We start from the raw sequence: 117090 nt of genomic DNA on the forward strand, positions 1-117090 counted from the left end.
TAATCCCAGATCATCAACCTGAAATGTCAGAAGTTCTGTTGGGTGTTTGATTGGACACAGCTGTTGCTCTACCTGGGATAAGGAATTCATTATTTACCATGTTACAGAGAAAGGCATTTGACCATACTGTAATGGAACTGGGTACAATATTGAACGTTTTTATTCTGTATTTCAGGTTTTCATTCAATATTGCTGTATAGCTTTTTCTAGGGAATTATGAAATGCATTTAGTATTCTTTGCATAAACAAAAACCTAACAGTTACTATAGTCTCATCGGGGAAAATATGTACATTCTGTTCTTTGCTCTATTTTTGAACATGCATCATTTCAGTTCAGTTTATAATTTCAGAAAGCTTTAACAATGTCAGGAATAATTGATTTGCTCAAGGTGTGGAAAATGCGGAACCCAAAGATAAGGAGAACAACTTCTATATTTAAAGCTTTAATAGACAGACAATAGACAGATGCATATGGGGAGATAGGCATGTTCCTCTGAGAGGTTTGTAGCAATCTGTCAATCTCCTCAAGGGCAGGCAGGCATAAATACCCTTTTCATCTGTTTGTTCTCCAAGTGTTCCGGGCCCCATTTAAAACCTTTACAGCCATTGGCCATTGGTCTCAGGGCACCTAGAGGTCATCTAGGATACCAGGTTCTGCTTCATGGTGACTCCTAACCTCTTGGAAGTCACTCGGGCTGAGTTCAGATTTAAGGGGGGGCCAAGAATGTAGATCTTAACACCCACCTAGTTGTCTATTAATGTACTGCATCAACAACAAAGCTCTATCAAATTGTAGATCAGTGATTGGCTTAAAAATGTGATTTTGGTTGGAATAATACTGTGAAATTGTGAAAAAATAATGCCCTTTTAATATGAGTGCTGTTTGAAAAGTCCGCCTGAAATTTCAGTCTGTTTTGGTGGGATGTTTTGGTGGGATGAGTTTTGACCTTCCATGGTGACATCACAATGTGGTAAATTAGTTACAGACCAATAAGAAAGAGAGTTCCAAACCTCTCTTCCAATAACAGCTCATTTTCAGTTTTCCTTTACCCACTCAGACCACTCTCAGACAGTCCTATCAAAATTCTTGCTTGAGAAATTGCCCTTTGCTAAGTAGCTATTATTGTTTATTTTGACCATTTTAAATGAAAACAATCACAGTAAGGTACTTAATTGTTACCGAGGAATGCCCCCAGGTGGTGAGGGTAGGCAACAACATCTCCTCCCCGCTGATCCTCAACACGGGGGCCCCACAAGGGTGCGTTCTGAGCCCTCTCCTGTACTCCCTGTTCACCCACGACTGCGTGGCCACGCACGCCTCCAACTCAATCATCAAGTTTGCGGACGACACAACAGTGGTAGGCTTGATTACCAACAACGACGAGACGGCCTACAGGGAGGAGGTGAGGGCCCTCGGAGTGTGGTGTCAGGAAAATAACCTCACACTCAACGTCAACAAAACTAAGGAGATGATTGTGGACTTCAGGAAACAGCAGAGGGAACACCCCCCTATCCACATCGATGGAACAGTATTGGAGAGGGTAGCTAGTTTTAAGTTCCTCGGCATACACATCACAGACAAACTGAATTGGTCCACTCACACTGACAGCGTCGTGAAGAAGGCGCAGCAGCGCCTATTCAACCTCAGGAGGCTGAAGAAATTCGGCTTGTCACCAAAAGCACTCACAAACTTCTACAGATGCACAATCGAGAGCATCCTGGCGGGCTGTATCACCGCCTGGTACGGCAACTGCTCCGCCCTCAACCGTAAGGCTCTCCAGAGGGTAGTGAGGACTGCACAACGCATCACCGGGGGCAAACTACCTGCCCTCCAGGACACCTACACCACCTGTTGTTACAGGAAGGCCATAAAGATCATCAAGGACATCAACCACCCGAACCACTGCTGCCTGTTCACCCCGCTATCATCCAGAAGGCGAGGTCAGTACAGGTGCATCAAAGCTGGGACCGAGAGACTGAAAAACAGCTTCTATCTCAAGGCCATCAGACTGTTAAACAGCCACCACTAACACTGAGTGGCTGCTGCCAACACACTGTCATTGACACTGACCCAACTCCAGCCATTTTAATAATGGGAATTGATGGGAAATGATGTAAATATATCACTAGCCACTTTAAACAATGCTACCTTATATAATGTTACTTACCCTACATTATTCATCTCATATGCATATGTATATACTGTACTCTACATCATCGACTGCATCCTTATGTAACACATGTATCACTAGCCACTTTAACTATGCCACTTTGTTTACTTTGTCTACACACTCATCTCATATGTATATACTGTACTCGATACCATCTACTGTATGCTGCTCTGTACCATCACTCATTCATATATCCTTATGTACATGTTCCTTATCCCCTTACACTGTGTATAAGACAGTAGTTTTGGAATTGTTAGTTAGATTACTTGTTGGTTATCACTGCATTGTCGGAACTAGAAGCACAAGCATTTCGCTACACTCGCATTAACATCTGCTAACCATGTGTATGTGACAAATAAAATTTGATTTGATTTGATTTGATTTGATTTAGATTTATATTGAGATCAAATCGGCTGCATTGGACCTTTTAAACACTCAAACACCTTGTGTATTTCCATTCTCTTTACAGTCCACCAATTCTAGTTAGAGATGGACCCAGTGTTTGAGAGATCTGTGGGTGGCTCCTCCAAAGCCAGCCTTGCCGTACCTCCTCAGAACCACAGTGACCCAGTAGCGCTGTTCTGAGATCTGCAGTTGCTGCTGAGCTGCCGCCCTCTGTTCATCCCTCTCTACTGCCATCTGGTGGCCGTGGCCTGCGTGGGCAGCACCCTCCAGCTAGCGTTCATCTTGACAGACAGACACGAAGCCGCACAACGCCACCAACTTCTTCATAGCGAACCGTTACTACACAGGCCTATCATTAGGAATTAGGTAGAGTTTTTACTATGAAATCTCGCGTCTTGTGACGGCCGGCCGCCCAACAACCTGCCCGCTTGAACCTATCCCCTCCTCTCTTCTCCAGACCATTTCCGGAGACCTTCTCCCTTACCTCACCTCGCTCATCAACTCATCCCTGACCGCTGGCTACGTCCCTTCCGTCTTCAAGAGAGCGAGAGTTGCACCCCTTCTGAAAAAACCTACACTCGATCCCTCCGATGTCAACAATTACTGACCAGTATCCCTTCTTTCTTTTCTCTCCAAAACTCTTGAACGTGCCGTCCTTGGCCAGCTCTCCCGCTATCTCTCTCTGAATGACCTTCTTGATCCAAATCAGTCAGGTTTCAAGACTAGTCATTCAACTGAGACTGCTCTCCTCTGTATCACGGAGGCGCTCCGCACTGCTAAAGCTAACTCTCTCTCCTCTGCTCTCATCCTTCTAGATCTGTCGGCTGCCTTCGATACTGTGAACCATCAGATCCTCCTCTCCACCCTCTCCGAGTTGGGCATCTCTGGCGCGGCCCACGCTTGGATTGCGTCCTACCTGACAGGTCGCTCCTACCAGGTGGCGTGGCGAGAATCTGTCTCCTCACCACGCGCTCTCACCACTGGTGTCCCCAGGGCTCTGTTCTTGGCCCTCTCCTATTCTCGCTATACACCAAGTCACTTGGCTCTGTCATAACCTCACATGGTCTCTCTTATCATTGCTATGCAGACGACACACAATTAATCTTCTCCTTTCCCCCTTCTGATGACCAGGTGGCGAATCGCATCTCTGCATGTCTGGCAGACATATCAGTGTGGATGACGGATCACCACCTCAAGCTGAACCTCGGCAAGACGGAGCTGCTCTTCCTCCCGGGGAAGGACTGCCCGTTCCATGATCTCGCCATCACGGTTGACAACTCCATTGTGTCCTCCTCCCAGAGCGCCAAGAACCTTGGCGTGATCCTGGACAACACCCTGTCGTTCTCAACCAACATCAAGGCGGTGGCCCGTTCCTGTAGGTTCATGCTCTACAACATCCGCAGAGTACGACCCTGCCTCACACAGGAAGCGGCGCAGGTCCTAATCCAGGCACTTGTCATCTCCCGTCTGGATTACTGCAACTCGCTGTTGGCTGGGCTCCCTGCCTGTGCCATTAAACCCCTTCAACTCATCCAGAACGCCGCAGCCCGTCTGGTGTTCAACCTTCCCAAGTTCTCTCACGTCACCCCGCTCCTCCGTTCTCTCCACTGGCTTCCAGTTGAAGCTCGCATCCGCTACAAGACCATGGTGCTTGCCTACGGAGCTGTGAGGGGAACGGCACCTCAGTACCTCCAGGCTCTGATCAGGCCCTACACCCAAACAAGGGCACTGCGTTCATCCACCTCTGGCCTGCTCGCCTCCCTACCACTGAGGAAGTACAGCTCCCGCTCAGCCCAGTCAAAACTGTTCGCTGCCCTGGCCCCCCAATGGTGGAACAAACTCCCTCACGACGCCAGGACAGCGGAGTCAATCACCACCTTCCGGAGACACCTGAAACCCCACCTCTTTAAGGAATACCTAGGATAGGATAAGTAATCCCTCTCACCCCCCTAAGTTTTAGATGCACTATTGTTAAGTGACTGTCCCACTGGATGTCATAAGGTGAATGCACCAATTTGTAAGTCGCTCTGGATAAGAGCGTCTGCTAAATGACTTAAATGTAAATGTAATGTAAATGTACTACTTGTTTGTATAGTGAATAAGTAGTCAAAACACTACAGGTAGACTACACCGGCTTTTCAGTAGTGATCAGTAGAGTTTTGCAGCTCGTGGCTGCACTTCCTGTGCTCTTGACCGCAGAAGAAGATATAAAAGGTTGCTGGCATCATTGATAAGTTCACATCTGTCACACTCTCTTTATAACTCTCAAATGATGTACTGTACATCACTGATATTCTGCCTCGTCTATGAATGTGTGTTTGCCAATGATCTAGATTGTCATTGTGCATGTGTGTCATTATCTTCCACAGCATACATCAGTTTTTGTTATCTTTCCACAGGCTGTTACAAGTGAATATGTAAAGTAACATTTAACGTTTGAGGCAGCGTTTCCCAGCTCCAGTCCTCCAGTACCCCCAACAGCACACATATTTGTTGTAGCCACAGACAAACTCACCTCATTCAACTCATTGAGGGCTTGATGATTCGTTGACAAGTTGAATCAGGTCTGCTTGTCCAGGGCTAAAAGAACATGTGTACTGTTGTGTATTGGAGGACTGGAGTCAGGAAACACTGGTTTAAAGGCAGGGATGGACTCCAGTCCTTGGGGCCTGATTGGTGTCACACTTTTCCCCCAGCAAACACACCTGACTCCAATAATCAATTAATCATGATAGTCAGTTTAGAATGCAATTAGTTTAATCCACTGTGTTTGCTAGGGATGGGGAAAAAGTGACTCCACTTCAGCCCCCGAGGACTGGAGTTGCCCATTCCTGGTGACATATCTCTAAGCAGACATATCTTTTCATTATGTTTGCACCATAGATGTACCAAACAGTGAACAAACAGGTTTCCTCCCAATAATGTTGACTCTGCATTGGAACTTTAAGTTCAACCATGTGAACTCTGTGACATTCTACATTCTCCCCTTACTTCTCTCTACATAAAGCCTGACAGGGCTGCCTAATGCAGCAGTCCCACACAGGGGAGAGAAAAGGCTCTCAAAAGAGCATTCTCAGGTCATGAACTGTGAAAAATTCTCAAATACTCCAAAGGTCATGCAGGCTGATGTAAGCTCCACTGAAGGTACAATGTAGATCTGCAGTGTTCTCTGTTCCCTCTGCTGACTATCAGTCCTGCTAGCTGGGATGTATAGTAAGTGTGAGCCTCCTAACATGCCAATCACCAGAAGAACTTAAGCCTTGTTCACACTTGTTCACACTGCAGGCCTTAATGCTCAAATCAGTTTTATTTTCAAATCTGTTTTGGAATATTGACTGTCCAAACAGCAAGTTGCAAGTGACCAAATCGGATTTGAGTGTGTGTTCAGACAGCAGTCATTTGCTGACATGGCCACGGTAGTTGACATTGTAACAATGGGTGTGTTGCAGTGGTGTAGACTGATTGGTGGTGGTGCTCCTGCTTCCCATCACTCAGAAGTTGTGTAGCAAGCTAAAGTGACAACAATGGCTGCCATGGATGTTTCCCAGTTGCTTTGAATGTTCAACATCATAGTGTGAGACCACTTTTAAAGCCTCAAAGGATCAAATGATCCAACTTTCAAAACAAGTCATTTTTGGCCATCAGTCAACTAGCTAGCTAGGTAGCTTCTAGCGTTTTAGCGTTCTAGCACATTCACTCATTTGTTTGTAAACTAATAACAAGCTAGTTGGCTACCACATGTTCTTGTTAAACTGTCAACAGAGTAACTAGCAAGCAACAAGATATGCCAAATAACAGTCTAGAAACTACTAGAGGGCAAATAAATCAGATTTGACTGCTCAGACACGAGTCGCATGGCCAGGAATCAGATTTGTATCTGACTTCTAACCACCCACAAAGGAAATATCTGATTCCTTGTAGGATTCAAGTAGGATTAGCAAAATAATTGCACAATATGATAGATCCAATGAGATTCGGAAAAGACTTCGGGTTCCCAATCATTTACAGTAGCAGTGGTTTGACTGTGTACACCTTTCCATTGTAAGGGATGATCATGTGGTATAGTAATGGACAGTGATCACGAGTGAAACATCTGATCTGAAGTCAGCCCTGGCCTTTGCGCAAGCAAACTTGAAAAGGCAACATCATCCGCTGACAGCATAAAACGCTGATAGAATAAAATACAGGAGGCATATACTGTATTGTGTACACACAGCATAAGGAACAGTACAACAATTCAGTGCATACGCTTTCCTTACAATTTCATAATAACGCAGATTCAATCTCATGCCAAGCGCCATAGCAGGCGTTTCTCTATTTAATCTGATAAACGAGGCATGGGATCATCTGTATTACTAATTAGCATGGAAGGAAACAGCGGGGAGAGGAGGTGCAGGCAGACAGAGCTCCTTCACATCACTTCAGCCTCAGCTTAACATAGAGGAGGACCATACTTACCAGCCCTGAAGGGCCCTCAAGATCCTGATCAATGGTAAATACACATACATGCACATTGCACAAAGGCATAATTACACAAATATTGCTGCTACAGACACACACAGTGTGTGCATGACATTCTAATCAGAGCCATTTTAGTTGATAATGTACGTGGTTCACATGCACAAGCTTTCCCTTCTGCCAACCATCATCACACAGGCATGCTAATAAAAGAGACTGGATCTATGCTACTATCGTATCACTATACTGGTATGTCTGGAACTCAACTGTCTCCCGTTTAAACTCATGGTTGAACTTCATACACCTGACATCTTTTGTGGAAGACATTTCCAAGTCATTTAATCCATAGGAGCCTAAGGATGTCCCAGTCAAGCACTGTGAGCAATCATGAAGAATCAGTCAACAAGGTTACCTCAAATCAAATGTAATTTGTCACATACACGTGTTTAGCAGATGTTATTGCGGGTGTAGCAAAATGCTTGTGTTTCCAGCTCCAACAGGGCAGTAATATCTAACAAGTAATATCTAACAATACACACAATCTAAAGGAAAGGAATGGAATTAAGAATATATCAATATTTGGATGAGCAATGTCAGAGCAGCATAGACTAAGATACAGTAGAATAGGATAGAATACAGTATATACATATGAGATGAGTAATGCAAAATAAGTAAACATTATTAAAGTGACAAGTGTTCCATTATTAAAATGGCCATTGATTTCAAGTCTATGCAGCAGCCTCTAATGTGCTAGTGATGACTATCTAACAATCTGATGGCCTTGAGATAGAAGCTGTTTTTCAGTCTCTCGGTCCCAGCTTTGATGCACCTGTACTGACCTCGCCTTCTGGATGATTGCGGGGTGAACAGGCAGTGGCTCAGGTGGTTGTTGCCCTTGATTATATTTTTGGCCTTCCTGTGACATCGGGTGCTATAGGTGTCCTGGAGGGCAGGTAGCTTGGGCAGACCGCACCACCCTCTCTGGAGAGCCCTGCGTTTTCGGGCAGTGCAGTTGCCATACCAGGCAGTGATACAGCCCGACAGGATTCTCTCAATTGTGCATCTGTAAAAGTTTGTGAGGGTTTTAGGTGCCAAGACAAATTTCTGCGCTGTTGCACCTTCTTCATCACACTGTCTGTGTGGGTGGACCATTTCAGTTTGTCAGTGATGTGTGCACAGAGGAACTTGAAGCTTTCCACCTTCTCCACTGCTGTCCCGTCGATGTGGATAGGGGGGTGCTCCCTCTGCTGTTTCCTGAAGTCCACAATCAGCTCCTTAGTTTTGTTGATGTTGGGTGAGAGGCTATATTCCTGGCGCCACACTCCCAGGGCCCTCACCTCTCTGTAGGCTGTCTCGTCATTGTTGGTAATCAGGCCTTCTACTGTTGTGTCGTCTGCAAACTTGATGATTGAGTTGGAGACGTGCGTGGCCCCGCAGTCATGGGTGAACAGGGAGTACAGGAGGTGGCTGAGCACACATCCTTGTGGAGGTGTTGTTTCCTATCTTCAACACCTGGGGGCGGCCTGTCAGGAAGTCCAGGACCCAGTTGCACAGGGTGAGGTTCAGATGATCAGCATAGTCAATGAGCAGCATTCTTACATAGGTATTCCTCTTGTCCAGATAGGATAGGGCAGTTGTGATGGCAATTGCATCGTCTGTGGAATTTTTTGGGCAGTAAGCAAATTGAAATGGGTCTAGGATGTCAGGTAAGGTAGAGGTGATATGACCCTTGCCTAGTCTCTCAAAGCATTTCATGATGACAGAAGTGAGTGCTGCGGAGCGATTGTAATTTAGTTCAGTTACCTTTGCTTTCTTGGGTACAGGGTCAGTGGTGGACATCTTGAAACTGTGGGGACAACAGACGGGGATAGAGAGAGATTGAGTGAATATGTGAGCACTCCACCTCAGTATGATTCAGTGACATCATAGCCAGGTTTTTTTTTTTTAAGTATGACGGTGGTGCGGCACTATAGTTATAAAACCACCAGGTGGCATCAGATGATTCAGATAGTAAACAGTGAAACCTGATGAGACAGAGTAGTAGTTACCCAGAGCAGTCACGCTTGACAAGCTGTAGATGTCGTCGACAGTGAATTATTGATGGGTTTCAATGGCACCTTCAATGGTCCCCAACTATTTAACCCACACATTAGGCACACGAGCAGAGTTTCACCTCTTTACCTCGATGGGGTTCTCGCGCTCTCTGAAATAACCATACCTAAAGGTTAGAAATATGGGTTTGAGATTGAGAAGCAATACCTTATAGTGAAATAATGTTCACGTATGGAGTGTGTACAAATATACTTTGTTTTAATATCACAAATAAATCTCCTGTCACAGAATGACAGCTAAATAGGGAATTAAATGATAATAGAACAAACACACAGTGAGATCTTCCTGTACATTTTGCTCCATGATTAGGAAAGTGGTGTGTTCACTCACACATGCACACAGACAATCACAGGAGGTCTGGACAATTTTAGGATATTTAATTTATTAACTATGATACAGATCACATAAGGCCTTCATCTTCATTACACCATTCTCAGTCAGACAAATTACATGGTTTGCTGTAGATGCACAGTACTTCATCTTTCACTTGTTTTAAGCTACTGTATTTCACTTTCATTGTTCTCACACTAATTTCATGTTTTAAAATAATGAAAATGGTTGAACCTTCTCCCTTGGTGTGTTCTTAAATCATGCACTAAACTGAAGTGGCCTTAAACCATTCACAAAATTGTAAAAATGTACTTTCAATCATTGAAATACACACAAAAAAATGTTTTCTACCATTGACTAAAGGGCAAAGTGTTAGACCCCCTAACATACAAATAAACAACCATTTTACTATAGTAGAATCTCTTCTTTTTCTCTCCCATTTCCCAGCAGATCTGTCAGAGTTGTGTAGAAAATGAAGTGATGCAGCCAAATAAGTCCTCTGAGCCAAAGACACATTCTACTGGGACAGTTTGTTTTCCTATCCATCTCCCATCTGATCTTTTGTTCGTCTGGTAATACTGTACTGCACTGCCCTAGACTGGGTGAGGAGTCACTGCAGCGTTAGTCCATCAATCAGAGATAACTGCCTCCCACAGCAGGAAAACCCCTAAGATAAGTACCAGAGAGTGATCCCAAGTATTAATTAGTTGACCCTCATTACAACCAATAGCTTTGACTGATCTGTTCTGAACTGGCAGCATGAGCAACATCCAAGATGGCTGACATCGAGTACAGCCATGCCTCCTGGCCAATCCTCCATCATCCCCAGAAGATGCCAGTGGCACTCCTCTCATGGGGCAACATTCATCTGATAGAAGAATCCAGAATATAGTAGGAGTATTCATTCAACTACTTTACATTGACTGCATGTTTGTTTTCTACAAGAGAGAGGACAGTTAAACACCAACATAAACCCCATAGTATACTGGAGCTACAGTAGTTACTCTTGCTTTGTTGACATTCCTGAGCATGAGTCCAGACACACGTGCTCCATCTCTATAGGATATACTATACTGTTATTACTGTACTGTAGTTAATTGCAGTGGCAGTGTTTTCTGTATGCACACCTTGCTTCAGTTTAAGGTCCTTAATATTAGATGAGTACAAAGAGCTCAATTGGCTAGATACCCACAGCAACATATCCAGCAACCTATCATTTTGCAATAGGGCAGTGGTTTCCATGGCCACCAGATAGCACAGTGGAACAGACACAGTAAGCGTAGAGGCCTGGCCTGGTATTTTGATTTATTTTACCTTCATTTATTTAAGAACAAATTCTTATTTTCAATGACAGCCTAGGAACAGTAGGTTAACTACCTTGTTCATGGGCAGAACGACAGATTTTTACCTTGTCAGCTCGAGGCTACCTGACACCCCCAGTATGACTAACCTCGCCCTTGTCATGCTACTGTCTGATGTTACTGTGTTTTCATTCCCCATAATCAATCATCAATGTGGCCAATTTAATCATGAACCCCTAACTTATGGAGTGGATCTGACATCTCAACCAAGAGCATTCCTCTCCTGGATCCTAAAGGGTCTGATTAACTGACCCTGGCTCAAACTCACTTTCTTAAACACTACCACTCAAACCAGGTGACTTCCTTAGTCAAAACCTCAGTAAAGCAACATCAGTCCTAAAAAGAGGGGAAACTCCAGGCTATTCAAACCTGCATGCTCAGAACTATTTAGAACATGGCTAAAAGGAATATGAAACCAATATTAATGGTTGGGTTTTCCATGGGGTTATAAAGTGAGCCCTGAATCCTCGAAAAGAACACATATAATAACAGGATGGTGTTAACGAGTCTCTTTAGTACTGCCACGCCCACCCGGACATTAAAACAAACTAGTCAATTGATCAAGGTTGCATTTCATGGAACTTAACACTACAATTTAAAAGTGCTTCAGATAAGTATGAGGATACAAATACAAGGGTTTGGATGTAAACAACGTTTTGATCTGCAAAGGACCCTTATGAGAGGCAATGGGTATGGTTCCTTGAGCTGTGAACTCAACACACTAAAACATTCTGACCTAACAAACCCCTTTTAAAAACAAAACCCCTACAACGTTCTGACCATTAAAGTGCATCCCTGGATGTCCCCACCCCAACCCCCTAGCAGGGGCCCTACAGGCAGACAGGGAGGCTCCCCTCACGGCTGTGTGTACGTTACCAACTACAGCCCTGAGAGAGGCACAGTCCATACATCCAGTGGCTACTTTCATTAACAAACAGAACATTTAAAAACTATTATTCACAAATAAAAACATGGTGATGGGCACAAATCATATCTTCCAGCTTGACATGGAGGCTTGGACTTTAAAAAAAATCATAGTGTATTGTTAGGGTAAGAACGGCTGGTTGGCAGAGAGATGCTTACTGTAACAATGACACCCACTCTGTTCTGACCCCAGCCCCCCTGTGAGTGAGTCGTAGGTAGAGTCAGGTTATCAGGGGCTATAGGGGGTGGAGTGGACGGGTCAGCATGGTGATCTGCATTGGCACACAGGTGACAGGGACGGGTCAGCATGGTGATCTGCATTGGCACACAGGTGACAGGGACGGGTCAGCAGGATGCTGTTCACAAGTGGCAAGTTTATTTGTCAAACACTAATCGTCTCCTCTCTCTGTTAACATGTTATTATCGACGACCGAACAATGTACTATCAGTATGTATGTTTTGGTGTGTGTGTGTGTGTGTGTGTGTGTGTGTGTGTGTGTGTGTGTGTGTGTGTGTGTGTGTGTGTGTGTGTGTGTGTGTGTGTGTGTGTGTGTGTGTGTGTGTGTGTGTGTGTGTGTGTGTGTGTGTGTGTGTGTGTGTGTGTGTAAGTGACTAAGGTCCAGCATCATCAGATCATGGGTGCAGCAGCATCAGATCAGGGGTGCAGCAGCATCAGATCAGGGGTGCAGCATCTGTTCCCTTCTCAGTGTCTCTCACAGTGTCTCTTGCTCGGTGGGGGTATGGTGGGGGTGTTGGTGGAGGGGGTCAGGAGGGACTGCAGGGGAGACTGGGGGTGGTGGGGGGTGACTGCTGCAGGGGGCTGAAGTGCGTGGCGGTGGGGGGAGGGGATGAGTGGTAGCAGGAATAGGCAGAGCCCCCAGTGAGGGTGGTGGTGGGGGAGGCACGGAGGCCAGCCAGGCCAGTGGGGGAGTCCAGGAGGGGCTGGTTGTAGAAGAAGAAAGCACACTGGTGGATGAAGGTCTCGATGATTGTCTGGTAGGTCCGCGTGGCCGTCAGGGCGTCCATGGTGGTGAAGTCTGGCCGCATCAGAGTGGGCCAGAAACAGATGGACAGATTCTCACTGGTCATCAGGTTCTGTCTGCTCAGCTGGCTCACCCTGGGAGAGACAACACAATATACCTCCATCAACAACAGCTACTAGTGTAATAACATTATTACACAGGTGTAAGAGCTACTTGATGATACATGTTACAAAAATGGAAATGGTTTCAGTCACAATGCAGTCAGGGCCAAGGTCATAGAATGAAACAGTTAGCCAGTCTGATCTGCACTCACTTGTGTAAGTGGCTCATGACAAATCTGAAGACGTCATAGTTCTCTCTGGGGAACCTCCTCAGTACATCCTTCATGGTGTACAGCCTCTGTTCCCTGTCGTTGATCTCTGCGCACACACACACACACACACACACACACACACACACACACACACACACACACACACACACACACACACACACACACACACACACACACACACACACACACACACACACACACACACACACACACACACACACACGCACGCACACACACACACAGGAGGGAAGGGGTCAACGCTATGACTCATATGTTATCAACACTGTTACTCCATCTGTTACTCCATATGCAGCACTACATACACACGCTATATATACACACCAGAGTATGTGGCCACCCTTTCAAATGGTTGGATTCGGCAATTTCAGCCACACAGCCAGGCAGTCTCCATAGACAAATGTTTGGCAGTAGAACAGCCTTACTGAAGAGCTCAGTGACTGAGTGGCACCGTCATACGTCATTTCCAACAAGTCAGTTCGTCATATTTCTGCCCTGCTAGAGTTGCCCCGGGCAACTGTAAGTGCCGCTATTGTGAAGTGGAAATGTCTAGGAGCAGCAACTGTTTAGCCGCAAAATGGTAGGCCACACAAGCTCACAGAACGGGACCGCAGAGTGCTGAAGCGCCTAGCATGTAAAAATCATCTGTCCTCGGTTGCAACACTCACTACGGAGTTCCAAACTGACCCTGGAAGCAACATCTGCACAAGAACGGTTCGTTGGGAGCTTCATGAAATGGGTTTCCATGGCCGAGCAGCCGCACACAAGTACGATCTTTGTCCCCATGTGCAGTTACAAACCGAATGCCAAGTGTCGGCTGGAGTGGTGTAAAGCTCGACGCCATTACACTCCGGAGCAGTAGAAACGCGTTCTCTGGAGTGATGAATCACGCTTCGCCATCTGACAGTCCGACCGACTAATCTGGGTTTGGCGGATGCCAGGAGAACACTTCCTGCCCCAATATATAGTGCCAACTGTACACTTTGGTGGAGTAAGAATAATGGTCTGGGGCTGTTTATCATGGTTCAGGATAAGCCCCTTAGTTCTACTGAAGGGAAATATAATGAGATTCTGGTTTGTCGAGATCGGTGTGGAACAACTCGACTGGTTTGCACAGAGCCCTGATATTAACCCCATCGAACACCTTTGGGATGAATTGGAACGCAGACTGTGATCCAGGCCTAATCGCCCAACATCAGTGCCGACATCACTAATGCTCTTGTGGCTGAATGGAAGCATGTCCCCACAGCAATGTTCCAACATCTAGTTGAAAGCCTTCCCAGAAGAGTGGAGGCTGTTGCAGCAGCAAAGAGGGACCAACTCCATATTATTGCCCATGATTTTCAACAAGCAGATGTTCAACAAGCAGGTGTCCACATACTTTTGGTCATGTAGTGTACATACCTACATACATATTAGTATACAAACAGTTGAAGTCTACATACACTTAGGTTGGAGTCATTAAAACTATTTTTTTAACCACTCCACAAATGTCCTGTTCACAAACTATAGTTTTGGCACATCGGTTAGGACATCTACTTTGTGCATGACACAAGTAATCTTTCCAACAATTGTTTACAGACAGATTATTTCACTGTATCACAATTTCAGTGGGCCAGAAGTTTACATACACTAAGTTGACTGTGACTTTAAACAGCTTGGAAAATTCCATAAAATGATGTCATGGCTTTAGAAGCTTCTGATAGGCTAATTGACGAAGGAAGGAGACGCATTCTGTCTCCTAGAGATGAACATACTGTGGTGCGAAAAGTGCAAATCAATTCCAGAACAACAGCAAAGGACCATGTGAAGATTCTGGAGGAAACAGGTACAAAAGTATCTATATCCACAGTAAAACGAGTCCTATAGCAACATAACCTGAAAGGCCGCTCAGCAAGGAAGAAGCCACTGCTCCAAACCCGCCATAAAAAAGCCAGACTTTGGTTTGTAACTTCACATGGGTACACAGAGAAATTTCCTCTGGTCTGATGAAACAGAAAATAAAACTGTTTGGTCATAATGACCATCTTTATGTTTGGAGTAAAAGAACACCATCCCAACCGTGAAGCACGGGGGTGGCAGCATCATGTTGTGGCTGTGCTTTGTTGCAGGAGGGGCTGGTGCACTTCACAAAATAGATGGCCACATGAGGAAGGAAAATTATGTGGATATATTGAAGCAACATGTCAAGACATCAGTCAAGAAGAAAAAGCTTGGTCGCAAATGGGTCTTCCAAATGGACAATGAACCCAAGCACACTTCCAAAGTTGTGGCAAAATGGCTTAAGGACAACAAGGTATTGGGAGTGGCCATCACAAAGCCCTGACCTCAATCCTATAGAACATTTGTGGGCAGAACTGAAAAAGCGTGTGTGAGCAAGGAGGCCTACAAACCTGACTCAGTTACACCTGCTGTCAGGAGGAATGGGCCATAATTCACCCAGCTTATTGTGGGAAGCTTGTGGAAGGCTACCCGCAACATTTGACCCAAGTTAAATCATTTAAAGGCAATGCTACCAAATACTAATTCAGAGTATGTAAACTTCTGACCCACTGGGAATGTGATGAAAGAAATAAAAGCTGAAATAAAATCACTCTACAATTATTCTGACATTTCACATTCTTAAAATAAAGTGGTGATCCTAACTGACCTAAGACAGGGAATTCTTACTAGGACTAAATGTCAGGAATTGTATAAAACTGAGTTTAAATGTATTTGGCTAAGGTGTATGTTCCGCGACTTCAACTGTATATCCTCATCCACCCCTCTATGAGAGGTCCTCCCCAAACCCTTAGCCTGTAATAACCTGATACTTTCACAAGCACAAGAATCTTACCATGCTCCATCTCTTTCTGAACCCTCCAGAACCCCAGTACCCCCATCCCTAACCCCAGCCAGCTCCATGTCTTTCTGAACCCCCCAGAACCCCTGTACCCCCACCCAGAACCCCAGTAGCCCCATCCTTAACCCCAACCAGCTCCATGTCTTTCTGAACCCTTCAAAACCCCAGTACCTCATCCCTAACCCCAGCTAGCTCCATGTCTTACTGAACCCTCCAGAACCCCAAAACCACTCCTTAAGCCCAGCCAGCTCCATGTCTTTCTGAACCCTTCAGAACTCCAGTACCTCATACCTAACCCCAGCTAGCTCCATGTCTTACTGAACCCTCCAGAACCCCAAAACCACTCCTTAAGCCCAGCCAGCTCTGTGTCTTACTGAACCCTCCAGAACCCCAAAACCACTCCTTAAGCCCAGCCAGCTCCATGTCTTTCTGAACCCTTCAGAACCCCAGTACCTCATACCTAACCCCAGCTAGCTCCATGTCTTACTGAACCCTCCAGAACCCCAAAACCAGTCCTTAACCCCAGCCAGCTCTGTGTCTTACTGAAGGCCTCAAGCAGCTCCACCTGCAGGATGCAGGGCACCAGGGGCTCTGGCAGCTCAGAGAAAAAGGCCTTCAGAGCCCCAGCCACCGTGTTGATGGCAAAGTCCTTCTCCACCAGGTCCAGCCCATGGTCTACAGGGGAAGAGAGGTAGAGAGGGAGATAAAGAGGGAAGAAGAGACGTAAAGGAAAGTGAGATGTAGAAGAAGAAAATAAAGAGGAGAGAGAGAGAGAGAGAGAAGAAGAGGGAGGTGAGGGGAAGGGAAGGGAGAGAAATAATAGATAGAGGGAGGAGAAGGAGAAGGAGAGGGGGGAAAGAGAAAATAATAGGGATAGTGTGTCAGAGGTAGTCATTTTGTCACTGTTCTAAATATATTTAGTTTACGTCATCATTTCCTCTGCAGCTCATGTGTCTATATATTGATTAGCCACATAACTAATCAGGGTTAGTCCAGGTACTGGGGACAGACAGTGTGGCAAGTACAGTCGATCCCTCTGTGGGTCTGGTACATTGTTTTAGACCAGACAGACATGACTGGGTACAGCAACTCACCCTGGTCAAACTGCCTCTGCATACTCTCCATCTCACACTTGTTCCCGCTCACCCTGTAGAGCCCCTCTGTGTTGAGACCTGCAGAGAGACAGAGATGGAAACCACCATCTGCATTATGTCATCAACCATTTCCAATAAAGTCAATGAGGACACTGCTGCAGCACAGTACAGGACACTGCTGCAGCACAGTACAGGACACTGCTGCAGCACAGTACAGGACACTGCTGCAGTACAGCAGTTGATCATTGGCTACATTTGCTGTAGTGTAGTTATTTTTCTTCTATTTACATTTAATAAGCCAAGAAGAACTAATGCCCTCACCCAGAACGACTTAAAGTATATCATATTGAAATTACACAACCACATAATGTGAGTATTGTAAGGAAAAATAATCACAGTGCAACAATAAGACATTACACAGTTTAATCCTTCAGCAACACAGATTTACCTCAGAATAAACTTATTATCAATGAATAATATTCTTTGTATGTTTTGCACAGCATCCAAGTCAAATAACATAATGAATCAGACCAATATACACATGAACAAACACAGGGGAGAAGAGGAGAAAGAAAATAGTGACCCACCTGTGGTCTCAATAAAGCGGACACACTTGTCAATGAAGAGTGGGATAGGTCTGTCTGGGGACACCACGTTGACCAGGGGCACCCCGAAGTAGCTGCTCTCCGGGGGCTTGGGAATAGAGGACCGGGGCTTTGGTCTGGTTTTCTGCAGAGAAACACAGGAATGTTGACATTGTTAATGACCACAGACGTCTACATTCGATTTTTGTACATTATGTCAACACTATGTTTATTCAGCTTGTCAGCTGCAAAATTTGCCTTTATGTATTCAGCATCAGAATCAACAGCTGTCGTTTCAAGTGTTTCAGTAACTCTGAAATAGAGGCTGCTTTCTTCTTAAAATTCCAACATGAATAACTTACTTTCTATGAATAGCATATTAGCATGGAGGAAAAGTTGAGTAAAACAATCAAGCAATTACACACTAAAAAAGTTTTTAAAAGTAAAGAGATTACATGAAAAATCAAATTAACCATGTTGTCATTACTTAACCAAGTTTATCGTATCAAAGCTGGCCAATTACCTACAATTGAAAGAGAATAGTCTTTCAAGCCTGAAAAGAATAGTGTTTACGCATTAGCAGTTAAGGAGAGACTAACTGAAGCAACACATACCTTGGCAGTTCGCCGCAGGCTCTTCAGAATGTTCCTCTTCTTGGGGTCCTCTCCCTCCTCATTGATGATGTCTCCTTTCAGGGTTCCGAAATCATCCTCCTTGGTTTTTGGCAGAGCCCCCATCTCGTCTTCGCTGCCAATGAAGCTGGTGCGGAAGCTACTGAACTTGCCCAGGCGTTTAGATCGGTCGCGGTAGAGCCGTGGCTTCACCCCCGCCGCCGAGAACTTCCTGCGGCGCTCCAAGGAGCTGCTGTCCGCCTCACTGTCTGAGCCGTTCCCGTTGGCGTGCATCCGATTGGCATTGCGGATGGTAATAATCTTGCCCTGCGTGCTGTCATGGGGCACAGAGTAGATGATCTCCTCGTTGCTGGGCCGGGGCTTGGACACAGCATCCATGGGCTCTGCATAGTCCGAGGGGTCGTAACCTCCGTCCCCACCTGGCACCCATGTCACAGCGGAGGGCAGGGAGCGACGGTGACCCATGGTGTCTGTGTTGTAGGGGTTTCTGCCCACCTTCCGGAAGTCAAAGGTCACAGAGGGCTTGGGTCTCACCTGGGGCGGGGCTTTGCTATTGAGCTTGTTCTCAAAGGAGCTGATGTCAGAGATGACAGAGACATCGCTGGAGTCCAGGTCAGGCAGGTTGAGGCTCCCACCATGGGAGGTGAGTGTGCCGTCGTAGTAAGGTGGGGAGGGCTCCACGTCATCCATGTCAGAGTCTAGGAACATAGTGCCAGTGCTGGGTGAGCTACAGCGAGGGGAGTAGGCAGTGTCGTTAATGCAGGCCTCAGCCACGTTATCATACATGTGAGTGGCCTCCACGATGTTGCGTTTCTCAACCACCTCCATCAGGAAGGGATGAAACATCTCCATCCTGTGCAGGCCACCCACCACCCCTCCTGATCCACACACCACACTGTTGAATCTGCCCTCTATCTCTTGGGCCAGCTCCTCTCCCTGGACCAGCTGCTCTCTGGCAGACTCACTTTCTGTGAGCTCCACCTGGCTCTCCCCCACAGCCAGCAGCTGAACAGGAATGATGTCCTGGACCTCACATAGGAAGGCACACAGGGTCTCCAGAGAGGCCTTGCGGCGGGCTGAGTACACAGCGATGTAGCCATGTACTAATCTGCTCTTCCTCAGGGAGAAGGAGGCGTGGTAGGAAAGGAGAGAGAGCTCAATCACCTGTTTGTGAGGTCCCACTGTCTGCTCCAGTATCACCGAGGTGCCACTGTTGGATGTTGGCCTGCAGTGCTGAGGCAGTAGGAAAGGAGAGAGGAGCTGTTCCACGTCATAGTTGTCTCCACACATCAAGCACATGACGATGCGGATGTCTGCCTCTGGGCTGGGCTGGTGAGGAGAGTCTCTGGGACCTGGAGTTTGAGGGGGCAGAGGTGGGGAGCTGCTACTGAAAGATGAGCTCCTTCTAGAGTCCAGAAGACCTCTCAATACTTGGTTGATCTGACTCTCATTCACATTGTGCCCATAGCCCACACCAGGTGAGGCTGGGTCGAGGAAGCTACACTGCAATCTCCTTGCTACCTGCTGTCCCTGTGTTATCAGACCTAAAGCAGTTTCTCCCCCAATATCTGCATAGGTCCCTACACCCCTTTTAGTAACCAAGAGCAGAGATGTTAAAAGCTGAGCTATATGGCTGTCCCTTCTACCGATTGTTGACTCCCGCAACCTTTCAATGCTTTCTACGACGTAGGTTAGGGACTCTTTTGAGTTGTACAGACACAGGCACCCATGGGGTGTGAAGGTGGGAGTGTGGAAGGAGTTAACAGGAAGTCGTACATTGCCCTCGATAGGTCGCAGGGTGAGCTCATACATCTTCCCGTCCAACACATACCGGTCGTCATTGGTACAGAGAGCTCTGATCTCATTGGCAAACTCCCTAGCCAGTCCATCTTTGCCCAATATCACAAGGTTGATGCGGTCCGCTTTAATATCCCCAAAATAAGACTTCACGTTGAAGAATGGGTAGCATGTTGGGAAGCGTGAGGCCAGGAGCTGCTCTATCCTGAAGTCTCCACACTGTGGGCTGCTGGGACAGGTCTCCTTGGTGGGGTGGTAGACAAAGTGAATATGCTTCAATACCAGAGCATCTCTCTCAGCTGGAAGCTTCTGCAGGGCTTTAAACCGCTGCTCCTCCCCTAAAACCTCCTGGATGGCCCCCATCTTCTCCTTGCTGGGCTTTGCGTCCACCTCCAGCTCATAGAAGAGCTCTGAATACTCCAGCAGAAGCTCCTGGAAGTCCTCTTTAGCATGGCCGATGATCTCTTTCTGGTGGCGGTTGTAGAGGTCCAGGTACTCTGATTCCTCCAACCATTGGTAGAAGTCTTCATTCATGATGAAGCTGCGGGCCTCTTCCCAGGGCTTGCCAGGCGTGACAAAGGGAGAACAGGCCAACTTGTGCTTGAACTCCTGCCTCATCTCAGCCCGCTTGCACTCATTCCTCAGGTGCTCCAGGTGGGCGTCGAAAATGTCCTCGGCTGGTAACGTTTCCAGCAGGTCTGAGGGGATGCGCTCATCCTCCATGTTGTCTATGTGAGACGTGTCCTCCCATGGAGAGTCCTCCAGAACTACAAACCAGTGGGCAAAGTGCTGCTTGGACTCCAGGACCTTCTGAACCCCAGACCAGCTCAGCTGGTCGATCTCATCCAGGTCAGGCACCAGGGAGCTAAGTGCTAGAGGAAGAGTGCTCAGGTAGATTTTCCGACGTCTCTCAATGTGCTCCTGTTTCAGACGGTACACAAGCTGCTGGAAGAGCTTCTTGCATTTTGCTGTACCCTCCAGAAAGACGTATTCATTGAACTCTGAAGAGGTGTGCATGCGTCTGCTGGTGTTAAGCCAGGTCTCGTTGTGGTTCTTCACTATGCGGTTGACTAGCCATTCGTATCGGTCTTTAGCCAAGGCTATCTGCTGACTCTGGAGCTTGAGGGCCTCAAAGTAAGGAATGATCTTGGGCTTGCCCCTGCTCTTATCAATGAGTTGCACCAAAGTAAGGAAGGCTAGGTCAACATTGATGTTAGAGCGTGCAGATGTCTCCACTACAGGAAGACTCTTTTTAGTGATGGCAAAGGTGTGAGAATCTTTGATGTAGCGTTCAACCCCCTCATCACACTTGGTTAAGACCAGCACAATGGGCTTCTTTGTTTTGCTCAGATGACCGTAAAGGTTTGTGACAAACTTCAACTGGTCGTCAAAGTTGCGGTTCATCCCCCTACTGACGTCCATACAGAGCACGAACCCATCAGCCTGTAACTTGCCCTCGGGCATCTGCTTCTGCTCAAAGTCCTGCTCCAGCCCCAGCTGGTCCGTGCAGAAGTACATCAGCTTCTCTGCAGAGGCCAGCTTGGTGGAGGCCGCCCTCTTGATGTAGGGCTGCATGGCAGTGCTGCGGTGTGGCTGGAACGTCTGGTCATCAATGAACTCTGTCTGCTCCACCACATGCATCCTGCACTCCGGCCCCTCTTCCACCACCCGCCCCACCTCCCCCCAGAACAGGAAATGGTCATTGTTAACCACTCTACCCCCAAAGTCACTGGTGCTCAGCACTGACGTGTGGTCCAGATAGAAGTCATCGGCGCTGGGGCGCACAAAGCGGTTGCACAGACAGGACTTACCCACGCCACACTGGCCCTTCTCTTTCTCAGTTCCTGACAAACCCACCACAATAAGGTTGTATGTGGGTGACTTAACATCTTGCTTTTTCGCCATCATTATCATCAGCTGACACTCATCATGCCATAATCAGGCACTCGATCAGAGAGTACACTTGGACGTGTGTCCATAAAGTGGCACTGGGGATGAAGTTTAGTTGCCGTTTCCTCTAGTGTGCTACATGTTCTATCAACAACAGTGCAGGGGTGTAGCAAAGACAGAGGCTTCTCTCAGTCAATCCTAATGTAGCTATGACCCTGCCAGACAAAATAAAAGAGCAGAAAAAGAATAATTAGCTCAACAAAATCTTACATTTATGTTCAAAAATAACAAATACTAGTTTGAGGAAAGTTAACCTAATTTCTGCTCTCATCAAAAAAAAGAACAGTCAAACACCTTCACAAGAAAAACAGTGGTTAAAAGAAGACAACACTAAGAATAATTTCCCTTCAACTTAATAAGAGAACAGTGAGTAGGGACATTCATTTCTAATCTCATCTCAAGCTGGGCTGGCCTTTTAATAGAACAGCAAATTAGATACACAAAGAAAAAAACTCAATATTCCCTGCAAATAAAGTGAGACCTAAAATACAGTGTCTTCAGAAAGTATTCATACCCCTTGACTTACTCCACATTGTTGTGTTAGACTGAATTTAAAATATATTAAATATATTTGATTTTCTTTCCCCCAAACTCATCTACATACAATACCCCATAACGACAAGTTTTTATACATTTGTGCAAATATATTGAGAATGAAATACAGAAATAACTACTTTACGTATTCACACCTGCCCTCATATTTGGCAGTGAATACAGCTGTGAGTCTTTCTGGATAAGTTCCTAAGAACTTTGCACACCTGGATTGTACAATATTAGCACATTCTTTTTGAGCTCTGTCAAGTTGGTTGTTGATCATTGCTAAACAGCCATCTTAGCGTATATTTTCAAGACAATTTACAGTACCAGTCAAAAGTTTGGACATGCGTACTCATTCAAGAGTTTTTATTTGTACTATTTTCTACATTGTAGAATAATAGTGAAGACAAACTATGAAAAACACATGGAATCATGTAGTAACCCCCCAACAAAAGTGTTAATCAAGTCAAAATATATTTTATATTCTTCAAAGTAGCCACCCTTTGCCTTGATAACAGCTTAGCTCACTCTTGACAATCCTTAAACCAGCTTCACCTGAAAGGCTTTTCCAACAGTCTTGAAGGAGTTCCCACATATGCTGGGCACTTGTTGGCTGCTTTTCCGTCACTCTGTGGTCCAACTCATCCCAAACCATCTCAATTGGGTTGAGGTCGGGTGACTTTGGAGGTCAGGTCATCTGATGCACCACTCCATCACTCTCATTCTTGGTAAAATAGCCCTAACACAGCCTGGAGGTGTGTTGGGTCATTGTCCTGCTGATAGTGGGACTAAGCACAAACCAGATGGGATGGCGTATTGCTGCAGAAAGCTGTGATAGCCATGCTGGTTAAGTGTGCCTTGAATTCTAAATAAATTACTGAGTGTCACCAGAAAATAACCCCCACACATCACACTTCCTCCATGCTTCACGGTGGGAACCACATATGTGGATATCCGTTCACCTACTCTTGCTCTCACAAAGACTTGGCAGTTGGAACCAAAAATCTCAAATTTGGACTACAGACCAAAGGACAGATTTCCACCAGTCTAATGTCCATTGCTCGTGTTTCTTGGCCCAAGCAAGAGTCTTATTCCTATTGGTGTCCTTTAGTAGTAAAGACCTGATTCACGCAGTCTCCTCTGAACAGTTCATGTTTAGATGTGTCTGTTACTTGAACTCTGTGAAGCATTTATTTGGGCTGCAATTTACGAGGCTGGTAACTCTAATGAACATATCCTCTACAGCAGAGGTAACTCTGGGTCTTCCCTTCCTGTGGCGGTCCTCGTGAAAGCCAGTTTCATCATAGCGCTTGATGGTTTTTGTGACTACACTTGAAGAAACTTTCAAAGGTCTTGACATTTTCCGGATTGATTGACCTTCATGTCTTAAAGTAATGATGGTCTGTCGCTACTCTTTGCTTATTTGAGCTGTTCTTGCCATAATATGGACTTGGTCTTTTACCAAATATGGCTATCTTCTGTATACCACCCCTACCTTGTCAAAACACAACTGATGGACTCAAATGCATAACCTCTTAGAGCTACCCCCCTACTTTTTTCCATTTCCGCCTGAAGACATACCCAAATCTAACTGCCTAGAGCTCTGGCCCAGAAGCAAGGATATGCATATTCTTGGTACCATTTGAAAGAGAACACTCTGACGTTTGTGTAAATGTGATTTGAATGTAGGAGAATATAACACAATAGATCTGGTTTAGATAATACTATGAAAACAAATACATTTTTATTTATTTATTGTTGTATCATCTTTAAAATGAACAAGATAAAACAAACATTCAGATAGGATGATGGGGACAATTTCAGTGAAAAATATAAGAGGGCAACAGTACTTGTGCAAAGTTTCAGAATGATAACTTCCGAAATGAGTGTACTTACATGACATGTATCATGTAGTCACCCAGGTGTCCCACATAAGTAACCCAAATGTACCCAAATGTGACCAAATTGGTGAAAGTATACATTTTTAAACAAATATTTATATACAAAATGCCAAAATGGAATTCTAAGACGCACGCCCCCACCAAAATGGAGAAGAAATTATGGGGAAAAATATATACATTTACAACATAACACGGGTAACTATTTACATACTTTCAATATTTGGAAGACCCTCAGTCCTCTATCAAATCAAATGTATTTATATAGCCCTTCGTACATCAGCGAATATCTCAGAAACCCAGCCTAAAACCCCAAACAGCAAGCAATGCAGGTGTAGAAGCACGGTGGCTAGGAAAAACTCCCTAGAAAGGCCAAAACCTAGGAAGAAACCTAGAGAGGAACCAGGCTATGAGGGGCGGCCAGTCCTCTTCTGGCTGTGCCGGGTGGAGATTATAACAGAACATGGCCGAGATTTTCAAACGTTCATCGATGACCAGCAGGGTCAAATAATAATAATCACAGTAGTTGTAGAGGATGCAACAGGACAGCACCTCTAGAGTAAATATGAATAGTTTAGGGTTCCATAGCCGCAGGCAGAACAGTTGAAACTGGAACAGCAGCAGGGCCAGGTGGACTGGGGACAGCAAGGAGTCATCATGCCAGGTAGTCCGAGAGAGAGAAAGAGAGAATTAGAGGGAGCATACTTAAATTCACACAGGACACCGGATAAGACAGAAGAGGAACTCCAGATAACAGACTGAACCTGGCCGATGAGACCCCCGAACAGGACCAAACAGGAAGGATATAACATCACCCACTTTGCTCTACACAATATTGTGCTGCTGAAAGAGAGAGAGATATATACAGTGCCTTGCGAAAGTATTCGCCCCCCTTGAACTTTGCGACCTTTTGCCCCATTTCAGGCTTCAAAGAAAGATATAAAACTGTATTTTTTTGTGAAGAATCAACAAGTGGGACACAATCATGAAGTGGAATGACATTTATTGGATATTTCAAACTTTTTTAACAAATCAAAAACTGAAAAATTGGGCGTGCAAAATTATTCAGCCCCTTAAGTTAATACTTTGTAGCGCCACCTTTTGCTGCGATTACAGCTGTAAGTCGCTTGGGGTATGTCTATCAGTTTTGCACATCGAGAGACTGAAATTTTTTCCCATTCCTCCTTGCAAAACAGCTCGAGCTCAGTGGGGTTGGATGGAGAGCATTTGTGAACAGCAGTTTTCAGTTCTTTCCACAGATTCTCGATTGGATTCAGGTCTGGACATTGACTTGGCCATTCTAACACCTGGATATGTTTATTTTTGAACCATTACATTGTAGATTTTGCTTTATGTTTTGGATCATTGTCTTGTTGGAAGACAAGTCTCCGTCCCAGTCTCAGGTCTTTTGCAGACTATCAGGTTCTTCCAGAATGGTCCTGTATTTGGCTCCATCCATCTTCCCATCAATTTTAACCATCTTCCCTGTCCCTGCTGAAGAAAAGCAGGCCCAAACCATGATGCTACCACCACCATGTTTGACAGTGGGGATGGTGTGTTCAGGGTGATGAGCTGTGTTGCTTTTACACCAAACATAATGTTTTGCATTGTTGCCAAAAAGTTCAATTTTGGTTTCATCTGACCAGAGCACCTTCTTCCACATGTTTGGTGTGTCTCCCAGGTGGCTTGTGGCAAACTTTAAATGACACTTTTTATGGATATCTTTAAGAAATGACTTTCTTCTTGCCACTCTTCCATAAAGGCCAGATTTGTGCAATATACGACTGATTGCTGTCCTATGGACAGAGTCTCCCACCTCAGCTGTAGATCTCTGCAGTTCATCCAGAGTGATCATGGGCCTCTTGGCTGCATCTCTGATCAGTCTTCTCCTTGTGTGAGCTGAAAGTTTAGAGGGACGGCCAGGTCTTGGTAGATTTGCAGTGGTCTGATACTCCTTCCATTTCAATATTATCGCTTGCAGAGTGCTCCTTGGGATGTTTAAAGCTTGGGAAATCTTTTTGTATCCAAATCCGGCTTTAAACTTCTTCACAGCAGTATCTCGGACCTGCCTGGTGTGTTCCTTGTTCTTCGTGATGCTCTCTGCGCTTTTAACGGACCTCTGAGACTATCACAGTGCAGGTGCATTTATACGGAGACTTGATTACACACAGGTGGATTGTATTTATCATCATTAGTCATTTAGGTCAACATTGGATCATTCAGAGATCCTCACTGAACTTCTGGAGAGAGTTTTCTGCACTGAAAGTAAAGGGGCTGAATAATTTTGCACGCCCAATTTTTCAGTTTTTGATTTGTTAAAAAAGTTTGAAATACCCAATAAATGTCGTTCCACTTCATGATTGTGTCCCACTTGTTGTTGATTCTTCACAAAAGAATACAGTTTTATATCTTTATGTTTGAAGCCTGAAATGTGGCAAAAGGTCGCAAAGTTCAAGGGGGCCGAATACTTTCGCAAGGCACTATGTATGTATGCATACATACATGCATACATACATGCATGCATACATACATATATGAGTACAGGGAACATAAGGTTGAATATATTATTATAGACCTGCTACATCTACTGTCTCTTTTATATTATGACATTTCAGCTAGATCTGTCTTCATTATATTACAACAGACCAGATGTATCTATCGTCTCCATTTCACTTTGGCCATTGTTGTGGGCCTGCCCTCCCCTCAACAGCCTCAAATAGGCTATTTCATTTCTCAAATAATATTTTATATTATTAATTTCAAACAATGGCATTAGCATGAGAAGAACTTACCAGTCCAAAACGGTGACATTGTTCCTCTTCTGCAGGCAGGTTAGATTATACACAGTGGCTACAACGGTGTCCTCTCCATTCCAAAAATATTCCTCCACTTGGGAATCACTAAATGAATCGTCCTACAATCTCTGTCTCACTTTTCCGATCAATTTCTTCCAAAATTGTGTGTACATTTGTATATCTAGACTTAGATTTAGCTTTCCCTGACTTAGTCGCCATACTGATTGATATATAAACAGCAGAATCTGCGTCTTTACCAAAACAACGCTGTACGTAAAATGCGTAGCTCCTTCCGGAATAAAACTTCAATTGCGAATTCTACACCTGCATTGCTTGCTGTTTGGGGTTTTAGGCTGGGTTTCTGTACAGCACTTTGAGATATCAGCTGATGTACGAAGGGCTATATAAATACATTTGATTTGATTTGAATTACTCTTTACGCTGGAGTTTACGACATGGGTTGGTCTTCCAACACACAACCATTGCATATTGCCGCTTACCTCAGCTCATTGGCTATCTACCCAGCTAGATTTCAAGACTATCAGTGGTCATTGGGTTAAAATACAGTCAATCAACGAGACAGTGGTCATATAACTGGTGCACAATGAGCTCGTCACTTGTTGTCTTCCAATCAGTTTTCTCGGGTCAATACATCCTGCAAAGTGACCCATCAAGTTTGGTTGTGTTGCAATCAACTGTTTGTTTGTAAGGAAACCAAACATGACTGGATAAAGTCAGGTATAGTCTGTTTATTTAAGTTGGATGTTTCGTTGAAAATTGAATGACACGAAATTCAACGAGATAAGCGTTCACAAAATGTTTCGTGTTAGGCTATAAAAAAAATGTATTTAACCGAACAAAAGACCATTCATTGTGTAACAAGGAGCCTTGGGATTGCAAACAGAGCAAGATCTTCAAAGGTAAACGATTTATTTCAATGCAATCTGTGATTTTGTTACGCAAGTGCTGGTTGAACAAGTATTTTGATATGGGGGTCTGTGCTCAGATAATCGTATTCTTTCGTATCATTTTTTAAATCTGACAACACAATTGGATTAGCAAGATTCTAGGCTTTTGAAGCATGTGAGACACTTGTATTTTCAGGAATGACTATTTGTGGCGAACACCGTATGTTGTCGAATTCAAACCCGGATCCGTTATGGGTAGTTCAGAGACGTTAAGAAGGAAAGACAGTCCACAAATTAACAAGGCACACCTGTGAATTGAAATGCATTCCAGGTGACTACCTCATGGAGCTGGTGGAGAGAATTTTAACAGTGTGCAAAGCTGTTATCAAGAGTTACACGTTACAGCCTTATTCTAAAATTGATAAAATAGAAATCCTCATCAATATACATATAATACCCATAATAACAAAGTGAAAACAGGTTTTAATTATTATTATTACTATATTTTTTACAAATGTATTTTAAAAAAAAGAAATACTTTCTTAGGGCTGAGATCCTGTTAACGGGATCGATATAACAGTCAGTGAAAGTGCAGGGCGCCAAATTCAAAACAGAAATCTACTAATTAAAATTCCTCAAACACAACTTATACCATTTAAAAAAGGTAATCTTGTTGTTAATCCCACCACAGTGTCCGATTTTAAATAGGCTTTACAGCAAAAGCACAACAGAGTGGAGTCACAAATATCAGAAATAGAGATAGAATTAATCACTAACCTTTGATCTTCATCAGATGACACTCATAGGACTTCATGTTACACAATACATGTATGTTTTGTTCGATAAAGTTCATATTTATAAAACAAAATCTCAGTATACATTGGCGCATTACGTTCACACACTAAGCAAACCATGCAATAAATCGGAGTACGGCGCTCAGAGAACCAACAAGCCAAAAAGATATCGCCATATTTTGCAGTCAACAGAAGTCATAAATAACATCATAAATATTCACTTACCTTTGATGATCTTCATCAGAATGCACTCCCAGGAATCCCAGTTCCACAAAAAATGTTTGATCTGTTCGATAATGTCCATCATTTATGTCCAAATAGCTACTTTTGTTAGAGCGTTTGGTAAACAAATCAAAACTCACGAAGCGCGTTCACTAGTTGCAGGCGAAATGTCAAAAAGTTCCGTTACAGTCCGTAGAAACATGTCAAACGATGTATAGAATCAATCTTTAGGATGTTTTTAACATAAAACATCAATAATATTCCAACCGGAGAATTCCTTTGTCTTCAGAAAAGCAAATGGAACGGGAGCTACCTCTCATGTGAATGCGCGTGACTGCTGGCAGACCTCTGACTCATTCCCCTCTCATACAGCCCCCACTTCATAGTTGAAGCCTCAAACAAGTCTCTAAAGATCGATGACATCAAGTGGAAGCCTTTGGAGGACCAATACCAATCCCACTGCATCTTCAATTTGGGCTGAGTTGAAAATCAACCAACCTCAGATTTCCCACATCCTGGTTGGATTTGTTCTCAGGTTTTTGCCTGCCATATGAGTTCTGTTATACTCACAGACATCATTCAAACAGTTTTAGAAACTTCAGAGTGTTTTATATCCACATATACTAGTTTGCATCCTGTTTCCATTGATCATCCTTAAGATGTTTCTACAACTTGATTGGAGTCCACCTGTGGTAAGTAGCCTAGTGGTTAGAGGATTGGGCAAGTAACCGAAAGGTTGCTAGATCAAATCCCCGAGCTGACAAGGTACAAATCTGTTGTTCTGCCCCTGAACAAGGCAGTTAACCCACTGTTCCTAGGCAGTCATTGTCAATAAGAATTAGTTCTAAACTGACTTGCCAAGTTAAATAAAAATAGTGTAATTAATAAAAAATTATATTGATTGGACATTTTTTTAGAAAGGCACAAGTCTGTCTACATAAGGTCCCACGGTTGACACAGCATGCCAGAGGAAAAACCAAGCCACGAGGTCGAAGGAATTGTCCTTAGAGCGCAGATACAGGATTGTGAGGGGGCACAGATCTGGGAAAGGGTACCAAAAAATGTCTGCAGCATTAAAGGCGGCCTCCATCATTCTTAAATGGAAGAGGTTTGGAACCACCAAGTCTCTTCCTAGAGTTGCCCACCCGGCCAAACTGAGCAATCAGGGGAGAAGGGTCTTGGTCAGGAAGGTGACCAAGAACCCGATGGTCACTCTGACAGAGCTACAGAGTTCCTCTGTGGAGATGGGAGAACCTTCCAGAAGGACAACCATATCTGCAGCACTCCACCAATCAGACCTTTATGGTAGAGTGGCCAGACAGAAGCTACTCCTCAGTAAAAAGGCACATGACAGGCTGCTTAGAGTTTGCCAAAAGGCACCTAAAAGACCCAGACCATGAGAAACAAGATTCTCTGGTCTGATGAAACAAAGATGGAACTGTTTGGCCTGAATGCTAAGCTTCACATCTGGAGGAAACCTGGCAACATCACTACAGTGAAGCATGGTGGTGGCAGCATCATGCTGTGGGGATGTTTTTCAGCAGCAGCGCTCAGGACCTCAGACAGGGGTGAAGGTTCGCCTTCCAACAGAACAACCATAAACACACAGCCAAAGACAACACAGGAGTGGCTTCGGGACAAGTCTCTGAACATCCTTGAGTGGCCCAGCCAGAGCCCGGACTTAAAAATCTTCTCTGGAGAGACCTGAGTAAATTAAAGTAAATTAATTACAGATTTCTTGAGTTATTTTAGATGAATTCTGACTATTTTGAGGAAGTGTACAGTCATGGCCAAAAGTTTTGAGAATGACACAAATATTAATTTTTCACAAAGTCTGCTGCCTCAGTGTCTTTAAATATTTTTGTCAGATGTTACTATGGAATACTGAAGTATAATTACAAGCATTTCATAAGTGACAAAGGCATTTATTGACAATTACATGAAGTTGATGCAAAGAGTCAATATTTGCAGTGTTGACCCTTATTTTTCAAGACCCCAGCAATCCACCCTGGCATGCTGTCAATTAACTTCTGGGCCACCTCCTGACTGATGGCAGCCCATTCTTGCATAATCAATGCTTGGAGATTGTCAAAATGTGTGGGTTTTTGTTTGTCCACCCACCTCTTCGGGATTGACCACAAATTCTCAAATGGGATTAAGGTCTGGGGAGTTTCCTGGCCATGGACCCAAAATATTGATGTTTTGTTCCCCAAGCCACTTAGTTATCACTTTTGCCTTATGGCAAGGTGCTCCATCATGCTGGAAAAGGGACTGTTCGTCACCAAACTGTTCCTGGATGGTTGGGAGAAGTTGCTCTCGGAGGATGTGTTGGTACCATTCTTTATTCATGGCTGTGTTCTTAGGCAAAATTGTGAGTGAGCCCACTCCCTTGGCTGAGAAGCAACCCCACACATGAATGGTCTCAGGATGCTTTACTGTTGACATGACACAGGACTGAGCTCTGTACTAGTGGTGCCCCGATCCCACAGCTGAATCAACTTTAGGAGACAGTCCTGGCACTTGCTGGACTTTCTTGAGCGCCCTGAAACCTTCTTCACAACAATTGAACCGCTCTCCTTGAAGTTCTTGATGATCTGATAAATGGTTGATTTAGGTGAAATCTTACTGGCAGCAATATCCTTGCCTGTGAAGCCCTTTTTGTGCAAAGCAATGATGACGGCAATGTGTTTCCTTGCAGGTAACCATGGTTCACAAAGGAAGAACAATGATTCCAAGCACCACCCTCCTTTTGAAGCTTCCAGTCTGTTATTCAAACTCAATCAGCATGACAGAATGATCTCCAGCCTTGTCCTCGTCAACACTCACACCTGTGTTAACGAGAGAATCACTGACATGTAGTCAGCTGGTCCTTGTGGCATGGCTGAAATGCAGTGGAAATGTTTTTTGGGGGGGGATTCAGTTCATTTGCATGGCAAAGAGGGACTTTGCAATTAAATACAATTAATCTGATCACTCCTCATAACATTCTGGAGTATATGCAAATTGCCATCATACAAACTGAGGCAGCAGACTCTGAAAATGTATATTTGTGTCATTCTCAAAACTTTTGGCCACGACTGTATACTGGCTATGGCATCTCAAAATGGACAAACAAGACAAAGACAAGCAAATATCTTTTAAGGGTGTATGCGAGCACACTCGTTTGGTTCGCCTAGCCGACAATGGCTAGCCGCCAGCTTAATAAGAGGTTCTGAAGCATGCTGACGCCTTTAGAATCAGGTAAGTTTGGGTAATATTGTTTGTCAAGTTGCCAAGCAGTATATGTTATACACAGAGGATGGGACCATACTGGAGATGCTCCATAACTAGAACCAATGTGCAAACAGGAAAAGCAAAGTATGATGAGACATAGCCTCTTTTATAAATCAAGAGTGAAATACAACCTCATCTCTAACATGTATGCTCAGCATTCCCTAACAGTCCCATTGCAAGTCAGAATGTTGAACAAAGTTAATTTCAACTTACTTTACCTGACAATTTTGCTCCCATGTCAAAGGTAATTTGAGACAAAATAGCCACAGGGAAGCGTTATCAACCCAACCTTCAGTACGCTGGTCTGTATAATGTTTTTTTTGCACCCTACAAACACTTGAGCAATATGGCTGAGCCTAACCGAACCACAGACCGAACGTTGTCCCACGTAATCATATGGCAAATTCCACAAACACTTCCAGCTGATTGAGAGGAAACGTGCTTTGGTCAACTGTTTGATTATTGTTTGGATCATTGTGCATAATGTTCAATGCGTCAGGAGATTGAAAATACAAGCGAGCGAACCTCCGAGAGAAATTAGGGTAAACAACATTTTCCTGTGGATACCCCATCTCCACCTCCTACTGTCAAAAGGACCAACAGCACAGACAACCTAGAAAGAGTAAATATCATTTTATTCAACATTATGGCTTGTAGACTCCTGTCTTTTTAGGCAGACTTCCTTCAGACTGAATATCCATGGGGTAACCATGGTAACATACTGATGTTTAGGCAAGAGGATGCTCAAAGTACATCCAGAAAACAACCATACTGTGTTATTGTGATACAATCATGCATGTAAATAGAAACATATACATACTGTGTGTGTGTGTGTGTGTGTGTGTGTGTGTGTGTGTGTGTGTGTGTGTGTGTGTGTGTGTGTGTGTGTGTGTGTGTGTGTGTGTGTGTGTGTGTGTGTGTGTGTGTGTGTGTGTGTGTGTACCGTTTCAATATTGAAAGGAAATGTGTCAACATAGGCTACTGCCATTCAATAAAACGTTATTGTTTATCAAATTTGGCATCTCATATTCTAAACCTATAGGAAATTCAAACCATGTCTACATTCCTCAGCAAAGGCACAGTAGGAAGTCAATTGCGCTTAACTGAGCTAGGCCTGACAGACAACCAGATTGAACAGGCAAATTCTTTGGAAGTGAAAACAGGCAAGTCACTATCCTACCCTGTGATTGTAAAGATACGTGGCTTTCTAAATTCAGAAGAACACATATACTTGCGTCATATTGTTCAAAGTCGTCAATATAGCGGGTTACAAATCCTTATGCATATTGTAATGGATTAGCAAAGGTTTTGGAATGAATGTTCATGGAAAGGACTGGCCACACCAGGCCTCTTGTCCACAGAATAAATTGCCGAATCGTAACTAAAACACATTTACCTCGTATTTCCGAATCCACTTTTTTTTAAATCAGCAGTTTCACTCAAATATACATTTGTAACAGACAATTGTTACAATTGTGCGTAAATTGATCATGAGAATGTCTCTCGAACACTGGTTTCAATCCGTGTTTCAGATTAAAATGGGGAGAAAGTGAATACATACCATCGCATTCTCCCTGCATCCGTCAGGCCAGCGCTTGCCGCAGCCCTGTCCGCATGATATGCATGTACATAAGAAACAAAAATAACGTGGCTCTTCTGATTCCCAGACAGAACTAAGTAGGTTATTATTGTTTGCTTACATATTAATTGTAAATCTACATCTCGATGATTTTCTAATCCATTGATCTGTTTCTTTTTTTGTGATAATAAAGCTACAAAGGTAAAAACATTTTTCTTTTTCTCTCCTTGTTAAAAATGAAAGGCGTATAAAAGCTTGTTTCGCCGTCTTCTCCTTGCTTCACCACGTTGCTTTTGACGAATTATTATGCCCATTGTTGTGGCAACATCATACTGGATCGATCATGCACGGGACACCGGTCGAGTTTGCTGCACTTCCTGTACAATGTTTCTTCTAAACAGCCCTAATGCAACAAATTGGTAACGTCCTTATCAATTTAACAAGAGATGGCGTGTGTGAAAGTGTTTTTTTTCCAGCTTCCCAATAATGGCGACGGCCCTTCTCCCAGAGCTAATTCTCTTCTCCTTTTCTCTGAAAAAAAAGCAACTACGGAGACAGACGCGGAGGAGACTCGCCCAGCGGCACGCACACACAACTGCAGCACGTACAATATTTACAAAGGCGAGACGCTGCTGTCATGCCGACACGCGTAATCGCCATCACTGTTACAAATATGACTTTAGCCAACATATGTCAAGCTCCCATAAATTAAATTGGCTTTGGTATATCTCTGTGTCAAGACCACTTAGGTTGCATTCATGCTTTTCTCTATTGGCATCACCTGCTTTAGTAGGCCATATGTATTTGTCTTATTCTACTAACATTGTGTCCAACTCACCCAATGCATCATAGTAGGCGTAATATTTGTTAAATTATTATTAGGCCAATCTATGAAAGGCCATTCCACCACAATTTTTTGGTCGATACTTACTCCAAATGTTTAGATACTTAACTAAAAATGTCGAGATACTATCTAAACATTTCCAGATATAGGATATGTTTCTTCATTTGTAGCATTGTGTGGTGATTTCCATCTATTCATGTTGCATAGATCAGCACAGCAATAACATTCCAGGTAAAGACATTCCTGTGGTCCATTAAGCTACACATTGTGTGTGTGTGTGTCAAGGTCCTGTTTAGGACAATAAATATAAAATGTATATGTTATCTGACAGAGTTGATAATATTGTGCTGCTTTTTATGATAATTTGGGTTATTATTTTCCGTGGCTTAGCTGATATTGTAATAATATGTGTAATTAGAGGGATGGGGGGTTACCTACTTTGTCCATGTCTCAAGACTCCCCATGTCTATTGTTATACATTGATTGGTTGAGGTGTATTTGTGTCCCTGATATGCACCTCATTTTCTTAATTTCTTACATAGGCAATGGACAATATCATTGAGGATTACTTCCGTCATGGATTCACACAACATAACAAAACGTTTTCAGATCATATAGAGAGTTCTAAGCAGGAATCAGCTCTTGCGGGTTAAAAACAAAACCGATGGAGCAGAGGTGCTCTCTTTCATACAACAGCAGCTTCAAACATTAGGTCGACAGCATGGCTACTGGTGAATGCACCAGAAATGTTAGATGGCCTGAATAGTTGCCGACAGGGAAAATGTCAGTCAACTTCTGTGCCTCCATCCAGGTGAGGGTGCCAACCTGGGAGCAAGGAACCACCTGAGAAGTTGAGAATATAACGGTTGTGGCCCATTTTACTGTTTTCACACAAAATGACATGGCTAGAAGGCTACAAGGCAAACAATGACCCTAGGATATTCGCTGGATATTTCATGGATGCTGTGAGTGACAGTAACGGATGCCCCCATAGACTTGATCATGGAACTGAAAATACCCATATTGCAGAGATGCAAAAATGTCTGTGTCACTCTGTGGATGCGGCTGTAACAGACCGTGTCACTCTGTGGATGAGGCTGTAACAGACTGTGTCACTCTGTGGATGAGGCTGTAACAGACTGTGTCACTCTGTGGATGAGGCTGTAACAGACTGTGTCACTTTGGGCCCAGCACTGGAAATCAAAGAATTGAGCGTTTATGGCTCACTCTCAGAAGCAAATGTTGCTCGTTTTGGATGGACCATTTTGACCAGCTTAGAGGAGATGGGCACTTTGCACACATTTTCTTAGACACATTTCTGATCCAGTTTTGTTTCCAAAACACAATACAGGTAACACCATCTCTCATATAGTTAGTTGAGTAGTCTGATTTAGTACGCATGTCATTGTACTGTGTGTATTCCAGTGCATGTGCAAATTAACTTAATTTGAGTATCCTTTTTAACCCTATGAAGGTCCAACTTTATGTACAGTATCAATAACATTTTCTCCTGGTAAGCAACTTTTTAAGCCTCTCTTCAGCTATGTGTCAAATCAGTGTCAACTAATGTGCAAGCTCAGTGGAATCCCACATTATTTCCTCTGTCTAGGAGGAGCTGGATCAGGTGGTTTATGCATGGAGCAACCACTTAATTAGGCCAACCCACAATGCTCTGGCTCCCAATGCGTTCCCCAACCTGTACGGAGCCCAGAACTACTTACAACCTGTGGACCGTAGGGAAGCTGATACTTGACGGGAGGACTGTGTTTTTAAAGACTACACTTGTAATGAGGATGTGTTTCACCTTTGTGTTGAACCCATGGCAGAACACAACCTTATCATGTCTGATGATCTGTATGTATGAAATTATAGACTTCATCAAATGATCCTTGATGGACTGGGTGTTGAGGATTATAGCATCTTCTCTCACTTAAAGGGCCAATCTGCAGTTGCTCCATACATTTTTTTACTAATAAATTAATGATAGGAATGGGGGGATACCTAGTCAGTTGTACAACTGAAATGTGTCTCCACATTTAATCCAGCCCCTCATAATCAACATCCACACTTCACTGTTGAGGGAACAGTGGGTTAATGCCTTGCTCAGGGGCAGAACGACAACTTTCTACCTTGTCAGCTCAGGGATTTGATCCTGCAACCTTTCGCATACTGGGCCAACACTCTAACCACTAGGCTACCTGCCGATACTGTACATACCCATTGAATCGTGAAGAACAGACTATAATATCTAAATCTGACCAGGAAACATACAACTACCTCTGTTCTAACAGAGGTATTATCCAAATTGGTTCAAACATTGAATACAGGTTAACAAATGATTAATCCAAAGACAATAACTAGTTGTGACACTCTAACACCCCCCCCCCACGACCATTATCAAAATTGGTTCAAACATTGAATACCAAATATTGAACACAGGTGAACATGTATGTATCCAAAGGCAAGAACTAGGTGTGACACTCTCCCTACTACTCAATGTCCATGACACACTATTTGCTCTCTAGAATCTTGTTCAACTCAGATAATAATAATAATAATAATATGCCATTTAGCAGACGCTTTTATCCAAACCATATACCAAAAACCCCTGCTGACTTACAGTCATGTCATTTTTTGTTAGCATCACATTCAGGGCTGAAATCACACAGTTTATAATGACAACTTTGGAACAGAACTGGTCCTGTAAAGGATCGAACCCACTACCCTGGCGTTACAAGCGCCATGCTCTACCAACTGAGCTACAGAAGGACCATACAACTACCCAGCAAACTTCAGACGGGCCTGGACATGTACTGGCTTAAGCAGGGCACTGCACATGGCCCTGAACACAGTTCCCACTTTCTAGCCATAATTGATCAGTTCCTGGTCCCAATTCTTTCCTTTACACGATGTTTGGTCCAGAAAACAGCCCCAAAGCATTGTTTCCACCCCATGCTTCACAGTAGATTTGAGTCCCTGGCGGCGTAGTGTATTACTGTGTGGTTCTGGGAGTTCTGCACACCGTTCTTGTGATCATTTTGACCCCACGGGGTGAGATCTTGCGTGGAGCCCCAGATCGAGGGAGATTATCAGTGGTCTTGTATGTCTTCCATTTCCTAATAATTGCTCCCACAGTTGATTTCTTCAAACCAAGCTGCTTACCTATTGCAGATTCAGTCTTCCCAGCCTGGTGCAGGTCTACAATTTTGTTTCTGGTGTCCTTTGACAGCCCTTTGGTCTTGGCCATAGTGGAGTTTGGAGTGTGACTGTTTTAGGTTGTGGACAGGTGTCTTTTATACTGATAACAAGTTCAAACAGGTGCCATTAATACAGGTAACGAGTGGAGGACAGAGGAGCCTCTTAAAGAAGAAGTTACAGGTCTGTGAGAGCCAGAAATCTTGCTTGTTTGTAGATGACCAAATACTTATTTTCCACCATAATTTGCAAATAAATTCATTAAAAATCCTACAATTTGTTTTTCTCATTTTGTCTGTCATAGTTGAAGTGTACCTATGATGAAAATTACAGGGCTCTCATCTTTTTAATTGGGAGAACTTGCACAATTGGTAGCTGACTACATACTTTTTTGCCCCACTGTACCTGACCAATGCCCTTCTCCCCCGATTGCTCAGTTTGGCCGGGCGAACAGCTCTAGGAAGGGTCTTGGTGGTTCCAAACTTCTTCCATTTAAAAAAATGTTTGGTACCCTTCCCCAGATCTGTGCCTCCACATAATCATGTCTCTGAGCTCTGCGTACAATTCCTTCAACCTAATTTCTTGGTTTTTGCTCTGACATGCACTGTCAACTGTGGGACCTTATATAGACAGGTCTATGCCTTTCCAAATCATGTCCAATCAATTGAATTTATCACAGGTAGACTCCAATTAAGTTGTAGAAACATCTCAAGGATGATCAACGGAAACAGGATGCACCTGAGCTCAATTTTGAGTCTCATAGCAAAGGCCTGAATATAAATGTAAAAAAGGTATTTATGTTTTTTAATTTTAATATTTTTTAAAAATTTCAAAAATTGTTTCCGCTTTGTCATTATGGGGTATTGTGTGTACATTGGGAAGGAAATGTTTTATTTAATCCATAATCTGAATTAACTGTTTATCACTGGATGCCCTTTCCTGTGTGTCATGGTAGTTGGAAAAAACATGGAATTCTGCACTTTTCTTCCCATTGGCTGTAGGTCTTCCTAAGCACCAAAGATCTCTGTCATCTCCTGTTTCAGTGGATAGAGTGCAGTAGCCAACTGCTCTCAACTGATGTATGCTGGCACTTGAATCAGTTTTGTTCAACAACTCCTCTTCCAGGTTGTCTGCTTTTGCCTTCTTTTGACAGCTGTGAATATCCAGAGTTTCTGTCAACGCCTCTGGATCTACACTGCTGAAATCCGACCGACAGGCCTCTAAGGTCAAGTGCTCCTTTTCGGTTATGTACTTTAAGAAGTTATCCAAAAGCTGTTTGTTCCAATATTGCTGATGCCATTTTCAAAAGTAGGCATCGCTCCTTTTTCCATCCTTCTGCAATAATGCGGCCTACACTTTGCCACTCCTTTCCCCCAAAGTCGTATCGATGAAATGGCACCTTGAATGTACTACCCATGGTACACTGGTTGTAAAACTCCCAGAACTCAGATAAACAGTCCCTCAGAACTCCCCCCTCATCAGTGACCTGTTCGTACTTTCCATCAGGAAGGCTGAGTTTGATCTGAACATCAGCTTCAAGTGGTATCATCACATACATGGTGGATCATTTTATAAGAACTTTGTTCTCAATGGACAACTAGGGTTCTACTCTTTGCTGCATTGGTGGTAGGGTGTTTCATTGTCATCAGCAGCAACATTTGCTTCTTCTCTTTCATAAGTTTAATTTGCCTCTTCACATACTTTTGTTGTCAGGTAGAACCTCATTATATTACCCTTTGTGATTTCATATTTTTTGTACATTTGAATGCTCTTTGTATCAATCAGATCCACATCAAAGTCTTAGATTGTTCCGTGATAATGTTCTCCATTTGGAAAATATAAATTCTCTGCCATTTCTTTTAATTATTTTTTTCTACAGTCCTTAGGGACATCACATTTGCGGGTCCCTCCACCTCACCTGGCAATGACTTGCACAAAAGTTTTCTTCTTCCTCTGATACATAATCCACCCCACTTAGAGGTGAGGGCCCTCGGAGTGTGGTGTCAGGAAAATAACCTCACACTCAACGTCAACAAAACTAAGGAGATGATTGTGGACTTCAGGAAACAGCAGAGGGAACACCCCCCTATCCACATTGATGGAACAGTAGTGGAGAGGGTAGTAAGTTTTAAGTTCCTCGGCGTACACATCACAGACAAACTGAATTGGTCCACCCACACAGACAGCATCGTGAAGAAGGTGCAGCAGCGCCACTTCAACCTCGGGAGGATGAAGAAATTCGGCTTGTCACCAAAAGCACTCACAAACTTCTACAGATGCACAATCGAGAGCATCCTGTCTTGCTGTATCACCGCCTGGTACGGCAACTGCTCCGCCCACAACCGTAAGGCTCTCCAGAGGGTAGTGAGGTCTGCACAACGCATCACCAGGGGCAAACTACCTGTCCTCCAGGACACCTACACCACCCGATGTCACAGGAAGGCCATAAAGATCATCAAGGACAACAACCACCCGAGCCACTGCCTGTTCACCCCGCTATCATCCAGAAGGCGAGGTCAGTACAGGTGCATCAAAGCTGGGACCGGGAGACTGAAAAACAGCTTCTATCTCAAGGCCATCAGACTGTTAAACAGCCACCACTAACATTGAGTGGCTGCTGCCAACACACTGACTCAACTCCAGCCACTTTAATAATGGGAATTGATGGGAAATTATGTAAAATATATCACTAGCCACTTTAAACAATGCTACCTAATATAATGTTTACATACCCTACATTATTCATCTCATATGTATACGTATATACTGTACTCTATATCATCTACTGCATCCTTATGTAATACATGTATCACTAGCCACTTTAACTATGTCACTTTACATACTCATCTCATATGTATATACTGCACTCAATACCATCTACTGTATCTTGCCCATGCCGCTCTGTACCATCACTCATTCATATATCTTTATGTACATATTCTTTATCCCCTTACACTTGTGTCTATAAGGTAGTAGTTTTGGAATTGTTAGCTAGATTACCTGTTGGTTATTACTGCATTGTCGGAACTAGAAGCACAAGCATTTCGCTACACTCGCATTAACATCTGCTAACCATGTGTATGTGACAAATAAAATTTGATTTGATTTGCAGTTTTCTGTTGTTCTGCAGAGCATTTCCTGATTTTGTCTCCCCACATGAGCCCTCTTCCTGTGGCGATTGATCTGTTGACTGATCTGTTGACTGATAGCTCTGTTTGACTGATGGCTCTGTCAAACAGTTTTGCTTTTCATTTCAAAGGGAATTTTGTCTTCTGCCTGCAGTATGTGAGAATGGCAAGGCCATCCTCATAGGATGGTAGGTAGGTGCGCAGCTGCTCATCACTCATGTGTGGAAGCACACTATCATCAATCTAATGCATGAAAGAAAATAACACTTCCTGAACTCTTCATGTGATAAAAGGATCAGCACTGCTGCTCACAATAGCTTGATTACAGGTAAACAACACTATCTTGAAACCTACACTTTTGCACCTTCTCCTTCTCCGTCTTTCTTACATTATCCCCCGGAACATTCATGCCTCATAGGAAACTATAAAAGCCGTCCATCTTGCACACACACACATTTGACATGAACACTTCAACTGATGATTTAGTCAAAATGATACAACAACCTTTCTCCATAGTGCAATACATTGAATCCAACACACAGCAAACCACTCCATACCAGAGTTATATCTAAAAGTGAAAAAATAGGCCTACATTTTAACATTGTCTGAAAATAATATTTCCTATCCAAATAAAAATGCTTTGTCATTAAGTTATTATTTTCTGCAATGTACGCCTATCTCTCAACAATGTCCGCATCTTGGGGGTTTCTATCATTTTGATGACATTTTATAGGCTATTGCTGCCCCCTACTGTTGTGTACTTGTAGGCCTATTTGTAAATTAAGTTTATACAAGTCTATATGCATGGGCCAGTACTACTACTACAATGCAAATAACAATTTAGTTCGAAGACAGGTCGAATATATGCAATGTATACATTTTCAATTCCGTAGCTGCACACACCACACTAAAATTATAAATTTGATAATTGATGACGTGCTTCCAAAACTATTTGCGCACGGGGAGACAATAGAAGCATTGGAACGAGAGGACAGGACACCATGGTTACAGTTCGTCTGCCACTTTTCTAATGCGGTAGCTAGTTTGAGAGGATTGCGGAGCTCGTGTGATTGAATAAATAACGGGAACATTAACTAAAGATACAACTTCAAGGTAAGATTTAATTCCAGCATTTTCTTCTTTGGCTAAAGCATTGCTTCAATTAGATGAAATATTACATTTATAGTGAAGGCAACAGGCAGACCTCGTCATAATCCAGCGGATAAAAACCCGATAGAAACCGGATAATACCCCGATAAATTCCACTTTATGATACAAGTATCAAACTTGGTACAATAATACTAGCCTGGGTACAAGACTCTTTAGTTAGTCCACTCCCTGTACTCCATGTGCCAAAGAGATGGGCCTTTCTGCCATCTTCAAATATGAACATTCTATCATTAATGAGCTCTAGAAGAACAGAAGATTTGATCCTGATTTGATCACCTTCACAGATATCCTCCAATCACAACGATTATGCAAATATTTGAACTATGACTTTTTTCTCCACAGAACATGGCACAGATAGAACAATAAGACATATATTTCATCGGATGTATAAATGTGAAGCATCCGGTTGACGTTTCCACTCACTGCCCAGTGGCCGGCAGTGAGAGATGATGGAATAAAATAGATTTTGGCCCACATGCTGCGAATTTACTCATCGATTAAACATTTGATCTGAATTCAGTTTTCTGTTCCCAAAACTATAATCTATTATGAACAGAGGTTTTTTTCACCTTTATTTAACCAGGTAGGCTAGTTGAGAACAGGTTCTCATTTGCAACTGTGACCTGGCCAAAAACATTTTGTATACTTTTTTGTAAACTACCATTTGCCAAGGTTTTTAAAAATTGTGTTGTTTAGAAGGCGTACAAAAGCGAATTGAGCTATTGCACACCTCACTTTACAGAGTAGGCGTTCCCTAATGGAAATATGCAAATTATGCTAGAATGCGCCAATAGGATCTCGCTAGCTTGTGCTTGGCTCTTCCCACCTCCTTGCTTGTTCTGCCCACTATGGCTCATTTGTTCCCATTTGAAATGACAGGTTGTGGTCTATCTTGGTTTAGTTATAAAAATAAAAATAATCTTTGATGATGGTATCCGGTTACCAAGCAACTGTTTTTGTTTGACGAACTGTTTCAGTCTGGACAAAAAATGTATTGATGGGGTTACCTGTTTAATAATGGGTTACCTGTTTCTCTGCTGGTATTGTATTTCTCCTAAAGTGACGTGTACAGGGCAGGTTTCCTGTCACGTTTCTTAAAATTGACACTAAATGGAATATGTAAGGGATAATCAACGAGGGACAATGGAAAATAATGAATGACACGGAGTTGCATTATTTCCCAGTGAACGCATATAGCTCCGAGTTGATTATCCCTTTTATATTATCGCTATAATTTAATACATTTGATGCAAAAAATGTGTTAATTTGCAGGTAAAAATGTGTTAAATATCCACTGAAGTAGGTAGCAAGTTAACTAGAAAGGTACAGTAGTAGCCTTGGTAACCACACAAACAGAATTGCTAGTTTAGCTATTCAAACCATCAGTCGTAGCTTGCTATTATGAAAATCGAATTCCACGATGCAATTAATGTTTTCAATTCGACTTTTGCTTTCCAAAGCAGATCAAACATAGAGCATGTAAGAATAAGAATTAACTATACAGGGATGCAAACTAGTCACCTTTCGTCAAATTCTCTGTTTTTAAACCAGAATAGGTCAGCTACTTGATTCGTATGCGTGATTCTAATATGCGCGTGATTCTAATATGTGCGTTTGGGTCAACAATGGCTGTAAGCGAACCAGTGATGCGCGTTTTGAGCAATACTGTCTGTATCCAAGGCTCGAGCCTGGGCTCAGCCAGTCGTTCACATAACAGAAAGCAGCACGTGACTGAGAGAAGAGACAGCCAGCTTGCTTTTTTATTTTTTATTTTTTATTTTACCCCTTTTTTCTCCCCAATTTCGTGGTATCCAATTGTTGTAGTAGCTACTATCTTGTCTCATCGCTACAACTCCCGTACGGGCTCGGGAGAGACGAAGGTTGAAAGTCATGCGTCCTCCGATACACAACCCAACCAGCCGTACTGCTTCTTAACACAGCGCACATCCAACCCGGAAGCCAGCCGCACCGGAAGCCAGGTACACCGTGCACCTGGCAACCTTGGTTAGCGCGCACTGCGCCCGGGCCGCCACAGGTGTCGCTGGTGCGCGATGAGACAAGGACATCCCTACCGACCAAGCCCTCCCTAACCCGGACGACGTAGGCACTAGGCACAGTTTTCTGAGTAGAGTGTTGGAGGCTATTTTGTAAATGACATCGCCAAAGTCAAGGATCGGTAGGACAGTCAGTTTTACGAGGGTATGTTTGGCAGCATGAGTGAAGGAGGCTTTGTTGCGAAATAGGAAGCCGATTCTAGATTTCATTTTAGATTAGAGATGCTTAAATGCTAGAAAAATGCATGCTTTTGAACTTATCGCTGCCCGCACCCGCTGTCCGCACCCGCCTGGCCGACTAGCATCACTACTCTGGACGGTTCTGACTTAGAATATGTGGACAACTACAAATACCTAGGTGTCTGGTTAGACTGTAAACTCTCCTTACATAGTCACATTAACTTCTCTCGGATAGGGGGCAACATTCGGAAGTTCAACTGCCTGCTACTCATCCCCAGAAGATATTATAAGCATATTATTAGATTTGGAACTGTTTGAATCATGTCTGTGAGTATAACAGAACTTATTTAGCAGGTGAAACCCAGAGGACAAACCATTCTGATTTTTGTTGTTGTTGAGGTCACTCTCTTTTCAATGCGGTTTCATTGGGAGTCCAGATTTCTAAGGGACCTTCTTGCAGTTCCTACCGCTTCCACTGAATGTCAACAGTCTTTAGAAATTGGTTGAGGTTTTTCCTTTGTGTAATGAAGAAGTACGGCTATCCAGAACGAGGGTAACTTGAAGTGTACTGTTAGAAAGAGGCACGTGACCGGAAAGCTAGCTACAGTTTGTTTTCCTCCTGTATTGAACACAGATCATCCCGTCTTCAATTTTATTGATTATTTATGTGAAAAAATACCTAAAGTTGTATTACAAAAGTAGTTTGAAATGTTTTGGCAAAGTTTACAGGTAACTTTTGAGATATTTTGTAGTCACGTTGCGCAAGTTGGAACCGGTGTTTTTCTGGATCAAACCCGCCAAATAAATTGATATTTTGGATATATATCAACGGAATTAATCGAACAAAAGGGCCATTTGTGATGTTTATGGGACATATTGGAGTGCCAACAAAAGAAGCTCGTCAAAGGTAAGGCATGAATTATATTTTTGTTTCTGTGTTTTGTGTCGCGCCTGCAGGGTTGAAATATGCTTTTCTCTCTTTGTTTTCTATGGTGCTATCCTCAGATAATAGCATTGTTTGCTTTCGCGGAAAGCCTTTTTAAAATCTGACATGTTGGCTGGATTCGCAACAACTGTAGCTTTAATTTGGTATCCTGCAGGTGTGATTTCACGAAAGTTTGATTTTTATAGTAATTTATTTGAATTTGGTGCTCTGCATTTTCACTGGCTTTTGGCCAAGTGGGACGCTAGCATTCCACATATCCCAGAGAGGTTAAGAGCAGTTGGAAGACACTCCCCGGAAGGAGTGTTGTATGGCATTGAAGCTCGTCTGGCGGTTTGTCAACACAGTGTCCAAAGAAGGGCCAGAATTATACAGAATGGTGTTGTCTGCATAGAGGTGGATCAGAGAATCACCAGCAGCAAGAGTGAAATCATTGATATATACAGAGAAAAAAGTTGGCCCAAGAATTGAACCCTGTGGCACCCCCATAAAGACTGCCAGAGGTCCGGACAACAGGACCTCCAATTTGACACACTGAACTCTATCTGAGAAGTAGTTGGTGAACCAGGCGAGGCAGTCATTTTAGAAACCAAGGCTGTTGAGTCTGCCAATAAGAATGCGGTGATTGACAGAGTCAAGCCTTGGCCAGGTCGATTAAGACGGCTGCACAGGACTATCTTTTATCAATGGCGGTTATGATATCGTTTAGGACCTTGAGCGTGGTTGAGGTGTACCCATGACCAGCTCGGAAACCATATTTCATAGTGGAGAAGGTACGGTGGGATTCGAAATGGTCGGTGATCTGTTTGTTAACTTGGCTTTCGAAGGCTTTAGAAAGGCAGGGCAGGATGGATATAGGTCTGTAAAAGTTGGTGTCTAGAGTGTCTCCCTCTTTGAAGAAGGGGGTGGCTGCGGCAGCTTTCCAAGCTTTAGGGATCTCAGACGATACAAAGATAGGTTGAATAGGCTAGTAAGAGAAGGTTCAGATTGTCTAGCCCAGCTGATTTGTAGGGGTCCAGATTTTGCCGCGCTTTCAGGACATCAGCTGTCTGTATTTGGGTGAAGGAGAAGGGGGAGCTTGGGCAACTTGCTGCGTGGGGTGCAGAGTTGTTGGCCGGGGTAGGGGTAGCCATAGAAAGGATGGCCAGCCGTAGAAAAATGCTTTTGGAAATCCTCAAATATAGTGGATTTATCAGTGGTGACAGTGTTTCCTAGCCTCAGTGCAGTGGGCAGATGGGAATAGGTCCTCTTTTCTCCATGGACTTTACAGTGTCCCAAAACTTTTTGGAATTTGTACTGCAGGATGCAAATTTCTGTTCGAAAAAGCTAGCCTTAGCTTTCCTAACTGACTGTGTATATTGGTTCCTAACTTCCATGGAAAGTTGCATATCGTGGGGACTATTTGATGCTAAAGCAGGACACCACAGGATGTTTTTGTGCTGGTCAATGGCAGTCAAGTCTGGAGTGAACCAAGGGCTATATCTGTTCTTAGTTCTACATTTTTTAAATGGGGCATGATTATTTAAGATGGTGAGGAAAGCACTTTTAAAGAATAACCAGGCATCCTCTACTGACGGGATGAGGTCAATATCCTTCCAGGATACCCAAGCCAGGTCGGTTAGAAAGGCCTGCTCGCTGAAGAGTTTTAGGGAGTGTTTGACAGTGATGAGACGTGGTTGTTTGACCGCAGACCCATTACGGACGCAGACAATGAGGCAGTGATCGCTGAGATCCTGGTTGAAGACAGCAGAGGTGTATGTAGAGGGCAGGTTGGTCAGGATGATATCTATGAGGGTGCCCGTGTTTACAGATTTGGGGTTGTACCTGGTAGGTCCCTTGATAATTTTTGTGAGATTGAGGGCATCTACCTTAGATTGTAGGACGGCCGGATTGTTAAGCATATCCCAGTTTAGGTCACCTAACAGTACGAACTCTGAAAATAAATGGGGGGCAATCAATTCGCAAAAGGAGTCCAGGGCACAACTGGGGGCTGAGGGGGTTTATAGCAAGCGGCAACAGAGACCTATTTCTGGAATGGTGGCTTTTTAGAAATGGACGCTCAAACTGTTTGGGCACGGACCTGGATAGTATGACAGAACTCGGCAGACTATCTCTGCAGTAGATTGCGACCCCGCCCCCTCTGGCAGTTCTATCTTGGCGGAAAATGTTATAGTTGGGGATGGAAATTTCAGAATTTTTGGTGACGTACCTATGTTATGCGGGTGAATGAGGACCCAAAAGCGACTTGGCGAAAACAGAGTCTTTAATCCAGTAAAGTAAAATACAATCAAAAAACACAATTTCCACTCGTAATGACGAGAACAGACTGGAGACTCGATCTTGAACAGCAGGTTGCCTCGGGAAGGCACTTGAACTTAGCAGACTCAGACACCTGCTCACCACGCAGCATCTGAGGGAAACACGACACGACAGGGCGATACACAACCACAGCACGGTGAACAATAGACAAGGATCCGACAGGGCAGGAACGGAAAACAAGGAGAGAAATAGGGACTCTAATCAGGGAAAAGAATAGGGAACAGGTGTGGGAAGACTAAATGATTGATTAGGGGAATAGGAACAGCTGGGAGCAGGAACGGAACGATAGAGAGAAGAGAGAGAGGAAGGGAGAGAGAAAAAGGGGAACGAACCTAAAAAGACCAGCAGGGGGAAAATGAACAGAAGGGAAAGCATAATGACAAGACAATATATGACAAAACATGACAACCTAAGCCAGTATTCAGACATGGCTAGGACATCAGGGTAGGCGGAGTGTGCTAAAGCAGTGAATGAAACAAACTTAGGGAGGAGGCTTCTGATGTTAACATGCATGGAACCAAGGCTTTTACGGTTACAGAAGTCAACAAATGATAGCTCCTGGGGAATAGGTGTGGTACGGTGGTCTACAGGGCCTGGGTTGACCTCTACATCCCCAGATGAGGAGTAGGAAAAGGGTACGGCTAAGGGCTATGAGAACTGGTCGTCTAGTGCGTTGGGAGCAGAATAAAAGGAGCAGATTTCTGGGCATGGTAGAATAGATTCAGGGCATAATGTACAGACAAGGGTATGGTAGGATGTGAGTACAGTGGAGGTGAACATAGGCGTTGAGTGACGATGAGAGAGGTTTTGTCTCTGGTGGGACCAGTTAAGCCAGGTGAGGTGTGTGTGGGGGGTGGGACAAAAGAGGTATCAAAGGCAAGGTGATGGGGACTGAGGGCTCTACAGTGAAACAATGCATATTGGCATTAGAGAGAGGCATATTGACATTAGATAGAGGCATAAAGCAGTCACAGGTGTTGATCGGGAGAGCTAAGATAACAATGGGTAAATGGCGATGAATGGGCAGAGCGGGTCAGTTAGGTACGTACAGGACCTGAGTTCGAGGCTGGGGCCGACAGTTAAACAAAATGAGCTACCGTGTTATTGAAACAGTCCAGGGGACATCAGCTGTGTAGCCGAGTGATCATAGGGTCCAAAAAACAGCAATAGATGAGTCAGGGAGCCGTTCAGTAGTCAGTACTACGCTTGGCGAGTGGGAGACACGGCGCTTAGAAAGCTAGCGGGCTGGGACAAGAAGATGAGTCTTTGGCGACAACGCAACGGAAAAGCCCATTGAGACCACATCGGGCGACCACGTCGGCAGACCAGTCGTGATGGATCGGCAAGGCTCCGAAACTGAGATTAAAATGTATACAATATATATATATTTTTAAATACGTCTATTTAGATGGGATAAGACAAAGACAAACACAACACATGACCGACTGCTACGCCATCTTGGCTAATCCCTGACTATAGCCATTGAATTCAGGGAAGTCTACTATAATTGTTTGGAGTGTTTACATTTAAACTGTTGGAAATAGCCATAAAAACATTTACAAAAAATAGTAAATTGGCACACATTTTCACCACTTTTCTACAAAAAAATGTAAGGGTATAGCATCTTTGGGCAATTTTATTGTGTTTTCCAGACCCCCTCAAACATGTTAAGCCATCATTGGGCTGTAGAGTGGAGCCCTCAGAGTGGAGCAGCATACTACTGATGTGAACTTTTTAAACCAAGTTGATTTCACCTGTTTACTCTCTCTCAATGCCACACATTTGTTACTAATTATCAAGACTGCCCTGATAACCTTTAGTTTGTATTTAAATCCTGCCAAGCCTTCCTCAGGTTCTTTCCAGTTGGGTGCATCACAGTTAAGAGTGAATTTATTTCCTATTTTCCATGTATATTTTAGTTGTCATAACATTAAGATGTCATGTAATTTCCTTATTTTCATTACTTGAAATGTATTGGTTTAATAGATTCATCCTTATCACCTTTACCTTGTATGTTATGTAACCTGATTACAATGTATGTCCTTTGTTGCAGAACCACACACAAATCCAACTTTACCATGTCCAACCACAAGTCCTTTAGTAAATATGTGAACTTTGGCACCATCTCTGTTCTCTGATTGCTCTCTGACCCGAGCCCCTAGTGACATCTATCCAACAAATTACCGATCTTGGGTCTCTTAGCCTATTTTCCAATGGCCATATTGGAAATCACTGCCAGGAGGGTAATGGACAAAATCTGCAAACGGACTATAGCCAAAAATACTTATTTAGACATACCCTTCCTGTGTGAATTGGGTGGCTTTATCACAAATTCCAAATCATTTTCACATAGCCTTGATGACCTCTGAATTATTGTGGGGTTTATTTAGTGGGTAGATAACTAACAGATAACTAACAGGAAATTTGAATGGCAGTCATTTTATAAAAATGGCCTCCCTGGTTAACTGACAGTCTTCACAGGCTGCCTCCAATCTTTAAAATGTTCCTTAAGGTATTTAGTATTAGTGTACCAGGTTACTTGTATCATAAAATTGAACAATTATTTCACCTGCCCTCTGGCTATGGTGTTTTGTAGCTAGCTGAGTGCAACGTTGAATAGCTTTATAATAATGGTCAACACAATTACCCTTTATCGGTCCAAGCTTGTATTGCATAGGCTTCAGAATTGTTATATTGTGGAACATTTACAGTGTCTTCAGAAAGTATTCATACCCCTTATTGTACATTTTGCGTTACAGCCTGAATTCAAAAAGGAATAAATACAATTGTCTCACCCATCAACACACAATACCCCATAATCACAAAGTAAAAACATGCTTTTAGAAATGTTTGCAAATGTATTGAAAAATAAATGTACACTCATGTCAATAATTTTTAGAAAAACCTTTGGCAGAGATAACAGCTGTGAGTCTTTCTGGGTAAGTCTCTTTCCACCTGGATTGTGCAACATTTCAAAATTATTCAAACTCTGTCAAATAGTTTTTTAAAATAATTTCTTGACAACCATTTTCAGGTCTTTCCATAGATTTTCAAGTAGATTTAGGTCCGGAACATTTACTATCTTCTTGGTAAGCAACTCCAGTGTAGATTCTGCCTTGTGTTTTAGGTTATTGTCCTGCTGAAAGGGGAATTCATCTTCCAGTGTCTGGTGGAAAGCAGAAGGAACCAGGGTTTCCTCTCGGATTTTGCCTGTGTTTAGCTCCATTCCGTTTATTTTTTATACTGAAAAACTCCCCAGTCCTTAACAATTACAAGCATACCCATAACGTGATGCAGCCACCACTATGCTTGAGAATATGGAGAGTGGTACTCAGTAATGTGTTGTATTGGATTTGCCCCAGACATTTTATTAAGGAAAAAAAGTGTATTGCTTTGCCACATGTTTTACATGAATACTTTATTGCCTTGTTGCAAACAGTATGTATGTTTTGGAATATTTTTATTCTGTACATGCTTCCTTCTTTTCACTCAGTCAATTAGGTTAATGTTGTGGAGTAACTAGAATGTTGTTGATCCATTGTCAGTTTTCTCCTATCACAGCCATTAAACTCTGTAACTGTTTTAAAGTCAACATTGGCCTCATGGTGAAATCCCTGAGCGGTTTCCTTCTTCTCCGACAACTGAGTTAGGAAGTACGCCTGTATCTTTATAGTGACTGGGTGTATTGATACACCATCCAAAGTGTAATTAATAACTTTACCATGCTAAAAGGGCTTATTTTTACCCATCTACCAATCGGTATCCTTCTTTGCGAGGCATTGGAAAACCTTCCAGGTCTTTGTGGTTGAATCTGTGTTTGAAATTCACTGCTCAACTGAGGGACCTTACAGATAATTGTATGTGTGGGGTACAGAGATCAGGTAATCATTCAAAAATCATGTTAAACACTATTATTGCACACAGCGAATCCATGCAACTTATTATGCAACTTAAGAACACAAATACTCCTGAACTTATTTAGGCTTGCCATAACAAAGGGGATGAATACTTATTGACTCAAGACATTTCAGCTTTTCATTTTTTATACATTTGTATAAAATGTGAAAAACATAGTTCAACTTTGACATTATGGGGTATTGTGTGTAGACCAGTGACCAAAAATCTACATTTTATTTTCAGGCTGCAACACAACAAAATGTGGAAAATGTCCAGGGGTGTGACTACTTTCTGAAGGCACTGTATTATTCATTATTCGTAGGCTAAATTCTTATCATTAAAATCACACTCAAAATGTATTTAAATAACCTAATAATTAAACAATGTAAAACTAACACACTTTTGCTCGTTTTTACTTTGCAACTTGTGTAATTTTGCCAATAGGTTAAGCACTTTTGTCTTATGTATTGAATACAAGATTGTATTTATTTGCAAGAATAAAAATGTATCTAACCAAACTGCTATATTCTCCCGCAGGCCCAAAAATGTTTGGGTTATTTCAAGCAAATATTGAATTTATAGACAATTTCACAGTGTGTTACGTTTTGTAATCATGCCTAGGTTATGGTTTTGACAGGTGAGGAACAAGAGTTATGCAATGGAGCAGTATATTGCTACCATCATTGTTAGATGGTAGACTTGATTCGGAACTGTTGTCTCTGCTGTAAACTTTAGTTCTGTCCTCTGTCTTCAGCAGATGGTCAACTGTTTACACACAACATTGAAAGTATGTGATGACTTTGTAACTCTCCCACCCCCTTCTCATTAACTACTGATAACTTACCATAAGCCCTTTCTCCTATTAACCACTTATAACTTGTTATGAGCTAACATTTAAACATTTAATTCCAATGTCCCTTCAAGCCTTATGGACATGGAGGAGGTATGTGGTGGTCTGTGATCTCTGTGTGTAACCAGCTGGGTGTGGACTGTGTTTGCCTCCTCTGTTAGATCAGCTTGACCTCGGAATGAGCCTCCCTCCTCACTGGAAGGTGATATGTTTTCTCTTTGTGTGGTGCATGAGGGAACATTATCTGATGTATTTCTGTCAGCTGCGGAATGTCCAAACATGCATCTGTATTGCCAAGATCAAGCTCCCTGCAAAATGATCCAGTTTCTTAATAGCTTATTAAATTTGACCATGCCCTTTGTTGCTTAAACTAAAGTTATTAAACTGCCGTTCAAATATACACATGTGCATACAGTCACTCGGTTGCTTGTTTACTGTAGGCCTACAGTGCATCTGTTGTTGTTGTTTTGTTTGTTGCTTGTGTTTGCATGAGCCATGTCCTATTTTTAGACATACCGCACAGTGTCTTTTTTATTTTTATTTATTTAACCTTTACTTAACTATGCAAGTCAGTTAAGACGGCATACCCCAGCCAAACCCTCCCCTAACTCGGACGATGCTGGGCCAATTGTGCCCCACCCTATGGGGACAGCCGATCACAGAAGACTGTGATACAGCCCGGGATCGAATCAGGGTCTGTAGTGATGCCTTCTGCACTGAGATGCATTGCCTTAGACAGCTGCGCCACTCGGGAGTTTCTGTCTATGCACCGGTGCTCACTTCCTCCTCCCCTCTCTGCCACTTCCTGTTTTAAGGCAAACCATGGTCGTTTCCTGAAACCTCAACCTGACAATGCCTGTAGTCACTCACCTCCATATGAGTTTGCGTGGTTTAAGCTAAATCTCTACATAAGTCAGATGGAGGCACACATAGCAAGTGTTGCACTGAGTGTCTCTGGAGGACAATCCCATGGACAGGGGGAGTGAATGACACTCCAGGAAATAGGCTTTTGTAGGGAGTGGGTGAGGCGTCAGAGGAACAGCTCTATTGTTTTGTCAGGGAGATGGTGCCTTAGGCTGAGTGGAGGTAAAGAGGGGGGTTAAAGGGAGAGGGAGCAGATGGAGACTGTAGGAATCCAACACAGATGGACAGCGAGCAGTAGAAGGTGTGCGGTTTGCTGTATACTGTAGACTCATATACTAGACAGAGCAACAGACAGAGTAGCAAAATTATATTTTTTGTTGTTTACACAACCTCACAATGACCTCCCTTCTAAAGCACCTATAACCTTTTTTCTGGACAAAGCACTTCTCTCACAGAACACTGTTTGAGCGTAAATGCTGTATAATACATTAACAAACTGGGTGAAGGGGAATAGGAGTGGCAGAATAAAGGCTGAGAGAAAGGGAAAGATGTCTAGCAAGAGTTGGCATGTAGAGATAAAGATGAGCTTACTGCTCTATGCCAGGGATTATACCTGATACTCATTAGTCTACCTCTTTTACGCTGTCACCACTCACCACACATGCATTGTGTGTGTGTGTGTGTGTGTGTGTGTGTGTGTGTGTTTGTGTCACTGATGTAGCACTGACGTCCGTCTGGTCTTCCTATTAATATTTTATGTATAAAGTGTGTGTGTGTGTGTGTGTGTGTGTGTGTGTGTGTGTGTGTGTGTGTGTGTGTGTGTGTGTGTGTGTGTGTGTGTGTGTGTGTGTGTGTGTGTGTGTGTGTGTGTGTGTGTGTGTGTGTGTGTGTGTGTGTGTGTGTGTGTGTGTGTGTGTGTGTGTGTGTGTGTGTGTGTGTGTGTGAGAGAGAATGGCATCCAGTGGGATAATCCCCCCTCTGGCCTTGCTCAGTCTTCCCCGCCCCAAATTATCATTATCATTCCTCCATGGTTCAGCATGCCAGTGGTGGAAGACGGCAATAAATACACAATGAGGGGAAAGAGCATGTCCTGCTGTTGTAGTGTAACAGACTATAGGCTTAAAGCCTATCAATGCTGTTTCATGTAGCTTTTATCAACATGTGTATTTATTGGATATAGAGGCTACAGTATCATGCACAATGTGGCTGTTTTTGAGTTGGTCATGTAATTATCTGTCATTTCACGAGTTACAGTCAGGCGGTTGGCGGACTATGCTACTAGGAGAAGGACTGAACATAAAGATCATGAAGTTATTTAGGCACTAGTCTGTTATGTTAAATAGTGTTTAAAAGCATTGTTGTTTATTGTTATTGCGTGAAAAAGGGGTGGAGAGATATCATGCAATGTGGATCCCTTAGGATGGGGTGGAGAGATATGTCTCACAATTCTGCACACCACCCTTAAGTGACTCTGTTCAGAGGGGAACAGAGAGAGAGAGAGGCTCCATCTGGAATACATTATTCAAATTCCACAAGGCTGGATATCTGATGATGTTGGCAAGAGAGAGAGGGAAGTTGGGGTGTGTTGGGTAGAGAGAGAGGGAAGTTGGAGGGTGTTGGGTAGAGAGAGAGAGAGGGAAGTTGGGGTGTGTTGGGTAGAGAGAGAGGGAAGTTGGAGGGTGTTGGGTAGAGAGAGAGGGAAGTTGGAGGGTGTTGGGTAGAGAGAGAGAGGGAAGTTGGGGTGTGTTGGGTAGAGAGAGAGGGAAGTTGGGGTGTGTTGGGTAGAGAGAGAGGGAAGTTGGGGTGTGTTGGGTAGAGAGAGAGGGAAGTTGGGGTGTGTTGGGTAGAGAGAGAGTTAAGTTGGAGGATGTTGGGTAGAGAGAGAGAGAAGGAAGTTGGGATGTGTTGGGTAGAGATAGGGAAGTTGGGGTGTGTTGGGTAGAGAGAGAGGGAAGTTGGAGGGTGTTGGGTAGAGAGAGAGGGAAGTTGGGGTGTGTTGGGTAGAGAGAGAGAGAAGGAAGTTGGGGTGTGTTGGGTAGAGAGAGAGGGAAGTTGGGGTGTGTTGGGTAGAGAGACAGGGAAGTTGGGGTGTGTTGGGTAGAGAGACAGGGAAGTTGGGGTGTGTTGGGTAGAGAGACAGGGAAGTTGGGGTGTGTTGGGTAGAGAGAGAGTGAAGTTGGAGGGTGTTGGGTAGAGAGAGAGGGAAGTTGGAGGGTGTTGGGTAGAGAGAGAGAGAGGGAAGTTGGGGGGTGTTGGATAGAGAGAGAGGGAAGTTGGGGGTGTTGGGTAGAGAGAGAGAAGTTGGGGGTGTTGGATAGAGAGAGAGGGAAGTTGGGGGTGTTGGGTAGAGAGAGAGAGAGGAAGTTGGGGGTGTTGGGTAGAGAGAGAGGGAAGTTGGGGGTGTTGGGTAGAGAGAGAGGGAAGTTGGGGGGTGTTGGGTAGAGAGAGAGAGAGGGAAGTTGGGGGTGTTGGGTAGAGAGAGAGGGAAGTTGGGGGTGTTGGGTAGAGAGAGAGAGAGGGAAGTTGGGGGTGTTGGATAGAGAGAGAGGGAAGTTGGGGGTGTTGGGTAGAGAGAGAGAGAGGGAAGTTGGGGGGTGTTGGGTAGAGAGAGAGGGAAGTTGGGGGGTGTTGGGTAGAGAGAGAGGGAAGTTGGGGGGTGTTGGGTAGAGCCCAACCGATTAGGCTATATCCGTTCACTGCTGATATAGGTCTTTTACCGATATATCGTATCGAACAATAATTCCACCGATAACCAATATTCAATAAATAGGATGAATAAGGTAATCACATGCTTATCCAAACACTTTTCTAATGATGTCATTATCACAATGTAAGGAATCATCATTTCAAGCATATTTCTTGGACAATAGCTCTTTTGGATGGCAATTTATTAGGGCTGGGAATTGCCAGGGTCCTCGCGGTACGATATTATCGTGATACTTAGGTGCCGATGCGGTATGTATTGCAATTCTCATGATTCTACAGTATATGTATTGTGATGGGGGAAAAATCAATACAGTTACATATATATTATGTTTGACGATATATCGTATTGTATCATATCGTTTTGAAAATATTGCAATATTATTTTTGTGCTAGTTTGCTGTACCTGCCCCAAAACTCCAGTATTTCTCCTTCATAGCTTGTTCTCTATCTTCTTTTTAAACAGGGAGCCAATTTGTTTCCAGCGGTTTTATTCCCATGGCTAATCAAAACTAGTTTTCTCATGGCTCTCTCTTGTCCATCTGCAGCAGCAACACAAATAAAGCCTTTTGTATATTAACACTCACACTTAATTCTTTTCCCTCTTACTAGCTAGCTCTAATAGCTACTTTTTTTAATGTACTTACTATGACTGTGATCTTAAAATGAATGCACTAACTGTAAGTCGCTCTGGATAAGAGTTTCTGCTTAATGACTAATGACTAAAATGTAAATGTAAAAGATGGAGAACAAGCTATGAATTAAAAATACTGACAAGTTTTTCCCCCCATCACTACAATTTATGAGAACAGTGTGGGAAAATGACACTTTGTTATCAGAAGATACAGTGCCTTGCGAAAGTATTCGGCTCCCTTGAACTTTGCGACCTTTTGCCACATTTCAGGCTTCAAACATAAAGATATAAAACTGTATTTTTTTGTGAAGAATCAACAACAAGTGGGACACAATCATGAAGTGGAATGACATTTATTGGATATTTCAAACCTTTTTAACAAATCAAAAACTGAAAGATTGGGCGTGCAAAATTATTCAGCCCCCTTAAGTTAATACTTTGTAGCGCCACCTTTTGCTGCGATTACAGCTGTAAGTCGCTTGGGGTATGTCTCTATCAGTTTTGCACATCGAGAGACTGACATTTTTGGTAAGTTTTGCTCGCCAAAAAATCGGAATCAGTATCGGACCCAAAAAAACATATCGGTTGGGCTCTAGTGTTGGGTTTTTAAATGATAGTATTAGTGACTGAAAATCATAACAGATATGGAGGCAGCAGTAGGGGGACGCTGTCCTCAAATTGTCCCTGCTATCCGTGATCTGACATCACCCCATTGAAGTTGACATTTAAAATAGTTAAGGTTATGGTTAAGTAAGGGTTATGATTAAGGTTAGGATAAGGGGGTTAGGGTTTAGGTTAAGGACGTCCCAAGGATCCAGAATAGTACTAACCATCCTCAAACTGAAGTCAGGGGGTGAGGTCACTGTAGCGTGAAAGAGACTGTCAAATAAGTGCCCTGCTGCTCCACTATGTGTATACTGTACATAGGGGATTAGTGGATATATCACTAACACACTCACAAAACATGTGAACATATACCAGTACCCTACAAACATATTTCATATATATATAGATAGAGTGGCAGAGTAGTTGAGTAAGCCTAAGTAATGAGACATTTCTGCGCTGGTGTTGTTGTAAGAGAGTGATACATCTTGTGTTTGCAGTTTTTTTTCCATGGACGGGAAGAGAGCCAATGAGAGGGTTAGGTATGAAATTCATCTTGTTGGTGTGACAGTTCTATCGCTATTATCGCCTATGAATCTGTTTCAGCTTGTAAGAGAAGAGAAGAAGGAGGGAGGGATAGAATGCACTCGGGCCACGTCATGTGATTTTTGTTTGTATCATTTTCTATAGAGTTTCAGAACGGTTCCATGTTTCTTAACGTCCCATGGGCTGTTAGCAGATTTTTCCAAACCTTTTGAACTCTCTTTTCTTTGGCCCGGCTCAGCCAGCATACTTTCCCTCGTCTTTTTCTCTCTCTCTCTCTTTGGAAGGTGCTCCGGTCCAAGTGTGTGACGTGTTAGTGGAGTTACAGCCTGTGTTTCGCAGTGGTGATTTAAGTACTTGCGGACGAATGGAGGAGAGGATGTTTACTTGACCTGTCAATGGGACTACAGGGCTGAAGTTGTAAACACGTTGAACTGCTGGTATTTATTTAGGCTTGACGCTGTGTGCTTTGTCCTCACAGGGTGGCACAACGGACAGAGAGAACAGCGGGAGAGCGTAGTGTGAGGGTGTGTATGTGTGTTTGGAAGAGAGAAACAGACTGACAGAAACAGAGACAGCATGTAGTGTGTGTGAAGGAGAGAGTAACCGTAACCTGGATCTATTGCACATGGACAGAGGGAGGTAGATGAGCCACTAGAACACCTAGGGAGTCTCCCTGATGTGGAGGGAGGACCACTGACGCCAGAGAAGACCAGAGAGGGAGATCAACAACACTAAGCTAGGCCAGGATGAGGTACCGAGGCAGGGTAAGATCCTTATCCCTTCTCTACATGCAGCTCGTAACATGTCTTAGGTGTGTGTGTGTGTGTGTGTGTGTGTGTGTGTGTGTGTGTGTGTGTGTGTGTGTGTGTGTGTGTGTGTGTGTGTGTGTGTGTGTGTGTGTGTGTGTGTGTGTGTGTGTGTGTGTGTGTGTGTGTGTGGCGGACATTTCGTCAGTCCCCACAAGCAAAAAAGTGGGGACATTTCGTCAGTCCCCACAAGGGAAAAAGGCTATTTTAGGGTTAAGTTTAGAATAAGGGTTAGGTTGGGGCTCACGGGTGGCGCAGCGGTCTAAGGCGCTGCATCTCAGTGCAGGCGTCACTACAGGCTCCCTGGTTTAAGTCCAGGCTGTATCAGAATCGAACGCGATTGGGAGTCCCATAGGGCGGCGCACAATTGGCCCAGTGTCATCCGGGTTTGGTCGGTGTAGGCCGTCATTGTAAATAAGAATTTGTTCTTAACTGACTTGCCTAGTTAAATAAAACAAAACAAAACAAATAAATGGGCTTAAGGGTTAATGCTAGAGATCAAAACAAACTTTATTTGTCACATGCGCCGAATACAACAAGTGTAGACTTTACCGTGAAGTGCAGTTCAAGAAGAGTTAGGTTTAGGGTTAGGGTAATATATCATTTTGAATGGGAATCATTTTTTTGGTCCCCACAAGGATTGTAAAACCAACATTTGGACTATAGTTCTCCCACCATTACTATGAGTCATTACATTGCCTGGGACTGGCACTAGCCTCTCCTGGGATATACTGTAGCTGGTGGCTGGTATTTTTCCACTCTGTCCAGTGCTAGCACATCCATGCTGGAGCGACAGCTGTGGAGCTGGTGTGTGTCCACCCATAGTAGGTATGTCTGGGGACGGAGCAGAGGGGCGCCTTATAAGGAAGAGACTGAGGGGAATCAGCCCAGCACCCCTGCCTTAAGGGGCCCAGAGCCAAGTCCTGCTGAAGCCTCCCTGCTGCCTCTCATAGATGTACCACTCACAACCCTCTTGGCTCCATAGGACTACATAACCCTCAACCCTCACCTAGTTGTTGTGTGTATGTACTGACATGTACAGTATGTGTAACTGATAGATGCACACACACACACACACTACATGTTAATGTTTTTAAATGTATGTCAATTGTAAAGTATTTTCTCTGTAATGTATGTGTCGGACCCCAGTAAGACTAGCTGTCGCTGTTGGCGTCGGCTAATGTGGATACTAATAAATCAAATTAAAATAGGACTACAACACCCACAAGACTCTCTACTCCATAAGACTAAAACACTCACATCCCTCACTACTACGGGTGCGTTCGTAAATTCTCGCTGGAGTGCCAGAGCGCCCTAAGAGTATGCTCTGGGCATTCGTAAATTCAGAGCGTTGTCAGATTGTGCGTTCGTAAATTCAGACTGTTTCGCACTCTGAGCATTCAGAGCGCGCACTGGAAGCTCTGGCCAAGGAGTAGGGTTGATCCGAGCGTTCTGACCTCACAGCGGCAGTCAAGCACTCAAATTAACTGGCTAAAGTTAGCGAAATGGCTAGCTACTTCCAGACATAAATGACAGAACAACTCACTTTGTCCATTTTATTTGCCCTAGCAGAGCTATTTAGGCTGTTTTCATGTCATCCAGAGGGTTTGTGACTAACTGTGCTGCTGGAGACAATTTAATTACGCTTTTTTGCCAACGTTTAATGATACCGGCCATATTCAATGGGTGTTGAGCGTTCGTAAATTCATCAGTTATACAAACGCACCCTCCATAGTACAGTATTGCAGCAACAACAGCCCTCACCGCTCTATTGGACTACAACTTCCACAGTCCTCATTGCTTTTCAAGAAGACTCCTTTCACAGCCCTCACTGCTCCATAGGATTGCAACACACAAAACTACAACACCAACGACTACAACACCTACAGTTTAATCTTAGTAAAAATTTAATTTTGTAGGTCAGTTAGGATCACCACTTTATCTTAAGAATGGGAAATGTCAGAATAATAGTAGAGAATTATTTATTTACACTTTTATTTCTTTCATCACATTCCCAGTGGGTCAGAAGTTTACATACACTCAATTAGTATTTGGTGGCATTGCCTTCAAATTGTTTAACTTGGGTCAAACGTTTCGGGTAGCCTTCCACAAGCATCCCACAATAAGTTGGGTGAATTTTGGCCCATTTCCTCCTGACAAAGCTGGTGTAAATGAGTCAGGTTTTGTAGGCCTCCTTGCTCGCACACGCTTTTTCAGTTCTGCCCACAAATATTCTATGGGATTGAGGTCAGGGCTTTGTGATGGCCATTCCAATATCCTGACTTTGTTGTCCTTAAGCCATTTTGCCACAACTTTGGAAGTGTGCTTGGGGTCATTGTCCATTTGGAAGACCCATTTGTGACCAAGCTTTAACTTCCTGACTGATGTCTTGAGATATTGCTTCAATATATCCACATAATTTTCCTTCCTCATGTGGCCATCTATTTTGTGAAGTGCACCAGTCCCTCCTGCAGCAAAGCTCCCCCACAATAAGATGCTGCCACCCCCGTGCTTCAAGGTTGGGATGGTGTTCTTCGGCTTGCAAGCCTCCCCCTTTTTCCTCCAAACATAATGATGGTCATTATGGCCAAACAATTTTTGTTTCTTTAGACGAGAGGACGTTTCTCCAAAAGGTACGATCTTTGTCTTCATGTGCAGTTGCAAACCGTAGTCTGGCTTTTTTTATGGTGGTTTTGGAGCAGTGGCTTCTTCCTTGCTGAGCGGCCTTTCAGGTTATGTCAATATAGGACTTGTTTTACTGTGGATATAGATACTTTTGTACTTGTTTCCTCCAGCATCTTCACAAGAACCTTTGCTGTTGTTCTGGGAATGATTTGCACTTTTCTCACCAAAGTATGTGTAACGGATGTGAAACGGCTAGCTTAGTTAGCGGTGTGCGCTAAATAGCGTTTCAATCGGTTACGTCACTTGCTCTGAGACCTTGAAGTAGTAGTTCCCCTTGCTCTGCAAGGGCCGTGGCTTTTGTGGAGCGATGGGTAACGATGCTTCGAGGGTGACTGTTGTTGATGTGTGCAGAAGGTCCCTGGTTCGCGCCCGGGTATGGGCGAGGGGGCGGTTTAAAATTGTACTGTTACATTGATGCTGTTGACCCGGATTACTGGTTGCTGCGGAAAAAGGAGAAAGGTCAAAAGGGGGGTGAGTGTAACGGATGTGGAACGGCTAGCTTAGTTAGCGGTGTGCGCTAAATAGCGTTTCAATCGGTTACGTCACTTGCTCTGAGACCTTGAAGTAGTAGTTCCCCTTGCTCTGCAAGGACCGCGGCTTTTGTGGAGCGATGGGTAACGATGCTTCGTGGGTGACTGTTGTTGATGTGTGCAGAAGGTCCCTGGTTCGCGCCCGGGTATGGGCGAGGGGACGGTTTAAAATTATACTGTTACATATGTTCATCTCTAGGAGACAGAATGCGTCTCCTTCCTGAGCGGTATGACGGCTGCATGGTCCCATGGTGTTTATATTTGCGTACTATTGTTTGTACAGATGAACGTGGTACCTTCAGGTGTTCGGAAATTGCTCTCAAGGATGAACCAGACTTGTGGAGGTCTACAATTTTTTTTCTGAGGTCTTGGCTGATTTCTTTTGATTTTCTCATGATGTGTAGCAAAGAGGCACTGAGTTTGAAGATAGGCCTTGAAATACATCCACAGGTACACCTCCAATTGACTCAAATGATGTCAATTGGCCTAACAGACGCTTCTAAAGCCATGATGTCATTTTCGGGAATTTTCCAACTGTTTAAAGGCACAGTCGACTTAGTGTATGTAAACTTCTGACCCACTGGAATTGTGATACAGTGAATTATAAGTTAAATAATCTCTCTGTAAACAATTGTTGGAAAAATTACTTAACAAAACTATAGTTTGTTAACAAGAAATTTGTGGAGTCGTTAAAAAACGAGTTTTAATGACTCCAACCTAAGGGTATGTAAACGTCCCACTTCAACTATACATCCTCACAGGTCCATCAAACTTCATTACCTACAGGGCCGATGGATACTCTACACAGAGTCTTGTGATTTTCTTATATTATATAGAACACTCATCTCTTCTAAGGGCCACAGGACCCTGTTCACGGGGCCACAGTAACTAGGCCTATACTACTTGAGAGTCCACTCACAACCCAACCTCTTAAGGATCGGACCCTTTTTTTCAGTTTTCGCCTAAAATGACGTACCCAACTCCAACTGCCTGTAGCTCAGGACCGGAAGCAAGGATATGCATATTATTGATGCCATTTCAAAGGGAACACTTTGAAGTTTGTGGAAATGTGAAATTAATGTAGAAGAATATAACACATTTAGATCTGGTAAAAGATCATTTTTTTGTCCCAACATCATTTTAATGCAAGAGAACATAACGTAACTATTCCAGGTTAGCCACAATTTAGATTTTGGCTACTAGATGGCAGCAGTGTATTTGCAAAGTTTTAGACTGATTCAATGAACCATTGAATTTCTCTTCAAAATGTTCTATCAAGACTGCCTAAATGTTTCTAATTGGTTTATTAATACATTTTCGAGTTCATAGCTGTGCACTCTCCTCAAACAATAACATGGTATTCTTTCACTGTAATAGCTACAGTAAATTGGACAATGTATTTAGGTTTAACAAAAATGTGAGCTTTCTGCCCATTTCAGATAATTCTATGTCCTCAGAAATATTGTTGTTACTTCAAACCTCATGCTAATCACATTAGCCTAAATTAGATTAAACGTCCCGTGGGGGGAGGGGGGGGGGGGGGGTCACCGATCCCGTAGAGGATGAGGCAGCATTTTAGAGAAACACACAAACAGCCAAACACACAAAAGACACATTCAGTGGAGATCCTTGAAGACCTGACCCTAAGCCTGACTCTAAAATACCTTCAGGAAAATCACTATACGTGCGTGTGTGTGTGTGTGTGTGTGTGCATGAGGGGATTCCTCTGTGTGTTTTACTTTCTGCAGGAAGGCCACCTGCAAGAACAATACTCTGAGGTGGAGGGGGGCTGGGTAGGAGTGTAGAGTGGAAGTGTCTCCTGGCTTTCCCCTGCTCATAGTTCTTGGCTTCACTCCACTGTTGTCCTTGTGTTGTTTCAAGGATTTTCCACCATTAAGCGTTCAGAGATAACGACCAGTTAGTGACATTAACCAACCCCTAACGACACCCCTGAGAGGACTGTGTGTTCCCAAAGCCCCTGGCCCCATTGTTCCTCTCCCAGTGTGCCTTTGTGTGTGTGTGTGTGTGTGTGTGTGTGTGTGTGTGTGTGTGTGTGTGTGTGTGTGTGTGTGTGTGTGTGTGTGTGTGTGTGTGTGTGTGTGTGTGTGTGTGTGTGTGTGTGTGTGTGTGTGTGTGTGTGTGTGTGTGTGTGTGTGTGTGTGTGTGTGTGTGTGTGTTAGGGGGCTTGCTTACGCACTTCAAATTATTACACCTGACACAGTGAGTGATCAAACAGACTAGAGGGTGATTGGTTGTAGTGGAACGGTCGTGGAATGCAGGATGTAACCTAGACATTTCTGTTCTGTACTGGTGGATAATAGTAGTCGTAACTGGATAATGCACACACCAATTCACGGTAGGTATATTTTTTGTGTCTGTTCTCTTCTGATATTTTCAGATTAACATGTCGGTGAACTTCTCTGGGTATTATTTCCCTATCTGTGCTCCGTTTGTCATCAGAATACCAGGGTTTACATGTACACACACCTTTTTAGCAGCATTGGTCAGAACCTGACTGGCGCTAAAGCCTGTATTTACTGTATATACATCCCAATATGCTATCTCACAATCACACAATAGAGGATCTTAGAGACACTGTTTATATTAAGGATTATTGAAATGGCTTCATTGTTTGATTTATGTTCTGCATGTCTGAACGTCCTGTGTGTGCTTTACTCTGGTTGATATGGTTGTTCCTGACAAGCTTCTTGTGGATGTGTTTATTTGTAGTGCTGTGGTGTTGTCAGTAAACGCCCAATCCCAACTCGACCCTCTGCCCTACCCTCCATGACCGGGAGCCCCAAAAGGCGGTGCACAATTTGGCCAGCACCATCCGGGTTAGGGGAGGGTTTAGCCGGCGGGGCTTTTCATGGCTTATCTATCTCTAATAACTCCTTGTGGCAGGCCGTGCGCCTGCAAGCTGACCTCTGTCGTCAGTCGGACGGTGGTTTCTCCGACACATTGGTTCTGCTGACTTCTGGGTTAAAGCTGCAATATGTCACAAAATCTGACAGAATTCACATAGAAATGTGAGTTAGAGATATGCCATTCTCATTGAACGCAAGTCTAAGAAGCGGTAGACCTGTTCTATGTGCTTTATTTCTATGCTTCCCATGCTTAAGTCTCATTTTTGCGTCTTTTACTTTAGGTTTTGTACACCAGCTTCAAACAGCTGAAAATACAATATTCTTGGTTATTGAAAATATATTTCACAGCGGTTTAGATGGTAAAAAGAAAAAAAATTCAGGTCTAGTTGAAGTGCATAGTGGTGGGTTTCAATTTGGATAAAAGCGTCTGCTAAATTGCATTTATTATTATTATTATTATTATTATATTATTTGGGATTGTATGTATGTGGGAAAGAGTGGCAGGCAATGATGTCTCCCCCTTCTATCCCCCTCCCTTTCTCTCTCTCTATAGGAGGTGGGAGGTGAGGGCAGAGTTCATAGAGTTATGGAGAGTACTCTGACAGCCCGGGACAGGGTGGGGGTGCAGGACTTTGTGCTGTTGGAGAATTACACTAGCGAGGCGGCCTTCATTGAGAACCTGCGTCGACGCTTTGGAGAGAAACTCATCTATGTAAAGAATCATATCATATAGGCTATATGGAAATCTTATCATAAAAATGACTCTGCATACAGATGTAGGATCTCAATTGGATCACTCTTTAGTTGCTGAGAATTTCCCTGCATAGCAGGAATGCAAACTTGTAGTGGATTCAAGGTTTAAAAAGGCATCTAAAGTTTGTATTGTCCACTTGATTTGCCTTGTACACTACAAGAAATGTCCAATAATTATAATTCACATTTCCTGTTGCTGCAGGATAGTTTTCTGGCTGAAATGAAGATCCTACATCTGTAGCTTTAACATAATGTTTGACCTGATTTGCGTTGTACCCTACAAAAAAATGTCCAATAATTATAATCCACAGAAAAATTCACATTTCCTGTTGCTGCATGATAATTTCCCTGCTGTAGCAATCCGTCTGGAATGAAGATCTTACATCTGTAGCTTTAACATAATGTTTGCTATTGGTAGATTTTTTTATATCAGTGTTTTTGTGGGTTTTGTATTAGAGGGGTTGGTGACTGCAGTGTGCGGGTCTTGTCTCCCTGTCAGACCTACATAGGGTCAGTGTTGGTATCAGTGAACCCATACAAGGACCTGGAGATCTACTCCAAGGCGCACATGGAGCGCTATCGAGGGGTCAGCTTCTACGAGATATCACCCCACATGTAAGTCACCCTCTGACCCCTAATTAGCCACAATTTAGATTTTGGCCACTAGATGGCACCATTGTGTGTGCAAAGTTTTAGACTGATTCAATGAACCATTGCAATTCTGTTCAAAATGTTCTATCAAGACTGCCCAAATGTGCCTAATTGGTTTATTAATACATTTTCGAGTTCATAACTGTGCTCTCTCCTCAAACAATAGCATGGTATTCTTTCACTGTAATAGCTACTGTAAATTGGACAGTGTAGTTAGATTTAACAAAAAATTAAGCTTTCTGCCCATTTCAGATACTTTTATGTCCTCAGAAATGTTTTTGTTACTTCCAACCCGCTAATCACATTAGCCTACATTAGCTTAACCATCCTGTGGGGTGGGGGACACCAATCCCATTGAGGTTAACCTTTCTCTGACCCAGCAGGACTAGAATGAGTGTGTGTATATCTGAATGTGCTTACATTTACAATATGTAGTCTATGTTTACTATCAGATGGTGATCCACTGTATGTGAATACACCAGTATGAGCCCAATCACTAGCTGACATCATGTTTGTATCCCACCCCTCTGTTTCTCTGTCCTGTAGCTATGCGGTGTCAGACAACACATACCGAGCCATGCGGACTGAGAGGAGGGACCAGTGTATCCTGATCTCTGGGGAAAGCGGAGCAGGGAAGACCGAGGCCTCTAAGAAGATCCTCCAGTACTATGCCACTACCTGCCCTGTCACTGACCACATGAGCACGATCCGGGACAGGCTGCTGCAGTCCAACCCTGTTCTTGAGGTACACACCCCGCCCACTCCCAAGGATTTCTTCCTAGGAGCACCTCTATAGGCTCTGGAGGAGGAAGGACATTTATAGCAGGGGTACTGAGACTGGTGTAACATTAATGAGATAAATGAATGGCCCACTACAAAATTATGTTCCTTCAAAGAAGTAACTCTATTAGTAGATGAGGGAAAGCATGTTGATCCATTGCATATTTTGAACCAATCTCTGACAAAGCCATAACAATAGATAGGTGCTGCTGTGAACATGCTATTACTGTACTGTTAATGCTTCCTCTCTCTCAGCTGTGTTTGATCTTATCTCTGTTGTTTCCCACACTCACTTCCTCTCTCTCTCTCTCTTTTCCTGGCTCTCTCTCTGCAGGCCTTTGGTAATGCCAAAACATTGCGAAACGACAATTCCAGCCGCTTTGGAAAATACATGGATGTCCAGTTTGACTTCAGGGTAAGCCTGTTTTCCCTTCCTTTAGCTCCTGGATTGAGGGATTTCCCACATATAGGTCTACCATCGCTGACACTCATGCCATACTATCTATACAGCACCCCATTCCGTTAAATCAAATCAAATGTATATATACAGCCCTTCGTACATCAGCTGATATCTCAAAGTGCTGTACAGAAACCCAGCCTAAAACCCCAAACAGCAAGCAATGCAGGTGTAGAAGCACGGTGGCTAGGAAAAACTCCCTAGAAAGGCCAAAACCTAGGAAGAAACCTAGAGAGGAACCAGGCTATGTGGGGTGGCCAGTCCTCTTCTGGCTGTGCCGGGTGGAGATTATAACAGAACATGGCCAAGATGTTCAAATGTTCATAAATGACCAGCATGGTCCAATAATAATAAGGCAGAACAGTTGAAACTGGAGCAGCAGCACGGCCAGGTGGACTGGGGACAGCAAGGAGTCATCATGTCAGGTAGTCTTGAGGCATGGTCCTAGGGCTCAGGTCCTCCGAGAGAGAGAAAGAAAGAGAGAATTAGAGAGAGCACACTTAAATTCACACAGGACACCGAATAGGACAGGAGAAGTACTCCAGATATAACAAACTGACCCTAGCCCCCCGACACATAAACTACTGCAGCATAAATACTGGAGGCTGAGACAGGAGGGGTCAGGAGACACTGTTACCCCATCCGAGGACACCCCCGGACAGGGCCAAACAGGAAGGATATAACCCCACCCACTTTGCCAAAGCACAGCCCCCACACCACAGAGGGATATCTTCAACCACCAACTTACCATCCTGAGACAAGGCTGAGTATAGCCCACAAATATCTCAGCCACGGCACAACCCAAGGAGGGGGCGCCAACCCAGACAGGATGATCACATCAGTGACTCAACCCACTCAGGTGACGCACCCCTCTCAGGGACGGTATGAGAGAGCCCAAGTAATCCAATGACTCAGCCCCTGTAATAATCAATCAACAGATTGTGCGTGACTAATACATGTGACATTCATGGCATACCATACAGCATGCCTTACTATGAATCTAAAACATGATGCAGCTAAAGAAGCTCTAGTAGGACCACACTCAACAGTACCTTGACTGTCCCTGTGCCTAACCTCCCCTAGGGGGCACCCATAGGAGGCCACATCCTCAACTACCTACTGGAGAAGTCTCGTGTGGTGCACCAGAACCACGGAGAGAGGAACTTCCATATCTTCTACCAGCTGCTGGAGGGAGGAGAACAAGACCAGCTCAGCAAGCTGGGCCTGGAGAGAAACGCTCAGAAATACCACTACCTGGTCATGGTGTGTGTGTGTGTGTGTGTGTGTGTGTGTGTGTGTGTGTGTGTGTGTGTGTGTGTGTGTGTGTGTGTGTGTGTGTGTGTGTGTGTGTGTGTGTGTGTGTGTGTGTGTGTGTGTGTGTGTGTGTGTGTGTGTGTGTGTGTGTGCAGTAATTTGAACAGGGATGTCCTGTACCTCTTAGGGTTGCTGTCCCAGGGTGAGCTCCATCAATGACAAGAGTGACTGGAAAACAGTGAGGAAAGCCCTGACTGTCATCGGCTTCCATGAACAGGAGGTGGAGGTCAGAAACACTTTAGTGTACATCAGAGGAGGCTGGTGGGGGAAGCTATGGAAGAACGTGCTCATTATAATGGAATGAATGGAACGATATCAAACATATGGAAACCTCATGTTTGACTCTGTTCCAATTGTTCACACCCAGCTATTACAATGAGCCCGTTCTCCTATAGCTCCTCCCACCAGCCTCCACTGGTGTACATACTGTATGTCACTGCAAATACCCACCCAAAGTTTCACTCTGAAAACAGTGAGAATGTCATGGTTTAAATGTGTCTCTTCTCTCTCCCTGCTAGGATCTGTTGAATATAATCGCAAGTGTCCTTCATCTTGGGAACACTCAGTTTGGAGAAGGGGAGGATGGAGAAACCCAGATCACCACTGAGCCACAGCTCACATATCTGTCCAAGGTTAGAACTTCTAACATGAACTCTACCTCCTCCCACAGACTGACACATTCCCTAGTTCTCCATTTTAAAGGTAGATGTTGATGTTGTCCTGCTTGATCTGCAGCTGTTGGGTGTGGATGGACTAGCACTGAGAGAGGCTCTCACTCATAAGAAACTCACTGCCAAAGGGGAAGAGGTGAGTGTGTATGATGGGATGTTTCACTTCATACAAAACTATGCCTGAAGCCTGCTAATATAATTTTATATAATCTAATTTAATATCCCACTTACCAAGAAGTAATACAGTATGCCACTGATGTGTATGGCATGAATATTTTGATGAATTTGTTTAAAAGAGAGGATACTGATAAAGTACAGCTGAGCCCAGAAATAACACATGAAAGTATTTTATTTCAATGTGTGTGTACGTATGTGTGTGTACTGCGTACTTATGTGTGTGTATGTTCCAGATGATAGGCCCGTTGAGTTTTGAGCAGGCTGTGGCAGCCCGTGATGCCTTGGCCAAAGCGGTTTACGGCCGTGCCTTCACCTGGCTGGTGGCAAAGATCAACCAGTCTCTGGCTTTCAAGGTCTCTCACACACATCAATCATGATAGCTAGCTAGCAAAACAATTCACCAATTATTTCCTCTTAATTATTGCTCTCTCTCTTTGCCAGCTACCGTAATGCTGCTTGCTACCTCCAAAACTGAGTGGATTGTGTTCTATTTATAGGATGAAGTGTACAACAGCAGTAAGGGCTCATCATCAGTCATAGGACTGCTGGATATCTACGGCTTTGAGGTCTTCCAACACAATAGGTACCTGAAAACATTCTAGCTGTTAACTTACTGTGTGTGTGTGTGTGTGTGTGTGTGTGTGTGTGTGTGTGTGTGTGTGTGTGTGTGTGTGTGTGTGTGTGTGTGTGTGTGTGTGTGTGTGTGTGTGTGTGTGTGTGTGTGTGTGTGTGTGCGTGTGTGCGTGTGTGCGTGTGTGTGTGAGCCATTTGTTTGTACAGTCAACCCAATTCTGATATTATTTCCTCTAATATTGGTCTTTTGACCAATCACATCAGATCTTTTTCACATCAGATCTGATTGGTCAAAAGACCAATTTGTGAAACAAAGATCCGAATTAGGCTGCCTAATTAACATATTGTAGCACAGTTGTTTTGTGCCATCTTTCTAAACCTAACCATCTCCCTGTAGTTTTGAGCAGTTCTGCATCAACTACTGCAATGAGAAGCTGCAGCAGCTGTTCATCAAGCTCACCCTCAAGTCTGAGCAGGAGGAATACGAAGCAGAGGGCATCACTGTGAGTCTGTGTACTCAGAGAAAAATACAAAACAAGAATAGAGGTACACTAGTGATGAGGTTGTAGTTCATTAAATGCAACTGTGTATTTCAGTGGGAGCCGGTGAAGTACTTTGACAACAAGATCATCTGTGACCTGGTGGAGGAGAAACACAAAGGCTTTATCTCCATCCTGGTGAGAATGACTGGCGTTCCCTTCAGTTTAGTAGTTTATCTGACTCTCTTTAGTCTTTCTCCTCTCTCTGGTATCTCTCTCCCTCTCTCTATTTGAATGTTAACATGTAAATGTGAAATGTGTTGTAGGATGAGGAGTGTTTGAGGCCAGGGGAGCCCAGTGATATCTCCTTCCTGGAGAAGCTTGAGGACACTTTGGGAGGCCATGCCCATTTTGTCACGTGAGTCCAATCTTTCTCTTACACACACACACATGTCATATTTTGTTTGTGTATTTGCACCATCACCCAAAATGTATTTGTGTGTATATTTGTGGCTCTGTATCTAAGATATGAGTTGTCTCTGTCTGTCAGTCACAAATTGGCGAATGGGAAGACACGCAAGGCGGTGGGCAGGGAGGAGTTCAGACTGATTCATTATGCTGGAGAGGTCAACTACACTGTCAATGGTGAGCTAGCTAATCAATCAGTCAATAGTAGAACTGCTGGTTCCGTGTCAGAGGAATGCATTGAAACGCATTGTGTGGCTTTCTTTTGCAAATGACTATAAATTTACTGACTTATTTCCTAAAACTTGTCAATACTAAACATCATATAAAGGTGTGGGACATTCATTGTGTGACCAGAAATAACTAACAGGTCTATTTCACTTCAGCAACTAGAATATGTCCATCCACAATTCAACTGTGGGAACATGGCGGTTTTCAACACCAGACTACAGAAAGAGCTGGCCGCTACTATACGAGAGATTGTTTGTGTGGAAATTACCTCTGCCCTTGACATACAATTAAAACCAGTAAATGAATCATTGGCAGTGCTCACTGCTGAAGTGGAGACCTTTTCAACTAAAGTGAAAAGTCTGGAGAAGACAGCCAATGCGACAGAGGTACGACTCATGACCTGCAAAAAGAGCGAGCTAAGTTGAAATGGATAATCAAACTCTTAAAAGAGAAAACGGAATCCCTCAAAAATGTACGGGTCACTGGACTTGTAACTGGTGTGGAAGCGGGCAACTTTTTTAATGAGCAGTCTTTCTATGAAGTGTTTGGGTAGGAGAAGCTGGGTCCCATGCCGCTGATAAACATTGCGCACGCACTGAACATTCACAAAAGTTCATTTGGAAGGGATGTGAATACAGCACTAATTTTCCTTTTATAAAAAAAGGTACGGACTCCACTCAGTGTGCTCAATATCGCCCTCTAGTTTTGATAAACTATTTTCCAAAAATTCTGTCGTCCTGTTTCAAAACTTACTTACCCAAATTGGTACATCCAGACAAAAGCCAGTTTATTAAAAAACAAGATAACCTACATGCTTCATCAGAAACCAATGGGAGGGGGAGACTTTTTTGTTTATTTTCCTTGCAGACAAAATTTTACCAAACTGTTGATACTGTTCTTTATCTTTATATTAATTTCTGATGTGTTTTTTATCTTCTTTCGAATGTCATGATAACTGAATATATGAATATATCTGAATGAATATGAGTTTGAATGCTATACCTGTACCTGTAAACCCCCCCCCTTCTGAAAAAGTGAAACAAACTAAATAAAAGGTTGGTCACAGAAATATTTGGAGTATAACTGCAATAAATAATTGACTGATTTCAACCACACACTCTCTCTGTATTGTTTTATGTTCCTCTGCATCACAGGGTTTCTGGACAAAAACACCGACCTGCTCTACAGAAACCTGAAAGAGGTGAGGCTGGAGTAACAATAGAGAAATGAGAACACAGACCACACTCACCACACTCATGAACTCTCTCAGAACTCCTTCACACTGTTTATGTGTGTACACTACAGTAGGTATATGCAGTATAGTGTCCATAGGTGTGGTGTGTTTATATGGTTCCGTGTTGTGCTTTCTCTGTTCAGGTCATATGCCAGTCAGATAACCAAATCCTGAGTCAGTGCTTCCACAGAGAGGAGGTGACGACCCAGAAACGCCCAGAGACGGTGAGATACACGCACACAGACATACACAGACAAATATACTCTCACAGCCGACTAAACTCAACTCCGTGATTTACATTGGAGTTGAGCAGCGACTAGTGTGGGCGGACTGGATTTCGGCACCCAAATAATTATTTTACACAACAAAAGAATAGCACACATTTACACGGGACAATGTCATGTGTAAATGCAGGCTTTTCTTTGGGTGCTGAAAGTTGAGTTTAGTCAGCAAACACGCACACAAATACACACAGTTTGATATCGCACCTCACTGCTGCCCTCTGCAGGCTGCCACTCAGTTTAAGAACAGCCTGGCCAAACTGATAGAGATCCTGATGTCTAAGGAGCCATCCTATGTGCGCTGTATCAAACCCAACGATGCCAAGCAGTCAGGTAATCGTACACAGTAAAATCAGTCAATCAGTCAATCAGTAAATCAGTCAATCAATCAATCAGACAATGTAATATTCTTTCTCAACAGGGAGGTTTGATGAGGCTCTGGTCAGACACCAGGTCAAATATCTGGGTCTGATGGAGAACCTGAGAGTCAGGAGAGCTGGCTTTGCCTACCGCCGGCGCTACGAAGCCTTCCTACAGAGGTATGTTTGTTTGTATACAGTGCATTCTGAATGTATTTAGACCCCTTTTTCCACATTTTGTTACGTTTCAGCCTTATTCTAAGTATTCAGACCCTTTACTCAGTACTTCGTTGAAGCACCTTTGGCAGCGATTACAGCCTTGAGTCTTCTTGGGTATGATGCTACAAGCTTGATGTTTGGGGAGTTCCTCTCATGCTCTGTCAGGTTGGATGGGGAGCGTCGCTGCACAGCTATTTTCAGGTTTCTCCAGAGATGTTCAATTGGGTTCAAGTCCCGGCTCTGGCTGGGCCACTCAAGGACATTCAGAGACTTGTTCCGAAGCCACTCATGCATTGTCTTGGCTGTGTGCTTAGGGTCATTGTCCTGTTGGAACGGCCCCAGTCTGAGGTCCTGAGCCCTCTGGAGCAGGTTTTCATCAAGGATGTCTCTGTACTTTGCTTTGTTCATCTTTCCCTTGATCTTGACTAGTCTCCCAGTCCTTGCTGCTGAAAAACATCCCAACAGCATGATGATGCTGCCACCACGTTGCTTCACCATAATGATGGTGCCAGGTTTCCTCCAGACGTGATGCTTGGCATTCAGGCCAAAGAGTTTAATCATGGTTTCATCAGACCAGAGAATCTTGGTTGGCCACCTCCCTGACCAAGGCCCTTCTCCCCCGATTGCTCAGTTAGGCCCGAGCGGCCAGCTCTCGGAAGAGTCTTGTGGTTCCGAACTTCTTCCATTTAAGATTGATGGAGGCCACTGTGTTCTTGGGGACCTTCAATGCTGCGGAAATGTTTGGTACCCTTCCCCAGATCTGTGCCTCGACACAATCCTGTCTCAGAGCTCTACGGGAATTAATTTGACCTCATGGCTTGGTTTTTTCTCTGACATGCACTGTCAACTGTGGGACCTTATATGTACAGATGTGTGCCTTTCCAAATCATGTCCAATAAATTGAATTTACTCCAATCAAGTTGTAGAAACATCTCAAGGATGATCAATGGAAACAGGATGCGCCTGAGCTCAATTTAGAGTCTCATGGCAAAAGGCCTCAATACTTATGTAAATACGTTTTTTCAATGTTTTTATGGTTTTATAAATTTGCAAAAATGTCTAAAAAACTGTTTTCGCTTTGTCATTATGGGGTATTGTGTGAGGAAAATAGTTTTTAAAATCAATTTTAGAATAAGGCTGTAACGTAACAAAATGTGGAAAAGGGGAAGGGGTCTGAATATTTTCTGAATGCACTGTATTATGTGACTATTTACACGTTTCTATAACCACAGTTTCTATATTAACCACATACATTTATTTAACCACAGGTACAAGTCTCTGTGTCCCGGGACGTGGCCTAACTGGCAGGGCAGACTGGCTGATGGAGTTGCCACTCTGGTCCAACACCTGGGCTATAAACCAGAGGAATACAAATTGGGAAAGTATGTACACACAGGGAGGGAGGGGGAGAGGGGGAGGGAGGGAGAACAGAAAGTAAGGGGACTTCCATTTGCCTTAGTCATGTTATGAGGAGAAACATGAGACGGCATGTTGTTGATGTGTAATTCCCTATATCTTTGCAGGACCAAGATCTTCATCCGTTTCCCAAAGACTCTGTTCACCACTGAAGATGCCTTGGAGGCCAGGAGGCCCGCCATCGGTAAGACTATACAGCAGGGAGGACGATGACAAGACTGTTTAGTTTGGGGGGAATTCATGTATTGAAGAAAATAACATGATTAACAGCAGAGCAGCAGTAGAAAACAGTGAACTGCCCTTGGCAGAAGTATGAGGATGTATAATACACTAACCAAATGTAATAAGGATGTAATTGATATAGTCTGTTCTGTGGTCCACCATCTTGTCTCCTCTGTTCCTGTGCTCTGTTCTAGCTCTCACACTACAGACCTCATGGAGGGGCTACAGAGAGAGGGCCAAGTACCACCGCATCAGAAACGCAGGTGAGGGATCAAACAGCTCACACTCTTACTTGCTTCTCAGTTACTGCTTCCTCAAGCAATTACTCTGCAGCCACTTTCTGCTGAATGAAGTAAGGCAGAGAATATGATTTAGTTTGTTCTTCTGAGCTCTGCACAGTTGTAGCTTGTTGGGAAGTTCCTGGGATATGACTGATTTGTTTTCTCTCTGTATAGTGCTAGTGATCCAGTCTGCCTGGAGAGGGATGAAATCCCGCCGTAAGGCAAGGCGCCGCAGACACACTGCTGAAATCATACGCAAGTTCATCAAGGGCTTCATCTACCGCCACTATGAGCGCTGTCCAGAGAATGAGTACTTCCTGGACCATCAGCGTTTCTCTTTCCTGATGACGCTGGTTAGGAACCCGCCCAAGAGTGTCCTGGACAAGAGCTGGCCCGTCCCCCCACCTAGCCTCACTGAGGTACTGCAGCCCCACAGTACACATACACGCACACACACACACTGAAGGAAATGTAGCATCAGCTAAGGTGTGATGGTGCAATGCGTCTGACTGTTGTACATACAATGTGTCAATGTTTTATTTGTATCTGTCCCTATGTCTGTGTAGGCGTCAGAGCACCTGTGCAGGCTGTGTATGCAGAACATGATGCGGGCCTACTGCAGGAGGATCCAGCCAGAGTGGAAGAAACAGGTAGGCTGCTCTACTGTCTGTTACTGTCACTCACCTGACAGGAACACATAGAAAGGTTATTTCTGTCCACTTTCTATTCATTTTATTCTCTCTTACACACACACACACACTCTCCCTCTCTGTCTCCCTACTCCATTCCTCCTCCCCTTTTCTCCTTCTGTCTCTTTCTCCAACTCCACATGTATCTCTTCTGTGTCTCTATAGATGGAGCAGAAGGTGGTAGCCAGTCAGATCTTCCAGGACCAGAAGGACAGCTATCCCCAGAGTGTCCCCAAGCTGTTTGTGGCCTCCAGACTAGGTAGGGCACACACACTCACTGACACACTTGGTACACACCTCAGGCGGCTGGTTGCACCTTAATTGGGGAGGACGGGTTCATAGTCATGGCTGCAACGGAATGAATGAAATGGTATCCAGCACATCAAACACGTGTTTGATACCATTCCATTTGCTCCATTCCAGCCATTACTATGAGCCGTCCTCCCCTTAGCAGCCTCCTGTGGTACACACACTTCAAAATTTCACAGACTTGACAAACACACCACTGACAGATGCTCTTTCCTGTACACAGACAGTGAGGAGTTCAACCTCAAAGTGATACAGACTCTGGGCAATGACAAAGTGAAGGTGAGTAACATGATGTTGTAGTACTATCCCCCTGTAGTGTTTGTGTCCGTTTGGACTGGAGTCTACCATGACCCGTCTCACCTCTGTCACTCTCTTGTTGTTGGTTGAGTACTTAAATCATGCTAATTGGCTGTTTCCTGTGTACTGTGTCTCTACAAAGTCGTATATTGCTTTGAATCTATATTGATACAGAAACGTTTGTTTTTTATGACAACCCCTCCCTCTCTCTCACTGTCACTCTTCTTTCATTTCTCTCTCCATTCCCGTCTTCTTCTGTCTGTGACAGTATGGAGTTGCGGTGACTAAGTATGATAGGAGGGGTTACAAGGCGCGGCCGCGCCAGCTGCTCCTCACCTCCTCCTTTGCTGTGCTGGTGGCTGAGGCCAAGCTGAAGCAGAGGATCGACTACGCGGCCCTGAGGAGTGAGTTTCTGCTGGGAGTCATAGGGGATTGAGGGACCGGGGGTGGTGGGCCTTAAGGTAGTGGTCATGTGTTTGTAATGTATAACAGAGGTGCGGGTGCCATTCCTCTCTTTCCAGGCATCTCTGTGAGTTCTCTGACTGATGGGTTCATGGTTCTGCACGTGCCCAGTGAGGATAACAAGCAGAAGGTAACAGGATGACCTCATTCTGGTTATTCTATCTAGCAGTTGTCATGGTGACTTACTGCCATGGTGCCATAAAGTACAGTACCTAACCTCTGACCCCTTGTCTGCCCTGTAGAGTGATGTGGTGCTCCAGTGTGATCATGTGATCGAGGTTGTGACCAAGCTGGCCACCATGGCGGACAAGAAGAACAAGGTCAACATCAGCCAGGACAGGTGGGTCTGGCTCATAGAATTAGGAATTAGAATAGGCTCTCTATGGTCGAGCTTCTCTGATCATCTGGACACTGGATAGCTTCATTACCTTTTTCAGATCATTTTTGCCAATCCATTCCAACTGTCTTCCACTGTTTGTGCTAATGACACTCTATTTTCACAATGACTTTCTATTTTATTCCCTCCTCTCTCTCATCCCATCTCACCCCATCACTCCTTTCCTCTCCCTGATCCTCTCCTCCTGTCTGTGTGCAGTATTAAGTTTGCGGTGGCTCGGGGGAAGGAGGGGGTCATTGATTTCACCAGTGGACCAGAGCTGAAGGTAGCCAAAGGCAAGAAAGGACACCTGCTGGTGGTGAGTCAGGAGACGGGAGAGGAGGAAACATATTATTATGAGGACAGTAGGGCTTGAGGAAGGGAGGGTGAGGACTTCTAGATGGAGGACGAGATGAGCTGGGATTGTCAAATGGAAAGCAGTAGAGTATTAAAGATAGCTACCTCTTTCATCTCTATATTCTCACTGGAAGTTTTGACCAATAATCCACATTAGGGACTAACAATGGCCTCGTGTGAATTGACTTGTTTTGCAGACGGCCCCTCAACTCAACCCAAGATGACGACCTCGCTGTAATCCACAGAGAACCAATCATTCCACAGGATGATTTCCTGCTTTAGCCAATCAGATTATAGCCACACAGAAGTTATTTTTCTCCATTAAATGTGAGACCACAGCCATACACTGCCTACTACAAGATCATTATGTTCTCCGTTAGCACAATTGAACTTATAAATCTTAATTTAGATAGTTATTGATTTAAAATGACATATTATCATATATAAATGGATTCAGAGGTTTTGCCCGGAATTCATAATACTGTTTATTAACAAAACTCGTATTAAATGAAACAACACATTTTCAATCTTATGCTTCATCTTTATTTTGTAGTCCTTTACAATATATTTGCTCTTGTATGTAAAAATATATATATATATATATATATATTTAGATTTCCATAATAACAAAAATAAACACCATTTTACAAATAAATAAGTAATAAATAAGTAAATAAATAGGCAAAAAGGCATCTTTGGAAAGTACAGTGAAGTGAGGACTGTTGAGAAAGGGGATGTTGGGTAGTGTTTCTCAACACTCTTCCAGCTCTCAGCTGTTAGAGTCAGCGAGAGAGAGAGAGAGAGAGAAAGAAAAGAAGGAAACTCCGGGAGAAACCCAGAGTAGAGTAAGACATACAGTAACACTATGCGTAAACTTGGTTTCAGTCTAACAAAGTCAACCGAGCATCTCACAACAATGAGAAATCATGATCTTAGGGAATACTAGAAATGATAAACCAGGTAGTTTGGCTCCTGGATGCTGATTGGCGGAAAAGCCGTAGTATATCAGACAATATACCATGGGTATGACGCAAAACTACTTGTGTTCTGTTATAATTACGTTGGTAACCAGTTTATAATAGCAATAAGGCACCTCTGGGGTTTGTGGTATATGGGCAATATACCACAGCTAAGGGCTGTATCCAGGCACTCTGGGATGCATCATGCCTAAGAACAGCCCTTATCCTTGGTATATAGGGCCATATACCACACCCCCTCGGGCCTTATTGATTAATTGAACCCTATCATTAATGCAGTTGAAATAACAACAGCAGGTATTGACATCACTTGGCAATATTGAGTCACAGTACTGTATTTCTGTCATAGTAATACTGAATGAAATATATAATTATTATCAACTTATAATAACACTGATTATTATCATCATAATGAATAATACTAATATCATTATTATTGGTGTTATTAGCTGCCTTGTTACTTCTGAAATAAACTGTGTGCATTGACTACATAAAATACTGTTGTGTTATAATTCATAATACTACAATTTGTAAATTCTCACATCCAACATTGTCCCTAGTCCACAAAATAAGTTAAAAGCGACTCTAACCACAACCCGTCACAGGCTTGTGCAGTACTAGTTTGCATTATGAATATGAATCCATGCATACCATGTCTATCTGCCCCTGGGCTAGGTACCTGGAGGACCTCTGTGTTTGGTCTTCAGGAGGATGAAGTCTCTGGCCAGCTTGGTGAGGTAGCGCTCCAGGTCCTTGAGGATGACGTAGCCCTCCAGGCGGCTGGTCCACAGGGACTTTGATGGGGCCTGGTGGCTGGAGGGAGTGCTCACTGCACGGGTCAGGGCAGGGGGAGAGGTGGGGCTTACATTGGAGCTGTTCACACATCTCAACTGTAAAGACCACAGAGAGGTTTATCAGACTGAGCTCATAACATTTCTCCACAGTGTATATACAGTAGCTACTGAGTAGCCATAGTGGGTAGCTACATGAACACCTAATATAGTGCGCAGAGAGAATAAGTATACACTCTGTTCATGTATATGGCGCACATTGTCTGTACCTGAAAGTTGACTTTTGTCATGAGATCCCGCAGGTCTGTCAGAATGTGCTGTATTCTCTCAGGTATGCTGGGTTTTGGCTTGCCCCTGCTCCCCATCCTGTGGGCTGCCCCCTGTCCAACCTCCTCCCTCTCTATCTCCCTTCTTTTCATGTCCAGGTGAGCCCAGAAGGTGTGCAGGTCTCGAGAGGCAGCACTCAGACGCTCCCAGTCCTGTACAGGCCAGATCATAACATTATTCACAATATCACAATCTCCTATTCCATAGTAACTTTTTAAAGCATTAAACCACAGCAGGTTAACAGGTGGTACAGGTCACACACAAACCTTCATCTGAAGCCAGTGGTCGAAGTCTGTGGAGAGGGAGGGTAGGGTCTGCCACTCCAGACTTCTGTCCTCAAACTGCTTGTTATCCAACTGCTCCTCCTTCTGGCAAGACAAATGAAGGTACATTATGATAACAGCCTGTAGCAGGGGAGGATAGCTGTTGTCTCTGGGCACATAGAAGCTCTAGCAGACTAGCCACCAGTAATAGAGGCTAGCAGAGGAGTCAACTCACATATCTCCTGAGCAGCTGCTGTACCCGAGTGTGGGTGCATCTGATGGATTTGAGGGAGTATGAGTAGGACTTGAGTAGGCCTGGAGGGGATGCACAACATGGGTACACACAGCTCAGGGTAAGGAAAAACTGGAGAAACAGAACCTGCCACCAAACAGACATCTGGAAGAGACAGGGACAGGATGAGTGATTGGTAAATTGCAAAATTATGTCAACATTTGTCAATGAATGAAAGTCGGCATGCAGAACAAATATAGCCTTATCTGAATCGATTCTCAATATATGTTGGTAACTTGTGGAACTCTCTTATATGTATTACTTAACAACCACAATACAAATGTTAGATCCATGACAATTTAGCACCAGCCTTCAATTGAAAACTGGAGAATTTACCAAACTCCATATTCATTGCTTTCTAACCGGGGCTCTATTTAATCCATGTCGCTGAGGTTTCAGTGTGATTGAAATGTAAAGGCAATGTTCCCGCGTTAGCAGACTGCATTCACGGTAAAAGCTGCATATTTCGGCTCAATTTGAAATTGCTTTTACATTTCTATTGCATAATCTGTCATGCTTCAACTATACAGATTGACTAGAGCAGCTAGTATCATTATCTCATCACACTAACACATTTAACATTTACATTTACATTTAAGTCATTTAGCAGACGCTCTTATCCAGAGCGACTTACATAGTGTAGGTCAGAGACACAGAGCATAAATATAGACTCTCTCTACTGGAGTCAGGCTGAACTCTCCCCATACACCATACAGGAGTCATACACCAACACTACAACTGCACTGAAACAGTCTCTACACACACTGTCGCCCTACCTACCACGCATAGCAACACACACAAACACGCACAACACATAGTAATTGCAAACAACCCCAGTCAGTCTATGTGAGGCAGAAAAACTGCAGTAACAACCCCAGTCAGTCTATGTGAGGGAGAAAAACTGCAGTAACAACCCCAGTCAGTCTATGTGAGGGAGAAAAACTGCAGTAACAACCCCAGTCAGTCTATGTGAGGGAGAAAAACTGCAGTAACAACCCCAGTCAGTCTATGTGAGGGAGAAAAACTGCAGTAACAACCCCAGTCAGTCTATGTGAGGGAGAAAAACTGCAGTAACAACCCCAGTCAGTCTATGTGAGGGAGAAAAACTGCAGTAACAACCCCAGTCAGTCTATGTGAGGCAGAAAAACTGCAGTAACAACCCCAGTCAGTCTATGTGAGGGAGAAAAACTGCAGTAACAACCCCAGTCAGTCTATGTGAGGGAGAAAAACTGCAGTAACAACTCCAGTCGTAACACAGACTTCTTAGTATCTAAACCAGCCCTATAGAGATAAAGGAGTTTACCACCGGCGGTCCAGCTATGGAACATCTGTACTGCTCAACACTAGCTAGAGTGAGATGGACAGAGACAGAGTAGACTTACCTTGTAGAGATAGCAATCTGTGATTGACACATCCTAGCTGCATCCTTTGATATTTATGTATGTCTTCAGTTTCTGTTGTGGTCTGGAGTTTTTCTCAGCAGCTTGTGTAGCGGTTTCAGCAAATGATTCACAAAACCTGCCCAATTGCCTAAGTGTAGAGGTTAGTTAGCACATAATTACATTTTTTCATTTTTTGCTATCATTTTGAGGTAAATAGGGCCTAATATGATGATTGTTCATTGTTGTAGAATTACTCAATGTTATCATATTTTTATCAAACTCAAACTGTTCTGTAACTTTTTACAGTGTAAATGCAATCTAGCCAAATTAGTCATTATATATGATATTCTGCTGAGTTCAGTAATGAAACTAAATGTTTATTAGACATTTAACATTTTAGAAATTAAACAGATGCTCCTATCCAGAGCGACTCAAGGACACGTGAAGAGATTTTTCACCTCGGGGATTTGAACCAGCGACGTTTTGCTTACTGGTCCAACGTTACTAACAGCTAGGCTACCTGCCCTTCATCAGCTACTGGGATTCAAACATCTATAATCACTCCTTTATACTTTACATTTGTAGCGTGTGAAATTATTTTCTAACGGGGTTCTATCGTAGTATAAACTCAAAATTAATAGTTAACAGTTTATTTACAAATCCCTTCATACTTACAAACCCCTTTATAATAGTGTGTGTGTGTGTGTGTGTGTGTGTGTGTGTGTGTGTGTGTGTGTGTGTGTGTGTGTGTGTGTGTGTGTGTGTGTGTGTGTGTGTGTGTGTGTGTGTGTGTGTGTGTGTGTGTGTGTGTGTGTGTGTGTGTGTGTGTGTGTGTGTGTGTGTGTGTGTGTGTGTGTGTGTACTATTGTACCTTAATTTATATGGATGTACTATTATACCTTAATGTATATGGATGTATGTACTATTATACCTTAATGTATATGGATGTATGTACTATTATGCCTTAATGTATATGTATGTACTATTATACCTTAATGTATATGTATGTACTATTATACCTTAATGTATATGTATGTATTATTATACCTTAATGTATATGGATGTATGTACTATTATACCTTAATGTATATGGATGTATGTACTATTATACCTAAATGTATATGGATGGATGTACTATTATACCTTAATGTATATGTATGTATTATTATACCTTAATGTATATGGATGTATGTACTATTATACCTTAATGTATATGGATGTATGTACTATTATACCTTAATGTATATGGATGTATGTACTATTATACCTTAATGTATATGGATGTATGTACTATTATACCTTAATGTATATGGATGTATGTACTATTATACCTTAATGTATATGGATGTATGTACTATTATACCTTTATGTATATGGATGTACTATTATACCTTAATGTATATGGATGTATGTACTATTATACCTTAATGTATATGGATGTATGTACTATTATACCTTAATGTATATGGATGTATGTACTATTATACCTTAATGTATATGTATGTACTATTATACCTTAATGTATATGGATGTATGTACTATTATACCTTAATGTATATGGATGTATGTACTATTATACCTTAATGTATATGGATGTATGTACTATTATACCTTAATGTATATGGATGGATGTACTATTATACCTTAATGTATATGGATGTATGTACTATTATACCTTAATGTATATGGATGTACTATTATACCTTAATGTATATGGATGTATGTACTATTATACCTTAATTTATATGGATGCTATAGAAGAAGATTATGAAACAACATTATTATCTCAATTACAGTATTTCGTTCCAGAAATAGAGAACTAACCACTGCCTAAAATAGTCCCGGAAATGAAAATCCCTTTGCGCAATCTTTTTGGTTGTTTCTTTTCTCTACTCTCATCGACGACACTTTGTGTTGTTGTGGGGTGCTCTATGGGGAAGCACCCCAGTGTCTCAACTGTAAAATCAAAACGACACTATCCTTGTGACATTGTTAAATGAGTGAGTGGATTGTACAAGCTGAGATACTACACACTTTCTATATTAATTTGTATTCCTTCAGGTTCTCTCTTTTTTTTAGTTAAGTGATTATATTCAATAACACTTTAATGTATACTTCACAACCCACCTAAGCGGATATACAGTATGAAAAGCATTTCCCATACATGCAAAGCAGAAAAACTCTAAATGCAATTATTAGTCGTTTTGAAAGTAAGTAATTGTGAAAGCACTGTTCTCATGCAGGATACAGTAAGTCACTACTTTGAGACTGACAGCACAGTTAATCAAATGGTACACCTGGCAAGTAACAGCAGTGTACTCTAGCCTACTGCACAAGACATATCGAAGTCTGCCTGGCATAGTCAAATCAATGTGTAGAAAGCAGAATTTTTATGATTTCTAAACATTGATTTGCACAAATTGAATCATTGGATTCATAAATTGAACTTGCATATCATGATTTGAATGAATATTGCATTTAGTTTGACATTTATATTTAATATTGAAATTAAATAGGTATATATTCAGTTTCAATATGGAAGCCATTGTATTCATTGTCTGTGTATCAAGTTTACAATGTATCATTTGAAGGTTACAAAAGTTTCATATATTCAACTCCTCAGATGCATTAAGATTATGTTTTCAAATTCAGTTCTCGAAACCAGGGACAACATCCTGGTACTTTGCCAGCCAGGAAATATAGAGAACAGATTACAATCAACCCCTCTCGAAATGAGTGGTTTCTAGAGGTTAGTGCCATCTTGAGATTGCATTGCGTCACCTCTGTGTGTTATACACAGTCTGACTGAGTAATAGTTGTCTCTCTTCTCTCTCGATAGAGAGAGAGAGAGAGAGAGAGAGAGAGAGAGAGAGAGAGAGAGAGAGAGAGAGAGAGAGAGAGAGAGAGAGAATTAACAGGAAAGACTGCAAAGCAATGGTCTTTCAGAAAAAGTCCAGATCTCATCCAACCCTGAAACACCACCAACTATGCTTACCTTGGTCTGACTAGAAGATCATCTGGCCAGTTTGACATGGCCATAAAGTCTCTAACAGATAAAGCACTCCCAGCATATTTTGCAATTAGAAAGACTCTATATAAATTTAACCCACCAATTACAATTTGGGTTAAATGATTTGATGTATTATTTGTCATAACTCCAATCCTTCTATATGGCAGAGAAATGTGGGCCCCCCTTTACAATTTAAAATATACCTCATGGGATAAATGCCCCACCAAAGTTTTACACCTGGAATTTTGTCAAAACATTCTAGGTGTGCCCAGAAATGCCCCAAACCTAGCCTGTAGGGCAGATCTTGGGAGATTCCCCCTGGCATTCCAAATTGAGAAAAGAGACACACATTTCTGGACTCACCTAACACACTGTGATCCAGAATATTAGAATTACAAGGCTTATTTCTGCAAAAACCGTAACCAGAGAGTGACCCTTCAGACTAGCAAAAGCACCAACTAAATCCAACCATTCAACCACAAATAACAACATTAGAATGAATAGAAATCTCAATTTAATCACAAACTTCAATGTTACCAAATTCTAAATAGAGATATCAGATTTTCACAAGACTTTGTCAAGATCAAAGAATTCAAAGGAAGACATTAGCAATGTACAGACTCAGTGACCATAGCCTGGACATAGAGACAGGATGCTAATATCACAAAAAAAACCTGAAATTTAAAGAAAGGATTGCAGGTTTTCTTGAACTACCTGTTGAGGAGAAAATCTGCATTTTGTTAGGAGAAAATGTAGATCTTGCAGCAGATTATGTCCTGGCCTGTCATAATATATGAGATTTACTTTCTCAATTGTTGTTGCTGTTGTTTTCTTCTTGTGTATATTTGTCCATATGTATAGTTGCCTTGGCAACAGTGACAACGAGAGAGAGAGAGAGAGAGAGAGAGAGAGAGAGAGAGAGAGAGAGAGAGAGAGAGAGAGAGAGAGAGAGAGAGAGAGAGAGAGAGAGAGAGAGAGAGAATTACAATGAGTGGATTCGGCTATTTCAGTGACTATCAATGTGGCATCGTCATAGGATGCCACCTTTCCAACAAGTCAGTTCGGCAAATTTCTGCCCTGCAACTGTAAGTGCTGCTATTGTGAAGTGGAAATGTCTAGGAGCAGCAATGGCTCAGCCGCAAAGTAATAGGTCACACAAGCTCACAGAACGGGACCGCCGAGTGCTGAAGCGCATAGCACGTTAAAATGGTCTGTTCTTGGTTGGAACACTGTTCGTAGCTTCATGAAATGCCAAGCGTCAGCTGGTGTGGTGTAAAGCTCGCTGCTATTGGACTCCGGAGCCATGTAGTGTATATTCAGAGCATTTGGATAATGACTTCTCGCTCGTTTTAATTTGTCAAATTGTGAATGACTGAACAGTTATTTTTTGGGGGCGGGTTTAGAGAGAGGGGGGGCAGAGGGCAAGTGATGATGAGAGAAAGAGTTTAGTAATTTTCTTGATTGCGGAAGCATGCCGTTTCATCACAGTTGTGCAGAGAGTGGCAGGTGGTTACTGGATGGCATATTCACCATTATTTCACCATGACAGAAATAGCAGAGAGAGGAGTTTCTGTTTCCCGGGGGGGGGGGGGGGGGGGCAGCCCTGGGAATGTCTCAGAGAACTACATCGTCACTATTTTTACCATAATTACCACCACCATCATGACTATCCATCCCACTTTCTGTTATTTAGAGCCATTGTAGAGATGAAATGGCACTCTGCCATTACCCTAAGGCCCATGGTCATAAAGCAACATAATCAAATGAGAGATATACATTTACTATTGAGATTTCGGAATAGGAAAATAAACAGAAGCTTCTTAATCGACTTAGGGTTCAGTCAAAATCAGCCAAGTAGTTTTGTACACAGCCTTGGCACTATCTGAGTGTGTATCTGTGTAGTTACTGTTCATGCCCAACTGGCTCATGCACACAGGTCAGGTTCAGACCTGGAGAGAGGAAGTGGGCAGTGAACTACAGGTCAGTGGTCTGGACAACAGTCCTGATGGACAGATACAGTACCTACTTCCTCTTTTTGTGAGCAGAGAACTCTAACAGGGATGTGGTCGCGGGATTATGTTTGTGTGTGTTGTGGGGGAGAAGCTCTATATGCATCACATACTGTACATACTACCCCTTTCAAATCATTACTCTCTAGAAGGGCTTCCCTCACTCTCGTGACTCCCCCCTCTGCTCTCACAGTTAGGAGGAACACTGACAGATTCCCCCTCTCGTGGTCACTTTTTAGTTTCAATACCTTTTTTAAAATTTTCTTTACCTTTCCTTCAAAATTTTAGCAATCAAGAGAGCACTCACGATACCCTGGAACACAGAACATTTTCTCTGCTCTGCTCTATTGCAGTACTTGACCACAGCAATCCATTTCTTTAAAGCTCTGAAAAAGAGTGCCACCGTGTGGTGGTCTCCGGAAGAGGTGCCGGTTTTGATCCCGTGACTCACGGTTTACGTGTATAGATCTACACGTGTTCGTGGGTGGAGTCTGTTTTTAAGGGCTGCGGACTCTTTTCGTTGCATTCCACCCAGAGAGGAAGTCCGCCCTGTGTAGTGTACCACAGAGCTTGGGGACCAAGCAAGCAGGGCTGAGGCATTCTTTTTGACTCTAGTTAGCGATGACATTTTAACTTTAGGCTGAGGTCAGGGTTTGGAAGCCTACCTCAGCTACAAGAAGTCCCAAAGTTAATCTCTAAAGGCTAGAGAGAGAGTTTGAGAGAGGGTTCGGAGAAGTACTCATGGCCAATTGTAAGGGTTTTCTACAATCTCAACATCCCACTGTACATAGATACTCTGCCATATTATTTGGAATAGAGAAGCCCTAAAGATCCTAACAAGCATAAACTGTCAACATTCATTTGGATACTAATTTTGATCCCTCTCCGGGGGCTTTTTTAACAGTGAGAAATGTATTGGGAAAATGTTTAGTACAAATCATTGTGGATTGATTGGTGGAGTTTCTGTCAGCTGACCCGAGCCTAGATGCACTAAGATAAACTCTTCTTGTCCGAGAGAGAACTTATTATTTGGACATGATCCGTTCTCTCTATATGCCAGGGGCGACTGAATTTTTGATTGGCGGTACTGTCTGATATTTATCCTGTATAAACGTTGTACATGTACACATACTACTAACTATAACAGTATTTGGTATCTATTACAATGTATCCAGAATTGAATCCAGTGTCATGTCAGATCATTGATTACAGACACTGTGTTATCTGAGCTGTGGAGCAGTGAAATGTGCTGTACGTAAAAATTTAATCTCACCATTTTACCCACTTTTTCAACAAATCCTTTTAAGTTGAAGATTTAGTCGAACGTAACCCCTTCAGCGATGTGACCATAATCATCCTCTCAAAGGTAAAACAAATATCTTGTCTTATATTGTTTAATATTGTTTGCTGAAGGGAAACAGAGGGCCGACCTCATTGGTGTTTGGAATGGACACCCCCTAAAGTTCTTCAGAGGGCAGCTGGATCTTTCACAGCCATAGAGACAGAAACTGCACTGTAAGCACTATTAATATAAGGGCATGAAGAGGTTGTTATCAATAAACATCACATTGGTAAGGTTTTAGAAGAACAAAGGGCATGTATTTTACACAGTTACACAGTTCTATTTTGAAAAGTGCACTATATTTTATGATACCACACAATGTATGGTTGAAAGGACATCAAAATACATTTAAGAGCGAGCAGTAAGCATTATTATAAATTGGTCTTTGTTGAACATGGCTTTCATTATGAGTTGAATATCGGCTCATGGCTTACAAACTAACTGGGTTGACTGTACCCAAGGAATCATAGCATAGGTTCTATAGCACAAGATGCTGACAGGACAGTGGATACACAAGGACAGAACAGGAGACACAATGAAAAAGCAGACCATTGCTCCACAGTGACTCCATGTGGCTTGTCCTTGAGTCCTTGTTTATGCAGATGTTGTTTGTCAGGGTCCAGGTGGAAGGGTCAGCCAGTTTAAACCACCCCCGTCTCTTTCCACAACATCCTTCCATTGAGACAGACACTATGGGGGTTGGACCCATGGAGGTGTTCTGTTTAATCCTGTGGTTGGACCCGATAAAAAGGACCAGTGTGTCCATCCATCCTGTCACAGTACCTGGAACCACTTGGAGACGTGATCATCCTTTCTGAGTTGTGCAGTTTGAGTGTTAACCTCAGTCTCCCTCCACGAGAAGATGCAGGCCTTTGCCGTCGCTGCCCTCTCCATCTGGCTGTGTCTGGGTGCCACCACCCTGGCAGAGTCCCACGGCCCACAGCACTGCAGTAAGGATCATCTGCTTTATATCTTGTTGAGGCTCATGTTTGCTGTGCACTGTGTGGAAAACTGCTGTTACTTGCATGACTATTTTGTTAATATTGTCAAGGTTTATCAAATCAACAGTCTCTTCTAACTTAAAGTATACCTATATGTCTACACATGATCTCTGATTTTGAAAATCTGTCTAACTGCCGACTTTGTCTTTTAGCATCACCTAATATGACTGGGGTCCTGACTGTGGTGAGTAGCCCTCTTGTCCATGAACCATTATCAATAATTCTAGGACACTGTGTGGCTATATTGCATTATTTCTAAACCAAACCAGACTCTCAGTTCAGGCAACCCTGTTTTTATCCACTGATGTTTTCTCCTAAAAACAACTATATTGGCACAGTTGGCTTAGTTTTTGCAGGTACAGAATTGGGTCATATTAATCTCTCTATATATCGTTATCTCTCTCTTGATTAAACAGCTGGCCCTTACAGGAGGTGAAATCAAGGCAACTGGACATTACAGCTATGACTCGACGGACAAGAAGATACGTTTCACTGAAAGTGAGATGCACCTCAACAAGACTGAACATCTGGAGGACTACCTGATGCTATTTGAAGAGGTAACACTGACAACTGACAGAAACATATAAGGCAAGATTTCAACCCAATTGTAATTCAGAATAGCTGCTTTATAACGTCACATGGCCTACATAACAGTTGCATAACCCACTTGTTACTATGGTTATGACACAGCATCATCATAACCGAGTCTTCTTCCTTCTCATCCGTCTCTCTCAGGGGGTCTTCTATGACATTGACATGAAGAACCAGTCCTGTAAGAAGATGTCTCTGCACTCTCATGCTCACGCTCTGGAACTTCCCGCTGGTGCAGCCCATCAGGTTGAGCTGTTTTTGGGGAGTGACACTGTTCAGGAGGAGAACATCAAAGTGAACATATGGACGGGATCCGTGCCAGAGACTAAGGGTGAGTATGATACACATTAGGAGTCAACCTGTCAATGTGATTTTTATTAATGAAGTATAATGTTGGATGGCAATGGTGTAAACATGGGTTTATATAGTGAAGCTATTAGGATGTATCAAAGCATCTGTCTGTCTGCCTGATCTCCAGGCCAGTATTTTTTGTCTACTACTGTGGGAGAATGTCTACCACTCAGCACTTTCTACTCAACTGATTCCATGACACTCCTCTTCAGGTGAGTAGCATACTTTTAATTTGTTTAATGCAGCTGTAGGGTCACTGAAACCTTCTTGTGCAATGGATAATAGCTGCTACTATCTGCCTATACTTTGGTATATCATAGTACTAGATGCATTTGAGAAATGTTTGACATTTAGTTCTGTATGGTCTCCCACGGGAGAAACCAACGTCTTGACGTAGACCTAGAGAAAATGTCCTATTGGGCCGAAGATGACACTGATTTTGAAGTTGCAGGCAGGGCTACTATATCACGAGACAATGAGCCTGACTCATGTCCGCTACACTTGCATGCCCAAAAAGTTCATGCTATTTTTCTCTTCTTCTCACAGCAATTCCGAAGTGGTCACTGAGGTGAAAGCCCCTGAAGTATTCAATCTGCCGTCTTTCTGTGAGGGTGTGGAGCTGGAGGAGGCTCCTGAGGGCCAGAAGAATGACTTCTTTAGTCTGTTCAACAGTGTCTAAGACAGTGACACCAGGACCTCCAGCCCCAACCAACCAAGAGTGTGGCCAGCTAATCCTCCTAGTTGTTTCTCTCCCTCTCATAACTACATTTGAGTGTTTCATTGCAAATTATTCTCTTCTGTTAGACCAGATATATATCATAATATACTTTCTTTGATTATTCCTCTTTGAAGACATTGCATAAAGATTAATCAGATGAAAAAAGGAAAGTTAATGTTAAGTTGTCATGTTAATGTAATCTCTACGTTTGAACGGGATATAAGGGGATATAACGTTTGTAATTTACACTATTAATCTGTCACTTAAAGTTGCTAATGCGTAGGAGGTCTGCATAGGCAAATGAGATAATAAAAACTCAACATCTTTTCGGGTCTCCAAATGTATTTTTTTTTCAAGCACATTAAATAACTCAAGCTCTCTCTCTGAAACTCTTTTGTCTGTCAGTATTTTGGGGGGTAGGTTTACACAAATGTATTTCACATTTACACACAAGGTCACTCGTGGCCTGCAGTAAATGGGATTTCAAAGAACTTTCAAACTATTTCTGGTTAATAGAGAAGGATGGATACTGGAAAAAGTGATGCAGTCACAAAACCCAAAACAAGCACAGAGACAGTAAACCTTATCTGGGGTGAGTTTCTGAGGGAGCCCAGCTACTGCCCGTGGTGCTGCACATGCCGTGCTGGGTCTTGGATATTCCAACACACTGGGGCCCTTCAAACATTCTGAAACTTGTACCTGCCCATCAACACCATCACACGAGTCGCTGCATGGCAACAGTTGCAGCAGTGGGAAAAACACTATAGAGCATATAAGGCAGTGGCCCTAGGCGAGACACTAGCAGTCTGTCACTGCTATTCCATTGTTAAAAGATTGCCTCAAATTCAACTCTGGACATTGAAGCCAGTGCCACTGCTTTTTTTCATTGATCCCCTCTAAATCAGTCCCTCTAAATCAGTGACTGCTTTAGACCTGGGACACCAGGTGTATGCAATTAATTATCAGTGGAACAGAAACCCAGCAGGCTCCAGACCTCGTAGGTTAGAATTGATTACCCCTGCTATAGGCAGTGCATGTTGAGACGGGTCACTTGTCGATGGCTCCTTTGCCGGTAGCCCATCCGTGCAAGTCTAGACCATGGCTGTGTTCGAATACCCATACTAACATACTGTATACTACATACTTAATGAGTATATACTATATACTATTAGTTCATTTTAGTGTACTGTAACGGTATCCTTTCATTTGAGCATACTAGTGCTATGCCTGTTGTTATGCCTGTCTACTGGAAGTCGATACTGTTGCTATGCTACCTCTTGCTAGATCGTTAGCATAAATAAAATATCAAAAATAGATTGTTAGCGTAACAAATTACTAGCTAGACATTGTATGACTTCGGGTGTGTTCGTAAATTTAATCTGGAGTGCCAGAGTACGCTCATATGTTCAGAGCGGTGTCATATTGTCCATTCTAAATTCTGAGGGTTGCCCACACTGGCTGATCCGAGCATTCTGACCATCACAATGGTAGTCAAGCACACAAGCTTATTGGCTATCTACTTCAGACACAGATGGGAGAACATCTCACTCTGACCATTATATTCGCCCGAGCAGAGCTGGTTAAGCTGTTTTCATGTTATCCAGAGGGTTGGTGACTGTAACTGTGCTGCTGGCAACAATTTAATTATGTTTTTTTTGCCGACATTTACTGACACCGGCCATATGCCTAGTTCATTTAAAATATATATATATTCAATGGGTGTTGATCGTTCATAAATGCATCCGTTATTCTGCGCTGTGTGGAACACAGACGAGTATGCTCTGAAATCGGAGTAGATAGCCAGTGCGAATTTATGTCCATTGAGAACGCACAACTATACCACTTAACTAAGAATGACGTGAATAATCAAGTCAATAAACGTTGGGTAGTTAGATAGATAGTATATTGTTAATATACTGGCAAGTTCGATTTATTAGTAGCCAACTAAGGAGGTTACGTTAGCTAACATACTACTGCTGTAATTATATGCCATGCGGTTCTTACGGATAGCGTAGGCAACACATTGTCAGCCAACATAAGGTGTAGCATAACTTATTTTAAAAGTTTTTAATTTCTTAATTAGCTCAACATTTTCTTAACCTGTGTCATAATTAGTTAATGCAATGAACATGCATCCGCTGTAGTCGGATTTCGCTGCATATTTCCGCCATTCTCTTTAAATCTGAAAGCGTTGTGAAGCCACGCCCATTTAGGGAGAATTGCATTATGGGCCAAAAAAGCACGGAAATAGTGTCCACTGCTTGTATTTTTTTATTTTTTATTAAACATTTAGAATTTTTTATATTATTAACAACAACTCAATACAGAAAGTACATGAGGGAACACAAGTATATATATATATATTATATACAATGGACAATCGAGCTAGGGGGTACAATATCACATTACAATTTCACAAGGACCTTAAGGGACATACATACACTTATAATTGTAACAGCTTTTTTGTTAGTAGAGTATTTAATTGTCTTAAAATACAGTTCAATTACTTTTTGTAGGATAAGAAAATGTGTTTTTTTTGCTTGTAAATTTACATTTGTGTATATGAAATTTAGCCAAAAGAATAATGAAATGAATTACATTAAAATGATTCAGCTTAATTCTATCGTATGTTTTTTTTTTTTATCCAAGCAGTACATCTCTCCACAATAGTGTAAAATCTTCATAAATGTGTTCAATTATAAATCTACTGACGTCTTGTCACAGTTTTCTAACATGAATACAATGCGCAAAAAGATGCAACACTATTTCTGGGTGGTCATTACAAAAGGAGCACTGCTTGTATACTTCGTATTTTCGAGAATGTAGTACGACATCCGGGAACTTTTGGTATACTAACTCTATCCATACTATGGCCAATAAAGCATACTACATACTCAATTTACGTCACAAATAATACGATTAGTATGCGTATTCGAACACAGTTAATGAGTCAGGCGTTATTGCATGCACATTCGGATAAGTAACATGTTTGTTAACTTAATTTCTCGAGATCTATATAGAAAATAATGTGACTAAAAACTTGGACAACGCGCGGCTTGTTTTTTAGATAATAGATCAATTGTATTAACTGGATAACTATTCATTTTTAATTTGTTATACTGACTATTTCACATTGAACAATGGCAATTGCACACGTTGCAACAGAATACGTTTTCTCCGACTTTTTATTGAAGGATCCAACAGAGTCGAAGTACAAAGGGGTGCGTCTGGAGCTTGCGGTAGACAAAATAGTCACTTTCATCGCGGTTGGTCTCCCTTTGTTACTCATCTCCCTCGCGTTTGCCCAAGAGGTGTCAGTAGGTGAGTTGAATAACTGATAGACTATCATAACTCAAACTAAACTAACATGTTCAAATATATCGACTAAAAGTATCAGGGTCAAACAGAAACTGATAAAATAGTATTCACTCTAGCCAATTGAATTGAACAGTAACAGCAGAGCAGATTATCGGTTTCTCTCGACGCACAAACTCTGGCTTTCTGTTTTTGGTTTGAGCAGATCTCTGCAGTCAAACACTGAATAAAAACCTACTTCAATTGTTTTAGTTCGTCTAAAACGAATGCATTTTTTGATTCTCATTAGATAAACTCGTAAACATGTTTAAATCCCTGGGTCGTTCTTTGTCTGCTCCATAGACCCCATATCTGCAATTCATACCGCCGTCTGTCAACGGGAAACAGGCTAATTGCATTGCATTTGTTTCGCCCCGGAATATCCTGCCATGTATTGCAGAATTCTTAATTTATGAGAAAAGCTGGGTTGCTTGTCTCTCAATATGCAATTTGTAGTAACATTGTAGCCTTCTTGTATTGTCTTGAGTTCGAGATTAGGCCCACAGCGCCGCCTGCCCCGTGAAGAAACCGTTACACTGTAGATCTTTGAAAATGACTCCACAACAGGGTTGCCAGGTCAAGTTACATTTATAGCTCATTGACCACTGAAAACCTGAATGCCCGAAAACTAGACCCATATTTTTCACAGCAAGAGGGTTATTTATACAATAAATCCCTTTTCCATAACGTTATTGAGCCAATTAAGAAGGAATATGATAGTAACTTGGGTTTCCTCAAAAGTAATAATTTTAGCAAGCTATGACATAACGTAATAAATACATTTGAATACATTTGAATATGTGGCAAGAGAAAAGATCATTAGCCCTTATTACTCTTGCCAGATCATTTTCATCAATTGATGTCTATTTAACTAATTTAACTGCTATGCTTAAGCAATATATAGCCAATGGCTAAGGGCTGTTCTTAAGCATGACACAACGCCATATTTTTTATTTTACCTTCATTTAACTAGGCAAGTCAGTTAAGAACAAATTCTTATTTACAATAACGGCCTAGAATCAGTGGGTTCAGGGGCAGAATGACTGATTTTTACAGTGTCAGCTCATAGATTCGATCTAAGCAACCTTTCGGTTACAGGCCCAATGCTCTAACCACGAGGCCGCCGCACGCATATTGGCCATATACCCAAACCCCAAGTGTGCCTCATTGATATTATAAACTGGGTAGCAAAGTAATTAGAACAGTAAAAAGTCATGTTTTGTTATACTTGTGGTATATGGTCTGATATACCACTGCTTTCATCCAATCAAAATTCAGGGCTTGAACCAGGTTTATAATTGTAAATAAATCCCCATTGCACATGTGCATAACTATAGATAAATCCAACAGGAGAGTATGAGTGATGAAAGTTGGACAGAGGATCTCAATCTCTGAGTATAAAAACACTAATGCTATTATTATGTGCCAGATGTTGAGACTACAAACCATTATAAATGGCCCATTTGCGAGATTGACTTGTCATTTCAATAGGCATAGGCTACAGACTAAAATCTGGTTTATGATTGTCATTCAATTTTGCCATGGTTTGTTTGCATAAAGGCAGGTATCCTATAGGCCTACATCTAATTTCAGATAGTTTACATTAGCCTAGGAAAAATGCAAGATGTAAACGAAACATTTAGCAGCTTGCTTAGTTCAAATTAACAGACTAAATCATTCAACATTAATAGCGAGGTGATTTCGAGGTAAGTGTTTCCCAATAACCTGCTAGAATAGGCTACTGAGGATGGGGTCATCATTTCAATCACTGAATTAAATATGAATAATATGTATATGAACTGAATATGTTTGTCAACAACAGCCAGTATTCTTTTTTGAATTTGTTTTTACCTGTAGCCTAATCTGACCACTGTTACATCAATCTAATCCATTCTAACATCTGATTGGCAATTGCGATAGTTTTGATCATTTCCAATTTAATTAATTAAACATGTCCATTAATAATTGCATAAAAACACAAGTCCACAACAACAATAAACTGAAGTTTATAGGCTATTTATTCAATTGGTTTGTCAGGTAGGTTACACAAGTGGCACACCACTCAGTCACTCAGCAACAGCCTGCCGCACTGCCAGACAGTCAGCACCAGGTCACCGTGAAATGTTTTTAAGAGAAATGCCATGACGGCCACGGTGCAACCCGCGACCAATACATTTTCACCTGAGACATCGTTTACAAAGTTAGCCCAATTTGTACAAAAACAACGAACATGGCAACACTGCTCCACAATCTCACATAATCCACACCCCTCGGCTGTTATATTTTATCTTTAAAAGGTATTCATATGGAATAGTGACTGAATAGAGGTAGCATTGGTAATGAAAAAGGTTTGTGGCAGAAAGATAATTTGATTCATAAAATCACGTGGTAAAAGAATTTCAAATGTATTTATAAAGCCCTTCTTACATCAGCTGATATCTCAATGTGATGTACAGAAACCCAGTCTAAAACCCCAAACAGCAAGCAATGCAGGTGTAGAAGCACGATGGCTAGGAAAAACTCCATAGAAAGGCCAGAACCTAGGAAGAAACCTAGAGAGGAACCAGGCTATGAGGGGTGGCCAGTCCTCTTCTGGCTGTGCCGGGTGGAGATTATAACAGAACATGGCCAAGATGTTCAAATGTTCATAGATGACCAGTAGGGTCAAATAATAATAATCACAGTGGTTGTCAAGGGTGCAACAGGTCAGCACCTCAGGAGTAAATGGCAGTTGGCTTTTCATAGCCAATCATTCAGAGTATCTCTACCGCTCCTGCTGTCTCTGGAGAGTTGAAAACAGCAGGTCTGGGACAGGTAGCACGTCCGGTGAACAGATCAGGGTTCCATAGCCGCAGGCAGAACAGTTGAAACTGGAGCAGCAGCACGGCCATTTCTGGGGACTGCAAGGAGTCATCAGGCCAGCTAGTCTTGAGGCATGATTCTAGGGCTCAGCTCCTCTCAGAGAGAGAGAGAGAAAGAAAGAATTAGAGAGAGCATACTTTAAATTCACACAGGACACCGGATAATACAGGAGAAATACTCCAGATATAACAGACTGACCCTAGCCCCCCAACACGTAAACTACTGCAGTATAAATACTGGAGGCTGAGACAGGAGGGGTTGGGAGACACTGGGGCCCCATCCAACGATACCCCCGGACAGGGCCAAACAGGCAGGTTTCAACCCCACCCACTTTGCCAAAGCACAGCCTCACACCAATAGAGGGATATCTTCAACCACCAATGTACCATCCTGAGACAAGGCCGAGTATAGCCCACAAAGATCTCCGCCACAGAGATAAGTTTAGCCTAATGCTGAGTTCTAATTCTCACATGGCAGTGTGGGTATAGCCATGTATAAAACATTAGGACCACCTGCTCTTTCCATGACAGACTGACCAGGTGAAAGCTATGATCCCTTATTGATGTCACCTGTTAAAGCCACTTCAGTCAGTGTAGATGAAGGGAGGAGATGGGTTAAAGAAGGATTTTTAAGCCTTAAGACAATTAACAATCGGATTGTGTGTGTGCCATTCAGAGGGTGAATGGGCAAGACAAAATATTTAAGTGCCTTTGAACTAGGTATGGTAGGAGGTGCCAGGCGCACCAGTTTGAGTGTCAAGAACTGAAGCCTTGGTGGGTTTTTCACGCTCAAGTTTCCTGTGTGTATCAAGAATGGTCCACCACCCAAAGGACATCCAGCCAACTTGACACAACTGTTGGAAGCATTGGAGTCAACGTGGGCCAGCGTCCCTGTTGAACACTTTCCACACCTTGTAGGTGTTTCTAGTGTTTTGTACACAGTGTATATGTTCAGTTTAATTCTGTGGTATCAGCGCTGTAAAGAGTCCCTGCTTTTTAATCTATTCCCCTGTAGACTATGTTACATGACAGTTTGGGCAGAGGTCATTGGAACTTGGGTGGCAGTGACTGACTGTGCTTTCCATAGGCCATCCAGGCAATATGTTTCACCAAATTGATTTGTGTTGTGGATGTGGAGTTCAAACATGTGTAATAACATAGATAATAGCCTATTATTACTAACAATAATTTTTACATTTCAGTTGTTATATAAAGTTTACACATCAAGCAAATAACAGTGAAATCACAAATATACATATTTTTTATGCCATACACTATGGGACAACCACATCAATAACTGGAGAGGACAGTTACTCACAAACTCAATGTCCACTGGAAACTGGGAGTACAAAACAGCTGGCCCACACTGGTCCTATTTCCTGTCTTCACTCAAAATAAGATCATTAGTCTGTGTACACTTACTAGTCTATCCACTCTGGACATGTCCATTCTGACCCTGTCCAATCCCTTTGGCTGAATGCAGGTACCCAGATCAGCTGTTTTGCCCCTACCAACTTCTCATGGCGACAGGCAGCCTATGTTGACTCCTTCTGTTGGGCGGCGGTGCAGGAGCAGCAACTCAGCGTTGATGGCGTCGAAGGTGCCCCCCTGTGGCTGCACAAGGTACAAGCCCTCAGTTAGCCAAGAGGAAAGCTCCAGTCAGTGGCCAGAGGGCAGCTCCAGTCAGTGGCCAGAGGGCAGCTCCAGTCAGTAGCCAGAGGGCAGCTCCAGTCAGTGGTCAGAGGGCAGCTCCAGTCAGTGGTCAGAGGGCAGCTCCAGTCAGTGGCCAGAGGGCAGCTCCAGTCAGTGGCCAGAGGGCAGCTCCAGTCAGTGGCCAGAGGGCAGCTCCAGTCAGTGGCCAGAGGGCAGCTCCAGTCAGTGGTCAGAGGGCAGCTCCAGTCAGTGGTCAGAGGGCAGCTCCAGTCAGTGGTCAGAGGGCAGCTCCAGTCAGTGGCCAGAGGGCAGCTCCAGTCAGTGGTCAGAGGGCAGCTCCAGTCAGTGGCCAGAGGGCAGCTCCAGTCAGTGGTCAGAGGGCAGCTCCAGTCAGTGGCCAGAGGGCAGCTCCAGTCAGTGGCCAGAGGGCAGCTCCAGTCAGTAGCCAGAGGGCAGCTCCAGTCAGTAGCCAGAGGGCAGCTCCAGTCAGTGGCCAGAGGGCAGCTCCAGTCAGTGGCCAGAGGGCAGCTCCAGTCAGTAGCCAGAGGGCAGCTCCAGTCAGTGGCCAGAGGGCAGCTCCAGTCAGTGGTCAGAGGGCAGCTCCAGTCAGTGGCCAGAGGGCAGCTCCAGTCAGTGGTCAGAGGGCAGCTCCAGTCAGTGGTCAGAGGGCAGCTCCAGTCAGTGGCCAGAGGGCAGCTCCAGTCAGTGGCCAGAGGGCAGCTCCAGTCAGTGGCCAGAGGGCAGCTCCAGTCAGTGTGAGAGATTGATCTGTTAATGTGGCTCAAACAGTTATGGCTGCGTGGGGAGTTGGGGAATAACATTCCTCATTGGCAATCATGGCGCAGCATCACATTTGGCATATTTATGATTGAGATCCCCTTTCGGAGCTCTCAGGAGTAAGCTATACTTTAAATCAGACCAGACTGTCAGAGTAGTCAACCTCTTCAACTACATGAAATCCCTTTACAATTATAATTATGCAGCCTCTTCTCAGACGACTGGGAGAGATACTATTTCTTGACGAGGTGGATGATATCGACATAGGTCCAGGTGTATTAGCATAGCCGCGGGAAGTAGGGGTGCTTATAAATCCAAATAAAAAAATCCCCCCGTCGACAAAATGAAAGCACCCCCACCTCGAAACATCTTCCTGCGGACATGCAAATGAGTTTGGTTTACTTGGTCTGTCACAAGGAAGCTCCCAAATGCCCTGTGTCACCACAATGAACTTCTATGTGTCATACCAATGTGGGGCACACCAATGTTCTGTATCTTCCTGGTCCTTATTTCTCTGTCTTGCAATTCTTGCTTTTGTCTTCCGTCTCTCACCCTCTTTTATTCCTCTGACCTCCTCCTCCAGTTCTTCCCTTACATCCTTCTGTTGGTGGCAATCCTCATGTACATCCCTGCTCTGTTCTGGCGCTTCACTGCCGCCCCACACCTCTCCTCTGACCTCAACTTCATCATGGAGGAGCTCGACCGCTCCTATAACCGAGCCATCAGACTGGCCAAGAGCCTGGCCTCATCTATAGACACCAAAGATGTCTCTGACGACCCCCCCAGGTAAACACTACGAAGGGCCTTATTCACTTCCACTTTAGATGACTTGTCTTCTTTAGATTATTTATTTGTCTCTTCCACCTGAGCTCAAAGACTCCTAGTGTCCAAATTTACTAAGCGTTTGCATTAGACATCGACCGATTCAGATTATGGCCGATTACATTGCAATCCACGAGGAAACTGCGTGGCAGGCTGACCACCTGTTACGCAAGTACAGCAAGGAGCCAAGGTAAGTTGCTAGCTAGCATTAAACTTATCTTATAAAAAACAATCCATCTTTACATAATCAAATCAAATGTATTTATATAGCCCTTCGTACATCAGCTGATATCTCAAAGTGCTGTACAGAAATCCAGCCTAAAACCCCAAACAGCAAGCAATGCAGGTGTAGAAGCACGGTGGCTAGGAAAAACTCCCTAGAAAGGCCAAAATCTAGGAAGAAACCTAGAGAGGAACCAGGCTTTGTGGGGTGGCCAGTCCTCTTCTGGCTGTGCGGGGTGGAGATTATAACAGAACATGGCCAATATGTTCATAAATGACCAGCATGGTCGAATAATAATAAGGCAGAACAGTTGAAACTGGAGCAGCAGCATGGCCAGGTGGACTGGGGACAGCAAGGAGTCATCATGTCAGGTAGTCCTGGGGCATGGTCCTAGTGCTCAGGTCCTCCGAGAGAGAGAAAGAAAGAGAGAAGGAGAGAATTAGAGAACGCACACTTAGATTCACACAGGACACCGAGGACAGGAGAAGTACTCCAGATATAACAAACTGACCCTAGCCCCCCGACACAAACTACTGCAGCATAAATACTGGAGGCTGAGACAGTTAGTTAACTAGTTAACTACACATAATTGATGATATTACTAGTTTAACTAGTGTGTCTTGTTCCATATAATCAATGCAGTGCCTGTTAATTTCTCATCGAATCACAGCCTACTTCGCCAAACGGGTGATGATTTAACAAAAGTGCATTCGCGAAAAAAGCACAATCATTGCACCAATGTACCTAACCATAAACATCAATGCCATTCTTAAAATCAATACACAAGTGTATCTTTTTTTAAACCTGCATATTTAGTTTAAATAAATTAATGTTAGCAGGCAATATTAACTAGGGAAAATGTGTCACTTCTGTTGGGTTCTGTGCAAGCAGAGTCAGGGTATGCAGCAGTTTGGGCCGCCTGGCTCGTTGCAAACTGTGTGAAGACCATTTCTTCCTAACAAAGACCGTAATTAATTTTCCAGAATTTGACATAATTATGACATAACATTGAAGGTTGTGCAATGTAACAGCAATATTTAGACTTCGGGTTGCCACCCGTTTTATAAATTACGGAACGGTTCCGTATTTCACTGAAAGAATAAACTTTTTGTTTTCGAAATGATAGCTTCCAGATTTGATCATATTAATGACCTACGGCTTGTATTTCTGTGTGTTTATTATATTATAATTAAGTCTAGGATTTGATAGAGCAGTCTGACTGAGCGGTGGTAGGCAGCAGCAGGCTCGTAAGCATTCATTCAAATAGCACTTTCCTGCTTTTGCCAGCAGCTCTTCGCAATATTTGAAGCACGGCGCTGTTTATGACTTCATGCCTATCAACTCCCGAGATTAGGCTGGCAATAATATAGTGCCTATAAGAACATCCAATAGTCAAAGGTACTGTATATGAAATACAAATGGTATAGAGAGAAATAGTCCTATAATTCCTATAACTACAACCTAAAACATCTTAACTGGGAATATTGAAGACTGATGTTAAAAGGAAACATCAGCTTTCATATGTTCTCATGTTATGCCATTTTTTACATGGCACATATTGCACTTTTACTTTCTTCTCCAACACTGTGTTTTTGTATTATTTAAACCAAATTGAACGTTTAATTTTTATTTGAGACTAAATTGATTTTATTTATGTATTATATTAAGTTAAAATAAAATTGTTCATTCAGTATTGTTGTAATTGTCATTATTATATGTCGGGCGATTAATCGGTATCGGCTTTTTTTGGTCCTCCAATAATCGGTATTGGCATCGGCGTTGAAAAATCATAATCGGTCGACCTCTAGTTTGCATCAGGTGCAGAGTTTACCAGAAAAAAATCATAGTGGGAAAAGAACAAAAAAGTAAATAAGTGTTAGACTATAAGATGTTTAGTAATAACGGCTGGTACAGAATGACAAATAATGGAATCGAGAGAGATAAAATGAATTTTAATTTGCTTAGTCTAGCCCACTAACTATGCAGTCAAACGGGTTGATCTAGTTAGAGCAGCAAAGAGAGGCCATGCTGTGTTTTTCTGCTGTTTCTACACGAATGTCACGCCCTGGTCGAAGTATTTTGTGTTTATCTTAATTTATTTGGTCAGGCCAGGGTGTGACATGGGTTTTTGTATGTGGTGTGTATGTAGTGGGATTGTAGCTTAGTGGGGTGTTCTAGATAAGTCTATGGCTGTCTGAAGTGGTTCTCAATCAGAGGCAGGTGTTTATCGTTGTCTCTGATTGGGAACCATATTTAGGCAGCCATATTCTTTGGTTGTGTTGTTTGTGATTGTCCTTAGTGTCTTGATGTCCTTATTTTGTGTTAGTTTGCACCAGTTTAGGCTGTTTTGGTTTTGGTTTTGTTTATTTGTTTTGTAGTGTTTTTGTATTGATTCGTGTTACATTTGTTTTATTAAACATGGATCGCAATATACACGCTGCAGTTTGGTCCGACTCTCCTTCACCATTAGAAAACCGTTACAACGAAGCCATACTATTAATGAAACTAATGGGGGAGAAACCGCAGGCTCACCATCTATAGAGTGTAGTGCCATGAGAGGACAATGAGTTCATTTCAGTAACCAGGTTTCCATCCAACCTTTTTATGCGAGTACATGTCAGACACAAAATGTGACAGGCCTGATGGAAACAGGACATTTCTCTGAAAAATTACCAAATGTCAACTAAACAAAAAAAAACATATGTAGCCTAATAAACACATGTTGTGTGGTCCTCCCACTACGACTCGTCGGAAAAGCATGCAGTTTATTAGGCTACAGATTAAATTAATGATGAACTTCACAGGGTGGTGAAAGTGCAAGGTGATGAGCTTGATGCTCCTTTCCAGTAAATATTGAGGGTCTTATTCTGGTGACATGATCATCTATGCTTGACTGCCATTTGACAAATAAACAATCTCACAATCTCACTCTGTTGTCCATAATAATCTCATGTGGGCTATACCCATACTGTTTTTGCCCAGCTGTTGGCCAGAGTGCAACGTGCCAATACCAGAGCGGGTATATCGCTATATAATCACACAGAAAACACTGGTACATGGGAATAGAAGATGAGATCAAATGCTCTATTTTCATTAAGAGGCAGAGGGAGAGTGAAACCTTATTAGCTAGAAGCACAGGTAGTGACGAACGGACTAATTAAGGATTTTTTTTTAATCATTTGACTTCGCACTGCTGTAGACTAAGCCTGGCTTGGGCCGGCAGTCAAATACAGTGTATATCTGTCTAAACTGTGATTATAGGCAGTGCTGTTTATCAGATCAGTAATGGGCAGTGGCAGAATATGCAAATGTATTTTCTTCAATAAACAGTTCTTAAAAGTGCAATAGTGCATAGTGCAATGATTTTAAAATGATCCAGCACTCGCTTGAAGTTGACTCTTTCTTTATTTTTCTGTACACATACGTACAAACATGTTAAAATGAAGTTGATGTGTGTCTGCTTGGAGAATAAAAATATTCAAAATTGACACAACTGCATCAGCCCCACCTAATCTCCCTGTGTGATGGTAGTGCCCTGGACCTGACCGAAGGCTGCTTTAAATACCCTCTGGTGGAGCAGTATCTGAAGACCAAGCGTTTCTCCCGCTGGCTGGTGGTGAAGTACCTGGCGTGTCGGCTGTTAACCCTGCTCACCCTGCTGCTAGCCTGCCTCTACCTGGGCTACTACATTCGCCTAGCCTCCATCACCGATGAGTTTGCCTGTGACGTGCGGACAGGGGTGCTGAGGAACAACAGTGTGGTGCCGGTGCAGTGTAAACTGGTGGCGGTGGGGGTGTTCAGGCTGCTAAGCTATATCAACCTGGGGGTGTACATCCTGCTGGCTCCCCTGCTGGTGTACGCTGCCCTGGGCCCGGCCAGACAGAGCTCCCGCTTCCTCCGGCCCTACGAGATGCTGCCGGCCTTCGGGGCTCTGGACCTGGACACACCCTTCTACAACGACCTCAGCGTGTACCTGCTCTTCCTGGAGGAGAACCTCAGTGAGCTGAAGTCCTATAAGTGTCTGCAGGTGGGTAACAACACTACTATACATGTTTAGTCATATGATAGGCCGGTGGTCTATCATGACCATATGTTGCCCATTTTAGGTTTTTAAGTAATAACTTACAAGCGTTGTGCTCCAACTAATTGAGTCATTGTAACCACAATGGACAACTTTGGGTAGTGTCCACTTGGGAAAATATGCTTGGAATTATGTTACCCCAGTGAGACAGTATGTCTGGTATTACATTGAGGTATCGGCATGTCTATTTATGTGAAGTGTATTTCTACAGGTGCTGGAGTTGCTGAGGGAAGGAGGCGGTGAGGCCTTTGACACTATGTGTCTGCTGCAGACTCTGGGCCAGGTGAAGACAGATGTGGTGGATGGGAAAAGATCCACTTCACACAAGGACAGCAAAGACTGCACCAAGCCTGGAGAGGAGGACACAAGCTCTTCTGAGCTAAGAGGTGGGTGGGTGGGTAGACTAGGTTATTGGTTCACAAAATGATTGGTTTTATTATATATTCCCCTGCCTGTGTTTTATAACTTCATGCAGTTCACTCCACCCATCTGACGGTGCCGGAGAAACTATGGGGATCATAAACTGTCTCCCCAAACTCCCAGTGACCTCTACTACTAGGGGACAGGATAGGTCTTCTGCCTGCTCAGGTCAGAGCCTCTTCAGTCTCTCTCCAAGTGGACAAGAGTGCGTGGATAGAACCACATCCATGTCCTCTGGAAATAAAGTTCCCAGTTGTGTGTAACACTCTGAGGTTGCCTTGTTCTTCTGACTGGGAAAGGTGTCACTGAGTCACAGACCAGCCCAACTGGATAGTCTCTCTCTTTCGGGTATGGTCATCTTCCTCACACCATAGGCCAGATTGAGTTCAGTCTGATCTTTTTGATTCCTTTCAGATGTTTCTACATTGTGGCTGGACGACGGGCTGAAGAAAGACAACAAGGACAAGACCTGCTCTGGTGGGAAAGATGTACGTCAGAGAGTGATCTGAAGTGTGAACTAGGGCCTTTATCTTTTCAGTCATTTAGCAGACGTTCTTCTCCAGAGTGACTTACAGAAGCAATTAGAGTTAAGTGCCTTGCGCAAGGGCACATCAACAGATATTTCACATAGTCGGCTTGGAGATTGTAACCAGTGACCTTTCGGTTACTGGCCCTAACCACTAGGCTACATGCTGATCAATAGCTTGTTTATTTTTATTTTTTTTCAAGTGCTGTGTTGCTATGTTACCGTACCTACCTTAGTACAATAAAATTGTACCTTTTGTTCTTATCAGGATCGATCAAGCCCCTACTAATTTATTCTCTGGAATTTAAACAAAAGATGTTTATAGAACTGTGGTCCACAGTTTCCCTATAGAGATGCTCTCTTTCTGTGTTTACTGTCAGAGATACAAGGTGTTTGTCAGACTGCGTCATTATTTAATAAAAAAGCTGTGATTAGTTATCTAATTTTGCTAGCGACATAAACAAAGCCTTGCCCTCATTTTAACCAGCATACTTCAGCCTCGGTACTTAAGTGGTAACGTATTTATATTGAACCTTTTATTTTAGAAGGAATAGCAGATGATTTTATTCTTAGGGGATCTGAGTAACTCAATACGTCTCAGGGCTAGATTCAATCAGTTCTGCGCTAACCCGCTAACCCGCTAACCCGCTTAACCGACAACTGCATAGCACTTTCATTGTTTTTAGGCGATGTCGTAGGTGTAACGGCATTGGAGTTGTCAAATCAGCAAGCGTCTCCCTGCATTCTACCTGTCGCGGACATTGCCATTGGATGCAATGAGATTTAATAATAATCCCATGCAGGCTTGTTACAAATCCGAACACCAGAATGTGTGTTATAATCTACACCTTGATTAGGCTGATATACACTAAGTGTACTAAACATTATGAGAACCTGCTCTTTCCATGACAATAATTTACCAGGTAATTCCTGGTGAAAGCTTATGATCCCTTATTGATGTCGCCTGTTAAATCTATTTCAATCAGTGTAGATGAAGGGGAGGAGAATGTCTAAAGAAGGACTTTAAAGCCTTGAGACTTGGATTATGTATCTGTACCATTGAGGGTGAATGGGCAAGAGAAAAGATTTAAGCTTTTTAAGATTTTTGAATGGGGTATGGTAGGTGCCAGGCGCACCAGTTTGTGTGTCAAGAACTGCAACGCTGCTGGGGTTTTCACGCTCAACAAGAACAGTTCACCACCCAAAGGACATCCAGCCAACTTGAAACACCTGTGGGAAGCATTGGAATCAGCATGGGCCAGCATCCCTGTTGGACACTTTCAACACCTTGTGTGTTCAAGCCCCAATGAATTCAGGCTGTTCTGAGGGCAAAGGGGGTGCAACTCAATATTAGGAAGGTGTTCCTAATGTTTTGTACACTGTGTAAATCCTTATTTAGTTGAATGATTTTCAATTTGAGTGTCATTAATTCTATATAGCCTACACTTTCTCCTTATGAACTTCTAATGTAAGTGGGACTAGTGTGGCTTGGTGACAATGACTACACAAGCAGCCGCTCTGATTTGACAGCTCTAATGCAGTTCCACATCCAACACCGCAAAAAGACTAGCTATGTGGGTGTCAGCTATTGCCAGTTAACACGTGATCTGATTGAATCTAGGACTAAGTATCTACGGCTGTATTTAGATAGCCAGCCCAATTTGGATCTTTTTTCCCACTAATTGGTATTTTGAGCAATTGCATCGTCTCAACAAAAAAAAAGATCTGATTAGTTTAAAGACCAGAATTGGGCTACCTGTGTAAACTCAGCCAATGTGCATTGAAGTATAAAGCATGTTTGTGTGTAAAGTGCATGTGGAATGGAAGAGACTGTAGAGAAAGTCACTATTGTTACTCTAATGGTGCAGTATTTATGTTCATAATTTTATTTAGCAATACTTCAAAGCAATCCTTCAAAATGGGTATGAGACGTCGCTGTTAGTCTGTTTTTATCCAGTTTCGCATTGATTGATGTTAGATATTAGTTGCTATTTATTTCAATTGCATGTTAATGTACATGGTCCTGTTGGTTGTTATTTTTGTGTCTTATATACCACAGACAAAATGATGCACTGACTGTCCCAACTTCTTTGTAAAGTAACATCACCACGCACTTTTGATTTCATAGGTAATGTACTGTATGACAAAGGATATTCAAGTGTTTTAAACGTGTTTTTGTTCTTTTAAATAAAAATAGATGCTTATTGAAGTCTGATTCACGTTGTTCATTTTGATTATGAAATCACCCCACACAAGCATAAAACTGACAGCACTACAACATATCGAAAGGGTATTTATGGTTGGATGTTCAGTTATTCATAAGGAATGATAAGACAGTGTTTGGGGAAATAAAAAAAACTGCAGATGGACTGAAAATACATGTAAATTTCAAATGTTATTAAAGATACAATGAATAGAGTAGAAGTATTCAAAACATCAAAGTTGGGGTTAAAATAAATGTTTTTTGTTACAACCTACAATACCAGTCAAATGTTTGGACACACCTACAGTCCTCATTCAAGGGGGTTTATTTATACCTTTTTCTACATTGTTGAATAATAGTGAAGACATCAAAACTATGAAATAACACGTGGAATCATGTAGTAACAAAAATATATTTTATATTTGAGATTCTTCAAAGTAGCCCCCCTTTGCCTTGATGACAGCTTTGCTCACTATTGGCATTCTCTCAACCAGCTTCACCTGGAATGCTTTTCAAACAGTCTTGAAGGAGTTCCCACATCTGCTGAGCACTTGTTGGCTGCTTTTCCTTCAGTCTGCGATCCAACTCATCCCAAACCATCTGAATTGGGTTGAGGTTGGGTGATTGTGGAGGCCAGATCATCTGATGCAGCACTCCTTCACTCTCCTCCTTGGTCAAATAGCCCTTACACAGCCTGGAGGTGTGTTGGGTCATTGTCCTGTTGAAAACAAATGATAGTCCCACTAAGCGCAAACCAGATGGGATGGCGTATTGCTGCAGAATGCTGTGGTAGACATGCTGGTTAAGTGTGCCTTGAATTCTAAATAAATCACTGACAGTGTCACCTGGCAAAGCACTGGCAAAGCACCCCCACACCATCACAACTCCTCCATGCGTCACGGTGGGAACCACACATGCAGAGATCATCCGTTCAACCCCACACCATCACAACTCCTACATGCTTCACGGTGGGAACCACACATGCAGAGATCATCCGTTCACCCACACAGCGTCTCACAAAGACACGGCGGTTGGAACCAAAAATCTCACATTTGGACTATCATCCCATCAGTTGAGGATGCCTGGTCATTCTTTAAAAGTAACTTCCTCACCATTTTAGATAAGCATGCTCCGTTCAAAAAATGCAGAACTGAGAACAGATATAGCCCTTGGTTCACTCCAGATCTGACTGCCCTCGACCAGCACAAAAACATCCTGTGGCGGACTGCAATAGCATCGAATAGTCCCCGTGATACGCAACTGTTCAGGGAAGTCAGGAATCAATATACGCAGTCAGTCAGGAAAGCTAAGGCCAGCTTCTTCAGGCAGAAATTTGCATCCTGTAGCTCCAACTCCAAAAAGTTCTGGGACACTGTGAAGTCCATGGAGAACAAGAGCACCTCCTCCCAGCTGCACACTGCACTGAGGCTAGGTAACACGGTCACCACCGATAAATCCATGATTATCGAAAACAGCTGGCTATGCCTTCCACTAGTAAAACCAAATGCATGCTTTTCAACCGCTCGCTGCCTGCACCCGCACGCCTGACTAGCATCACCACCCTGGATGGTTCCGACCCTGAATATGTGGACATCTATAAGTACCTAGGTGTCTGGCTAGACTGCAAACTCTCCTTCCAGACTCATATCAAACATCTCCAATCGAAAATCAAATCTAGAGTCGGCTTTCTATTCCGCAACAAAACCTCCTTCACTCACGCCGCCAAACTTACCCTAGTAAAACTGACTATCCTACCGATTTTAGACTTTGGCGATGTCATTTACAAAATAGCTTCCAACACTCTACTCAGCAAACTGGATGCAGTTTATCACAGTGCCATCCGTTTTGTCACTAAAGCACCTTATACCACCCACCACTGCGACCTGTATGCTCTAGTCAGCTGGCCCTCGCTACATATTCGTCGCCAGACCCACTGGCTCCAGGTCATCTACAAGTCCATGCTAGGTAAAGCTCCGCCTTATCTCAGTTTACTGGTCATGACAATAACACCCACCCGTAGCACGAGTTCCAGCAGGTATATCTCACTGATCATCCCCAAAGCCAACACCTAATTTGGCCGCCTTTTCTTCCAGTTCTCTGCTGCCAGTGACTGGAACAAATTGCAAAAATCTCTGAAGTTGGAGTCTTTTATTTCCCTCACCAACTTTAAACATCAACTATCTGTGCAGCTAACCTATCGCTGCAGATGTACATAGTCCATCTGTAAATAGCCCACCCAAACTACCGACCTCATCCCCATACTGTTTTTATTTTATTTACTTTTCTGCTCTTTTGCACATCAGTATCTCTACTTGCACATCATCATCTGATCATTTATCACTCCAGTGTTAATCTGCTAAATTGTAATTATTCACTCCTATGGCCTATTTATTGCCTACTTCCTCATGCCTTTTGCACACACTGTATATAGACTTTATTTTTTTCCTACTATGTCATTGACTTCTTTATTGTGTTATTGGCTCACTGCTTTGCCTTATCTTGGCTGGGTCACAGTTGTAAATGAGAACTTGTTCGCAACTAGCCTACCTGGTTAAATAAAGGTGAAATAAAAATAATTTAAAAATGGTTTTAGGAACAGCAGTAACATCAGGCAGGATTTAGGCTACCAACTGTCTAGCCAGTTGTAGCTCAATCTTGGGTGCAATGATCGTGTGTGGAGGCTCATTGATTTAACGTTACGTAAGCCTACATGATACACCAGTAAAGTAATAAAATATATAGCTGTCGGCTATATTAACCACAACTTACTGTTCTTTGTGCAGCTTCTAATGTCGAACAAAGTTGGAAATTGTTGCACCTCCGTCTGTAATTTTCTTCCCGCATGTTTTGCAAGTTGCAATCTGTTTTTTTTGTTGATACAGCATCTTTTTTATATCCAAAAATAATAATTTTGGGTATCATCTTTCCAAGGGCTCCATCTGAATTCACCCGCCGACGTTCCTCTGCACTGCCACGCACAACTTTTTCTCAGCGGGCACAATTTGATTGGCTGCTGTCCTATTCAAAATGTAATCTGTTAAATGAAGAGTTGATGAGCTGCATACTTTTTTTAATAGCATAATTTTTTTATTTGGGCTTCGGGAGGGTATAAAGTCAGGTCGAGTCATAAGGCTCAAGTCCAAGTCACGAGTCATTGGCGTTAAAGTCAAAGTCGAGTTGCAAATCATATTTGTGACTCGAGTCCAAGTCATGTGACTCGAGTCCACACCTCTGGCCTACACTTTCTCGTTCGGAAATTCTAATGCAAATGGGACTGGTGAGGCTTCGAGTCTGACCTCCAGCCCCCTGAAGAAAGGGAAAGTGGTTGAATGAACCATCTGCTGTAAGCTGTTTATTGTTGTTGCTCCCAGGATGCAATTACATGTGGTAATCGATATCCACAAGGTCCATGCACACCAAAGAGTCCTGCTTTGATAGTAAAGTCCAAGAAGGACTATGGTTACTTCAGGGAGATTATATAATAGGATCTTGAGTTTCTCTATTGGAAAGTTACTATGGTTCATATTAGGACAGCTCCCTCACTGTTTTGTGAAATCGCCATGGGATCCCGTAATCAGTAGCATACAATCTTGTTTAATGCCATGATAAATGATATATTTAAACTGGAACAACATGAATAGACGTGGGCCGATTGTACGTAGTCCAAATAAGATACTGATGATTTGTCGCCACAGATGGTTTGTTTAGGTTTTATTATGGTTGTGGCTGGATGGAGTAGCCTAAATCTACTGTGCCATCTAGTGGTCGCATCGGGGACAACAGTTGTTGATAACAGCATTGTAGCTTTTGATTTTATTTTTTTGTAACCTTTATTTAGCATTGTAGCGAACCCTAAACATTTTCCTAACCTTAACCCCATTCTCATAACCTGCTACCTTAATTTACATAACCAGCTGTTTTAGTTCTCTAACATGCCATGTTAGTTATCCTAATCTACTATGTAAACAAAGGAAAGGTCAGCATTATGGTCAGAAGGTCAGCATTACAGCGTGATTGAAATTGAAAGGCAATGTTCCCACGTTAGCGGAGACTGCGTTCACGGTAAACGCTGCATATGTTGCCTCAATAGGAAATGACCTCTTGATGTCTATCGCGCAATCTATAACGCTTCAGTGATACAGATTGAATAGAGCCTTAATCAGAGTTCAATTCCTACTAGGTGACACTATTTCCTTTACCTTGGTGTGCCTGGGCAAAAACCAGTCTATGACGAGTGAGGAGGTAATAGTAGAGTTTAATATGTAGGAAAAGCATCTGAGTCTGTTGTGGTCTGTGGTGAGCCAGAGAGACATAGGGACCCAGGTGGTCGAGGTCATACTGTAGCTCAGCCTTGATAACTCAGAAAGGGGACAGGATACTGAGTTGGAGAGAGACCGGCCAATTGTGTTTCAATACAAATCATGTAATCCTTTTCCTTTTGTAATACTGAAGTACTCAGCTAAGAGACATGTAGTGTCTGGAAATGATTGGCTCTAAATTGGTAAACCTTCGCAATGACCTTGGTAGGAAAAACCCAACATTTCCACCAAATTGAATTTGTTTTAACATTTGATTTAACTGTAAGTTTAACAATTTCTTATTTTTTTTAATGACATTGCTCCTACATATAATTGGATTCTCTGCAAAGAAAGTTAATGTCGTGGTGATTGTCTTTGTAGAAATGTGTGTTTTGGTGAAACAAAAGCTATTTGAGAAAAGTTCTCCTAATTTCCGAGTGCCAAGACGAATGTCAGAGAAAAACGATTAGACGGTTGCTGTTACCGAGGCAAAGTTGTTTTTGTATTCACACATTCGGACATTCAACAGACATTAATATAATAATAATAATATATGCCATTTAGCAGACACTTTTATCCAAAGCGACTTACAGTCATGTGTGCATACATTCTACGTATGGTCAGACATTCAACAGACATTCATCAGACATTCAACAGACATTCATCAGACATTCCACAGACATTCACCAAAAGCCATTTGAAATGTAAGAATCAATAACTCACCGTTTGTCACAGAATCATCAAGCTAGATATGATTTAATCTATAAATGTCTAGCATACTTCTACAACCTGTTATGCAGGTGAATGAGGACCCAAAAGCGACTTGGCAAAAACAGAGTCTTTAATCCAGTAAAGGAAATATGCAATACTCCTAGACAAATCGGAGCGGTAAATAAAGCATAAAAAACAATTCCACTCGTAATGACGAGAACAGACTGGAGACTCGATCATAAACTGTAGGTTGCCTCGGGAAGGCACTTGACCGTAGCAGACTCAGACACCTGCTCACCACGCAGCATCTGAGGGAAACACGACACGACAGGGCGATACAAAGACACAGCACGGTGAACAATATACAAGGATCCGACAGGACAGAAACGGAAAACAAGGGGAGAAATAGGGACTCTAATCAGGGGAAAAGATAGGGAACAGGTGTGGAAAGACTAAATGATTGATTAGGGGAATAGGAACAGCTGGGAGCAGGAACGGAACGATAGAGAGAAGAGAGAGAGGGAGGGAGAGAGAAAAAAGGGAACGAACCTAAAAAGACCAGCAGGGGGAAAACGAACAGAAGGAAAAGCAAAATGACAAGACAATATAAGACAAAACATGACAGTACCCCCCCCACTCACCGAGCGCCTCCTGGCGCACTCGAGGAGGAATCCTGGCGGCAACGGAGGAAATCATCAATCAGTGAACGGTCCAGCACGTCCCGAGACGGAACCCAACTCCTCTCCTCAGGACCGTAACCCTCCCAATCCACTAAGTATTGGTGACCCCGTCCCCGAGAACGCATGTCCATGATCCTACGTACCTTGTAAATAGGTGCGCTCTCGACAAGGACGGGAGGGGAGGAGGGAAGACGAACGGGGGGTGCGAAGAAAGGGCTTGACACAGGAGACATGGAAGACAGGATGGACGCGCCGAAGATGTCGCGGAAGAAGCAGTCGCACAGCGACAGGATTGACGACCTGGGAGACATGGAACGGACCAATGAACCGCGGAGTCAACTTACGAGAAGCTGTCGTAAGAGGAAGGTTGCGAGTGGAAAGCCACACTCTCTGGCCGCAACAATACCTTGGACTCTTAATCCTACGTTTATTGGCGGCTCTCACAGTCTGTGCCCTGTAACGGCAAAGTGCAGACCTCACCCTCCTCCAGGTGCGCTCACAACGTTGGACAAACGCTTGAGCGGAGGGAACGCTGGACTCGGCAAGCTGGGATGAGAACAGAGGAGGCTGGTAACCCAGACTACTCTGAAACGGAGATAACCCGGTAGCAGACGAAGGAAGCGAGTTGTGAGCGTATTCTGCCCAGGGAGCTGTTCTGCCCAAGACGCAGGGTTTCTGAAAGAAAGGCTGCGTAGTATGCGACCAATCGTCTGATTGGCCCTCTCTGCTTGACCGTTAGACTGGGGTGAAACCCGGAAGAGAGACTGACGGACGCACCAATCAAACGACAGAACTCCCTCCAAAACTGTGACGTGAATTGCGGGCCTCTGTCTGAAACGGCGTCTAACGGGAGGCCATGAATTCTGAACACATTCTCGATGATGATTTGTGCCGTCTCCTTAGCGGAAGGAAGTTTAGCGAGGGAATGAAATGTGCCGCCTTAGAGAACCTATCGACAACCGTAAGAATCACAGTCTTCCCCGCAGACAAAGGCAGACCGGTAATGAAGTCTAGGGCGATGTGAGACCATGGTCGAGAAGGAATGGGAAGCGGTCTGAGACGACCGGCAGGAGGAGAGTTACCTGACTTAGTCTGCGCGCAGTCCGAACAAGCAGCCACGAAACGGCGCGTGTCACGCTCCTGAGTCGGCCACCAAAAGCGCTGGCGAATAGAAGCAAGAGTGCCTCGAACGCCGGGATGACCAGCTAACTTGGCAGAGTGAGCCCACTGAAGAACAGCCAGACGAGTAGAAACAGGAACGAAAAGAAGGTTACTAGGACAAGCGCGCGGCGACGCAGTGTGCGTGAGTGCTTGCTTAACCTGTCTTTCAATTCCCCAGACTGTCAACCCGACAACACGCCCATAAGGAAGAATCCCCTCGGGATCAGTAGAAGCCACAGAAGAACTAAAAAGACGGGATAAGGCATCAGGCTTGGTGTTCTTGCTACCCGGACGGTAAGAAATCACAAACTCGAAACGAGCGAAAAACAACGCCCAACGAGCTTGACGAGCATTAAGTCGTTTGGCAGAACGGATGTACTCAAGGTTCTTATGGTCTGTCCAAACGACAAAAGGAACGGTCGCCCTCCAACCACTGTCGCCATTCGCCTAGGGCTAAGTGGATGGCGAGCAGTTCGCGGTTACCCACATCATAGTTGCGTTCAGATGGCGACAGGCGATGAGAAAAATAAGCGCAAGGATGAACCTTATCGTCAGACTGGAAGCGCTGGGATAGAATGGCTCCCACGCCTACCTCTGAAGCGTCAACCTCGACAATGAATTGTCTAGTGACGTCAGGAGTAACGAGGATAGGAACGGACGTAAAACGTTCTTTTAGAAGATCAAAAGCTCCCTGCGCGGAACCGGACCACTTAAAACACGTCTTGACAGAAGTAAGAGCTGTGAGAGGGGCAGCAACTTGACCGAAATTACGAATGAAACGCCGATAGAAATTAGCGAAACCTAGAAAGCGCTGCAACTCGACACGTGACCTTGGAACGGGCCACTCACTGACAGCTTGGACCTTAGCGGAATCCATCTGAATGCCTTCAGCGGAAATAACGGAACCGAGAAAAGTAACGGAGGAGACATGAAAAGAGCACTTCTCAGCCTTCACGTAGAGACAATTCTCTAAAAGGCGCTGGAGAACACGTCGAACGTGCTGAACATGAATCTCGAGTGACGGTGAAAAAATCAGGATATCGTCAAGGTAGACAAAAACAAAGATGTTCAGCATGTCTCTCAGAACATCATTAACTAATGCCTGAAAAACAGCTGGCGCATTGGCGAGACCAAACGGCAGAACCCGGTACTCAAAATGCCCTAACGGAGTGTTAAACACCGTTTTCCACTCGTCCCCCTCTCTGATGCGCACGAGATGGTAAGCGTTACGAAGGTCCAACTTAGTAAAGCACCTGGCTCCCTGCAGAATCTCGAAGGCTGATGACATAAGGGGAAGCGGATAACGATTCTTAACCGTTATGTCATTCAGCCCTCGATAATCCACGCAGGGGCGCAGAGTACCGTCCTTTTTCTTAACAAAAACCCCGCCCCGGCCGGAGAGGAAGAAGGCACTATGGTACCGGCGTCAAGAGACACAGACAAATAATCCTCGAGAGCCTTACGTTCGGGAGCCGACAGAGAGTATAGTCTACCCCGAGGAGGAGTGGTCCCCGGAAGGAGATCAATACTACAATCATACGACCGGTGAGGAGGAAGGGAGTTGGCTCGGGACCGACTGAAGACCGTGCGCAGATCATGATATTCCTCCAGCACTCCTGTCAAATCGCCAGGTTCCTCCTGAGAAGTGGGGACAGAAGAAACGGGAGTGATGGCAGACATTAAACACTTCACATGACAAGAAACGTTCCAGGATAGGATAGAATTACTAGACCAATTAATAGAAGGATTATGACATACTAGCCAGGGATGACCCAAAACAACAGGTGTAAAAGATGAACGAAAAATCAAAAAAGAAATCGTCAGGATACAGTGAGGGTTAAAGGTAGTGTCTCAAATCTGATACTGGGAAGATGACTACCATCTAAGGCGAACATGGGCGTAGGCTTGTCTAACTGTCTGAAAGGAATGTCATGTTTCCGAGCCCATGCTTCGTCCATGAAACAACCCTCAGCCCCAGAGTCTATCAAGGCACTGCATGTAGCACCCGAACCGGTCCAGCGTAGATGGACCGACATAGTAGTACAGGATCTAGATGGAGAGACCTGAGTAGTAGAGCTCACCAGTAGCCCTCCGCTTACTGATGAGCTCTGGCTTTTACTGGACATGAATTGACAAAATGTCCAGCAAGTCCGCAATAGAGGCACAGGCGGTTGGTGATCCTCCGTTCCCTCTCCTTAGTCGAGATGCGAATACCTCCCAGCTGCATGGGCTCAGTCTCTGAGCCAGAGGAGGGAGATGGTTGCGATGCGGAGCAGGGAAACACCGTTGACGCGAGCTCTCTTCCACGAGCTCGGTGATGAAGATCTACCCGTCGTTCTATGCGGATGGCGAGAGCAATCAAAGAGTCCACACTGGAAGGAACCTCCCGGGAGA

The 117090-nt window shown here is 43.2% G+C and overlaps 5 protein-coding genes across 9 annotated transcripts; 3 read left to right on the forward strand and 2 right to left on the reverse strand.

Moving 5' to 3' along the window:
• Nucleotides 1–12250: 12250 nt before the first annotated feature.
• Nucleotides 12251–34564, reverse strand: LOC124009357 (rho GTPase-activating protein 35-like). The gene is made up of 7 exons (XM_046321098.1): nt 33984–34564; nt 18231–22150; nt 17620–17761; nt 17033–17110; nt 16482–16613; nt 13058–13163; nt 12251–12878 (listed from the first exon to the last, which is right to left on the reverse strand). The coding sequence occupies exons 2-7, from the start codon at nt 21957–21959 to the stop codon at nt 12527–12529; spliced, it is 4539 nt and encodes a 1512-aa protein (XP_046177054.1). The 5' UTR covers nt 21960–22150; nt 33984–34564; the 3' UTR covers nt 12251–12526.
• A 7586-nt stretch (nt 34565–42150) lies between these two features.
• Nucleotides 42151–79340, forward strand: LOC124009360 (unconventional myosin-Ic-like). Of its 5 annotated transcripts, XM_046321112.1 has the most exons (32): nt 42203–42281; nt 52743–52783; nt 65373–65531; nt 66072–66187; nt 66770–66968; nt 67338–67418; nt 68544–68723; nt 68902–69000; nt 69293–69406; nt 69510–69581; nt 69856–69975; nt 70120–70205; nt 70593–70698; nt 70792–70872; nt 71001–71092; nt 71225–71319; nt 72525–72571; nt 72748–72828; nt 73113–73218; nt 73307–73424; nt 74732–74845; nt 74987–75063; nt 75296–75364; nt 75557–75801; nt 75949–76032; nt 76237–76330; nt 76604–76659; nt 76946–77081; nt 77199–77269; nt 77382–77479; nt 77735–77834; nt 78070–79340. In XM_046321112.1, the coding sequence occupies exons 2-32, from the start codon at nt 52760–52762 to the stop codon at nt 78094–78096; spliced, it is 3147 nt and encodes a 1048-aa protein (XP_046177068.1). In that variant the 5' UTR covers nt 42203–42281; nt 52743–52759; the 3' UTR covers nt 78097–79340. The 5 variants fall into 5 exon arrangements, with proteins under 5 accessions (XP_046177096.1, XP_046177068.1, XP_046177104.1 ...); XM_046321140.1 differs by lacking the exon at nt 52743–52783 and having other exon boundaries at nt 42151–42281; XM_046321121.1 differs by lacking the exons at nt 42203–42281; nt 52743–52783 and adding an exon at nt 58000–58695.
• LOC124009376 lies at nt 79333–81009 on the reverse strand. Its single transcript, XM_046321161.1, has 4 exons — nt 80466–81009; nt 80234–80335; nt 79910–80119; nt 79333–79739 (listed from the first exon to the last, which is right to left on the reverse strand). The coding sequence occupies exons 1-4, from the start codon at nt 80625–80627 to the stop codon at nt 79521–79523; spliced, it is 693 nt and encodes a 230-aa protein (XP_046177117.1). The 5' UTR covers nt 80628–81009; the 3' UTR covers nt 79333–79520.
• Nucleotides 81010–89026: 8017 nt separating this feature from the next.
• Nucleotides 89027–91315, forward strand: epd (ependymin). The gene is made up of 6 exons (XM_046321174.1): nt 89027–89215; nt 89419–89450; nt 89683–89823; nt 90002–90188; nt 90336–90420; nt 90755–91315. The coding sequence occupies exons 1-6, from the start codon at nt 89128–89130 to the stop codon at nt 90885–90887; spliced, it is 666 nt and encodes a 221-aa protein (XP_046177130.1). The 5' UTR covers nt 89027–89127; the 3' UTR covers nt 90888–91315.
• A 2468-nt stretch (nt 91316–93783) lies between these two features.
• LOC124009389 (pannexin-1-like) lies at nt 93784–106913 on the forward strand. The gene is made up of 6 exons (XM_046321186.1): nt 93784–94247; nt 98625–98764; nt 100155–100357; nt 104148–104643; nt 104909–105083; nt 105532–106913. Exons 1-6 carry the CDS (start codon nt 94067–94069, stop codon nt 105624–105626), a joined length of 1290 nt encoding a protein of 429 aa, XP_046177142.1. The 5' UTR covers nt 93784–94066; the 3' UTR covers nt 105627–106913.
• Nucleotides 106914–117090: the final 10177 nt, after the last annotated feature.

This window comes from Oncorhynchus gorbuscha, linkage group LG02 (assembly GCF_021184085.1).
Source record: "Oncorhynchus gorbuscha isolate QuinsamMale2020 ecotype Even-year linkage group LG02, OgorEven_v1.0, whole genome shotgun sequence".
Classification (NCBI taxonomy): domain Eukaryota; kingdom Metazoa; phylum Chordata; class Actinopteri; order Salmoniformes; family Salmonidae; genus Oncorhynchus; species Oncorhynchus gorbuscha.

What these genes read in the sequence shown, in the direction of transcription:
- LOC124009357 (XM_046321098.1), bottom strand. Translation starts at nt 21,959, where the DNA reads ATGATAATGATGGCGAAAAAGCAAGATGTTAAGTCACCCACATACAAC. An exon ending in GCAGAGGCAGTTTGACCAGG is followed by an intron (nt 16,614 to 17,032) that starts GTGAGTTGCTGT and finishes CTTCCCCTGTAG; the next exon opens with ACCATGGGCTGGACCTGGTG. An exon ending in GTCATGAGCCACTTACACAA is followed by an intron (nt 12,879 to 13,057) that starts GTGAGTGCAGAT and finishes TGTCTCTCCCAG; the next exon opens with GGTGAGCCAGCTGAGCAGAC.
- LOC124009360 (XM_046321112.1), top strand. Translation starts at nt 52,760, where the DNA reads ATGAGCCTCCCTCCTCACTGGAAG. An exon ending in AGTCCAACCCTGTTCTTGAG is followed by an intron (nt 66,969 to 67,337) that starts GTACACACCCCG and finishes CTCTCTCTGCAG; the next exon opens with GCCTTTGGTAATGCCAAAAC. An exon ending in GTCAACATCAGCCAGGACAG is followed by an intron (nt 77,480 to 77,734) that starts GTGGGTCTGGCT and finishes GTCTGTGTGCAG; the next exon opens with TATTAAGTTTGCGGTGGCTC.
- LOC124009376 (XM_046321161.1), bottom strand. Translation starts at nt 80,627, where the DNA reads ATGTCTGTTTGGTGGCAGGTTCTGTTTCTCCAGTTTTTCCTTACCCTG. An exon ending in AGCAGCTGCTCAGGAGATAT is followed by an intron (nt 80,336 to 80,465) that starts GTGAGTTGACTC and finishes TTGTCTTGCCAG; the next exon opens with AAGGAGGAGCAGTTGGATAA. An exon ending in ACCACTGGCTTCAGATGAAG is followed by an intron (nt 80,120 to 80,233) that starts GTTTGTGTGTGA and finishes TGGCCTGTACAG; the next exon opens with GACTGGGAGCGTCTGAGTGC.
- epd (XM_046321174.1), top strand. Translation starts at nt 89,128, where the DNA reads ATGCAGGCCTTTGCCGTCGCTGCCCTCTCCATCTGGCTGTGTCTGGGT. An exon ending in CCACGGCCCACAGCACTGCA is followed by an intron (nt 89,216 to 89,418) that starts GTAAGGATCATC and finishes TTTGTCTTTTAG; the next exon opens with CATCACCTAATATGACTGGG. An exon ending in ATCCGTGCCAGAGACTAAGG is followed by an intron (nt 90,189 to 90,335) that starts GTGAGTATGATA and finishes CCTGATCTCCAG; the next exon opens with GCCAGTATTTTTTGTCTACT.
- LOC124009389 (XM_046321186.1), top strand. Translation starts at nt 94,067, where the DNA reads ATGGCAATTGCACACGTTGCAACAGAATACGTTTTCTCCGACTTTTTA. An exon ending in TGCCCAAGAGGTGTCAGTAG is followed by an intron (nt 94,248 to 98,624) that starts GTGAGTTGAATA and finishes GGCTGAATGCAG; the next exon opens with GTACCCAGATCAGCTGTTTT. An exon ending in CCCCCCTGTGGCTGCACAAG is followed by an intron (nt 98,765 to 100,154) that starts GTACAAGCCCTC and finishes CTCCTCCTCCAG; the next exon opens with TTCTTCCCTTACATCCTTCT.